Here is a 124,679-nt window from a genome sequence, read left to right on the forward strand (position 1 = left end):
CACCTTTTAGGAAATTAATTATCCTGCTACTATCTACCCTCAATTCTGTGTCCCAGGGGCTCCAGGAGAAGAGAAATTCCAGCAGAAAAGCCACACACATTTTGTGTTTAAAGTAGGTCTCACTGTCACAGAGCATGCTGTGCTAGAAATTACCTTTAAGAAACATCTTTATCTTCAGCCTGGGTATGGATTTTCCTTGGAGAAAGAGGGAATAGAGAATATTTAGGTCTCCAACTTTGGAGTTTCAAGACCATCCTGCTTAGAACTTGGACAGGGGAGACAGGAAGCAATTTCTCCTCGCAAAGCTAAAGTCCTAAATTGAAGTATGAAAAAAGAGGCCAAGGGCCCTAGGCTAACATGTGTTGTTGAGTCACAGCCTGAAGGAGCTCAGGCCCAAGGTCAGTGATGCTTGGCTCTGAGGAATGAGGAAGCCAGGGGATTATTAGAGGCCGTGCAGAAAACAGCAACACACACTAAAGAGCTGGTTAAAGAGGGAAAGCTGCTTGCTTTTCCAACCCAAAGGTTGTTACCCTCCTCAAATTAAGTTGCTGTGTGTGTGTGTGTGTGTGTGTGTGTGTGTGTGTGTGTGATGGAGTCTTGCTCTGTCGCCCAGGCTGGAGTGCAGTGGGTGATCTCTGCTCACTGCAACCTCCGCCTCTGGGGTTCAAGCGATTCTCCCGCCTCAGCCTTCAGAGTAGATGGGACTACAGGCACCCGACACCACACCTGGCTAATTTTTGTATGTTTTGGTAGAGACGGGATTTCACTGTGTTGGCCAGGCTGGTCTCAAACTCCTGGCCTCAAGTGATCCGCCCCCCTCAGCCTCCCAAAGTGCTGAGATTCCAGGCGTGAGCCACTGTGCCCAGCATAATTAAGTTGCTTTAACTCCTGCCATGTCAGAGCACCTTTCCTTTCCAAAGTGGAAACACTTCCTAGTGGGACATTTCATAGCAAAAGGTACTTTTAAATAGAGACGAAAATGAGCCAATCAATTCTTGGCCTTAGAAACTTAGTTCGAAAAAATTTCCAATGCACCATTTGGTTGAAATACTGTGTCACTGCCAGGCTTTTTTTCTGTGCAGGGGAAAGAACAGACGAAGATGGGGAAGACGGGGAAGACGGGGCAGTTGTTCGGCAGGCAGGGTGCTGCTGCTGCTTTTCCCATGCTGGGCTGACGCTCCAGGTTTACAGGACGCTGTTGATGACGGCTGCATGTCTGAGCAGCTCTCAACACCCAGCTCAAAGAAACAGGCCTTCATGGCAGAGGTCCCAGGGAATCAGACTCTATCCTCCCTCCACAAAATATTAAGGCAGCACAGAGGAGTTGGCTTAAAAATGACAAAACATAGGCAATAAACAGGCCACTAAAGCCAGGAGCACCTTACTCGCCACACCTTTTCTTCAGGCCCTGAACACTATCTCATTCTCCTCTAGTCCCCCATTCTCCGTCTCTAATTGACAAGATCTCCAAGATACAAACTATATTTCCCTGACTACATTCCCTTTCCAAACCCGTGCCCCCCGCTCCCCTGTGGCATGCCCCTACTCTCTTTGGTTGTGGCATAACTAAACTCTAGGAAATATACACCAGTGGCATGCTTTTGTCCAAGGACTCTCTTAGACCCCTGGTTCGAGTCTCTGGAATGCCTCCAGACTGCTCCATTATCTGCAACCCAAATCTTGGCTCCTCCCACTGAGCACAGGAGGCCGGGCGGGAGCCTCCCCTTCGTGTGCGGCAGCACACTCACTCCAGTATTCCTCCAGCCCTGTGAGTCTTCTTGGCACCTTGGTCAACCCCGCCCTGCTTCCGCCCTGTTAATATTCTGAGAACAAGTACAGTCTAGATCTACCCATGCCAAACAAGACTGCCAGAGAAAGAAGAGAGCCACGGGTGTCAGAAGACAAATTCGGGTCTGGAAAGGAAAGAGGTTTCCAATGTGTTTGAAGCCTGTGGTGTGAATTGGCTGAGAAGCAGAAGGGGGAAGAAAAGAAGTCAGAGAAAAATGTACACTCTTTCAATTGAAGAAGAGAAATGGGAGCTAGAAAGGAAACTAGCCAGGGATGAGGGGGTGTTGTGTTTCTGGTTTCTTTGGCCCAGAGAAGATTCGCGTAAATTCAGCTATGTCCCTATTTGGCCCTGCAGTCAACTGCCTTCTTGGCAGAAAGGAAAAAAAAAATCATGAGACTAATTGAATGATGCCCAGAGACAGCCAGAAACAAACCCCCTTGAACAGCTGCAGTCAGCATTTCCAGAGTGCTTTTCATTTCTGCAGAAGGCATGCAGTTACTCATCTACCTCCAGTGCTGCTGTTCTATCTCTATGTAATCACAGGACTCTACCTCTATCTCTTCCAAATGAGACACAATGCGGCCAGGCTTAGGGATCCTACAAGGCCATTGCTCCAGAGAGGGTCAAAGCTAAAGTTAGAGGCTGCCTCCTACAATCACGACTCAGACCACGGAGCTGAGCTTCTTCTAATACCTCTATAAATGCCACGAAGTCCTCATATCATGGCATTTGGGATGTTTGGACCACACCTCCAACATGTGGATAACAGGGTGCCCATCTTCCAAGAAGCACTAAAATGTTCTTCTTTCATCCTCCCTGAAAAGTGAAAGGAAATCAGACCAGGAGTTCAAGGAGACACATTAATATAATTTATTAAATTCGCCATACAAAGAATATGCCACAGACAACAATATCAGAATGGGAAGAAACATGGAGATCACCTGCTCTGACCCCCCTCATTTTACAAATGAGGGAACTCCCTGAAGTCCCAGAGCATTGTTATAGACAAAGCCAGAATGTGAGCCCAGTCTTGAGACACAAAAACACAGACTTAAGGCTTCTGGTTGTGAGCCACATAGAGCCTAAACACTTAATCCACATTTGTTTTGAATTTTTCTGATTCCTATAGTACCATACTCTGATGCCTATCTACTTCTCCAGGCTGTAGGAAGAGCCCTAAAGAAAAACACCATGGGCCGGGTGCAGTGGCTCAAGCCTGTAATCCCAGCACTTTGGGAGGCCGAGGCGGGTGGATCACCTGAGGTCAGGAGTTCAAGACCAGCCTAGCCAGTATGGTGAAACCCCGTCTCTACTAAAAATACAAAAATCAGCCAGGCATGGTGGCACACCTGTAGTCCCAGCTACTCTGGAGGGTGAGGCAGAAGAATCGCTTAAATCCGGGAGGCGGAGGTTGCACTGAGCCGAGATCGTGCCACTGCACTCCAGCCTGGGTGACAAAGTGAGACTCTGTCTCAAAAAAAAACAAAACAATAAAAAAAGAAAACCATGATGACCTGCAGGGTCATTCAGAGCCAGGATAAAAGACCAATTATGGAGCAAGGGGTTCGGAAGGGCTAGTGAAGAACTCATCTGGGCCCCAGAAGAGTCCTGATTGCCCTCTTTCTCCAAACAACATATACTCTGACCCCAAAGCCTCAGGGAAAGTATACTCACCTTCCTGAGCTGCAGATCAAGTTTGAAGGAGAAAGAGAGAAGAAACAGGCAGAGGAAAGGGAGAGAAATATTTATAACAGTGTCACTCTGACATTAACAAGCCTAATGGGAACAGTTTTCCCAGTTTCAAGCAAATCCAAACACTGCAAGAGAAGGCTATAGAACTTTGGTATTATATCAATCATGAGATGTAAGCAAAACCACCGATAACTTAGCAAAATAAATACAAAGAGGATTTTGCTGGTACTGGTGGAACCCAGTGAAAACAGTTTTCAGGCTCTGGGTCAAGAAGACTGAGGTGTGCCTGGTGGTGCACCTTAGGGAAAATCCCTAAAGAGACTCTGGGAGTTTTCACAGCAGAGAGAAGTCACACATGACTGTCTGTAGCCCTAGAGAATTTTTCCACAAAAGGCTACTCCCTGAATGTACATTCTCTCCTCCCCAGAAAGACAAGGCCACCCAGTCAAAGCTTAGGTTCACCGGCTCTCACCAGGCCTTGCCAGGTAACCCCACTATCTGTCTGCAGGAGGCCAAGGCAGCGTAGGCTGCAGATGGAGCAAGTAGAAAAACAAACAGTTTGTTGCTAAGGACTGAGCTGTGTTTGTGGAAGGAATTTCATTCCCCCAGGACCTTCTCCAATCACTCTGGACATCTGTGTCTCCAGCTTTTAGGGCTGAGGCAAATCTTGTCACCTCTCCCAATCTGATGAAGGCCTGGCTTATGGGGCAGCCAGAGTCCAGTCTACAACAGAAGGGAGGCTCTCTACAGAGAAAAATAGTCACTGTAGGAATATAGATACTGCCCTGGCTCCTGCTTGCAGGACAATGTCTTCCAAAGGGCTGCAGTGCCTTGAATAGGTGCTCATGCTCCATCTGCCCAGCTTAGAGTGGCCAGGAGCTTGGGAATGGTGAGACACAGGAGCCCTAAGTCCTGGGTGCAGCCAGGGGACAGTCAGGAAGTCAAAGTCAATGTTAACAGCCAACAGGGGCAGTGGGCTTCTCCAAGGCAGAGGCAGCAGCAATGGCAGCATCCATCTCCAGGCAGCTCAGGTTTCCACCACTCGGATGACAGGCATGGGCTTCGGGCTAGGGGGCTTGGATATCCTAATACTGAAAAGAAGGTTGGAAACACTGAGTTATGCTGGGAACAGCTGTGTTGTGGCCCACCCTTCACAGAGCCCCTGGAATCTTCACGTTGGCCTCTGGAATCCTACACTGCAGTGCTGGCTGATCACTTGGGTTCCAAGTGCTTTAAAACAGTAATTATCAGTGACAACTAGGAGAAGATTTGGGGCATGATACATGTGTCTTGTAGCAAGGGTGAAGAAAAGACAGGGGCAGTTAAACAACTGAGAAGTGGATATAGCTGTGATTCCCGATTTTGTCAAGATCATGGGTCCTTTTCTGAATCTCTTAGAGGCAAAATACACTCTCCCTAGAAATATACAAACATTATAACTAAATTTTGCCTACCATTTCGGGTGGTTCATACATCTCTAAAAGCCATTCATGGACCTCCTTGGGCTTGTGGTAACAGGTTCTACTCTAATTGGGTTAGAAAATGGTTCTGGCAAACAATGGGTCAGACTGAGGGAGGAAAGTTGGATTTAAAGGAGCCTTGTTCTTGCCTTAGCACTAAAGTTTCTACATAGCTCTGTCCCTCCTTCCTGCCCTCCTCCCTGGCCCCATTCTACCTACATGCGCTCACTCACCTGCCCGGGTTCTCTGTCTTGGCCCGGGCCTGGGTGCTGAAGTTGCCGTGACTGATTTGTTTTTCTATCAGGTGTTCCATCCGGTCGTGCATCTCTAAATTCTGTAACACAAGCTTAGGGGTTAGAGTTGGCCTTTTTCTGGGTTCCTGGGTGCCACATTCAGCTAGTGCATTCTGGTCTCTCCGCCTGTGTTTGTGCTGCTGTTGCCTCTACCCCCACCATGCATGCCACCACCTGGATACCCACTTGCCTCATCTTCATTACCATAGATTGTGCTTATCCTCCAATACCTGCTCCTCCATAACTCTGTACAACACTGACAGACTGATGGTTTCCTGTATGTCCTCTACATGCAGTTCTTTTTTTTTTTTTTTGAGATAGGGTCTCACTCTGTTGCCCAGGCTGGCGTGCAGTGGCGTGATTATAGCTCACTGCAGCCTCGACCTCCTGGGTTCAAGTGATCCTCTCCCTTAAGTCTCCCAAGTAACTGGACTACAGATGCATGCCACCACATCTGGCTAATTAAAAAAAAATTTTCTTTTTCAGAGACAAAGTCTCACTGTGTTGCCTAGGTCTTGAACTCCTGGCCTCGAGCAATCCTACCGCCTCAACCTCCCTAAGTGCTGGGATTACAGGCATGAGCCACTGCACCTGGCCCCTATATATAATTTTTTGTCCTCTGTTGAGATACTCACTTGCCTTTGTTGATATGCTGTTCTATAAAGCATTCTTTGGTCTTTTTAAAAATACACATTTTATCTCTGACTATAGACTGCAAACTCTTTTTTTTTTTTTTTTTTTTTTTGAGATGGAGTCTGGCTCTGTCGCCCAGGCTGGAGTGCAGTGGCGCGATCTCAGCTCACTGCAAGCTCCGCCTCCCGGGTTCAGGCCATTCTCCTACCTCAGCCTCCCGATAGCTGGGACTACAGGCGCCTGCCACCACGCCCGGCTAATTTTTTGTATTTTTAGTAGAGACGGGGTTTCACTGAGTTAGCCAGGATGGTCTCAATCTCCTGACCTCATGATCCACCCGCCTCGGCCTCCCAAAGTGCTGGGATTACAGGCGTGAGCCACCACGCCCAGCCGACTGCAAACTCTCTAAAGATAACCCTTTCTCCCATTTATCTCCCTCACTACAAGGGATCTTCACAGAGTGTTTGCAAAGTGATCTTCTGGTAGTCAACAGATAGGTAGGGCCCTGTGGCAAAGTGGAAATTAGACTAGGAAGGCAACTCGTTAGGTAATCTAGCCCTGGAAAAGACTCTATCTGTATGACTGCCTCCTCCTCCTTCACAGCCCAGCACCATTGCCAGCTCCTTTGCAAAGCCTGGAGGGTCAGAATTAGCCGTGTGCAGCCATGGCATGTGGCTTGCACCATGATGACATGTCTGTGGAAGGCGGGGCCGGGGGGTGGTCATCTCGTCATTGTTAGCAGCTTCCTGAAGGTTCTCAGAAAATGTTTACTCAACTGAACTGAAAGTCAACCAACCACCCTAGGTATTCACTTCAGAGCAGCAGCAAGACATGACAAAGACCCCTCATAACCTTTGTCTCCCTTATGTCCACCTTCTCTTCAAGAGTCCCGTTCCCCTGCTGGGCTGCCCAGCGCACACACCTCTGCCTCCAGATAGGTGATTTTCTCCTTGAGCTCCTGGATAGTGGCGTCCTTTGACTGGATCACAGCTTTTGAATTCTGGAGCTGCAAAGGTGTGGGAGACACTGGAGCTCATTTTGCAATGACTCATTACACACTCACCAGACTTCACCCCAGCTGCTGGGGAAGCCAGCAGAGCCCTGCAACTCCATATGACTTCATTAGCTTTTCTACAAAGGCTTCATTTCAGTCAATATTAAACTCTTGATTATCCCAGAAGTGGGAGTGAGGAGTGTGTGAGGGGAATACCACCCTGAGAATCCAAAATAATGAATGACAAAACCCATTCCATATGGCTTTGGAAAATACAAATTATCTTTTCATTCGAGACATATTTGAGTACTTACTATATGACTGACTCTGTTCTAGATAATGGAAAACAGCAGTAAATAAAACAGACACTAACGGAGCTGACATGAAGCACATACAACCTCCCAGTTACGGGGCCTTAGGCTCTCAAAACAATTCTGCAAATAGACAAATCCTAAGTATGCTACCCTCAAGATCAGGTGGGGTAAGGCAGGAAAGCAGCCATGAGGCTCAAAGACTGATAATCTGCACAGGTAACAGAGTTTATTATGACTCAACTACTCATTTACCCACACTCTTCACAGAGTATACGACAAATTAACCTTTTCCGTCCTTTCCTCTTGGAAAGCAGAGGCCAAATAGCAAACAAACAAACGAAACAGTAGGGGAAAGATGGGAGAAAAGCAAATCCTAATAACCTGAACCTGGTAATTGGTAGCTATAAATGTTTGACATGGGAAATGCATGAATATAAGTCAAGCTTCCTAGGAAACAAATAAGAGCATAGACTTGGGGTGACTCCCTGAGGGCAGGTTATAAACCAGCCCAGCTTACCTGCTCTATCATTTGCCGGACTTTCCGCTGCTGGCTCTTGAGCATGTCATCCAAGTGGTGGATCTTCTCCCGCAACCCGGCTACTTCCTTTTCCAGGGTAGCAGCCCTGGGGATAAAGAACAGAAGGCTGAGGCAAGGGAATAAGACTTATTTACCCAGTCACAGGAAGAGCCTTGAGCTTGGGAGGTTCCCATTAATATGATTCCCTTTGCCTGATTCCCCTGTAGGCTGCCCTGAAGAGTAGGTGGTGGGTACCTTAGAACATCACATTGGAAGCACTGAGGTCAGGAGTTCAAGACCAGCCTGGCCAACATGGTGAAACCCCATCTGTACTAAAAATACTAAAATTAGCCAAGTGTGGTGGTGCGTGCCTGTAGTCCCAGCTACTCAGGAGGCTGAGGCACGAGAATCGTTTGAACCCAGGAGGCAGAGGTTGCAGTGAGCCAAGATGGCGCCACTGCACTCCAGCCTGGGTGACAGAGCAAGATAGAGCAAGACTTTGTCTAACAAAAAAAAAAAAGAATATCACATTGGAAGCATCATCAGTGATCACCTAGTCTAAGTGAGGAAACTGAGGCTCGGAAAGGTTAGAAGGGATAAGCCATTCTGGATAACTCTGGAGGGTAAATCTAGAAGCAACAGGTAGATGGTTCCAGGGAAGCTGTTTTTATATTAACACAGGAAAGACTTTCTCAGTATCAAAGCTGTCAGAAAGTGGGCAGTCTCATGTGTAATGAACTCCTCGTTACTGGAAAGATTCAAGTAGACGCTAGGATCTCCCCCCACCCCCCGATCTTTTTTTTTTTTTTTTTTTTTTTTTTTTTTTTTTTTCCAGAGACAGGGTCTCACTCTGCAGCCCAGGTTGGAGTGTAGTAATGCAAACATAGCTCATTGCCAGGTTGACCTCCTGGGCTCAAGCAATCCTGCTACCTCAGTCTCCCATGTAGCTGGGACCACAGGCCCATGCCACCACACCTGGCTAATTAAAAAAAATTTTTTTTATGGAGACAGTCTCACCATGTTGGCCAGGCTGATCTCGAACTCTTAAACTCAAGCAATCCTCCTGTCCCGGCCTCCCAAAGTGCTAGGATTACAGGTGTGAGCCACCATGCCCAGTTGGAGCTGGGATTATTATACTCAACACCATCAAGCTGTTGGCAGGGATTTGGAGGAGGAAGACATGATTTGAGGCTCCTTAAAGCGTCTTCACATAATTTTGTTTCTAGGTCTCCTGATTCCCAAACCACTGTTGCTTCCTTTGCATCTTCTAAGCAAACTGAGCCAAGATCCCCCAAAGGGCAGTGTAAAATAATAAGAAATATACAATGGGTCTCTGTCCTGGTTCCTGACATACAGCGCCTATGTTTTGTTATAATATTTGGTCACATTCCCTGGTTCCTGAGCCTTGGCATCTCCAAGACTGATGAGTGTCTTTTTGTATGCTAATGATGACTAGTGGCTGGGGTCCCTAGATAGCTTCAGGATGGGGCTAGTGAAAAGACCAAGGCATGACTAAAGGGTTGAAACTTTCAGCCCCACAACTCCCCCTAACCTCTGGGAAAGGGACGGGGGATAGGAGCTAGAGACTAAACTAATCACCAGTGGCCAATAATTTAATCAATCATGCCTATGTGACGAACCTCCACAAGAACCCTAAACGAAGAGGTTCAGAGCTTCCAGCTTGCTTAATGCATCCACATGCTGACCTTGCCCTATGTACCTCATCTGTCTGTTCATTTGAATCCTTTATATTATCCTTTATCATAAGCCAGTAATAAGTGAAATGTTGGCCAGGTGCAGTGGCTCATGAATATAATCCCAGCACTTTAGGAAGGTGAGGTGGGAGGATTGCTTGAGCCCAGGAGTTCGAGACCAGCCTGGGCAACATGGCAAGACCCTGTGTTAATGAAAAAATTTTTAAATTAAAAAAATAAGTAGGCCAGGTGCGGTGGCTCACGCCTATAATCCCAGCACTTTGGGAGGCCAAGGCGGGCGGATTGCTTGAGGTCAGGAGTTCAAGACCAGCCTGGCCAACATGGTGAAACCCCGTCTCTACTAAAAATACAAAAAATTAGCCAGGCGTGGTGGCACACCCCTGTAGTCCTAGCTACCCAGGAGGCTGAGGCTGAACCCGGGAGGCAGAGGTTGCAGTGAGCCGAGATTGCACCACTGCACTCCAGCCTGGGCGACAGAGTGAGACTCGGTCTCAAAAAATAAATAAATAAATAAGGAAAATGTTTACCTGAATTCTATGACAGCAAACCCATTACAGCAAGTTATCAAACCTGAAAAGAGGATATGGGAACCCCCAATTTATAGCCAAGTTGGACAGAAGTGTAGGTACCCTAGACCCCACTACTTGTGACTGGCATCTGAAGTAGGGGCAGTCTTGCAGGACTGGCCCTTAACCTGTGGTTCTGCACTAACTCTGGGTCATCTCAGAATTGAAGTGTAGGCTGCCCAGCTGGTATCAACTGAGAATTGGAGAAGTGCTTGGTATGGAAAACCCATATATTTGGTGTACGAAGTGTTATAAGTAGAGGAACAGTCTTCCTTTAGTCAGGCTACTTGGGAGAGTATCCTGGGGTCTGGGCCCCTGAAGAATCCATCACTCCCCAGTTCTGCCTGACAAGCGTATGCTGCTTGGGGTACGAAGCAACATGAGCTACCCCTTATCCTTCCTAAACTCCAAGCATTCTAAATTTCCACCTTCAGCTCTTCAATGCCCTACTTCTCAGTCTCCTTTTAGGTAGAAAATCAGCATGTACATGGTACAGCTGTCACTGCCATTCCCAAGCCCTGGCTTCCGATGATCTAGTCCTTTTTGTCTCTCTTGCTCTGCCCATGTGCACCTACCCACTGAGGAAGGAGTGCTGACTAATTCTGATATTAATTCTGATATAAGTCCAGTCAGAAAGGAGGCTACAATATGATGTGTGTATTTTCCATGCCAGGAAGGTGAAATCTAGGTTATCCTAAAGGACAGAAAATGCCTCCAGAAGAATGAGGGGCCCTGAAGGGCAAGAATTGTGCCTGTTCATCTTGGAATTCCTTAAAAGGCCCTTCAGATAATGTCTTGTTGAACTAAAAAAGGTCCACCTTATACAATGACGATCAAACCAAATATGCTGATGTTAAATGTGATTTACCATTTGAGGTCTTATTTATTAATTGCCAACAGCATAATTTCCAAATTCCTGAAGTTCTAGAAGGCACAATCTTTGCTCTGTAGGCTTCATTGGTTGTCTGGGGCCTCTGATTTCCTCTGATCAGAGGGAATTTGCAAATCCCTCTCACCTTGGAGGTAGAAAGGATCTCAGTGATCACCTACGGGACCCTGCTGACAGGTGGTTCTCAGTTTCTATCTGCATTGCTTCATGTAACAAGAAGTTCAGTATCTCCTCATGAAGCTGCTCATTCCATTTTTCATCAGCATGACTGTTAATCAATTTTACCCTCAAACAGTCTACAGTCAGTTTTTGTTTCGGTGGGGAGGAAACAAAGGCATAACATATCCACTGCACTAATCTGTGGAATGACACACAGCAACAGCAGATGCTCCACCAGCTCTTGCTTGCCCTTGGCTCTAAAACTGTGAAAGCCTTTTCTTTAGGTTATTACCCCATGGAAAATGAACTCCCTGGAGATCGCAGCCTCCCAAATGGTATCTCTTGGGTGGGGCTCTACCCTGAGCAAGCTCACGGTGAGTCACAGCTGGAAGATCTGACATCAGCACCAGCTTCCTCCCCAGACCAGGCCACCACAGGAGCAACAGGCTGTATGGCCTGCCCTCCCCTCCCTGCAACCCAACTTCATCATGAACAAGAGCCAAGCCCTTACTTTTCTCGTTCTGCTTGGCAGTCAGCATTGTTGCTCCGAAGTTCCTCTAGGGCCACCTCCCCTTCCCTGACTTTCGCCAGTAAGGCCTGATGCTCCTGGGTGGGCCACAAAAGAAAATCTAGGATGAGAAGATGGCAACAGTTTCTGCATTTGGGGTGAGATGGGCGCCAGGCTGGGACTTAGCCCCTACTGGGCCTGGACAGCTGCCAAAGAGCAGCAAGATGAGCTGGTTTGATGGGGCGCCCTCCCTCGACGAGGAGAACCCTTCCCACTCTCACTCAGCCTCACCCAGCTGCCCTGAGGCAGAACCCAGCCCTGCATCATGCAGGCCCACTCGCCAGCTATGGCTGCCAGTCCCTGAGAAACCAGCACTTTAAAAGGGTCATCTGTACAGGAATCTAATGTGGAAATAGGATCAACTCTAGTTAGGGGGAGGCTAATTCCTTGAAGGCTAAAAGGTATTCCAAGGGATCTGCCAAAGGAAGCTGCGAAGTGCACTTTTCTGGAGATGCTTGGAAAAGAAGGGTCTCGGCAACTGTTTCAATCCACCTGCAGGCCCCTTCCAGCCCAGGAGTCCAGGCACTGACAAGCAAGATACCCCAATTACCATCTCCATCCCTAGCAAGCGCCTCTGCAGCTCTCCGACTTCTGCCTCTTTCTGCTCCACTCTGTCCTCCTCTCTCTGAAGGGCCACATTACTTTGTTCTGCTTCTCTCTGGTACTGGCTGAGTGTGACCTAAAACACGGGGCAGGAATATGTTAAATGGTGTGGAAAAAAGAGCAAACGTGGAAAAAAAACCTTAGAAAAGAACCCAGGAACCTGGGTGGCTCTGGAGCCATGACGGGAGAAAGGTGGTGACACTGATGGGCACACCACCACCTCCCCTTCACTGCACAGGACCACCTCAGCACTCCAGCAGAGTAAGTCTATTTCCAGGGTTAAGTGGCTCACAGTTGATTGAGGTCCACTTTAAAGTGACACCTGGAACCCACAAGCACCACTTTTCAGATAGGTGACTCCTTCAACTTCCCCATGAACCCTCCAACACCACCCAAGCTTAACCCAATGTTGTGGCTTTCCTACAAATTCAAAAGCAAATAATCCCAGGGAGGATACCTCCAGTTCCTTTCTTCTGTCTCCTCAACACCTTCCCCCTCACCTCCAGCAATAGAGCCCACACACAACAGCCAAAATGGCACCCGGAAGGGCTACTAAGCATCAGGAAGAATTTGTCTTATTTATTTATTTTTTGAGACAGAGTTTCACTCTTGTTACCCAGGCTGGAGTGCAATGGCGCGATCTTGGCTCACTGCAATCTTTGCCTCCTGGGTTCAAGTGATTCTCCTGCCTCAGCCTCCCGAGTAGCTGGGATTACAGGCATGTGCCACCACGCCCAGCTAATTTTGTATTTTTATTAGAGACGGGGTTTCTCCATGTTGGTCAGGCTGGTCTGGAACTCCTGACCTCAGGTGATCCGCCCACCTGGGCCTCCTAAAGTGCTGGGATTACAGGAGTGAGCCACCGTGACCAGCTGAATTTGCCTTTTATCAGAGATGAGAAACCAATTTAGAGGATAGAAGCAGAATGTTAGAATGAGAAAGCAAAGAACTTGCCTTCTTTCTTCCAACTTGCGTCTTTCCAACTCCTACTCAACCTCCAGGTCTCACTTAGACGCCCCTTCTTCCAGAGAGCCTTCCGAGCCTGGGGAAGGAGCCCTTCCTTTGTGTGCCCAGGGAGAGGACACACAAGGAACACACGGCCTTTCCTCTCATAGCATTGAACAGATTTTGCCCAGTCACTCTGTGCACCCCGAAGTAGACTGTCAGTGTCCTGATGGCACAGACCTGAGCACCATTACACTTCCAGAGCTCCCACAGTACCTTGTATGCAGTAACTACTCAAAAAATCGTGAGTAGAACTGATGTTCATCTAATCCAACCTTCTGCTTTAACAAGTAAAGGTCAACTGACCTATTCAAGGTTACCCAGCTAGTGAATGAGAGCCAGTGCTAGGACCCAGATACTTCACCATCCATTTCGGTGCTTCCCAGGTACCTCACACTGACTGCTCATCATTTATTAAAAAAGAATCCAGGTAACTTCTGGAAAGCCTAGCAGCCAGCCCTGGGAAAACAGAACATCAGCAGCCAGTTTGTCCAGCCCCTCCCAAGGTCAGAACTGGGGAGGAGAAAGTATGGCACAGAGTGATGTGTGATGGGACGTGTCCATGCTACACGCCAGCCCTGTCCAGAGCAAACTCACTCTCACTGCAAATCCTTCTTGACAGCAAGCAGCCGGTAGAACAGGAAACCCACGCTTAATGGCAAGTTATTTTCATGGTAATTGATCATCTTGCCCTTCCTACCCATAGGTTCAGAAAAGTGGACCAAGGAGTCCAATTCACTAGGGGAGACTGAGACAAGCCTTCATATGACCCATATTAACCTGAAATAGGCCATCCCCATAGGCAGGAACTTAAAAGTATGGCCTTTTTAAAAAAATTTTATTTATGTACATTTTACGTACATTTATTTATGTTTATTTATGTACATAAATAAACACTGCACCTAGATTGATGTGAGCTCAAGCACAGTGTTAACAAGGCCATGGTCTGATTCTTGCACCCCACTGTCGGAGCAAAAGGTTAAAAAAAAAATACAGACTCCCCTTCCACATTTGACTCTGTAGCTCCAGCCAACCCTGCCCGCAAGGGAACCTCTTAATTATAAAAAGGTGTGCCAACCTAGCCCAACAGTGGGAATGACCCAAGGAGCACCTCTTTTTTTAAAAAAAAAATTACTTATGTACTATATTTATTATTTTTTAGACAAGGTCTCAATCTGTTGCCCAGGCTAGAGTGCAGTGGTACAATCAGAGCTCACTGCAGCCTCCACCTCCCGGGCTCCAAAGATCCTCCCACCTCAGCCTTCCAAGCAGCTGGAACCACAGGCATGCTCCACCACATCGGGCTAATTTTTTTATTTTTGTAGAGACGAGATCCATATTGGCCAGGCTGGTCTCAAACTCCTAGGCTCAAGGATCCGCCTGCCTTGGCCTCCTGAGGGATTACAGGTGTGAGCCACAGCGCCCAGCAAGAAGAAGCATCTCCTACTGCAGGTGGTGCTGCATACTATGGGGTTAAGAAAAATAACCCCTTCTAAATTCTGGGCAGTGGGCTACAGCTGTCAGGGCACTTTTGCTCAGGCTCTGAAATCCAGAGCAGCAGACTCCTCCATGTGTGATTAAAACCAGCAAATATTTCTATAATTTCCACAACTTCATAATGCCTCTCAGTGCAGAAATTTTTTTCCAAAATTCACAACCTGGTCAGTGCTAGAGCCTCAACCTTCCTTTCCTCCTGTTTTGTTTGGAAAAGGTAGGAAACTGCTGGTCACCAACTGATACATCACCAACTGAATTATACAAATTGTGGAATCTGAAATAGATGCAACATACCTCTTCAACACAGAGCTACTTTGTTCTGAGATGACAAACTAATTTTAATATTACCCTAAGTCCAAGCTATTTAAATAGGAAAATCTCCTTGTTAAACTGATTGCTAAGAAAAATATAGACTATCTTATATTTCTAAAACCCTTCAGAATAATAAAGTGCCCTCACATATATTACCTCACTCGATCTACACAACAAACTTGTAAGGTGTATTTCATTAACCCCTTTTCCAAAAGTTGAAACAGATGCTCGGAGAGGTTAAACTACTTGTTCAAATAATACTTCGGCTAACACAGAAGCAGTTTATCATCCTTGGTGCCCTTCTTCCTCACCGCCAAGCCTCTTCTCAAAAATTCTCCTTCTCAATTCCATGAAAATGAAGAGTTCAAGCTGGCCTTTCTCTTTTTACCAGCTCCCAGCATGCCTAGGCAGGATATAACCCCATCATAACATATTTATGACACAAAGAATACATTACTTGTGGAAGAACAAAAGCAGGTAACAGATGGTTAACCTCACACAGAGCAGTTGGAAAACTGCCCACGGGCCAGGTGTGGTGGCTCATGCCTGTAATCCCCACGTTTTGGGAGGCCGAGGCACGCAGACTGCTTGAGCCGAGGAGTTTGAGACCAGCCTGGGCAACATGGCAAGACCCTGTCTCTACAAAAAACACAAAAATTAGCCAGGCATGGTGGTGTGCACCTGTTGTCCCAGCTACTCAGGAGGCTGAAGTGGGAGATGGCTTGAGTCCGGGAGATGGAGGTTGCATTGAGCCAAGATTGTGCGACTGCACTCAAGCCTGGCAACAGAGTGGGACCCTGTCTCCAAAGAAAGAACGAAAGAAAACTGCCCATGTACCTTGTTTTATACTCAAAGAATTTTCCAGAAAATATGGAAGACCTCACATATAGTAGGGGGCTTTTACTCTCCATTTATAGATTTCTGTACTATAACAATAATTAATATACTCATTCCAGGCTGGGCGTGGTGGCTCGCGCCTTTAATCCCAGCACTTTGGGAGGCTGAGGCAGGTGGATCACAAGGTCAGGAGATGGAGACCATCCTGGCCAACAAGGTGAAACCCCGTCTCTTCTAAAAACACAAAAATTAGTTGGGCGTGGTGGCACGTGCCTGTAGTCCCAGCTACTCGGGAGGCTGAGGCAGGAGAACTGCTTGAACCTGGGAGGCAGAAGTTGCAGTGAGCCAAGATTGCGCCACTGCACTCCAGCTTGGCAGCAGAGTGAAAAAAAGATACTCATTCCAGACCGCAAAGCTCTGCATAGCAAAGCTGAGTTTAGAGCCCAAATCCTCCAATTTGATGAGTGCAGTTCTTTCTACAACAATACAGATTTAGTCACTCATCCAGTCCACGTTTATGGAGCACTTATCTAATACCAGGTATTGCGTCAGACACTGGAGACTCGGGGGTGACATGCCAGCAGCAGTCCTTGCCTGCACAGTCTCAAGAGTCTTACCACGACACAGACAGAAATGACTTCTGAATCACCAGCTGCCCCAGATGGGCACCAGCCTCAAACTCATCAGAGCAGAGAATCCCGAGGTGACCTTTGAACTATGGGCTGGCCTTGGACAGTAAACAGTATAAACGTCCAGGAGAGGGAAAAGCAGACAAGCATTCCAGGCTTCACAGCCTTGCCTTTCCAGTTTGTGGCACTCAGCCAGAGAGACAGGAAGTCCAACCTGAGACATCACTGGCACCTGCATTCAGTAGCCCATCCCTTAGGGCACCTTCTCCCCAAATCCCAAATCTCACCTCAAAAGCCGCACGGTCTGACTGGTGTTGCCGCTCGGCCTCCTGAAGCTTGGCCAGCAAGTCCTGCACAGTCTTCCTCAAGCTCTCAACATCGTCATTTATACAGGTGTCCAGCTACAGCCAGAGCAAGGAAGGGAAGGGGAAGCCATCAAGTTTCTGACTCGGTAAGAAAAGGTCCCCTCCCAGGCACACACTGGTTTGGACCATCTCATCCAGATCACTCTCAAAAAAGAACTGTCATCACACAAGGGGAGAGTTACCTTAGGCAGCCAGGAATTCTGAGTTATTCAATGAAACATTGTCCCTTCATATCCTAAAGAACCCTGCTAGCCTCAAAACACCGAATTATTTTAGGACATGCTCAGTAATATTTCATGTATGTATCCACTAATCGATTTCTTGGCGAATATGTGGATGCTGTCTGTAGGTGTGTGTCCTGCTTCCCTCTATCCGCCTACAGCTCTCTGAGAGCAGAGACCATGTTCCCCTTTGGACTAGAGTTCCCACAGGACAGGGACTATGTCGCACCCATCACAAAGGGAGTGGTCCAAAAACACATCCTTTACCATTCTCAGCTTTTGGCACTGACAGCAGCATATAAAGGGTTACTGATGAATGGACAGGTTTAGGGCAAAAGCATGCAATGAGTCCAGGAATCTGATTCGACGTGGAAAAAGGTGTCTCATCGAGGTAACTGCTCAGTCTCTCCCAGACACACCCAACTGTGGGCTGGTGGTTAGAGATGAGCTAACATGTAGGGTCTCGCCCCCATCTCTGCTGCACAGGCACCAGACACTTCGATTACGGGCTCCCTGTGAGTCTGATAGAAAAATCTCTCCCAGTCTTGCGCAGTGGGAAGCAGCAACGCCTTCAAACCAGAGCTCAGAACTCTCGGCTGGGAGGAGGGAGACAGGGTCCCAGTCTCTGCATTATCATCCTGTGGGTGATAATGAAGAAATGAAGTCCTGTGGGCCTTCATTTCTTTATCTGTGAGGCAGTCAGTACACTCCCTACCACACCCTGCCTTACAGGCTGCCTCAAAACTAGGTAAGATAACATCCGGTACAGCTTTGAGCTTGTGAGAAGAAAGAGGCCAAACAGATATTACCAGGTGTTATTATAATTTGTTGCCAACAATGTATTTGCCAAATATGATGATTCAAAGGAAGGAGAAAGTCCAAGCTGCACATCTAAAGCAAGTGGTTAGAATCATAGCATTCCAAATCTAGATGTCATGAGTTATCCAGTCAATTTCCCTAAATCCTCACCTGAGCCAATGGCCTTTAAAAGGCTCCTGGAACACAACTATTATGCACTTATTTCAAAGAGTGTTCTCATAAGACTGTTTAATGACATGGAAAACTTTCATGAAAACATTATTTCATCATATAATATAACATGAAGCAAAAAAGTTATAAAACTACATGTAGGAGGCAGAAGCAATGAACTAGATTTTAATGCAGCAATGTAGATAGATCCTAAAAAACATGGTACCAGGGAAAACAAGAACAAAGAGGGAAGAAGATATAGCACAAGTTCATCGTGTATATTGAACATTTTACAGGCATATTTAGCCATATATTGAATTCATTAGAGTGAGTGCCTTTTGCAGGAGGTGGAGAGGCAAAAAAAAACAAAAAACAAAAACCTGAAACCAGTGAGAGGCCTTGACAGGACCCCATGAGGATGATGTGTCATGAACTAATGGGTGGGTCTGATTCAACCTCTACTTGAGAGCCAAAGACACCGAATGCAAAAACATATCCAACTAAAGAAACAAAAAAACAATTATAAAGAATTGCTACATACTGTACAATGTATTCACATGGTAAATATATATTTGCATTCAGGGAAAGATGAAATTTCACTGTGGTTTTTCTCTGAGTAGATTACAAGTGATATTTGTTTCTTCTTTCACTTTCCTGTGTTTCTGAATTTTCCAAATTTTCTACAATATGAATGTTTTGTATTATATAATCACAAAAAAACATAATAACACACTTTTTAAAAATACAGTCATGGTGGCCGCGTGCAGTGGCTCATGCTTGTAATCCTAACACTCTGGGAGGCCGAGGTGGGTGGATCACCTGAGGTCAGGAGTTCGAGACCAGCTTGGCCAACGTGGTGAAACCCCATCTCTACTAAAAATACAAAAATTAGCCAGGCGTGGTGGCTCACGCCTGTAGTCCCAGCTATTCAGGACGCTGAGGCACGAGAATTGCTTGAACCCAGGAGGTGGAGGTTGCAGTGAGCCAAGATCATACTACTGCACTGCATCCTGGGTGACAGAGCGAGACTCCATCTCAAAAAATAAAAAATAAAGTACAGTCATGGAAGCCAAGCATAGTAGCTCATGACTATAATCCCAAAACTTTGGGAGGCCGAGGTGGACAGATCACTTAAGCCCAGGAGTTTGAGATGAGCCTGGGAAACATGATGAGACCCTGTCTTTACAAAAAATACAAAAATTAGCCAGGTGTGGTGGCACGTGTCTATAGTCCCAGCTACTCAGGAGGCTGAGGCAGGAGGACTACCTGAGCCCAAGAGGTTGAGACTATAATGAGCCATGACTGCACCACTGCACTCCAGCTCAGATGACATAGGGAGACCCTGTCTCAAAAAATAACATTAATAAAAATTTAAAAAGTAGGCCGGGCACAGTGGCTCATGCCTATAATCCCAGCACTCTGGGAGGCGAGGCAAGTGGATCACTTGAGCCCAAGAATTCAAGAGCAGCCTGGGCAACCCCATCTCCACAAAAATTAGCCAGGCTTAATGGCGCGTGCCCTATAGTCCCAGCTATTGGGTAGGCTGAGGTGGGAGGATTGCTTGAACCCCAGGGGTCGAGGCTGCAGTGAGCCATGATCGCCACTGCACTCCAGCCTGGGTGACAGAGTGAGACTCTGTCAGTCAATCAATCAGTCAATCAATCAGTCAATCAATCGAGTACAGCCATGGAAGGAAATACTATGTAGTTATTCAAAAGAATGAGGTAGATCTATATGTACTGACATGGAAAGAAGGTTATAATATACTCTTTAGTTAAGAAAAAAAAGCAAGCAAAGAATAATGTATTTACCATGATCTTATAGTTGAGAAAAGCACATGTATATTATATACATATATTTATCATGTATATATGGTGTGTATATAACATATACATGATATTTAAATATGGTTGTCTACGTATATAAAAATATTCTAGAATACTGGCACTCAACTTTAGCTAAACATTAGTATCACCCGAAGAGCTCTTAAAAGTCCTGATGCGCAGGCCACCTATTGGAACAATGAAATGACAAGCTCTAGGGATGGGACCCAGGCATCATATCCTTTAACGCTTGCAAGGCCATTCCAGTGAACAGCTGAGGCTGAGAAACGCTGCCCTAGAAAGATCCACCCACTTCAATCTGTTAACAGTGGATACTTGCAAGGAGTGAGATTGGGGAAGGAGAATTTCTACTCTATATATTTCTTTTTTGTTTGAATTTTTATGTCAACTACTACTCTTGTATTTAATGAGAGAGAGAGAGAGAAAGCAATAAACAAAAGGATGGGGAGGAGGCAATCCTGCCCCTGCCTAAGCGGAGCCACCGTGGTGTCCTCTGTTACCTACCTCAGGTGGGCTGCTGTACAGGGCCGTGGGACTCTGACTAAAGCCATTTGGCTTTTCTAGCACCACCTGTTCAAAGAAAAATAAAATTGGTAGTTAAAACAGATGAAAGCAACCAACTTTGAAACATTATTCTCCTAACACTCAAACACTCAAATCTTAGAAAGAGAAGGACAGGGAGAGGGAGAGGAAGGTGAAATGGAGGGAGGGAGGAAGAGAGAAAAAGAAAGGGAGGGAGAAAAGGGAAGGAATGAAGAAAGGAGAAAAGGAAGAGGGAGGGAAGGGAAAGAAAAAAAGATTTCTAGTGTTCCATGAGAAAACAGAAACAAGAGGGGGTGGAGAAATGTTATGTGGCCTTGAAAGGACCTTGAAAGTCTTGTAGGGAGGATGAAAAAAACCTTAGGCTAAAACCTTTCAGCAGATGGAAAAGTATGTGTAGCCCATTCTTCTTAGCCAGGGAATACGTGCAGCTGCCTGCCACAAACAAAGAGTTTCCCTTGCCCCCAGGGATCCTGATAAAGTTTGACAAAGCAAAAATTACAAAGGGGAGCCCTTTTTCACTTATTTCTGACCCAAAGCCTGATTATTCATCATATGACAGCTGGTTTGTGCAAACAAGGGAGCTGGACTTTGGGCCAGTCTCTGCACACACTAGGTTCTTCTGCCACCTGACAAAGTAGCTCCCACCAGCCAGATGTGAGCTCAGGCACTGAAAGACCTACCTTCAGCCAAAGCAAAAATTAGGGAATGTTCCACCACACAAGTGCATGCCCAAGACAAAGAACTTTCCTTGCACCAGCTGCTGGGCCACTGTTTCCCTCAAGGGAATGAAGGCAGGGGCTGCTGCTGGAGCAAGACACTCTGCCTGAACCAAAATGCAAATCAAGGGTACAACTCAGAATCTAAAGGATGAGGGCGAAGTCACAAAGAGAAAGCTCTGCTCTCCTGAAGACATTTCTGTCCTCGAGTTTTGGAAAAACTGAAAAGCAGGATCCCAGGATTATCCATCCCAGGAAAGACTTATCCAATCTGTTCAGTCTAACAAACATTTACTGATGCCTTCTACATCCCAGACCTGGGGGTAATGGGAGGGTGAGGATACAGACACGGGGTGGGGTGGGGTGAACTCCTAACCTTGAGGAGCTTCCCATCCCAGGTTAGACATAACTATATACAAGATTAATAACAGGCTAGGGCACGGACTTCAATTTACGCCACAGGTATCACCCAAACTAAGCAAGATCAGCTTATGAGAAGTGTGGATTTACAGGTGATTGTCTGCTTTATAAAATTCTATTATTACAAGAAGCTTGATCACAGAATCCTTATAGATAAGAGGCTTTGCTAACAACTGATGATATTTAATTTATATAAGTTCAATTTCTGTACAGTGTTTCAGGAGCAGGTGTACTTATGTTTAAGCTGACACGTGTAAATGTAAGTGCTCATCAGCTGGAGAGTCCTAACCAGATTGTGAGTGCTCCAGAGAAGCCAGCATCACCTCTATTTTCTCCATTCCTGGCAGGGATGCTAGATTTAGCACACACTGGGTAATTAGTAAATGAGACTGCCTGGCACAACCCCACCTCCTCGGTGGGGACCCAACCATGGACCATTTCCTATTACCTGTATCTCCTGTCGATGGAGAGAATCTCCTAGGTCCCTGTCAAGCTTGCTACTTATATCCTCCCGGAGCTTCTGTAGGCAGTTCCTGGCCTGGGAGGGGAGGGGAAGAAACTTGAGCTTTAGGGTAGAGAAAGAGAGCACGCCAACTCACCCAACTCTGTGCCCCATCCCTGGCCTGTACTGCGAGTCGGGCACTGTCCTAACGACTGGCTGCAGGATGGAGGGAGGGACCTTGGTCAAGTGGAGCTACAGCTGACATTCTTGTTGGGGAGACACACAACACAAAAGACAAATAAGTAAAATGTGTAATATGTTATATGGGCATAAGTGCCAATGAGAAACATGAGCCAGGGAAGGGAGTTAAGAAATGCTGTGAAAAGTGGCTGGTAATTTTCGATCGGTGGCTGGGACAGTGCTAGGCACATGGTACTTAAGTATTTGTGGATTAATGGATCAGGTATGAAGGGTCGAAAGTTATATATTTGACACCCAGGAGGGCATGGTGGCATTTCAGAGACATAAAGGAAAAAGAAGGGGAAAAATCAGAATCCACAAAAGAAGACAGCCAAAAAAAATGTGAGATTTAGAGAAATGACCTAGGCACTGCGTGAGAGGGAAGGGGTGCCCACCTCCTGGATGTACTGGACCTCACTCTTCAGCTGGTTAATATTCTTCTCATGAATCATCTTGTCTCCAGACCTCCCCTTCAAGTACACCTGAAATAAGAACACCATTTAGTTAAGAAACCTCAAATTAAATTAACTATACAAAAATAGGTAGCTTCATATAGTGCTGGTGGGAGGGTAAATTGTTACCACCAACTTACTGGGTGGAATTTGGTGATTCGGATCAGAAGACCTAAAAATATATTTACTTACTGGTCTATCAATTCTACTTCTAGAAATTTACCCTAATGCAATAAATTTAGCTAAATGCTATATAGCTATATTGGCATAAACACTCACATATATACAGTCATGCATCACTTAATCATAGGAATACATTCTGAGGGATGCATCATTAGGCAATTTCATCCTTGTACAAACATCACAGAGCGTACACACACAAACCTAGATGGCATGGCCTCCTACACCCCTAGGCTGTATGGTGTGCCCTATTGCTCCTAGGCTACAAACAAACCTGCACAGCATGTCACTGTGCTGAATACTGTAGGTGATCATCACACAATGGTAATGTATCTAAACCCAGAAAAAATACAGTAAAGATGGAGTATAATAATCTTATGGGACCACTGTTGTCTACGCAGTCCATCACTGACCAAAACGTTGTTATGTAGCACAGAACTGTACTGTAACTGAGTCAATCATATGGTATGGGATTTATATCTCAAAAAGCTGTTTTATAAAAAAAAAAAGAAAGAGAAATAACAAAAATCATTTTATTTTTTTAAAAATAAGTTCCATCAGCCAGGTGGGGTGGTGCACGCCTATAATACCAGCATTTTGGGAGGCTGAGGCAGGAGGATTGCTTGAGCCCAGGATTTGGAGACCAGCCCAGGCAACAAGGCGAGACTGTCTCTACAAAACTAAAAATATATAAATAAATAAATAAGTTCCATCAGGATGAATCCATTATGGGAAAATATAAGTTCCATAAACACACCTCCTACCTGTCTCCACAACCTCTAGCAGCAAAACATGGTCAGTGGATAGGCTCCTAGTAAGGGCCCCTTGCTTGGGGCCAGGCTGCACAAAGTTGCTAACAGGCAGACTGTCGTCTCCTGGTATTAATTAAGATATTTCTAGGAGATTGCCAGGAACTAGAAGCTCAAGTCTGGTTCTTCCATCAAACCACAAGCTCCCTTTGGCAACAACATCAACTGCTCCCTCTCATATACGTGCAGGGAAGAAGAGGACAGGGAGAAAAGTTGGAGGTGAACTAAGCTTACCTTAATGATCTCCTCATGTCCATCATGGGACTCCACCAGTTCTGAAGCCAGAGAATGACCAGCTGAGTGGCCGGACACCATGGCATAGGTCTTCCTGCCCGCCTGGCCAAAGAGAGATGAGAGAGAGAGAGAGAGAGAGATGGCTCAGAAACCACATGGCAAGCCCAGAACTCCTGCGCCTCAACTAATGCAGAAGACCTGTTTCTCAAAAGACTTGAAGGATTAGTCTGACTTTCCTCTCCAAAAATTCGTTTCAGAACTTCTAACAGAAGCCACACAGCAGCAAGAACACCGGCCAGGGAAAATGGGCAGCAGTAGCAGCTTAGTTTTAATTTTAGTGGGGGACTCCTCCTGCCCCAAAGCAGTGCAGAAGGCTGAGGCAAGCTGGATGTTGCTGAAAGGAGGGGCTCCCACGCTCACGTCACCAGAGTCAGCTCCAGGCAGTACTTGGGTAAGACACCAGCAGCAAGGAAGCACTGGTGCGGGGAGGGGGCCTTGCCCACCAGAATTCCGCAGTACCTTCTGGGCTACGTGTTCAAGTTCATCTCCTGTCAGTTCACCCTGGAGAGTCAGCCTGAGAATGTCCACGTTGCCCTAATAATAACAATGACAGCAACAATAACCCCTCACCTTTACAGTCTACAGGTACAAAGTGCTACCAGTACAGGGGTGCTTCTGCCAGCCCTGTGGAGCGGGCCTTATCATCACCACTTCACAGACTAGGAAAACTGAAGTCCAGGGAGGCAGCATTACCTTGCCCAAGATCAGGTGTTTGGGGTGGTGACTCTGGGACCACCTGACAGTTTTTTCTTTCACAACAAAGATTACCTGGCACACGGCTCTGTAGAGCTCCAGCAGGGCTACCCTGGTTCTTGGACTACAGGGAACACACTGCATGCACTCTTCTTTCTCTAGTTGTGGAGAGGTCATTCCTGGACTGCTCATCCTCAATCCAGAATTTCTGCTCCTGACAACCAGCCAGCAAGTTATTGATGCACTTTACAAGACTAGAATATTCTTCCTGAACTAAACTATAGGAAAGTACCTGAATTCAAACTCCCATTTCTATGAGCCACATGGAAATTATCCAAGTGAAAGCAGGCAAGATAATAGGTATTCATCTAGAGATCAACCTAATTTCAAAGAATGAAGCAGGTTTTCTTTCATAAGTCAAAGAAGTGTGTGTGTGGTGTGTGTGTGTGTGTGTGTGTGTGTGTGTGTGCGTGACTGCAGCCTCGACCTCCCAGGCTTAAGTGATCCACCCACCTCAGCCTCCCAAGTAGCTGGGACTACAGGCACACCAATATGCCCATCTAATTTTTGTATTTTTTGTAGAGATGAGGTTTTGCCATGTTGCCCGGGCTTCAAAGAAGGTTTTTTTAAAAAGGCCGGGCGCGGTGGCTCACCCCTGTAATCCCAGCACTTCGGGAGGCCGAGGCAGGTGGATCACGAGGTCAGGAGATCGAGACTATCCTGGCTAACACAGTGAACTCCCATCTCTACTAAAAAATACAAAAACAAAATGAGCCAGGCGTGGTGGCAGGCGCCTGTAGTCCCAGCTACTCGGGAGGCTGAGACAGGAGAATGGCGTGAACCCGGGAGGCGGAGCTTGCAGTGAGCCAAGATCGTGCCACTGCACTCCAGCCTGGGTGACAGAGTAAGACTCCGTCTCAAAAAAAAAAAACACACACACACACACAACACTTTGTGGGGAAAATTAAAAACCTGAAAGGAAAAACGTGGTAGGAGGGAAAAGTAGGGGCCTGTAGATTGGGAAGATGATAACGTTGAGAGAGGACTAACAAGGCAGAGTAGATCACCTGTACTATGCATGGAAGTGAATGAGGGGCTTAGCCACTATGGATCTCTGGTTCCCACTGGAAAAATAAGGAGTTGGACCAAGTATATCTCAGGCTCCTTCTGGATTCCATCCTGTGACAGCATGAGGATGGAGTATATGCCTCTCCCAGACAATGAAGAGAAATAGGTGCTGGGCTATCCAAGAATGAAAGTGATCTTGAGGTCATCTGGTCATCCCCTGCCTTGAGGCCCAGCTGCATAAATGACATCTTACCGGTACCAGGTTTTAAGGAACCCTCTTAACCTTCCAAATGTCTGGAGAAGATAACCTTCCAACTTGGCGGAGAAGAAATCAGTCTTTGGTGAGATACTTAACTCTTGGTGTTTTTATCTGCAAAAAGGGTATATTACCATCCAACTGAGGGTTTTTTGTTTGTTTGTTTGAGATGGAGTCTTGCTCTTGTCGCCCACGCTGGAGTGCAGTGACACGATCTTGGCTCACTGCAGCCTCCGTCTCCTGGGCTCAAGCAATTCTCCTGCCTCAGCCTCCCAAGTAGCTGGGATTACAGGCACCTGCCACCACACCTGGCTAATTTTTGTATTTGTAGTAGAGATGGGGTTTCGCCACATTGGCCAGGCTTGTCTCAAACGCCTGACTTTGTGATCCTCCCGCCTCGGCCTCCCAAAGTGCTGGGATTACAGGCGTGAGCCACCTCGCCCGGCCCCCAACTGAGGGTTTTTTTGTTGAACATTACTTGAAAATATTGCCGGGTATGCTGGCTCATGCCTGTAATCCCAGCACTTTGGGAGGCCGAGGTGGGAGGATCACCTGAGGTTAGGAGTTCGAGACCAGCCTGGCCAACATGGTGAAACCCCATCTCTACTAAAAATACAAAAAAATTAGCCAGGCGTGGTGGTGGACACCAGTAATCCTAGCTGCTCAGGAGATTGAGGCAGGAGAATTGCTTGAACCAGGGAGGCGGAGGCTAAAGTGTGCCGAGATTGCACCACTGCATTCCAGCCTGGATGACAGAGCAAGATGCCATCTCGAAAAGAAAAAGAAAATGAGAAAATGTATGGAGGTTACTCACTGCCACACAGGGGGGTGGCACTGAAACATCAGCATCCTCTCACATTTTGGATTGGAAAGACAGAAGACACTGCCACAATGGCCCTTAAACCTTCCCAACCTTAGCAAAGTAGCTGGTTTTATGAAAACACTTAATTCCTATGAAATAAAAGCCACATCCTTAGAGTGGCATGCAAGGCTTTCCACAGTCTGGGTAAACTCACACCTCTTGCTACCATCTCTCAGTGCCCTATCCAATATATTCCATGGTTTCCAACTTCAGTGCCTTTGCTCCCATCATTTCCTGTGCCTTAAAGATCTATTCTTCCCATTTTCACCTAGGGCATCTGCAAGTTCCTCGAGTTCATGTTCAAATGCCTCATCTTGCATCCTGTGAGAAACACGTCTTCCCCTCCCTGAGCTCCCACAGCGTCACAAGGCCTCCCATGGCATCTGCCTCTCAGTTATTTGTGTTTTGTGAAGAATAACCCCTTCTGTTAACTCCTCGAGAGCTGTTGTATGCCACAGCCCTTAGCAAAGGTATTTTCTGAATGCGCAGAGAATGCTCCATGACATCTAGGTCAAGAAAATATTACAAAAGAAAAAAGAGGAAATGATTTCAAAATAGCCAGAATGGCTGCCAATTCTTTCTTCCCAGGACATACCTGCACTTTTATTAAAATGCCATCTCGACCAGGCACGGTGGCTCACGCCTGTAAACCCAGCACTTTGGGAGGCCAAGGTGGGTGGATCACCTGAGGTCAGGAGTTTGAGACCAGCCTGGCCAACATGGTGAAACCCCGTCTCTACTAAAAATATAAAACTCAGCTGGCTGTGGTGGCAGGCACCTGTAATCCCAGCTACTAGGGAGGCTGAGGCAGGAGAATCGCTTGAACCCAGGAGGTGGAGGTTCCGGGGAGCCAAGATCATACCACTGCACTCCCGCCTGGGCAACAGAGCGAGACTCTGTCTCAAAAAGGAAAAAAAAAGAACACTATCTCCCCATACCTGGAGGCAGGCTGGGAAAAGGCAGGGCATCCTTCAGTCAGAACAAAGGGGTTATTAGCTAATGAAGGTCAAGTCTGGTCTGTTTCATAAACCTAGGCATTCCAATTGGAAGAGCATAGACAGCTAGGCTGGGTTGGGGCACTGAGAGATGATTCCATCCAGCCATCAGAATTCCAGGTAGAGAGGAGAAAGAGGGTGAGTTGAAAATGTTCTCAAAGAAATAATGACCAAAAACTTTCAAAATTTGGCAAAAGACACAAACCTATAGATTCAAGAAGCCAAGCAAACTTCAAACAGAATAAACATGAAATTCATCCCATGATAGATCATAATTAAATTTCTGATAACTAAAGACAAAGAAAAAATCTTGAAAGCAGAGAAAATAACCGTGAGGGGACCCCTCTTATTTTCTCTTCGGAAATGACAGAGGGTAGAAGGAAGTGGCATACTATTTTTCAAATGCTGAAAGAAAAGAACGGTCAGTTCAGAATCCTGTAACAAAGGAAAATATCCTTCAGAAATGAGGGGGAAATCAAGACACTCTCAGATGAAGAAACCTAAGAGAATTTCTCACCAGCAGACCTACACTAAAAGAATGGCTTAAAAAGTTCTCTAAACAGAAAGGAAATGATTTAAAAAAAAAAAAAGGAAACTTGAAATAATAGGAAGAAAGAAACATGAGTAGAAAAAGATGGGTAAATACAACAAGATTTCCTTCCCCTCTTAGGTTTTCTTTTTCTTTTTTTTTTTTTTTTTAAGTTTTTTTGGCTGTAAGTTGATTCAATGCAAAATAATCCTCTCCAATTTTACAGAGGTGGCTGGCCACATCCACAACCAAATCCACCTCTAAAATGGAATTCGGTTGCTGACCCAGCCCCAGCCTCGGCTTTGCTGTCAGCACCAGGCGGCACAGCACTCCGTCTGTAGGTATCTCTGTCCGCTTTCCCTCTTGTGAGTCTTGCAGGTCGCTCACCCTTCAGACCTTTAGGCTGAGGCCAGCGAGTCTCTGGACAGCTGCAGCATAGAGTGGCAGGCACAATCTCCAGGGCAGATGAAGGTAATCACGGAGATACTGGATGCCCTCATTGGTAACGTACCAGTAGAAATGTCTCCAGGCAAACTGTTCCTTCACATAGCCTCGGAACTTGAGAGGCTGCATGGCCTTCATGACATGAAGATTGGGCACATCCTTGTCTGCCAGCTCCCGGTGCTTAGGCATGTGGACATCCTTCTTGGCCACCATGACTCCCTCCTTAAAAAGCAGTTCATAAATGGCAATCCGGTTCTTAGGCATCAACATCTCAGTGGCTGTAGGAGCCTGGGCCGGGGCTGGAAAGCCCCTCTTAGGTTTTCTAAGTTACATTTGATGATTAAAGCAAAAAGTATAACAATGTCTGATGTGGTTCTAAATGTATGCAGATAAAATATTTAAATATTATAATATTATACTATTAAATATTTAGTATCATTAATGGGAGAAGGTAAAGGGATGCAAAGGAAGGAAAGGTTTCTCTTTTTCACTCAAACTAGTAAAATGCCAACACCAGGAGACTATGATAACCTATGTATACATAATGTATAATACCTAGAGCAACCACTAAAAAGTCTATACAAAGAGATAACACTCAAAAACATTATAAATGAATAAAAATGGAATCCTAAAAAGTGTTCAATTAATCCACAGGAAGGCAGGAAAAAGAAAACAGATAAATGAAAAACAGAAAACCGGGCATCATAGCTCACATCTGTAATCTCAGCATTTTGTTTTGTTTTTGAGACGAATTCTCTTTCTGTCACCCAGGCTGGAGTGCAGTGACGCAGTCTCGGCTCACTGCAACCTCTGCCTCCCGGGTTCAAGCAATTCTCCTACCTCAGCCTCTCCCGTAACTGGGATTACAAACTCCCATCACAATACCTGGCTAATTTTTATATGTTAGTATAGAGGGGGTTTCACCATGTTGGCCAGGCTGGTCTCGAACTCCTGACCTCAAGTGATCCATCTGCCTTGGTCTCCCAAAGTGCTGGGATTACAGGCGTGAGTCACTGTGCCCAGCCTGTAATCTCAGCATTTTGGGAGGCCAAGGTGGGAGGACTGCTTGAGGCCAGGAGCTTGAGACCAGACTGGGCAACAAAGTTGCCCCCTCTCTTCAAAAAAACATGTTTTTTTCTTATCCAGGCATCGTGTTGTGTGCCTGTTGTCCCACAAACTCGGGAGGTTGAGGTGGGAGGATTACTTGAGCTGGGGAGGTTGAGGCTGTAGCGAGCTGTGATCACACCATGGCACTCCAGCCTGGGCTACGGAGTAGGACCCTGAGGAGAGGAGCTGGGGGGTGGGAAGGGAGGAGATGGGGAGGGGGAGGGGAAAGGAAGGGAAGGGAAGGGAAGGGAAGGGAAGGGAAGGGAAGGGAAGGGAAGGGAAGGGAAGGGAAGGGAGGGAAAGGGAAAAGGAAGGAAAGAAAGGGAAGGGGAAAGGAGAAAGGAAAGGGAAAAAGCAGCTTTATTTGTAACAGCCAAAAACTAGAAACAACCCAGATGCCTTCAGTAGAGAAATGGTTAAACAAACTGTGGCACATCTGTTATTGTGGAATACTACTCAGCAATAAAAAGGATCAAACTGGCCGGGCGCGGTGGCTCATGCCTGTAATCCCAGCACTTTGGGAGGCCAAGGCGGGTGGATCACGAGGTCAGGAGATCGAGACCACAGTGAAACCCCGTCTCTACTAAAAAAATACAAAAAATTAGCCGGGCGCGGTGGCGGGCGCCTGTAGTCCCAGCTACTCCGAAGGCTGAGGCAGGAGAATGGCGTGAACCCGGGAGGCGGAGCTTGCAGTGAGCCAAGATCGCGGCACTGCACTCCAGCCTGGGCGACAGAGCCAGACTCTGTCTCAAAAAAAAAAAAAAAAAAAAAAAAGGATCAAACTATTGATACATGCAACAACACTCTCCAGAGAATTTGCTGAGTGAAAAAAGCCAATCACAAAAGTTTACATGCTGTATAATTTCACTTGTGTAACATTTTTTAAATAACAAAGTTATAGAAATGGGAAAAAGACTGGTGGTTACTAAGAGTTAAGAAGAAAGTCAGGGGAGGAGGGAAGTGGGTGTGGCTCTCCAAGGGCAACATGAGGGGTCCTTTTGGTGATGGAAATGTTCCATAGCTTGACTGTATCAATGCCAATATCCTTGTTGTGATAGAGTACCACAGTTTTGCAAGATGTTACCACTGGAAAAAATGGAATAAAGGATACAGGGGAATTCTATTATTTCTCATAACTGCATGTGAATCTGTAATTATCTTTTTTTTTTTTTTTTTTTGAGACAGAATCTCACCTTGTCACCCAGGCTGGAGTGCAATGGCACCATCTCAGCTCACTGCAACCTCCACCTCCCAGGTTCAAACGATTCTCCTGCCTCAGCTTCCAGAGTAGCTGGGATTACAGGCGCCCACCACCACGCCCAGCTAATTTTTGTATTTTTAGTAGAGAAGGGGTTTCACCATGTTGGCCCAGTTGGTCTCAAACTCCTGACCTCGTGATCTCCCTGCCTTGGCCTCCCAAAGTGCTTGCATTACAGGTGTGAGCCACCACGCCCGACCTATAATTATCTTTTTTCTTAAAAAAAAAAAAAAGGAATTAATATTCCTTCAAGTACTTTCAGGGACAAAAATAATATAATGAAGAAAATAAGCATTTACAATCCTGCCACCCAGAAACAGCCACTATTAAAATGTTAGTGTATGCCTTACAATTTTTTTTTTTTTGAGAGGGAGTCTCATTCTGTTACCCAGGCTGGAATGCAATGGCACAATCTTGGCTCACCGCACCCTCTGACTCCCCAGATCAAGCAATCCTCCTACCTCAGCCTCCTGAGTAGCTGGGATTACAGGTGTGCACCATCATATCTGGCTAAGTTTTTGTATTTTTGATAGAGACGCGGTTTTGCCATGTTGCCCAGGCTGGTCTTGAACTCCTGACCTCATGTGATCCACCAGCCTTGGCCTCCCAAAGTGCTGGGATTACAGGTGTGAGCCACCATGCCTGGCCTTAAAATTTAGAACTTTTATTCATCAAAAGACACTGCTAAGAGGGCTGGTGTGGTGGCTCACACCTGTAATCCCAGCACTTTGGGAGGCTGAGGCGGGTGGATCACCTGAGGTCAGGAGTTCAAGACCAGCCTGGCCAACATGCTGAAACCCCATCTCTACTAAAAATACAAAAATTACCCGGGAGTGGTGGCACATGCCTGTAGTCCCAGCTACTCAGGAGGCTGAGACAGGAGAATTGCCTGAACCCAGGAGGCAGAGGTTGCAGTGAGCCAAGATCGTGCCACTGCACTCCGACCTGGGCAACAGAGCAAGACTCTGTCTCAATAACAATAAAATAAAATTTAAAAAAACAGTGCATGGCAACCCACAGAGCAGAAGAAATTCACTATATGTATATCTGACAAAAGATGTCCAGAATATATAAAGAATTCCTACTAAACAAAATGATTAACATGGGATCCAGGACTGAATCCTGGATCAGAAAAAAGATATTAGTGGAAAAAGTGGCGAAACCCAGATAGTCTACAACTTTGTTAACAGCATTGTACCAACATTAATTTCTTTATATGACAAACGTGCCATGGTGACATAAGATGTTAACGTTGTGGGAAAACTGGATGAAGGGTATATAAGAGTTCTCTGTACTATCTTTGCAACTTTTCTGTAAATTTAAAATTATTTCAAAATAAAATGTTTACTTAAAGAAAGAAAGAGAGACAGCCAGCCAGACATGCAGCCCAATAGAAAAACAGGCAGAAGACGCCAACAGACACATCATCATGAGGATACCCAAACAGTCAATAAACATATGACAAGGGGTTCAACTTCATCAGGCATTATCAAAGAACTGGAAAGTAAAACCACAAAACAATGCCACAAAATACCTATCAGAATGACTAACATGAAATGGATAAAAAAAAATACCAAGTGTTCAGCAGATGTGGAACAACCGACACTCTGAGACGCTGATGCTGGGATTGCGCAGCATCACAATCGCTGGAAAATTCAGAAGCATCAACCAAAGATAAACACAAAAGTACTCTAAGGCACAGCAATTCCACCACTAGTTACTCTACCCAACAGAAATGCAAATGTAGGATCTCAGAATATGATACCCCAAAATGAAGGCCTCGGAAGAAAAAAGTTTTCTCTGACTTTCTCCTGACCTCTTTTCTGGCCTTTCATTCCTTCCCTCCCCGTCCCGGGGCTAGCCATAGAAACTAGAATCCCTCTTCTCAAGGTGGGTCATAGAAACCAGAACCCCTTTTCCCCAAAGCCAGCCATAAAACCTAAAAATATTACTCTGACTTTCCACCTCTTTCTATTAAAAGCTAGCCATAAAGAAACTATCTGGCCGGGTGCAGTGGCTCATGCCTGTAATCTCAGCACTTTGGGAGGCATGGGCAGATCACGAGGTCAGGAGTTTGAGACCAGTCTGGCCAACATGGTGAAACCCCATCTCTACTAAAAATACAAAAATTAGCCAGGCGTGGTGGCAGGTGCCTGTAGTCCCAGCTACTCAGGAGGCTGAGGCAGGAGAATCACTTAAACCTGGGAGGTGGAGGTTGTGGTGAGCCGAGATCGTGCCATTGCACTCCAGCCTGGGGACAAGAGCAAGACTCCATCTAAAAAAAAAAAAATTATCTGGCCCACCTTGCTTGATTTGAAGTCATAAGACCCCCATTCCAGAGACGGCCCTGTCTCATACCCGGAAGGAATGCTTAGAGAAGTCAAGAAGAATCTAGACAGACAGGCCTTGCTGGGTCTCACCACTTAGTCTCTTAGCATTAGATCATACCCTTTTTGTCCAATCATATTTCTACACAGCTGCCTATACTTTTTCAAATCTAAGAATGGACTGCTTCTGATTCAGTAAGGCTAGTTTTTAAAAAATAATAAAAATTGAAAATTAAAAAAGAATGGACGTTTTCCTCTGTATATTTGGGTCTTCATTCAGAAGGTTCCTATGTCACCTAAAACTGTGATCAAATAAATCTGTATGCCTTTTTTTTTTTTTTTTTTTGAGACAGAGTCTCTCTCACTCTGTCGGCCAGGCTGGAGGGCAGTGGCATGATCTTGGCTCACAGGCTCAAGCAATTCTCCTGCCTCAGCCTCCCGAGTAGCTGGGATTACCATCGTGTCCCACCACACCCAGCTAATTTTTGTATTTTTAGTAGATGGTTTCACCATGTTGGTCAGGCTACTCTCGAACTCCTGACCTCAGGTAATCCACCCGCCTCGGCTTCCCAAAGTGCTGGGATTATAGGCACGAGCCACTGCGCCTGGGCCTTTTTTCCTTATTTTCTTTTGTCAGTGATTTTCAGCAAAACTTCCGAGGGTGAAGGAGAGGCTTTCCCTTTGCCCTAGCACATACATATGTTTCCCATAAAAGCATGCATACTAGAAAGTTCACAGTAGCATTTTTCAGAATAGCCTCAAACTAGAAATTACCCACATGTTCAGCAAGAGTAGAATAAATTGCAATATATTCATACAATGGAACTTTGTACAACAATGAAAAAGAATGAAGCACTGTACATGCAACATCAGTAAATCTCACAAAGATGTTAAGCAAAACAATCCAGACACAAAAGTATACTATATGATTCCACTTACATAAAAAGCACAAAAATAAGCAAAACTAATATAATTTGTACTTTAGAAGTCAGGATAGTAGTTACCCTCGAGGTGGAGGTGAGTGGTAATTAGAAGGGGACATGAGGGGCTTCTATGGTGCCCGTAATGATGTGTTTCTTGATGTGGCTGCTTACAGGAATGTGTCCAGTTTGTGAAAATTACTTGACTGAACATTTGTGATGTATATATTTTTCTGTATATATGTTACTATTAAATGTTTTTAAAAACAAAAAATCAAAAACTCCTTATTATGGTATTCGAGTCCCCTTATGATCAGGACCGTCACAGTCTATACCACATAAAATGTTTTGACTCCCTCCAGTACCCCAATGTACCCCGCACTCTATCCCCAACTTTTTCCTGATCCCATTGTAGAAGGCATCCAAATCCAAGTCTGTTTCTGCTAACGGGTCTTCCACTGCAATACGTGCTCCCACCTCCCCAGAGGTGCACATGTGGCTTTCTCTGACCAGGGTATCCTCTCCTCCCTTGCCTACTTGGAGAATTCCTGCTCAGCCTTCAAGGCATCTCCTCTCTGAGGGTCCAACCTTTATCCCAGCACTCCTCCCTCAGTCAGAGCACCTACTGCAACCTACATATCCTGCACTTTAACAAGGAGCCCATTCTTTTGGAACCATTCATTCTTCTCCCCCAATAAAATCATAAGCTTCTTGAAGACATGGATAGCTTATTTAGCACAATGCCTGGCCTAGAATAGGTTCTCAAAAAAATATGTTGTTGCATAAGTTCCAGGTGATATGTTCAGGGATTTTCCCAATTCCCTTTGAGAAACTCCAGCTCTTCAGTTTAGAGAAGCAGTATGGAATACTGGAAAAAGCAGACACAGAAAAGTAGCAGAGGAAGGTCAAGGAAAAACTGAGCAAAGAAGGCAACTCTAAAAAGAAATAACAAGTGGCTAATGGAATAGGAAAGATGCTGAACCTCACCAGTAAAGGAAAATGCAAATTAAAATGCTAATGAGCTATTTTAGGGGGATTTCATTACACTTATAGAAATATAAAGATAAGACATGTAGAAATATGTTCACAGTAGCATTGCATGCAATGGCAAAATACCAGAAACCACCCAGATGGCCCACTGACAAGAAAACAAATTTTTAAATTATATATTATTAATATTTTTGAGACAGGGTCTCACTGTGTCACCCACGCGGGAGTGCAGTGGCATGATCATGCCTCAATGCAGCCTTGACCTCCCAGGCTCAATTGATCCTCTCACCTCAGCTTCCTAAGCAGCTGGACTACAGGCGTGCACCACCATGCCTGGCTAATTAGAAAATGAATGAATAAATCCTTACATATTAGTACAATGAACTACTATTCAGCTGTGAAAATAAATGAACTATGCAACATGCATTGACATGAATAAATCTCAAAATAAGTGTTAAGTGAAAAAGCAAGCTGGGGCCAGGTGTGGTGGCTCACGCCTGTAATCCCAGCACTTTGGAAGGCCGAGGCAGGCGGATCACTTGAGGTCTGGAGTTTGAGACCAACCTGGTCAACATGGTGAAACCCCGTCTCCACTGAAAATATAAAAATTAGCTGGGCCTGGTGGTGCATGCTTGTAATCCCAGATACTCGGGAAGCTGAGGTGGGAGAATCGCTTGAACCCAAGAAGCGGAGGCTGCAGTGAGCCAAGATCACACCATTGCACTCCAGCCTGGGCAACAGAGTGAGACTCTGTCTCAAAAAAACAAACAAACCAAAAAACTATTTGGGCCGGGCACAGTGGCTCACGCCTATAATCCCAGCACTTTGGGGGCCAAGGCAGGTGGATCACCTGAGGTCAGGAGTTCAAGGCCAGCCTGGCCAACATGGTGAAACCCCGTCTCTACTAAAAATACAAAACACTGGCCAGGTGTGGTGGTGGGCGCCTGTAATCCCAGTTGCCTGGGAGGCTGAGGCAGAAGAATCGCTTGAACCTGGGAGGTGGAGGCCCCAGGGAGATAAGGAGAGAGGTGCAGTGATCTCTGTGACACTCCTATAATAAAACATATAAAGAGAAGGAAAGAAAAAGTACTAAACTTGGCTAGGCATGTTGGCTCACGCCTATAATCCCAGCACTTTGGGAGGCCCAGGCAGGCAGATGGCCTGAGTCCAGGAGTTTGAGACCAGCCTGGGCAACATAATGAGACCCTGTCTCTACAAAAAGTACAAAAATTAGCCTGGCGTGGTGGCGCACACCTATAGTCCCAGCTACTAGGGAAGCTGAGGTGAGAGGATCAATTGAGCCCATAAGGTCAAGGCGGCAGTGGGCTAAGACCGTGCCACTGCACTCCAAACAAGGTGACAGAGCGAGACTCTGTTTCAAAACAAAGTACTAAACTTGAAGTCAGAGGCAGGATGTCTGAGTCCTGATTGATGACCATTAACCCTTGAGCAAATCACTTAATCTCTCTGGACCTCAGTTTTCTGTCTGTAAAATGAGGGTGATAATTCCACAACCAACATTTTAGGAAGGGTAGATAGATGTGCAAGAATGATGTAAAAGTGATTTGCAAACCATAAATCTCTTCACAAGGGTGAAGCAGCATTACTTTCCCAAGTAGCTCTGGAAAGTCTGCAAGGGAAGAGGGTGGATGAGGTAAATTGTCTAATGGAGCTGATGAAAAACCTAGGGCTCTCTCTGGCACCTCATCCTCCAGAACCGGAGAATGCATCTTAGTCAACAAGGCCACAGACCTCAGCCTGCACCCCCAGCCCAGAGTCAAGGAGCAAATCCTGGGGCTCCTCTCTGCTTGGTGCACTTAGTTGTTTTCTGGAGCAGGCTCGCATTTCCTCAGGACTGTGAGCAGGCTCCAGGGAGCTTTAGCAACATCCCAAAAATATCTGGCAGGGGGGTCTCCACTGGGGACTCTAAAAGGCCAGATGAGAAGTGGAGCCTTCTTCTCTAGGGAAAAAGGAGCAGTGCTAATCACAAGGTAAGCAGCCTCTAACCTCATAAACATTTTTGGGAGAAGCCCAGCTACCTCCAAATTATAGGCAGCCTCACCACTCTGTTCAAACAAATCTCCAGCTGTGACTCACTCCTCAAAGCAGGGAGTGGGTAAACATATAGCTGAGGGGTTAGAGATCAAGACGCCATAGCAGAGATAAGGAGATACACAGGGAGGCACCAGGGAGATAAGGAGAGAGGTGCAGAATTCTCACACCACAGGCTCATGTGAATGGGGAAAAGCCTGCGTTCCCCCAGCTCTCACTCCCCAGGTTTTACAGGGGTCACTAGGACTGGGTAGGAGTCAAGTGTAAGGTTCTTTCTAAGAGGAAGTAAAGGAAGTGGAGATTGTACCTGAGCTGGAAACCAGTAACCTTAATTCATCTTCACCCTGTATCCCACTCTTCCCTCACTTTGCCCCTCAATCCCACCCACTTTCCCACCCCAAGTGTGCATGGCCTCTCAAGCTGCTGGAGGAGCAGTCACCTCAGTTTCCCCATTTTGAAAAATGGGAGGCTGGGCACGGAGGCTCATCCCTGTAATCCCAGCACTTTGGGAGGCTGAGGCAGGCGAATCACGAGGTTAAGAGATTGAGATCATCCTGGCCAACAGGATGAAACCCCGTCTCTACTAAAAATACAAAAATTAGCTGGGCTTGATGGCGCATGCCCATAGCTCCAGCTACTCGGGAGGCTGAGGCAGGAGAATCACTTGAACCTAGGAGGTGGAGGCTGCAGTGAGCCAAGATCGGGCCACTGTACTCCAGCCTGGTGACAGAGAAAGACTCCGTACCAAAAAAAAAAGAAAAAAGAAAAGTAGGAATAGCCAGCCCCTTGTAACAATGGCACCCAAGTGATCAGGATGAAGGAAGCCCCATAAACTCAAAGAACAGAGCCGGATGGGATAGGTGGGTGCCTACCCTCTCCTTGAGTGAGGCTCGCACCCGACTCAGCTCATCAGTCTCAGGTACACGGTCCTGCCTTCTGCAGTGCTGCCTAGGCCAGAGATGGTCCTTTGTGGAGTATGACACAAAGAATCACTCCCTTTCTTCCTCCCCAGATTAGCCAACAAAACGTGTTTGCTTTTTATGTGGCTGCCTACCCAGAGGCATGGGCTGGACAGGCACTATGTAGAGGGCTGCCCAGGGTTACTGTGAGGTGAAATGAGAAAAAGGATTTGAGGTGGCACCCTACATGGGGCAGCCTTTCTCATTACTTGGAGCCCTAACAAAGGAAAACACTGAGGCTTAGCAGTGACAGTGTGTCCGTAGAGGGAAGTGAGCTCCTGAACCAACTCTGAAGGAGACACCCACTTGCTAAGCCAGTCTCTCTCTAGGACACCTGCCTAGCAACTAGCAAACCTGGAATGAAAGGGCAAGTTCCTCAGTGCCCCCTCTGCATCAAAGGGAGTGGCTCTGCCCTCTCTAGTCTCTGACTACCTGCTTAGTGATTTTTGCTTCTGTGCCCCCAGACCCAAGAAAACCACGTCCCTTTTCTTCCTTCATCGACTCATCCCCTTCCTACCCTATATTGTCTCCTCCACTTCCTGCCTCTGCTGGCCAGGCTTAAATCTGGGCCACCAGCCTTCCTGGCACATACCTATTTCCGCAACTGAACCTTCCCAACCCCTAGAAAACAAAGGTATTTCACAAGCCTCTGCACCTTGACCCAAAGAGGCATGCACCATAATTACTAGCAGGCAAGAAAGCTCATCCCACCTCTCTGAGCACACGTGTCTGGAACTGAAACCATCTGGGTGCATGCCCCCCTCCACCCTGGAGAACTATGGGCAAATGTTAGCACCAAATGCCTGATGATGAGGTAACTCTCCTTGCTCAGAGGAGATCCTTCCTTTTCTGGCAAAGCCCAGCGTTCCCCAAATTCCTGGCAGGCTTGGTGACATCAGAAAAATGCAGTGCTCCTGAAAGTAAGAACCTGGCAATAAATGGGAGAGATGGGATGGTATGAGGAGAAATTTATGGGCTGAGTTTAGGATAAGTTTCATTGAGTAGAAGGAACAGGCAGCCACCAAACTTGAAAGGCTCCTCTGCCCAGCAGTTTCCCCCACACTCAGATGTCACAGAACCAGGACTTCCACGTTTTAGAATACATTCAGTCCTCTGGAGTAAGCAGCAATGGCTACAGATGAATCCTCTTTTAAAATGCAAATATTCTGACCCAGCAATCCCACTCCTAGGTATTCCTCTCCAAGAGAAATGAAAATATATTTCCACACAAAAACTTGTACACCAAAGTTCATAGCAGCATTATAAATGATAGCCAAAAAGTAGAAAGAACCCAAATGTCCACCAACATTTATCCATGATGAACACAGTTGTAATACATCTAAATAATGGAAAATTATTCAGCCATAAAAAGGAATGAAGTACTGATTCACATTACAACATGGATGAACCTTGAAAACATCATTCTAATAAAAGACGCCAGTCACAAAGGATCATATACCGATGATTACATTTATATTAAATATCCAGAATAGGTAAATCCATAGAGAAAAAAAGTAGACTGGTGGCTGCCTAGGGCTGAGGGAGATTGGGGGGAAACGGGGAGTGACTGCTAATGGGTCAGGATCTCTTTATAAGGTAAGGAAAATGTTCTAAAATTGATTTATTGATGATTGCACAACTCTGTGAATGTACTAAAAACCACTGAGTTATATACTTTAAATGGGGTATATGAATTATATCTCAATAAAGCTGTTCATAAAAAATTATATGAAGCTCATGGTAAGGCTTCAATAAATCACAGTTCTAGTTTAAAAAATAAAAGAGAGTGAGGCTCTAGAAAGACTTAGTATTAAACTACTTGAGCTTCTGAGGCCCTAAAGGAATGTCACCTATTCCATGGTAAAGACAAGTCTTCAGATTGCAGCTGATAAAAAAAATTCCAAGTCCACCCAGGTGTTGAGAGAACCTCTCTGGCCAAGACAAATCCAAAAAAAGAAAAAGAAAAAGAAAAAGAGAGAGAGGATGAAAAAAATGCAAATAGTTTCCAATTAATGTAGATAAATTCTAAAATGCATTAAAGTAATGGTAAAGACAATAAAAAGATGCTGTAGAAAAAAAAAATGCAAATATTCTAAGGAAAGATAAAACTGATATATTACTTAAAGAAACCAGAGCAGCAGGTGACACCAGCTGCCTTGGTCATGAGGTCTAAAAAAGAAGAGGAAAGACGCCCAGAGAGAGATGCCAAAATATGAACCCTGACCCATCATCAGTCTAAGACCAGTACTGGCTGAGTCAGGACTAGCAAGGTTACTCAGGTCTTCACCCTGGGTCTGTCTGTAGGCCTTCCTCTCACCCCTGGGACTCTCCACTGGTTGAGGGACCTGGATCATCAAGGAAACGAGAAAGAAACAGGAATAAACAAAATTCAGCATAATGAGGAGGAGCAAACCTTGCCCAAACCAGAGAGTTCCCAAACTCTTCCTCCATCCCTTGGCTGGTTGCTTACAGGAGGTTAAAATAGTCTAGTCCAAGCCAGTAGAAATAAAATAATAGCTAACCTCTGAGTACTTACCACATGCCAGGCACTGTGCTTCATATTTTATGTGTATTATCTAATTTAATCCTCACAACTACCTTATGAGAAGGGTGCAATTATTATCCCAGTTTTACAAGTGAGAAAACTAAGAATGAAGAAATTAAGTAATTTGCCTAAGTGAGCTTGGGCAAAGCAGACATCAAAGCCTGATTAGAGCCCACCTTAGTCAGATTCCCAGAGCCATGCTCTTTTTTTTGTTTGTTTGTTTGTTTGTTTGTTTGAGACGAGTTTCACTCTTGTTGCCCAGGCTGGAGTGCAATGGCGTGATCTCGGCTCACTGCAACTGCCACCTCCCGGGTACATATGATTCTCCTGCCCCAGCCTCCCAAGTAGCTGGGATTATAGGTGCACACCACCACTCCTGGCTAATTTTGTATTTTTAGTAGAGATGGAGTTTTGCCATGTTGGTCAGGCTGGTCTCGAACTCCTGATCTCAGGTGATCCACCTGCCTCAGCCTCCCAAAGTGCTGGGATTACATACGTGAGCCACTGCACTCGGCCCAGAGCCATGCTCTTGACCACAATGCTATTAACGGAAACTATAGTTTATTACATTACCAAAAATTGTAATACAATTACACTGGGAGGATGGGGAGGAAGCATGGGAGAGGTGGGAGTATAAATTTTCCTATAATTCCTACAACAGAAGTCAATAGATGTCTAAAACTGATAAATCAAGAAAAATCACTGTAAGCATATTATTTAGAAACATGGAGGTAAACACGAAACAGCTCAAAGAGTAGAAAGTAGTTACTTCCATGCAGCAGAACTTGGAGCAGGGGACTGCTATTTTCTTTTAAAAGCCTTTTGATATTATTGATATTTTGATACTTTAAAATCACACACATATGTTCCTTTGATAAAAAGTGTTTAAGAGGCCAGGCACGGTGGCTCACGCCTGTAATCCCAGTACTTTGAAAGGCCGAAGCAGGCAGATCATTTGAGGTCAGGAGTTCGAGACCAGCCTGGCCAACATGATGAAACCCCATCTCTAGTAAAAATACAAAAATTAGCTGGGCACGGTGGCCCATGCCTGTAATCCCAGCTACTTGGGAGGCTGAGGCAGGAGAATTGCTTAAACCAGGGAGATGGAGGTTGCAGTGAGCCAAGATTGTGCCACTGTACCCCAGCCTGGGTGACAGAGTGAGACTCCATGCACCTCCCCCCAAAAAAAAGGTGATTTAAGGCCAGGCGCAGTGGTGCACACCTGTAATCTCAGCACTTTGAGAGGCTGAGGCAGGAAGATTACTTTAAACCAGGAGTTCAAGACTAGCCTGGGCAACATAGTGAGAACCCATATCTACGAAAAATTAAAAATTAGCTAAACATGTTGAGTATGCCTGTGGTCCCAGCTACTTGGGAGGCTGAGGTGAAAGGATCCCTTGAGTCCAGGAGATCAAGGCTGCAGTGAGCTATGATCACACCACTGCACTCCAGCCTGGGCAACAGAGTGAGACCCTGTCTCAAAAAAAAAAAAACAAAAAAGTGATGGAAAGAATGAAGAGAGGGAAGGAGGGAAATGAAATCAGAGATCATCCATGGTAAAGTCTAATGTCATAGACATCCGTTCTTTTGCCACACAGCTTCCATTCCCCTCCACTGATAACAACACTTGGGTCTTTGGAGAATCTCCTTCCATCACTGTAATCCGGGGGGCCTATCAATCAAGGAACCCTGTCCTGCTCTGGACAACTGGGGGCCAAGGGACAATGGTACTTTCTCCCTGGAATCTTGAGCATAATGGTGCAGAGACCTAAAACAGCTGGAACCAATTCACCAACGGTAGTAAGCCTCCATCGTTCCACTTACCCAGGCCCCAGAACACCCTTGGTTAGGGCTTTCTAAGCTTTCCCTTAAATTCTGTGAACTGCTCTATTTCCTTCTAATAATTTCCTCATCTGCTTAGTTTAGCTGGAGTCATTCTCTGTTGTTTATAACCAAAGGAAGTTAATGGAAATATCTAGTAAAAAGGAGTTTGGTGTTTATTTGTTCTTTTATTTGCCAATAAAACTTACCACAGTGGCTTGCAAAACTTTCCAATCTCAAAAACATATTTCACATCAAGACCCAGTAAACAAACACGTACATATATAATACACACACACACACAGACACATATATATATAACTGAAATAAAAGTTCTACCAAAAATGTCTATCCTCACTAACACTCTAAGAGTGTTAATTCTATTTCTTTTTTAATGCTGGTCTGACCTACTAAGTTGATCTCAGACCCACTAGTGGTTATGGTCTGCAGTTCTGAAAAACACTGGCTCCTTGTACCTGCTGCATCTGCCTCCAACAATAAAAACATCCCAGAGAGTGTACTGGCCCCATGTCCACGTCCACATGTGATACACTAAGGCACACAGCCTGGCTAGTGGGGAAACACCAACAGAGTCCCAGGGCCCTCACTCCCAGTAGGATGTCTAATCAGTTCAACTGTCTACACCCTGACTCCGGAAGAAACATCTGTTCATTTATTTATTGACTCACTTTGTACATGCATTGAGCACCCATTCAGTGGTGTGAATATATGATAGATTCCTGGGGGTTGTCCAGAGCCATAAATTCTGTCTGCAAGTTGGCTCAGAGAAGAGGAATCCAGGACAAGGCCTGTGTCCTGACTGTTCACCGTCTCCTCCCCTCCCTTAAGGGCCCAGGAATGTCTCCAAGATCAGACCTGGGCAATGATTACTTCATTCCCAGCTTTGGAGTAAAATAAGTCTCAAGTTCAGCCTAGAAAAAAGGAATAAAAGGGAATTTCTGTCTCTCCCTTGCTCTAGAGGTCTCTAGTTAGCTTCAAACTAACCTATGATGGAGACCATCTGAATTCCATGTCCACTATTTTCTCTTAGCAATTTTTTTCTGCCCCACCAGACAAACAGCAAAAACATCAAGAAAGAGTAGAAGGGGCCAGATGTAGTGGCTCATGCCTGTAATCCCAAGCCTTTGGGAGGCCAAGGTGGGCAGACTGCTTGAGCCCAGGAGTTCAAGACTAGCCTAGGAAACATGGTGAAATCCCATCTCTACCAAAAAAAAAAAAATTTAGTCAGGTGTGGTGATGTGCGCCTACAGTCTCAGCTACTTGGGGAGGCTGAGGTAGGAGGATCTACTAAACCCAGGAGGTGGAGGTTGCAGTGAGCTGAGATCGTGCCATTGCACTCCAGCCTGGGCAACAGAGCAAGGCCCTGTCTCAAAAAAAAAAAGAAAAGAAAAGAAAGGAAGAAAGAAAAAAAAAATAGTAGAGGTTAATGATTCATTAACACTGCCAGTGCCAACTTGGTCTTAGACTTCTTTCCGGATCTCTTTTCTATATAGCAAGCAAGCAAAAAGCAGCCCAAACATCCCTCTCCTTTATTTATCTCATACCCTTTTCCCTCAACTATTCCAAAAGAGAGAGCAAGAGCATGGAAGAGAAGCTATAGGTGGTGTGCACCTGAAGTCCCAGCTACTCAGGAGGCTGAGGCAGAAGGATTGTTTGAGGTCAGGAGTTCAAGGCTGTGGTGTGCTACGATTGCACCCGTGAAGAGCCACTGTACTGCAGCTCCGACAACATAGCAAGACACTCGTCACTTGAAAACAAAGAGCAGGGAGTAGGACTTGTGGCTGACACATAATGGATAGATTTCTTCCATCTCTTCAGAGTCTCATAGCTGGGGATGTGGCAGGCTACAGAAGAATGGGGTTTGGGCAACTGGGGTTGGCCAACAGCAACATCTGTATTTTAATGTGGCAAAAACACTCATAGCCAGGGCAGAAATGGAGAGGGGACTGGGAACAGAACTAAATGACCATCTGTATTCTAAACCTGAAATGAGTTTGAAGAAGAGCCATAATCTAGCTGCAGTTGGGTTAGCTCTACCTCAAGAGCAGGATGAGGCAGGCAGAGGGTAAGGGAATCAGATGTGGGAGGGGGGATGATACACAAGTTCCCCATCACCTTAGTTTTCATTTCACTCCCACCCACAATAGCTTGGAAATTGATGAAATAGTACACACCTAACCTGGGTTAAGTTCCCCAATAGAGCCTAGAAACAGCCACAAATTACCCTCCTCAGCCTTTGGAGAGGAAAAACCATATGGTCAGCTAGGGTGGGGAGAACTGGAACTGGGAGCCAGAGAAAGATGAGAGAGGGGTAGACCAGCCTGCACTGGAGAACGCCCCCTTTCTCCACAACCCTCTCCCCGTCCAGAAGCCCTCGCTTGGGTCACTTCCCTCCCCTTCTCAGCCCGGGTTCTGCATCCCCTTCCTCCACTATCCTAGGGCCTGGCGGCTGGAGACGGAAGCAAAACTAACACACCGTCCCAGGAAGCTATCAGTAAGCAGACAGAGGGAGGAAAACAGGAGAACTACAAGGGGGAAGAAGGAGAAATCCAAGACGAGAGGTGACCCCCGGGCGGAAAGCCCTATCCTTCTTAGCGAAAGGTAGAGTCCCTAGCCAATCTCGGAATAGTTTGAGTCCTACCGTCTCCCACTTGCCCCCCACCCTCCAGTCCAAGCCCTGTAATTTACTCTACCCTTTTTCTTGTTACTGATCATCCAAAGCACCATGATGATATTCTTTGGAGGGCCTCTGAGGTCACCAGGACCCTTGACCCACGGGAAAGCCTAAGCCTCCTCGGCAGGACACAACGTCCAAAGGCGCTCAGGGACCCAGTCGCTTGAGCTCATTCTCTTATGACCCAATCTGGCTGCCCACAAGACGCCTGAGACCCGCGGCCCAAGCACGGGCTCGCCGGCGCCGAGTCCCAGGCAGGAACCGTAGCGTCCTACCAAAGGGCAGGGAGGCCCCGAACCCTCCAGCCTCAAAGGAGTCTTCACTCCGCGACTCCCACTGCCCGTCGCAGGCAAAAGAATAAAAAGAGGGAAGCGCCGCGCAGGGCTGACCGCGCGAGCCGGGCACCAGGTGATGTCAGCGAACCCGGCGCGGGGCGGACTTAGAAACCGGGAATACAAAACGGGGAAGACAGCGAGGGCGCTTTTTCTTACTGCCGCCTGGTCCTCTGGGTGCACGTCCAGCAGGGTACACCAGTTCCGCGTCCCGTTCATCTTCCCTCGGGGTCGCAGCACACACGCCACTTCTCCAACCCGCTGTCCGGCTCCAACTGGGCGGGAGCGCGCGGAACCGCCCCCCTGTATAGGCTCATCAGGGGCAGGGCTGAATATAGGCCACGCCCCCAGTTCGCGGTATCGCAGAGAACAAACGATAGGCGAGGAGGTGAGGTGGGCGGGGCCAATGGGTCCGGGACATGCCCTATCGGTGCTCGCATAGATTTACACAAAGGTGGGGCTTGGGAGCGACATGGGGCTGCTTTAACTGAACAGCTTTATCTAGAGTATGTGGTTGCACTTCAACATTCTTCATTAATCTTGTCGCTTTCCATCTCTCCAAGATCAGTGTTGGTCAGAGGGAATCACCCTGCCTGCTCCTTGTGGATGAGGAGTTGGAACCTGCAAAAGCTTCCTTCCATACATGCTCCTCTCCGTATACGTAAGCCAGCCTGTAGGCTTTGTAGAGCTGAGTAAACCTTTCCTCCACCGCAGAAAGGCAGGCACCAAGGGCCAGCTCGCTCAGACTGGCCTAAGCCAGTCTGGCAGGTGCACTTCCCTGGCAAGAGGCCCAGGAGGCCCAGTCAGCTTAGGCTCTGGGTGGGGCTTGTTTTGCAGAAGCTCTTTTACTGACGCTGCCCTTATATAGTTGGGAGAGGCGGGACACATTGCCTTAAAAGGAATTTGTGTTCGTGAGAAAGGATGAGCCTTGACTTCTCCAGTTGCATTTTCTCCCCAAGCCTAGGCTGGGATCTTGAGGGCCTAGAAGAGAGGGTCGGCCAAGCAGGACCCTGGAGCTTTCTCCCCGCCCAGCTGCTCTTGGCAAGTGGCTGCTTCACTTGGCTGTGGTCCACACAGACAGCAGACAGAATACTTTAGGAGGAGGTCTGACCCACTCCTGAGGGGATAGTACTCCTATACCTGGCAATAGGCTCTAGTGAAGGGCCAGCTCCCTCTTCAAGGCAACACTAGGGCAGGAACAGCAGAAATGTCCCTACCTCCCAGTTAGGGACTGGGTCCTACGTCAGTTAGGAATGAATAAGAATTTTTCTACCTGGGAAGTGAATGCTGGGGTTATCACTATGACCCAAGGGAATAAAACCCAGTTCTGGTCTGTTCTACTCTAACCCTCAAAAAGTCATTTACTGCTGGCCAGGTGCAGTGGCTCATGCCTGTAATCCCACCATTTTGGGAGGCCGAGGTGGGCGGATCACGAGGTCAGGAGTTTGAGACCAGCCTGACCAACACGGTGAAGCCCCATCTCTACTAAAAATACAAAAATTAGCTGGGTGTGGAGGCACGCGCCTGTAATCCCAGCTACTCAGGAGGCTGAGGCAGGAGAATCGCTTGAACCCGGGAGGCAGAGGTTGCAGTGAGCTGAGATCGCGCACCATTACACTCCAGCCTGGGTGACAGAGTGAGACTCCGTCTCAAAAAAAAAAAAAAAAAAAAAAGGCATTTAATGTTATTGTTCTTCCCAGAAGGTGGTTCAGGAGAGAATGGGGCTGCTATAAACATCTCCAGGTTTCGTAGATCCCATCTGCTCTGTTATAAAGGGCCTCTGAAAAGTAAGGTGAAGAAAACTCTAGCTTCGGCTCCTAAGCTGTACAGTTAATATGACTTCATAAAACCTGGACCTCCAAATAAGCCAAGAAAGAGAAGACAAACCAAGGATTTCAATATAAATGTGTAATTTTAATATTTAATTTAAAATAAAACCAAGGCTGGATTGGATTGGGAAAGAATGTTTGATTTGCAGAATACAGGAATTTTTTTAATCACGACATTACAAGTCATTCGTGAAAACAGCCTTCCTCCTGCCACCGGCTCCCTATACAACCTGCTTAGGAAATATGGAGGTGAATCATCCCCCTTACCTCTTCCCTACCAGGGCTTGGCTCTCCCCAAAATCCAAAGGAGAAATAAATGTCTTCCGTTGCCTCTTCCCATTTTTACAGTCAGCTTCTAACCCCTTGCAAAGCCCTGAATCAGAGCCAAGCACCTCAGAAAATGGGGGTCCCTTGGTTCTCTTATTGAAGTTGGGCACATGTGGTCAGAGAAGCCCCAAGGAAGGCCACAGGGACTGACACCTTTACTTTTGGAACTTGTGCAGACAGTTGTCAGGGCTCCCAGATGCAACCACCTTATAACCATATCCACAGTCACAGAGGAGGGAGAGGGGGAAGGATGGAAACCCTGAGCAGGACCAGACTCCCGCCACTTTATCATGACCCTACCAAAGTCCCTCTCCCAGGGGGTCATTGGCAGAGAAACCCCAACAGCTCTCTCAATCAATCACTGGGGCAGCAGGGAAGGCTGAGGGCCCTGGCTGGGGAAAAGCTGGTCTTTGGAGAGGTATGAATGTGCAGATATAAAAAGCAAGAAGAGCATCCTTATCTCCTTACCTTGGCTAAGGCACTGACAGGAAAAATGCAAGGTAGGAATGGCGAAGAGGGGAAAGGAAGAAGACAAAAATATAGGAACTGGAGCGGCATGGGGACTACCACATGGGCCCCATACTTGTGCAAAGAAACGGGTAGAGCCATGCCTGCATGTCTGTTACCCGTAACATTCCTCTCACCCTGCTCCAGAGTGGAAGGAAAATGAGTTGCAGGAATCCAGGGAGCACAATAACATAGGGTATTTCCCTGAGCCTTAGGGTTAAGGGCTAAAGAATAAAGCTTTATACACATGGCAATTTCTATCCCTTCCTATCCTTCTCAGTCCCCATCAGCCTAACGCTGACCATCCTTCCACTATGAGAGAGATGAGGGAGGTGTCGGCACTTGAGGAAAGGGCTCAGTTGGCTTGAAATGTCCACTTCTACAGTGGAAAGTCCATCTATCAGCTTATTGCTGATGTGTTTTGTTTTGTTTTTTTTATCACCATCACTCTGACCCCTCCCTGTCTTAGGTCTGAATAATTGGGTCACCCATAGGAATGCAGAATCCAGGGTGGGCAGAGCAGAGCCGCACTTGCTGGGATAGGCCTTGAGCCTGGTTTCTGAGTCCTTGAGGACCACGAGCTAACAGGAGCTGGTCTGTAGGTTGCTCTCCGTAAGCAGTGACGCAATGGATGAGGGATCGTAGACACTGTCGAATTCCTCATCTGAGCTCAGCCCTTCGTTTTTGAGAGCTGACTCAGCAGCTGAGCGGGAAGCTTTGCGCCTGACTCAGAGAGAAGAATAATGGTTGGGGAGGGGAAAATAGAAATATTGAGACAGCCACCCTTTTTGTACAAAGGAAACCCCAATTCTTCTAAGGCCTAAAGTTTACTCACAAAATCCCCAACTAATCAGATTTGGGAAGATGAGGTACAGGATGGTGGCTGAGATACTAAGAAATAAATATACTGGCTTCCAACCAGAAACAAGTGACTACACAGTCCCATCTTAGAGATTCTCCTCCTTATCCAGCACAGGAGAGACCATTCCCTCACTGCTCTAGTGTCCCTATGGAGCAAGGGGCAAAAGGGCAGCCCATACCAGGAGTCCTTCTCCAGAGACTTGATCCGGGCCTGGAGCTGTTCATTGACCTCATGCTGCTCCTCCACCTCACGCTGGGCCTTCTTCCTCAGGCTGTCCAGTCGCTCAATTTCCTCTTCTGCTTCATCCACCTGACGCTTCAAAGCCTTCACCCTCAGGCTTAGCTGGGCAGGATACCAAGTCCACACATTTGAATAGCATCTACTACCATGGCCTGGGACCCTACCCCGTAACAATCTTGACAAGGTATAATTGCCGCTGGAAAAATGTGGCCTTGGGCAAGTTCCTTAACCTCACATGGTTGTCTTAGGGATTAAATGTATTAACATATGTGTAATACTTACAGAACCTAGCACATCATAAGCACTCAATATATATGCTTACTATGACTTCTCTAGTCTAGTCCTTTCAATCTAATCTCTGTCCTTATACAAGGAAAGTCTAAGTTTGGAAGACCTATAGGAGATAAGGGCCTCCCCTGGCTTTCAGGAAAACATATAATATATACCTGCCCCAGGTTGCTTGGCCCCAGGGTGCCATGTCCTCACCTGGTCTTTCTGGTCATTGACATGCTGCCGCTCGTCTTCTATCTGGATGGATAGTTCTTTAACTTTCCGCTCCAGTTTTCGATTGGTAGACTGCAGAACTGTCTTCTCCCTAAGGTGAGGTAAAAGAATGCTATGAGTGTCCCCATTTCTAAGGGAATGCTAACTTGGCCCCCTACTGTCCCCAAGGACTTCTCTCAGTCATGAGTCCCATCATTAGACTGGGCAGGATCCAGGGCAGATTCGAAGAACAAGGGAGAGTGAGGTCATTCACATTTCAGAATTTCTGCAACTCTCTTTGCTCTCTATCAGGAGAAAATTTTCCCCAAAGATCAGGCCAGGTTGGCCATATCTGAGGTGGAAGATGGAGGGAGCCACAGAGGAGGAAAGCCAAGAGGGAGGAAGGAAGAAAAGGAGGGAGGAAGGGAGGAAGGATAGGCTTATGTCACCTCTCTTCAGCCTGTAGCCGCTCCTGCAACAACTGATTCTGGGACTCAAGCTGAGAGAGGCTGGCACTGGGCTTCTGGAAGCCTTCTGAGCTGGCCAACCGGGTCTTCAGGTCCTTGTTCTGAGAGGGACAGGAAGCCTCCACAGTTAGCACTCCACTGGCCATTTTACTCACCTCCTGGGGTCCATCCCTAAGAATCCTCCCCTCCCCTATCACCTGTCTCTCCAAGGAGATTTTGTCACACTCCAGGTCCTGCCGAGCAGACCTCTCCTGCATGAGCTCTGTCCTCAGCTGATCCACCTAGTGGGGATGGGTGAGAGGACCAGACTTGGGGAGGGCTAAGGATGAACCAGCAAGCTGAACAAAGTGAGGCTGAGTCATGGGAGGATGGTCTCTGAACCCTGAATCCAAAAATTCCCAGGCAACTAAAAAATCACAGCCTATTCAAATGGGAGGGGCCAGAGAAAGCAAACAGGGCCTCCTTCGTCCCACCAGGAACTAGTATCCCTTGTAAACCAAAGAAGCCCCAATTCAGGTCAGAGAATAGCCCAGGCCACCAGGATCCCTTCCTCCATGCAAATCATTGGCTTCTTTCCACCCAAGGAAACTGGCCAACTTTTCCCAAAGCAGACAAAACCCTGAAGTAGACCCAGCCACGCACAGATTCGGAAGCCAGATGATGAAAGGTGGGAGGGTAGAGTTGTTTCTGAGAGAACCAAGAGGTGATGCAGTCAGGGGTAAACAGAGATGAGAGGTGGGGGGGCGGTTACCTGGTCCCGGCCACGATTCACCCGATCTGTTAGCAGCTCCACGGTGTTCTTCTCCTCATCTAACTCTGTTTCCAGCCGTGAGACTTTTTCCTATGACAGAAGAACAAGTAATTCTGTCCCAAATGCTGGACACCAGAATGCCAAACTCAGACCAGGAGCCTCTCAAACTCCAGCATTAACAGACTTTTCTCTCTTGCGCATCCCAGTAACCTTTTGGTACTTGCCCGGGCCCAGAGCCACTATGGAGCCAGCGCCCTCTACTGACCAGATGTGGCATCACAGGCAGGTGGGGGCCATGCTCTGGTCACGGCCCTTTGACAGAAAGGCAAACCCCAGATTCTACTCTTCACTGGAAAACCTTATTTCTCTAATGGGAAAACAGAGAGAAACCCAAGTACCTGGGCCAAGGCTGAGATGAAGACTCAGAAACTGAGGTACTGGAGGCAGTACCATGTAGAGGCTAAGAGTATGTACATGGGACCAGACTGTCCAGTCTGAAAATCAGATTTACCACTTCTGGCAGTAGACCATGGACAAGTTCATCTCTCTGTGCCTCAGTTTCCTTCATCTGTAAAATGGAGAAAACAAGACTACCTACCCCACAGAGTTATTCTGAGGATTAAGTCTTAAGTGCCTATCACACAGCACAATATGTTTGCTGCTGCTATTATTATTATCAAATATAGCAAACTGAAGAATACTGTTCACTCTAAAGGGGAAACCCACTGCTCAGCTCCAGCCAACTGTTGCCATGCAGACTCAGGACAAGACACTCAGTATTACCATATCTGCCAAATACAAAATAAACTAGAGATCCAAATTTTTAGGTGACATCTATAAATTTCTAAACATTGGCAATTGATTCAAAGTTGTTTAAAATACTGCAGCCAAACAAAACACATCAACTGTGGGCTGTCAGTTTTGACCGCTAGTACAGAAAGAGGCTTGGAAGTCCCACCCCTTTTCTTTTTTTTTTTTTTTTTTTTGAGACGGAGTCTCACACTGTTGCCGGGGCTGGAGTGCAGTGGCGCAATCTCTGCTCACTGCAAGCTCCGCCTCCCGGGTTCACGCCATTCTCCTGCCTCTGCCTCCTGAGTAGCTGGGACCACAGGCACCCGCCACCATGCCCGGCTAATTTTTTTTTGTATTTTTAGTAGAGACGGGGTTTCACTGTGTTAGCCAGGATGGTCTCGATCTCCTGACCTCGTGATCCGCCCGCCTTGGCCTCCCAAAGTGCTGGGATTACAGGCGTGAGCCACTGCGCCCGGCCGATCCCACCCCTTTTTCCACAGGTCACACCTCAGTGCCCTCACCTCGAGGCCCTTCAGCTGCCGGGCCCTGTCGTCCTGGGAGCGCTTCTTGTTCTCTGCCTCTTGCTCCAGCCCCTGCAGTCGCTGGGCTAGTAGCTCTTTGTCCAGCCGGGCTGTGTCCCGCTCAGCCTGGGATGCCTGCAGGGCCTGCCGCAGCCTCTGGACCTGGGCAGGGGGTAAAAATGCCACAGCTCAGTGTAGTAAGAAGGTGAAGGTTGAGGGGCAGGGGCAGTCCAGCCCAGTGGGCAGAAACATTTCATCACTGTCACTCTTTAGAATTACCAGTGGCATGATGACAATAAAAAGCAAGTTGACTTTTCATCCATTTTCTTTTTTTTCATTTTTTAGATGGAGTCTTGCTCTGTCGCCCAGGCTGGAGTACAGTGGCGCGATCTCAGCTTACTGCAATCTCCACCTCCCAGGTTCAAGCAATTCTCCTGCCTCGGCCTCCTGAGTAGCTGGGACTACAGGCATGTGCCACCACGCTTGGCTAATTTTTTGTATTTTTAGTAGAGACGGGGTTTCACCGTGTTAGCCAGGATGGTCTCGATCTCCTGACCTCGTGAGCCACCTGCCACAGCCTCCCAAAGTGCTGGGATTACAGGCATGAGCCACTGCACCTGCCCTCATTCATTTCCTTTATTGTGTTTGTTTTTGTTTTTTTTTTTTTTTTGGGATGGAGTCTTGCTCTGTCGCCCAGGCTGGAGTGCAGTGGCACGATCTCGGCTCACTGCAACCTCCACCTCCCAGGTTCAAGCGATTCCCCTGCCTCAGCCTCCTGAGTAGCTGGGACTACAGGCATGCAACACCACGCCCAGCTAATTTTTGTATTTTTAGTAAAGACAAGGTTTCACCATGTTGGCCAGGCTGGTCTTGAACACCTGACCTCATGATCTGCCTGCCTCAGCCTCCCAAAGTGCTGTGATTACAGGCGTGAGCCACCGTCCCCAGCTTCTTTATTGTTTTTAAAGTCTCTACACAACTTGGAATCATCTGAGGAGTTTTTTTAAATACTGATCCTGGATCCCATCCCCAGAGATGATGACTGAAGTGGTATGGGATACAGCCTGGGTGTGGGGATTTTTAAAAATCTCATCAGGTGGCTCTAAGCCACAGAATTTGAAAATCACTGCTCTACAGACAATATATTCCTCCACCCTGCAAGTCATTAGACCTAAACCTGGGCCCCAGGGACCCTTGGCCACAGGTTCAGTTAAGAGGCAAGGACCGGGCCAGGCGCAATGGCTCGTGCCTGTTATCCCAGCACTTTGGGAGGCCGAGGAGGGCGGATCACAAGGTCTGGAGATCAAGACCATCCTGGCTAACACTGTGAAACCCCGTCTCTACTAAAAATACAAAAAATTAGCCGGGAGTGGTGGCGGGCACCTATAGTCCCAGCTACTTGTGAGGCTGAGGCAGGAGAATGGCGTGAACCCGGGAGGCAGAGCTTGCAGTGAGCTGAGATCGCGCCACTGCACTCCACAGCCTGGGTGACAGAGTGAAACTCCGTCTCAGGAAAAAAAAAAAAAAAAAGAGGCAAGGACCTTCAAACCCAAGGATATTAGGCTTCTACCTCATCCTGAAGCCGGCTCAGTCCTCCAGAGGTCTTCTCAGCCTCACTGGCCCAATCCTTGGCCTGGCGCTGGGCATCTGCCACCTCCCGCCGGGCCTTTTCCTTATAATCCTCCAGCTGGGCCTGGAGCTGCTGCAGGGCTTGCTTAGAGTCCTCCCCAATCTTCTCCAACTGAAACACAGAGAAAAGGGCCTTCAGCACTGTACATAAATGTCCCTCTCCAGGCCCAGACTCCCAAGACTCTCCCCCAAGGGTCTCCTTCCTGACAAGGCAGCCCTCTCTTGCTCTTTCCTGGGCCTAGGTTCCTAGTATAGCTAATAGTTATATACAGATGTCTGGGTTCAAATCCTGGCTCTACCACTTACTAGTGACCATGTGCAAGTTACTTATCTCTCTGGGTCTCAGTTCCCCATCTGTAAAATGGGATAAGAATAGTAACTATATCACAAGGTGTTGTGAGAATTACATTAGTTAATTATGTGAAGTTCTGTACTTACAACAGTGCCTGATACAAAGTAAGCCTTAAATGACCATTTCAGCAAACCCAAGGTGCCAATGATTATAAGGTGTACCACTAAGAAAAATATGCCAATTAAACTACAACACACCATAAGTTATAAGACACAACTCTATTTCAGAAATGATAAAATGTGCACTTTAGAATTGATGTAATATATTAGGTGTTTGCTCTTGTTTTACAAAAAGATTGGGAGGAGAACCTTAGCAGCAAAAGCAATTTATTTCCTTTTCTTTTTTCTTTCTTTTCTCCTTCCCCTCACCCAAATTTAAAATTCTACCAATAAAGATTCTTTTTTTTTTTTTTGATAGGCTCTTGCTGTAGTGCAGTGGGGCAGTCACAGCTCACTGCAGCCTCAACCTCCTGGACTCAAGCAATCCTACATCAGCCTTCCGAGTAGCTGGGAATACAGATGTCTGGGTTCAAATCCTGGCTCTGCCACTAATTAGCAACCATAGGCAAGTTACTTATCTTCTCTGGGTCTCAATTCCCCATCTATGAAGAAAAACTAAGGCACAAGCCACCGCAGCAGGCTAATTATTTTTTTTTTAAGTGGAGACAGAGTCTTATTATGTTGCCCAAGCTGGCCATTGAAGATTCTTGTATTTAGGTTTTGTAGACTCCTAAGGGAGAATCCCAGGAGATGCTCTCCAAGAATGAAGACCATAAAGGAATAGGATGTGAGGGAAAAGAGCAAAAACATGGAGGGGAGGTAGGAAGGATGCCCCTTCCAGAAGATTTGGTCTTGGTCTTCCTAACAATGTACTTGAGGAAAGCAAACATCACACATTCTTTTTTTTTTTTTTTTTCTTAAGACAGAGTCTTGCTCTGTCACCCAGGCTGGAGTGCAGTGGCATGATCTCGGCTCACTGCAACCTCCAACTTCCGGGCTCAAGTGACTCTCTTGCATCACCCTCCTGAGTAGCTGGGACTACAGGCACAAGCCACCACACCCGGCTAATTTTTTGTATTTTTAGTAGAGACAGAGTTTTGCTATGTTGGCCAGGCTGGTCTCAAACTCCTGACCTCAGGTATCTGCCTACCTCAGCCTCTCAAAGTGCTGGAATTACAGGAGTGAGTCACTGCACCTGGCCATAAACATCACACATTCTGACTAACTCCTCTCCCCCAAGCCCCTGTCCTCTCAGGCCAGCTTCTGGATGAGCTGGGCTCTTCCTAAAGGCCCAGAATACCCCATGCCCCACCTCCTTGTTCAGTTGGTCCACAGTCCTGTCCAGCAAACGCTTCTGCTCCTCCAGCTCAGCCTTGCCTCGCCGGAGCACCTCCCGCTGCTTCCCTTCCTCCTCCAGGGCCCGGTTCAGTGTCTGCTGCTCCTGCCCCAGGCGGGCCAGCCCCCGCTGAGCCTCCTCTAGGCGTGCCTCCAGTGCCCGCTTGGCTGCTGCCAGACTCCCCTCCTCTTCCTGGGATGCATTCAGGGCCTCCTCCAGCTGCTGTTTCTCTGCCTGGGAGGTAGAGAAGCAGGGTTGGACTGAGAAAAGGCAAAACTTGGGTTCAAGCTATTTGGAGGTGGGTAGCTGGGCCGGAGAAAAGAGGTATTTATGAAAATGGTGCGCAACGAAAACAGGCTCCTAGCAAAGAAATCAGGGCACATAGAGCAAGCAAAGGATGAGAGGTAAGAAACAAAAATACCAGTGCAAAGACTGAACATTGGCACCAAAGTATACGCCAGGAAATAAACCCAAGGTTAACAGAGCAGGTTTGGAGAGGCAACACAGATGCACACTAAGGGCAAAGTGAAACTGATGGCTAACTACTTAGCATAGGAGTATTTCACCAGGGGTGAGCAGAGAGGGCTGGGAGGGCAGAAGCACTGACCTCCAGCCGCTGCAGCTTGTCCCGTAGTCGTGCCTCCACCGCTTCCCCACCATCCACCAGACCTCGAGCCTCCTTCAGCTGCTGCTCCAAACCCAGGATGCGCCGGCGGAATTCGTCATTTTCCTCCTGGGTCTCCCGAAGCGATGTCTCCACTGCGGCCCGCCGCTGTCCCAGCACTGTTGCCTCTGCCTCGGCCACCATCTTAGCCTAAGGATGGTTCAGGGGGTGGCGGCTCAGACCCCAGGGCTTGGGGCCATTGACCACACCCAGGAAAGCCGTCCCAAAGACAGCCCATAAGAATGAGGCTTAAAGAGAGCAGCTGCCACCAGCCAGACACTTCCCTGAGAATCCCACCCCTACAGAGATACAGGTGTCCTCCCCCTGCCAAATCCTGGCTTCTTTGAACCACATGCCTAGGACCCAGGGGCTGGTCAGTACATACCCATGACAGGTAACTTTCCACACCCTCTGGCTCCTCAGCCCTCCAGACACCCTCAGCCTCCACCTCCTAAGCCCTGTGCCCACTCCCCTTGCCTTGGAAGCCTCTTCACAGTCCTGTCGCAGTTGCTGGAGGGTCTTTTGTAGCTGGAGGTTCTGTTCTTCCAGCTCCCGACCTCGATCAGCCTCGACCCTCAGGACCGCCAGCTGCTTCTCCAACTCCCGGTCCCGGTGTCGCCCAGCCACCTCCTGGCTCTGCCGTTCTGCCTGCAGTTCCTTAAGCTCCTCCTGTGTCTGGAGCAGCTCCTGGAAGGAAAGGGGAATGGTGATGGGGCACCTAGAGCCAGACTAAGATACCTGAATGTGGAGAAGCTGAAATTCTCATACACTGCCAGGGGGAATGAAAACTGATGTGGCCACTTTGGAAAGTAGCTCGGCAGTTTCTCAAAAAGTTAAACACAGATTTACCATTTATATCACCAGCAATTCCACTCTTAGGTAACCCAAGAGAACCGAAAATATGTGTTCACAAAAAAACTTATACGCAAATGTTCATAGTAGCATTATTCATTATAGCCCAAATGGATAAACAACCCAGATGTCCATGAATTGATGACTGGACTAAACATGGATACCCACAGAGTGGAATGTTATTCAGCCATAAAAAGGAATGAAGCACTCATACTTGCTACCACATGGACAAACCTTGAAAACACTATGCTAGGTGAAAGAAGCCAGACCCTTAAGGCCATATATTATAGGATTCAGTTACATGAAATATCCAGAATAGGTAAATCCAGAGACAAAAAGTAGATTAGTGGTTGCCATTGGGTGGGGGAAATTATTGCTAATTGGTTTGGCGCCTTTTAGGGGGGGAATGAAAATGTTCTGTAATTAAATAGCGATGATGGTTGTACAACTTTGTTAATATAATAAAAACCACTGGGGGCCAGGCACCAGTGGCTCACACCTGTGGTTTGGGAGGCTGAGGCAGGTGGATCACCTGAGGTCAGGAGTTCGAAACCAGCCTGGACAACATGGTGAAACCCTGTCTCTACTAAAAATACAAAAATTAGCCGGGCGTGGTGGTGTGTGCCTGTAATCCCAGCTGCTTGGGAAGCTGAGGCAGGAGAATGGCTTGAACCCAGAAGGTGGAGGTTGCAGTGAGCCAAGATTGCGCCACCGTACTCCAGCCTGGGTAGCAGAGTAAGACTCCATCTCAAAAAGAAAAAAAAAAACCATTGGATTGTACACAAAGATGACTTTTATAGCGTGTAAAATATAACTCCATAAAAAAAAAATACCATGAAGGGACAGAACATGAAGGTATGGCTAGTAAGACTGGTTGTTTAAAAAAATATAGTGTGAGGCTGGACGTGGTGGCTCACGCCTGTAATCCCAGCACTTTGGGAGGCCAAGGAGGGCGGATCACGAGGTCAGGAGATCGAGACCAACCTGGTTAACACGGTGAAACCCCATCTCTGCTAAAAATACAAAAAAAATTAGCCGGGCGTGGTAGCAGGCGCCTATAGTCCCAGAAACTCGGGAGGCTGAGGCAGGAAAATGGCGTGAACCCGGGAGACGGGGCTTGCAGTGAGCCGAGATCACGCCACTGCACTCCACCCTGGGTGACAGAGTGAGACTCCGTCTCACAAAAAAAAAAAAAAAAATATATATATATATATATATATATAGTGTGGCCATGGGACCTCCAACTGCATGCAAGAGCAACCTGGAGAGACTTTGACAGAACAGGTCAGCACAATCCCTGCAGCTGCCACTCGTCTTTCGTGTGTGTGTGTGTGTGTGTGTGTGTGTGTGTGTGTGTGTGTATAAAACCAAAATATATGACACAATAAATACTGACACAGCTCTGATTTCTTTTAAAAAGAAAATTAAAATAGGAGTTCTGGTTCTAATTATTAGCTATTAGCTACTTCTGAAATTCAGAAAGTACCATAATTAGGCTAAAGGGTTATATAATATACAGTGAATCTTCAATGTAATACCATATACTCTGCTATTTTTCTTTTTCTAATTAGTTTTGTTACATTAGTAACCAGGCCATGCCAACACAAGTATTCCAGTCCATGTGATGATATTTCTCAATGTAAATTAATAAACTGAAATTCTAATGGTAAACATTTTTTCATAACTGTAGTTAGAGACCCCTCTGAAAGACAAAGCAGCTTTTGCCATGCTGACCAAATTAGATTTCTGAGACTGCAAAAATCACCCTGGAGTTTCACAAATCCACCTAAATGCTGCTACCCATGACGTCTCTTGGGAGGCAGCCAGCAGCCTCTGGCTATACCCCAACCTGGGTTCTGAGAGCACTTTCCATTCGAAACCTCTATGCTCAATGAGGAGACTGGTGCTGCTGTATTGGAAAGAGATCAAGCTGAGCAGGCAGCATAAGGCCTGGAAACCAAGCACACAGGAGATAGCCCCACTAGCAAGGAGGCCCTCATGAAGAGGTAAGGCAGGTGTTCATCACCCCTACCTGCCATTCTGCCCCCCAATTCCCAAATACCTTCTTGAGCACCTCAACCTGGCGAGTATCTCCAGCACTAGCTCGGGCCTGCTCTAATTCCCTCTGCAAGACCTCTATCTTCTCTCCAAGCTCCTCTTCCATCTCCTCCTTCTCCATTCGCAGCTGCAGGAGTCTGTGCCGGGCAAGGTGAAATAAAGGGGAAAGGAACAGAGTAAGGCCACATGCCTGGGGGAGGTTAGCATGACAATAAAAGCCACCTCTCTGGAGGCCAACACACTGGGCAACCACTCTCAAGAGGAGGGAAGGTGAACATGGAAAAGAGCAGTTTGAGAAATGGGAGAGTAAGAGCATACCATAGATAGAAAGGAAGTGGGCCAGGCATGGTGGCGCATGCCTGTAATCCCAGCACTTTGGGAGGCCAAGGCAGATGGATCACTTGAGCCCAGGAGTTCAAGACCAGCCTGGGCAACATAATGAAACCCCGTCTCTACAAAAAATACAAAAATTAGCCAGGTGTGGTGGTGCATGCCTATAGTCCCACCTATTCGGGAGGCTGAGGTGGGAGGATGGCTTGAGCCCAGGAGGTGGAGGTTGCAGTGAGCCCAGACTGTGCCACTGCACTCCAGCCTGGGCAACAGAGCAAGACCCTATCTCAAAAAAAAAGAAGAAAGGGACTGGGTGCAGTGGCTCACGCCTGTAATCCCAGCGTTTTGGGAGGCCGAGGTGGGCGGATCACGAAGTCAGGAGTTCAAGACCAGCCTGGCCAATATGGTGAAACCCCGTCTCTACTAAAAATACAAAAAACCCACGCCTACTGGCAGGCGCCTATAATCCCAGCTACTTGGGAGGCTGAGGCAGGAGAATCGCTTGAACCCAGGAGGCGGAGGCTGCAGTGAGCCAAGACTGCACCACTGCAATCCAGCCTGGGCAACAGAGTGTGACTCCATCTCAAAAAAAAAAAAAAAGAAAGAGAAAGGGGGCCAGGCGCAGCGGCTCACACCTGTAATCCCAGCACTTTGGGAGGCAAGGTGGACAGATCACCTGAGGTCAGGAGTTTGAGACTGGCCTGGCCAACATGGTGAAACCCCATCTCTACTAAAAATACAAAAATTAGCTGGGCATAGTGGCATGCACCTGTAATCCCAGCTACTTGGGAGGCTGAGGCAGGAGAATCGCTTGAACCCAGGAGGCAGAGGTTGCAATGAGCCAAGATTGTGCCATGACACTCCAGCCTGGGAAACAAGAGCGAAACTCTGTCCAAAAAAAATAAGTTAATTAAAATTAAAATTAAAAAAGAGAAAGGAAGTGGCATATGAATCATGGGTATTTCTGAGAGGGCCAATGTCCTTACTCCTGCTTGGTGGCTCTAAGATCCTCCTTGTTCTTCTGGAACATACTCTGCCAATGCCCTGTCTCCTCTGAAGTCTCCTCCAGCTCCCTCTGCAGCCCTCGCACAAGGGCTGACATCTTCTGCCTCTCAGCCTCCAGCACTGCATGGTCCTACAGAAAGGGAGAGTTGGACACCAGAAGGCTCAGAGGGAAGAGGTCACTTCAAATCAAAGTGTGAGTGTGTACAAGGAAAGGCTTAGACCCAGAGGGCATCATGTCAGCTGCACCCCCTGACACTCTTGTGGTACCTGGTACAATGCTAGCAGAGGTTCTCTCCTCAAGTCACAGTCCACCCATCTATCATCTACAGGAAACCTCCCCAGTTATTTCCCCTTGGGACTTTTTATTTTTAGGGGGACAGAGTCTCGCTGTGTTGCCCAGGCTGAAGTGTAATGGCATGATCTCGGCTCACTGCAACCTCCGCTTCCTTGGTTCAAGCGATTCTCCTGCCTTAGCCTCCCAAGTAGCTAGGACTACAAGTACACATCATACACCTAGCTAAGTTTTTGTATTTTTGGCAGATAGGGTTTTTCCATGTTGCCCAGGCTGGTCTCTAACTTCCTGAGCTCAAGCAGTCCACCCGCCTCGGCCTCCCAAAGTGCTGGGATTACAGGCATGAGCTACCGCATCCAGTCCCCCTTGGGACTTTTGTCACACAACCTCATGGTACTTCTGGCCTGTACTCCCTCCCTCTGCCCTTATAGTTTTTCTGGCCAAGTTTTTCAGCAGATCTCACATGTGTCCTTTAGCGGGAGAGGGGGAGTTCCCAGTTGCAACCATGGAAAGTCCAAAAGTCCAAGATCCCAAGGCAGCCTTGTTCCCCAGCAGTGCCCTCCTCTCTCAGACCCTGCTCTTGTCACATGCCTGGGTTGCGTCTTGCATGCTCCTGCGGAGCTGCTCTGTGTCTCGCTGGTATTGCTGCCGGACATGCTCCACCTCCTGGTCACGGGAGGCTACCTCCTCTTTCAGGGCCCCCTTCAGGGCTGTCAACTCCCGCTCCCGCAGCCTCAGCTGCTCCTCTACCCGCTGTTTCCCCTCCAAGACCTCTTCCAGAAGTTCCCGGGTCTCTAACAGGTCCTGGAGAAAGTAAAGAAAGAAGTACAGGGGTGACCATATTAGAATCCATCTATTTATCAATTCACTGAGTCAAAAAATATTTATTGTGTTAGGCACAATACCAGGTGCTCTAGTACCAGTACTAGAGCCCAGAATGATAGGTTTCCTTTATCCTAACTCTAGTCCCAACACACCACTGAATCTACCTGAAAGCATACTGAGTACCTGTAATCAGCCACCCACTCCTGATACTTTGGGGAAACCATGGATGAGCAGACTTGAGGATGCTCCAACTGAGAAAAAGCAGAGGCTGGGGCATATGACCCCAGACCCTACCTTCAGTAACACCTCCTTAGCAGGCTCAGGACCCTGGACCTGTTTCAGCTTGTTCTGCAGCTCCATCACCTGGGTCTCCAGCCCATGTCGTAAACCTTCACCCTGGTCCAAGAGGCGCTTCATGTTCTGGAGCCTAATAATAGATAACATTATTGCACACTATGTGTCAGGCAGTTTTCTAAACACATCATATATTTTAATTCGTATTTATTAATGCATTTGAACTTCCTTCCTTTAAATCTTGATGAGGCCTCCCCTGATTTTTGCAACCTGCCCCCCTACAACCTGGCCCTCCTGATCTGCCTTACCCTGTTGTATTTACTGCCTTCTCGTGTGTTATAAATTTACTTGCATAATATGTTTGTTTACTGTCTGTTCCCTCTCAGTAGAAACTGAGCTTCTGGAGAGTGAGCCCTTCATCTATAGGGTTCATTGATGTGTCTTGGGAACCTAGATTAATGCCTGTCACAGCATTCTTGATGAAACATCTGCTGAATGGAAGACTGAATCCTTACAATGATCCTGTGAGGTAGATACTATTATTAAGTCTATTTTATAGTTTAAGAATCTGAGACAGAGGCAAACCCAGGTAGCTTAACTCCAAATCATGCACTACCACCATTATTGATAAAGAAGGTAGAGAGAAAGGCCCTATCCTGTCCTTAAACCAACACTGCCTCTTTCAGCTTCTGGAGATTTCCTTCTGTCTCCTTCAACCCTAGGGGCAAAGAGGGAGTGGCCTCTAAACCTGGCCTAGTCCCCCAAGCAGCCCGAGGTGCGCCACCAGCTGCACTCACTCCTTGTTGCTCTGCTGGGCCTCCCCCTTCCTCCTCTCCAGCAGCTCCTGCAGTCGGCTGCACTCTACTGTTTTCTCCTCCAGCTGCTGCTCCAGCCCAACTCGGGATGGCTCTAGCTTCTGCCGCTTCTGAAAAAGGGAATGAGAGTACAGCAGGTGGAGGGTAGGGAAAGCCTCTCAGAAAGACTCAGAATAATGCAAATGTCTTTAACTCATTGGACACTTGCTGTATGATAGACACTGCACTTAGGACCTTATGTGTGTATTATCCACATCTAATCCTCATAACTAGCCTTGGTACTTGTGATGATGTAAAATATGTCCACAAATTATCTGACATTTCTTTCAAAAGATAAAGCCTAATTCTGTTTGCCTTGAGCATGGGCTTAACTTAGGGGCTTCCTTCTAACAAACAGAAAAAGGAGGACATGATGAGTAAATTCTGATGTTAGGTCATAAAAAGGCATTGCAGCTTTTTTCTTGGATCCCTCACTCTGGGAAAAAATAGCTGTTATATTCTGAGGATACTCAAAAGCAGCCCTGTGAGGAAGGCCAAACAGCCAGGAACTGAGGTCTACAACCAACAGCCATTTGATTAAGCCAGGTTTTTATTTTTATTTATTTATTTATTTATTTTGGTGTTTTGTTTTGAGATGGAGTTTCACTTTTGTTGCCCAGGCTGGAGTGCAATGGCGAGGTCTCGGTCCACTGCAACCTCCACCTCCCGGGTTCAAGCGATTCTCGTGCCTCAGCCTCCTAAGTAGCTGGGATTACAGGCATGTACCACCTTACCTGGCTAATTTTTGTATTATTAGTAGAGACAGGGTTTCTCCATGTTGGTCAGGCTGGTCTCAAACTCCCGACCTCAGGTAATCTGTCCACCTCGGCCTCCCAAAGCGCTGGGATTACAGGCATGGGCCACAGCGCCCGGCCTGGTTTTGTTTTTTTTTGTTTTTGTTTTTTTGTTTTTTTGAGATGGAGTCTCACTCTGTTGCCCAAGCTGGAGTGCAGTGGCGCAATCTCAGCTCACTGCAACCTCTGCCTCCCGGGTTCAAGCAAGTCTCCCTGCCTCAGCCTCCCAAGTAGCAGGGATTACAGATGCCTACCACCACGCCCAACTAATTTTTGTATTTTCAGTAGAGACAGCGTTTCACCATGTTGGCCAGGCTGGTCTCAAACTCCTGACTTCAGGTGATCCACCCACCTCTGCCTCCCAAAGGGCTGGGATTATGGGTGTGAGCCACTGCACCCAGCCAATTAAGCTGGTTTTATCTGTCTTATTCATTAAGCTGGTTTTGTTTGTTTCATTCACTTATTTATATTTTTTTGAGACAGGGTCTTCCTCTGGCACCCAGGCTGGAGTGCAGCAGTGCAATCACAGCTCACTGCAGTCTTAACCTCCTGGGCTCAAGAAATCCTCCCACTTCAGTCTCCCAAGTAGCTGGAACTACAGGCACATGCCATCACATCTGGCTAATATTTTTTATTTTTTGTAGAGGTGGGTTCTATGTTGCCCAGGCTGGTCTCAAACTCCTGGGCTCAAGTGGTCCTCCCACCTTGCCCTCCCAAAGTGCTGGGATTATAGGCGTGAGCCACTATGCCTGGCCCTGAGTAGGCCGTTTTAGAAGCAGATCCTCCAATTTACTTCTTTTGGCCACAGCCAGAAGCTGGACTGGAACCTTATAACAGACTCAGAGCCACAATTACCCTGTTAAGCTAATTCCAGGTTCTGCATCCTCAGACTCTGGGAAATGCTTTTTTTTTTTTTTTTTTTGAGAAAGAGTTTCACTCTTGTTGCCCAGGCTGGAGTGCAATGGCGGGATCTCGGCTCACCACAACCTCCACCTCCCGGGTTCAAGCAATTCTCCTGCCTCAGCCTCTCAAGTAACTGGGATTACAGGCATGTGCCACCACGCCAGCTAATTTTGTATTTTTAGTAGAGATAGGGTTTCTCCATGTTTGTCAGGCTGGTCTCAAACTCCCAACCTCAGGTGATCTGCCTGCCTTAGCCTCCCAAAGGATTACAGGTGTGAGCCACTGCGCCCGGCCGGGAAATGTTTGTTTTAAGCTATTGAGTTTTGGGTAATTTGTTACACAGCAATAGTTAATTAATATAGTACTATCATAATCCCCACTTTACAATTTAAGTTCTTTAAATGTCTTAGAACATTTAAAGAATTTGCCCAAGGTCAGTTACACAGCCAACAAGTAACGGAACCAGGATTTGAACCCAGTTAGTTTGGCTCCACAGCCAACCACTTAATCATTACACTACAGTGATTTCCAAAAGACAAGGGAAGTTACAATCCAACATTTATTGAGCACCAACTACACACAAACCAATATGGTGAAAGGCAGAAGACATATTTTTAAAAAGGGTACACTGGCTTCAGAATAAGACTGACCCGGATTTTTTCATTCCTCTCTGCAACTTACTACCATAGGCAATTTACTTAGCCTCTCTGATCTTCAGTTTTCTCATCAGAAAAGGGTCCAGAATAGGTATTCACAGGATAACTATAATGATTACAGTATCCAGGACAGTACATACTACCAAAATTATACTCAATAAATGATAGCTACTACTATTGTCATCATGATGATGATGATTAAAAAAAATTGAGGCACAGAGAATGTTAAGTAATTTTCTTAAGTTTTATACAGCTAGTAAGGAGCAAAGCCAGGATGGGAACTCCCAAAGGGAGTGGAATGGAAGGTAGGTAGATTCCTAATGTGCTCTACCTCCCTAACCACCAGAGAACCCCAGAAGTCCTTTCTGGAATTAGTACACACTCTTGTCTCTTGTCTCATAAGACACAAACATGCTTGTTCCATTGCTTGGAAGGGTCAGCTCAGCCCATCTCCAGGCCAAGGCTTTTTCCCTGTTTTCCTTCATGCCTCCGGCACCTCTAACCTTTCCTTACCTTCACCTCTTCATCCAGCTTTCGCTGTAGCTCCTCCACTTTTCGGGTAAGCTCGCCCTGCCCTGCCACGGCCTTAGTAGAACCAGAAGAAACCATCTGCCAGAGATATGGGGGGTGTGGGGGAAGAGAGTGAGTCCAAGTCTGGATCCCCTGAGGTCCTCAAAGCTCTAACCTTGACCCTTGCTCCCATCCAGAGAAGGCCACTCACCACTAGAGGCTGCATCTTCTCCAGCACCAAACTAACCTTCCTCCTCACAGAGGTTTCACTTTCTGAGCTTCTACAGGATAAAAGGATAGAAGCAAGGGTTAGGGGAGGAAAGAGGTAGCAGAGATCAGGAAAGGGTAAAATCAGGGAAGATGGGGAACAAAGCTAGAAGAAAAAGAAGGAGAGGTATGTCTCTGTTGTTGGGGGGGCCCCCACTCACCCCTCCCTCAGGATGCCATAGATGGTGGCCTTCATATGGTCCACACTGCCTGGTGGGGCTGCCTCCTGCTGGTCTCGAAGGAGGTCTGGAGTTGATTTGAACTGTTAAAAAAAAAAAAAAAAAAGAAAAAGAAAGAAAGAAATAGGAAGATTAGGCCAGAAGCATGTGTGGGGTTCGGATGGAGGAGAAGTGGCAGTCTCAGGTCAAGTCCCTTCAAGCATGATGAACAATCCTGAAGTGCGGCAAGGAAAACACGCTGCAGAGGCCTGAGCAACAGGCCAGGGAGAGGCCAACACAGGATGCGCCTCTGCACTATTGCTGTAAACCAGATTTTCCTCAACAAACATCTCAACCAGCTGCAAACTGTGCCACAAGTGATTTGTCACTAATGGTAGTTAACATGCTAGAGTTTATAAATAATTTACTCTTAAAATGGACTTAAGTTTCTCTCAAAGTAAAGTCACTCCCTCACTTACTTACATTCCTGAGTAGGAGAGAAAGGTGTGGAATTTTGGCAAGAGCACCAAGGAAACTGCTCTTATCCTCCAAGCCCGCCTTACATATTCTGCAGACCTAGCAAATGCTGGTGACTGAGGCATAGTTAATGGTTGTGGCAATGACAACTAGGTCCAAACTTGTGAATAGTGATTTTACAGCTTGCTCCATTTTCTTTAGAATTTTACCCATGGAAATATCCTGTGCATGTGAATATCACCTATTTTGTGGACAGATACAGTGGAGAACAAAAGGCAGAGAGTTTCTGCCTAGGCTATTTGAATTAGCAAGGAGGCTAATGGCTGGTGGGTAAAAGCTGATGAGAAGGGAGAAGGGGCTGACATTTGGAAGTCAAGGAGGGGCTGGGTCTGACCTGCAGCATGGTGGGGTCCTGTGCACTCCCCCGCGGCTCCTCAAAACTCTGAAGGACCCAGTCCTGAGTCTGACGGGAACGGCTAAAGCCACTGAGAGGGCTAGGGCTCTGGCTCTGGGCTGGCTGCTTCGAACTGCCCACATGGTTGTCATATTTTGTGCTAGAGGTCCATTGGTTGGTGGACTGGCGCTCCCGTTCCTCAAGGGTGTCCCGTGGGAGGCGGCTGTCCAGGCTCTTGCTCCGTTTGCGCTGTTCAGGGGGTAGCATCCGTGTTCGGCGGCCAGTCCGGCCCCGGGCCTGGCCTCCAAGTTGACTGTCAAACTTGTTGATGAGTGAGTCCACTGAAGATAGGGGAGCAGTGTCAATGGTGCTACCCGGGGAAGCCACTTTCGGGGCTAGCTCCAGCATGCTGGTGCTTCTGTTACTAGGATCCATTGGGCCAGGGCCTGCCAGTGAGGCCTGGGACTGGGAACGGAGTAGCTTTCCATTCCAGTAGACCCCAGGCTCCTCATCAGATGTGCTGCTCTGCGAGGGGGCAGGAAATCCCTTGACCTGAGAGTAGGGGTTCTCAGGGAGTTCCAAATCTGAGCTCAGAGCTCCTGAGGTCCCTTGGTCATTGGCCCCCTTGATTTGGACCCCAAAGGAGTCACCACCTTTCTCCCCACTGTTGAGCACCACAAAGGGCTGCCCAGCGATTCCCTGCACACGCACAGCAACCCCGTAGGTACTGGCTCTTGCATCCTTAGCTGGGCGTCGTCCACCGCGACGTAGAGTGCCCATCTCTGCACCACTCACTGGCTCTGTGATGAAGCGAATCTGGACTCCATGGTCTACGGGGCCCCGGGGCTCAGCCATGTTGGGTGCCTGCTCCATAAATAGGAGTCCTAGAAGATGAAGAAATGAGTTTAGGCTGAGAGACTTAACTAGAAACTATGAAACTTCTACCTGGGGGCTGACTTCCCTGTCAGTTCCTTTTTTTTTTTTTGAGGCGGAGTCTCGCTCTGTCGCCCAGGCTGGAGTGCAGTGGCGCAGTCTCAGCTCACTGCAAGCTCCGCCTCCCAGGTTCAGGCCATTCTCCTGCCTCAGCGTCCCAAGTAGCTGGGACTACAGGTGCCCACCACTACGTCCGGCTAATTTTTCTGTATTTTTAGTAGAGACGGGGTTTCACCGTGTTAGCCAGGATGGTCTCAATCTCCTGACCTCGTGATCCGCCCGCCTCAGCCTCCCAAAGTGCTGGGATTACAGGCGTGAGCCACCGCGCCCGGCTTGTCAGTTCCTACTAGATAAACCACTGATTCTCAGACTAACAGAAGGCCCCTGGAGAGCCTTTTAACATACAAGTTGCTAGACCTAACCTCCAGAGCTTCTGATTCAGTAGGTCTGGGTTAGGACTTGAGAATTTGCATTTCTAACCAGGTTCCCCAGGTGATACTGATGCTGCTGGTGCAGCTACCATACTTTGAGACTCACTAACCTAAAAGAATCCACTTCCTCTGATACAATCCCTGGGGAGCTAGGCTTTGTTAAAAGTTTAAAGATTTTGCTTGATGGCCAGGAGCAGTGGCTCACGCCTGTAATCCCACCACTTTGGAAGGCCAAGGCGGGCGGACTGCTTGAGCTCAGGAGTTCAAGACCAGTCCGGGCAACATGGTGAAACCCCATCTCTACAAAAAATACAAAAATAAGCTGGGTCTGATGGTGCACACCTGTAATCCCAGCTACTCGGAAGGCTGAGGTGGGAGGATTACCTGAGCTTGGGAGAGCCTGCAGTGAGCAGTGATTATGCCACTGTTCTCCAGCCTGGGCGACAGAGTGAGACTGTCTCAAAAAAAAAAAAAAAAAAAAAGGTTTTACTTAATCTTCATACATACATATAATACCACCATGTGGCCAGGTGCAGTGGCTCATGCCTATAATCCCAGCACTTTGGGAGGCTGAGGCAGGTGGATCACCTGAGGTCAGGAGTTCAAGACCAGCCTGACCAACACGGTGAAACCTTGTCTCTACTAATACTACAAAAACTTAGCTGGGCGTGGTGGCACATGCCTGTAATCCCAGCTACTCGGGAGGCTGAAGCAGAAGAATTGCTTGAACCCGGGAGGTGGAGGTTGCAGTGAGCCGAGATTGCACCATTGCACTCCAGCTTGGGTGGCAAAAGCAAAACTCTATCTCCAAAAATAAAAAAAAAAAAACCACTGTGTGCCTTCTTCCCTGCCTCCCCCCAAGGAAAGGCAGAACCCACACCCTGCTGAACAGATACCTCCATCTCACTGGAGAAAAGGGGGCCTTCTCTCCCAGAGCTCATTTAAAATATAGAAGACCTCAAAGTATATCATCTCACTTCTGGAAAGAAACTTAAAAACACTGATAGCAGTGATGCCTTTGAGGTGGAGGAACTGAGGACTAGGAACAGGGATGGGAGAGTTTCTATTCTCTGGAAGAGCAGAAAGGAGTGGACATTCTACTGTATATCTCTTTGTCCCTTTTGAATTTGGAACCACGTAGATGTATTATCTATTCAAGAAAATGTTGCTTTGTTTTTTTTTGAGACAAGAGTTTTGCTCTTGTTGCCCAGGCTGAAGTGCAATGGCGTGATCTTGGCTCACTGCAACCTCTGCCTCCCGGGTTCAAGCAATTCTCTTGCCTCAGCCTCCTGAGTAGCTGGGATTACAGGCACCTGCCACCATGCCTGGCTAATTTTTGTATTTTTAGTAGAAATGGGGTTTCACCATATTGGCCAGGTTGGTCTCGAACTCCTGACCTCAGGTGATCCGCCCGCCTCAGCCTCCCAAAGTGCTGGGATTACAGGCATGAGCCACTGCACCCAGCCAAAAAAATTTTTTTTTTTTTTTTTTTTTTTTGAGACAGAGTCTTGCTCTGTCGCCCAGGCTGGAATGCAGTGGCGCAATCTTGGCTCACTACAAGCTCCGCCTCCCGGGTTCACGCCATTCTCCTGCCTCAGCCTCCAGAGTAGCTGGGACTACAGGCGCCCGCCACTGCGCCCAGCTAATTTTTTGTATTTTTAGTAGAGACGGGGTTTCACCGTGGTCTCGATCTCCTGACCTCGTGATCCGCCCGCTTCAGCCTCCCAAAGTGCTGGGATTACAGGCGTGAGCCACCACGCCCGGCCCCAAAAATATTTAATTTTTTTTTTTTTTTTTTTTTGAGACGGAGTCTTGCTCTGTCCCCCAGGCTGGAGTGCAGTGGCGCGATCTCGGCTCACTGCAAGCTCCGCCTCCCAGGTTCAGGCCATTCTCCTGCCTTAGCCTCCCGAGTAGCTGGGACTACAGGCACCCGCCAACATGCCCGGCTAATTTTTTGTATTTTTAGTAGAGACGGGGTTTCACCGTGTTAGCTAGGATGATCTCGATCTCCTGACCTCGTGATCCGCCCGCCTTGGCCTCCCAAAGTGCTGGGATTACAGGCTTGAGCCACTGCGCCCGGCCCCCAAAAATATTTAAATGTGGTTTAAAAACTGTGCCACTCGGCCGGGCATGGTGGCTCACGCCTGTAATCCCAGCACTTTCGGAGACCAAGGTGTGTGGATCACCTGAGTTCAGGAGTTTGAGACCAGCCTGACCAACATGGTGAAACCCTCTCTCTACTAAAAATACAAAATCAGCCGGGCGTGGTGGCGGGGGCCTGTAATCCTAGCTGCTCGGGAGGCTGAGGCAGAAGAATCGCTTGAACCCGGGAGACGAAGGTTACAGTGACCCAAGATGACACCGTTGCACTCCAGCCTCGGCAACAAGAGTGAAACTCTATCTCAAAAAAAAAAAAAAAAAAAAAAAAAGTGCCACTTTGAGGGGCCCCACGTCAGGTAAACGTGTCTCAGCTGAGAGCCAGAGCCAACACCATCCATAGGCCAGCTTCCCAGGTCCACATTGCTAAAGCTCACAGTCAGCAAATGGAATGTATTCCAGGTATGCTCTGGCTCCAGGAACCTGGGGGAGAGACTATCTTCTAAGCAAATAAAAAAATTCAGCTTCCCCACCCCTTCTGCTAGTCTCCACTAGAGCCTAGCACCAAACTGGAGGATGAGCCTCTAACGTGCCAGACAGAAACACAAACATACCCAACTCAACCTCCCCATGGAGTTCTGGGCCAAGGAAACTTGGCAAGGCCCATTTCAGGGACTGTAATGTGCTAGCAAGCCAGGGTGAGATGAGAAGGGAGGGGAAGGGATGGGAGAGGCAGAGCTACAAGTGACAAAGGGCTTGGTGGGGAAGGTCTCCTATCTGAAGAAGAGCATTCTTAGAATTCCCAGCAATTCTCAAGAGAAAGGAACAGGGAGAGAAGAGCCCTTTATTAGGAATCGTTCTTCATCTTTTTGGCCCTGGGACTCCATGAGAAAATGATGAAAGCAATACACCCTCCCCAAGGAGACAGCACATACAAACTTTTATCACCCCATCTTAAAAGGCTTGTGAAGGCAGACAGGTAAAGTAGTTCTCCAAACCACTCATCCAGTAGAAAATGCACTGGGCTAGAGTCAGGAGCTGCTTTGGAATCCTGTCTCTGCTCTTCACCTGATGTATGCAACCTGAGGCAAATCACAACTTTTCTGGTGTAGTGGCTTACGCCTGTAATCCCAGCATTTTGGGAGGCCAAGGTGGGTGGATCACTTGAACTCGGGAGTTTGAGACCAGCCTGAGCAACATGGCAAAACCCCATCTCTACAAAAAATACAAAAAAACTAGCTGAGTATGGTGGTACACACCTGTAGTCCCAGCGACTTAGGAGGCTGAGGCAGGAGGATCACCTGAGCCCAGGAGGTTGAAGCTGCAGTGAGCTGCAATCCCACCACTGCACTCCAGCGTGGGCGACAGAGTAAGACTCTATCTCAAAAACAACAACAACGACAACAAAAAACCCACAATTTTTCTGTGCCTCAGTTTCCTCATCTGTAAAATGGGTATAATGATAATACCCCACAAGGTTATTATCTGTGAGAATGAGATAATAAATAATTATATGGGCATATACAACGATAAAAAATTACCAAGTTATACCCTTAAGATCTTTGTACTTTATTTAGGCCAGGCACAGTGGCTCATGCCTGTAATCCCAACACTTTGGGAGGCTGAGGCAGGCAGATCACCTGAAGTCTGAAGTTCAACAACAGCCTGGCCAACATGGTGAAATTTCATGTCTACTAAAAATACAAAAATTAGCCGGACGTGGTGGTGCATGCCTGGAATCCCAGCTACTGGGGAGGCCAAGGCAGGAGAATTGCTTAAACCTGAGAGGCAGAGGCTGCAGTGAGCCGAGATCTGCCAGCCTGGGTGACAGAGCAGGACTCCATCTCAAAAAAAAAAAAAAAAAAAACTTTGTACTTTATTGAACTTGGGTTCTAATTTAATAAAAAGGAGAGAAAAACAAGATATTAAACATGAAAACATTTAGCATCTGACTATCACAAAGCTGACAACAAATATCATCCTTCACACATGCTACTTCGTCCAACAGGCACTTTTGGCTTCACCTGGTTCATAGAAAGATGTCACTTCTTCAGAGAAGCCTTCCCTGACCACCACTCCCACAAACAAGGTCAGTTCTCACAAATCAGCCTCCCACAAACCAGGTCAGATCCATGTTATACGCTCTATAGTTGTCCTTCAGCAGGTTTACTCCAGTTTATATTTATACATTTATTGGAGTAATTATTTCCTGTCTGTCTCCCCTACTAGATAATAAGCTCCTGGAGGGCAAAGACCATGGCTATCAGCTACACTGTGCCCTCAGGTGTTTGGGCACGTGGTAGATGTCAACAAATACTTGTTAAAGGCTGTATCCTGAACTAAAGCCCACTTGCACAGCAGCGGGGAGATTTGCCCAGGACAAATCTACTTTGCCTCAGTAACAGGACCTCTTAGCAACAGGACCTCCTCCTGGTCCAGACTTGCTGCCCTATGTAGTCATGATCTTAGAACCAGATGTGCCTAGATTGCCAGCTCTCAGAAGCCACATGATTTATTCATGATGCAGTCTACCCTGTCAGTACATCTACTGATCTTCCAGATCCAGGTCAAGGAGTTCCCAGCCTAGGCCCAGCAGAGGGCACAGCCCCTTGAGCAACAGCACTAAATTGTTCAGAGGCAGTGATGAACACTCCCCCAAGTCCCAGGTTAGGTTAACTCCCTAACCTCAATCACCTTCAGTCCAAGGACATGTGGATCAGGGGCCAGGAGGGCTGAAGGGATCTTTGGGACAGGTCAGAAAGCAGGGCTCTAAATGATTCAACATGGAAAACCCGAAACCTACCCGCCTTTGGTTACAGAGGACAGTGGGGCGGGACCAAGGCAGCAGGGCAGCTCTGAGGCCTTGCGTAAGCCCCAGAGACAGGCAGGTAAACAGTGATCAAGGGCCAGGCAACATGGAGTCCAGGGCCTGCCCCCTCACCAATGCCTGACCCTGCTTTTCTCTCCCCTATCACATGTCCAGGGCTCTCCTCACCAACTGTACTCCGGGAACAGACCAGACCACAAGTTAATTCAGGTGCATCTGTCTGCTTCTACCTTTCCTGCCTGCAAGGAGTGGGAGAACACGCTACACCTGTACCAGACAGCCACTTCTCCCTAAGTTACTCATTAGCCTGCCCTGCCCCAATTCCATCACCTCTGGCCCTGCCATATGCATCTGGTTTCCAATTAGGAGTGACAGGGTCTCTGGACTTCTGGCAGGAAGTGGGGGTGGGGTGGTTTCGGGTGTGTGGAGGAAGGACTGATTCACACAGGGCCAGGCAATATGCTAGATGCTAAATAATTGGCAGATTTAGAAAATGGGAGAACTTGAGATATAGAGAACCCCCTCAGAGGAAACAAGGAAAGCAAATGGTCGAAACAGAAAAGGACAGCTCAGTGACCTTGATGATTCGGCACTCTTTTTCTCATAGTTAGAGATAAGAAGGTTCCCCGTGGACCCAAAAAGAATCCCCTAAGTAGACTCCTGCCTAGGTCCACTGAAAAAGCAGAAACCTGAGAGCCAGGCTACAGCTGCTTGGCCAGTAGGGAAAAAAAAACACAATGAGGAACTGGGCCCCTGCAAACTGGCTGGACTGGTTTGAGAGGCAAGGGGAAGGGGAGGGCCAGGGAAACTACACTGGCAGCTTGTAAAGCAGACCAGAGAAATTCCACACCACGGAGGAGGCAGAGGGGCAAGACTACAGGCAGGGGCTCTCCAGCCTTGATGGCAAAGCCAAAGCTCTGAAGGAGAGGACAGAGGGCAGGGAGGGAACAGGCAGGAGGAGCAGATGAACAGGAACCTGGTGACAGGCCAGTATGTGACAGGGAGACTTTGTCTCCCTCCACCCCTCCCTTTAAGGTTCCCAAGGTTGCATTCCTGATCCCACACTTGCTTTGGCCACCTCCCTGGTCCTCAGTCTGCCCCTCCCTGACACAAAGAGAAGAGCCCTACACCCCCCTCACCTCCCACAAGGGGAATGGCATGCAGGCCAGCCTGGGAAACACAGGAAGGGTTCTAGGAAGCCAGAATCCTCTTAGAGTCGGGCAAATCTTTGGATTAGCAGTCCCCCAGAGCCAGCCCCCAGACTCCCAGACATCCAGGATGAAAGAAGAGATGCATAGGCATGTGTAGGCAGCCCATCTACAAACATAGTGGTTGCTAATTATTTCCCAGTTACAACAACCTTCCTCAGGCAGGGCTTCAAAGGGGCCAAGCTAAGGTTGACTCTAGTTCCCTTACCTGCCTAAGGCAAAGAAATTTGCCTCCAGTCTTGTCTGGGCCCCAAGGTGCACCTTTCATCTGTCCTGGGGATTTGGAGTTGTAATTTCCCTAGTCTCGTGGTCTCCTGATGAGTCCTGCCTATTTCCTGACCCAATAGTGCCTGCTGCCATTCTGACAGCCACTGCAGTTCAGGAGTCAGGGATGCCTGGGGGGCGTTCAGGGAGTAATGGGGATTCCTCCAGACATCAAGGAAATTGGTTGGGCTCCCAAACCTCATCCAATGGTCCCCATCTAGAACCACAGAAAAAACATATGTGTACTTGGAGAAAGGGTTTGACATCCGCCCCCAGAAAGGGGCCTCCTGAGAAATAAGTATTAATATTTATCAGTATTTTGCAGGACCAGGAAGGGCTCTTTGCTTCCTCATATCCCTCTCTTGGGGAGTACTCTCTCTCTCTCTCAAGAGGAAGAAGGAACGATTCTCCCTGGCACGAAAGCAAAGGACAGAAAGTGAAAGCCTAATGGTTGTACACCTGGCGAAGAGATGAGGGTGCCCTCTCATCTGCCCCTCAGTGTCTGATTCGCAACTGCCTTCCGCCGGAGGTGAAGGGCTGGGGAAAAGATCCCACACCTCAGAGTCATCTCAAAGCCAGCAGGGTGCTGACAACGGCCAGCTGAGACCGCAGGACGCGGGAAAGAACCTCAGGCAAGCAGCACCTGCAGATGCCCTCCCCTGGCGAGTCTGCACCTCAGGCGGCAGCAGTTCCCGACTCAGCTGGAACTAACTCCTTTCCCCGCGCCACCGCTGTCTCCAAGAGAAATTCTGCCCCTAGGGCTGGCGTCTGACCTCCAGAGACATCTGGCGCTGAAACGCTTTCATGCCCTGGGAACAGCCTTCGCCCCAGGTGTCCCTCGCCTGGCACCTTCCTAGCCACCTGCATCTGGCACCTCAGGGTAGGGGTCGGCTCTTAATCAGTACCCCACCCCGCCCCAATCTCCCCTCCTCCCGTCTCCCACTCGGCACCTGTGCCCTGGAGAGGGGCATCTCACACCGCGTCGATGCCCGCCCCTCAAAGGTACCCCTGAGGGCTCGCTTTCCTGTCGGGTGCCCTGGCCCCCACCGGGTCCACTCACCCTAGCCGGGCTCGGCGCTCCCAGGCTTGCGTTCGGGCTCAGGCTCGGGCTCGGGCTCGGGCTAGGGCAGCGCAGCACGCGCAGCTCCGCCCCTCCCCTTCGTCCTCGGCGCTCCCTCCTTTCTCCCCCTCCCACCAACCTGTTACTCCGCTGCAGAGCACCACCCCCGCGGGCCGTCAGTGCCCGCCCCGCCTTTCCCAGCTCCGGTTGGTCCGCTTCCCGTAGGGGGCGGGGCCTCCGCTGCGGGGACCGGGACCCGGGGTCTCCAGTTGCGAGGGAAGGGCCGGGTCACGTGGACCCGCGGGCTGCGGAGCGTTGGGGCGGGGCGGCGAGGGGCGCGGAGGCCATTTTGGGGGCGTCGCGGATGGCCGCGAGTGACCGCCGGCCAAGACCCCGGGAGCCGTCGGCCAGAGCATCTTCTGGGCTCTGCTAGAAAACAGCCTCCTGCCTCCGGTTTACTCCAGGGGAATCGCTGGCCAGGGCCCTTTCTGTCCTTCACCTACCTCTGCAGGAACCAGAATGCTCTTTCGTCACTTTCTGCAGAAAGTATCTCCGTGGTCCCCCGACATCAGAGCCTCCTGCACCTCAGCTCGTCTCCCTTTTCCCTGACCCGAACCGGAACCTTGATCTTGGATTCTCTTTTATCTTGTGGCCTCCGCAATCATTTTCCAGCCTGACATCTTTTTCTATGTAATATTTATCACCTTCTAGTTAATAACATAATTTTAAAAATCATTTTCATCATTTTGCCTCCCGTCCTACGATAAGCTTCACCAGAGCAAGGATCTCTTGTTCTGTGCCTTGCTTCACCCCAAACGCCCACAACAGGGACTGGTACATACTACATGCTTAATAAATATTTGTTGACTGAATGAATGGAAACCAGGGACGCAAATTTACCAAAATAGGAATGACCTTCGTTCTAAACTGAAAGGGACTCAACCCCAAATTGTAAATTCACCTTAGAGTTGGCCTCTCAAGAAGTAGGGATGCTGATCCCAGTTCCTAGAAAAGAGTAAAGACTAGGGACTCTGCAAACTGCAGGAACCCTGCTCATACCAGCTGCAGTTACAACAACATTAAAGCTGGCATCCTAGCTGTTAACCGTTGAGATATGTAAAAAAGAGACTTAGTTTACGTTGCTGGGCTCAGGATTTTGTTCTCATTTAGTTACAACAAATATTTACCCTGTACCTATTGGAGTAGAAGAGGAATCTTCGATGCAGCACAGACTCCGGTGTATTCTCGGGAGCTCGTTTCCGCCCCTCCCCCAGCCTTCAAAAGCTAGGTGTGGGTCCTACAGGGTAAAGTCCACTTACCAGCTCCTCAGCTGGGATGCAAAGTCTCTGCATTCCAGAGGAAGCTGTATATAAGGATTAGGGCCATCAAACCGGCCTGTTCCCTGGGGAGGAACAGCAAAAAAGATGCAGTGGGGGTGGGGACAGAAGAGGAAATGTCCTTCCAGGAGCGCACCTCCTGAACACTGGGTGGCTTTTAAAAGACTTTTTTTTTAAATTTTTTTCTTATTTTTCTTTTATTGTGCAGCCCCCTGAACCAGAATAGGTTCAGAGACACTCCCATGGAATGGTTTTCGGTTTGGGTTTTTTTGTTTTTGTTTTTGTTTTCTTTAAGACGGAGTTTGCTCTATCGCCCAGGCTAAAGTCCAGTGGCGCAATCTCGGCTCACTGCAACCTCCGCCTCCCAGATTCAATTGATTTCCGGCTAATTTTTTGTATTTTTTAATAAAGACAGGGTTTCACCAGGCTGGTCTTGAATTCCTGTCCTTAAGTGATCTGCCCGCCTTGGCCTCCCAAAGGGCTAGGATTACAGGCGTGAGCCACCACACCCGGCCTGTTTTGGGTTTTTTTGTTTTTGTTTTTGCTTTAGTTTGTTTTTTTTTGTTTTTTTTTTTTTTCATTGAGACGGAGTCTCACTCTGTCACCCAGGCTGGAGTGCAGTGGTGCAATCTCCGCTTACTGCAGCCTTAGCCTCCGAAGCTCAAGCGATCCTCCTACCTCAGCCTCCTGAGTGGCTGGAACTTCAGGCGCACACCACCACACCGGGCTAATTTTAGCATTTTTAGTAGAGACGGGGTTTCCATGTTGTCCAGGCTGGTCTTGAACTCCTGAACTCAAGCGATCCGCCTGCCTCGACCTCTCAAAGTACTGGGACTACAGGCATAAGCCACCACGCTCCCCCGGGCCAAGTTTCTGTAAGGAGGTTTTTTTTTAAATGTGGGATATTGAATTGACTCACATATTGGAAAGGTGGAAGCGCCTAAACTCTCCTAGATAACACCTTAGCAATTAGGATACTTAGTATATTTGTAGTAAATACCAACTTGGGTGGTTACCCAGCACCATGAACACTTATTACAAGGATAAGTGGGAGCCTCTGAGTCACCGCCTTCGTCATCTGTTCTTCAAGGAAGCACTCAGTCTGAGAGGGACATCCAGGCACAAGTGACAAAGGCGACACCCTGGTCTTTTTCCAGAGTTCAGAAGACAGGTGATCCCTCTCCTTAAGGAATGCTACAGGGCCAGGCGTGGTGACTCATGCCTCTAATCCCAGCACTTTGGGAGGCCAAAACAGGAGGATAGCTTGAGCCCTGGAGTTGGATCGCTTGAACCCAGGAATTCAAGACCAGCCTGGGCAACACAGTGAGACCCCATCTCTATAAAAAATAATAATAATAAAATTTTTTCAAAAAAGAAATGGCAAAATTGGCCAGTTTATAAATACAGCAAAAGCAGAATTTATAGCAAATATAATACCTAGAAAGAAGAAATAACACTGATAGATGTTAAAGAGAGTAGTTTTATTTTGTGAAATGGGATAATAGGGAAAGTTTTAGGTAAATCGGAGGTTTCATCAAAGAAGTGGATTTGCCATCCTCGCTAACATGGTGAAACCCCGTCTCTACTAAAAATACAAAACATTAGCCGGGCGTGGTGGTGGATGCCTGTGGTCCCAGCTACTCGGGAGGCTGAGGCAGGAGAATGGCCTGAACCCAAGAGATGGAGCTTGCAGTGAGCTGAGATCGCGCCACAGCACTCCAGCCTGGGCGACAGAGCGAGACTCCATCTCAAAAAAAAAAAAAAAGAAGTAGATTTGGAACCAAATTCCTCTCCTGCAATTCTTTCCTGAGTTCTCCAAGATTCACTGATACCACTAGCAACTCTACTGAATTGTTCTCCCAAAGATCACCCGTTTAAGGCCGGGCACGGTGGCTCGCACCTGTAATCCCAGCATTTTGGGAGGCCAAGACAGGCGGATCACGTGAGGTCAGGAGTTCGAGACCAGCCTGGCCAACATGGTGAAACCCTGTCTCTACTAAAAATACAAAAATTAGCCGGGCATGGTGGTACATGCTTGTAATCCCAGCTACTCGGGAGGCTGAGGCAGGAGAATCGTTTGAACCCAGGAGGCGGAGGGTTGCAATGAGCCGAGATTGCACCATTGCACTCCAGCCTGGGCAACACGAGTGAAACTCTGTCTCAAAATAATAATAATAATAATAATAATAATAGAAATGAGGTGATGCCACTAGCTGAAATGGAAAGGACAAGAGACAGGAAGGATTTGGGGAGGACCTGAAAGAAGAAGAATATGGTAAATTAACTCTGGAACCTGCTACTTTATTTTTTATTTATTTATTTATTTTTTTTTGGAGGCGGAGTCTCGCTCTATCACCCAGGCTGGAGTGCAGTGGCGCAATCTCGGCTCACTGCAAGTTCTGCCTCCTGGGTTCACGCCATTCTCCTGCCTCAGCCTCTCCGAGTAGCTGGGACTACAGGCGCCCGCCACCACACCCGGCTAATTTTTTGTATTTTTTTTAGTAGAGACGGGGTTTCACCATGGTCTCGATCTCCTGACCTCGTGATCCGCCCGCCTCGGCCTCCCAAAGTGCTGGGATTACAGGCGTGAGCCACCGCACCCGGCCGGAACCTGCTACTTTAAAGAAGCATGTGGTGCCGGGCACGGTGGCTCACGCCTGTAATCCCAGCACTTTGGGAGGCCGAGGCGGGCGGATCAACAGAGGTCGGGAGTTCAAGACCAGCCTGACCAACATGGAGAAACCCCGTCTCTACTAAAAATACAAAAATTAGCCGGGCATGGTGGCACACGCCTATAATCCCAGCTACTCAGGAGGCTGAGGCAGGAGAATCACCTGAACCCGGGAGGCGGAGATTGTAGTGAGCAGAGATCGCGCCACTGTGCTCCAGCCTGAGCAACCAGAGCAAAACTCCATCTCAAAAAAAAAGAAGCATGTGGTAAATACACACACACACACAAATGTCTAGCAAACAACTGGAAATGAAGCCTAGAAAAGAAATCAGGGCTAGAGACAGAGCTAAGAGAATCATCCTTATAGATGAAAGTTTGCTAAGAGGACTACAGAACAAACTGTGAGAAATAACGGACAGATGAGGAGTAAAAAGGGGATCAGTGTTGGGGTATTCAGAAAGCTAAGTAAAGAAGTTCATGCAAGAGAGGTGTTCAAGTAGGAGAAGAGACTGGAATTTGGCATTTCGAAGTTATGGTTGATCTTCTAGACGTCAGTTTCAGCAGCGTGGTAGGCTCTCAACTCAGAATGCAGTATAAGAAGTGTATCAATAAAAAGGAAAGAGAGAGGGTACCTTGACTTAAAGGAAAACAGGGTAAAAGAAAGGGCAACTTCTATGTTTGGTTTTGGGGTTTTGTGGGGGGACTAGTGGGGTGGTGTTTGTTTTTTTTTTTGAGACAGGGTCTCACTGTCATGCAGGCTGGAGTGTAGTGGTGCAGTCACGGCTCACTGCAGCCTCAACCCCTTGGGCTCAAGCGATCCTCCCACCTCAGCCTCCTGAGTAGTTGGGACTACAGGTGCACATCACCACACCCAGCTAATTTTTGTATTTTTTGTAGAGACAGGGTTTTGCCATATTGTCCAGGCTGGTCTCGAACTCCTGAGCTCAAGTGATCCACTCGCCTCAGCCTCCAAAGTGTTGGGATTACAGGCATTTGCCACTGTGCCCAGCTGGTTTTGTTTTTAAGAAGGAGAAACTGGCCAGGCGCAGTGGCTGACGCCTGTAATCGAGCATTTTGGAAGGCCAAGACGGGCAGATCACGTGAGGTCAGGAGTTCAAGACGAGTCTGGCCAACGTGGTAAAATCCCGCCTCTACTAAAAATACAAAAATTAGCTGAGTGTGGTGGCACATGCCTGTAATCCCAGCTACTTGGGAGGCTGAGGTGGGATAATTGCTTGAACCTGGAAGGCAGAGGTTTCAGCGAACCGAGATTGTGCCATTGCACTCCAGCCTGGGCAACAAGAGCGAAACTCCATTTCAAAAAAAAAAAAAAAAAAAGGAAGAAGAAGAAGGAGAGACTTGGTTATGTTTTAATAAGAAGCTAGAAAAGGAGACAAGATTCAAGAACTAAGATGAGATGGGAGAAGGAGGAAAAGAGAAAAAGAGAACAGCCAAATAGTCAAAATTTGGAACTTAGAGGAGAAGGTGAAGTCTCTTTTCTGGAACTTAAATTGGAAGAACAGATGTGAAAGAGTGAGGAGTTGAGAAAGTCGAGGCAGGTAACTAGTTCACCAGATTACTGGACCTGCCAAAGAGAAGTGATTCTCAGGGCTGGAGAATTTGTTAAAAGGTTTTGGAACTGTTGGTATTATCTACAAGCCTAAGGAAGAATATGATAAATGCCAAATCCATGGCACAAATGAAGTGTTACTGGAAAGCTTCCCTTTCAGCTAGAATAGAGTGATTTATAATCTGGGCCTTGGAAAAACAGGCAGGGGAAAGGGAGGGGGAAAGAGAGCAAGAAAATGTGCAAAGGCCCTAGGGGCAGAAAAGCATCATGTCAGTTTAGTGAACTGGAAGGTTAGCCTGTAGAGCAAAGGGACAGAGAATAGTGGTAAATAAGATGATAGGTAAATTTTGGGGTAGATTTTATAAGGCCTGGAATATCAGAATAAGAAATGTGGGCTTTCAGCCGGGCTCGGTGGCTCACACCTGTAATCCTAGCACTTCGGGAGGCCAAGGCAGGTGGATTACCTGAGGTCAGGAGTTCAAGACCAGTCTGGCCAACATGGTGAAACTCGGTCTCTACTAAAAGTACAAAAAAATTAGCCGGGCATGATGGCGGGTGCCTGTAATCCCAGCTACCCAGGAGGCTGAAGCAGGAGAATCGCTTGAACCCGGGAGGCAGAGGTTGCAGTGGGCAGAGGTTGCAGTGGGCAGAGGTTGCAGTGAGCTGACATCGCTCCGTTGCACCATTGCACTCCAGCCTGAATGACAAAGAGAAAAGAAAAGAAATGTGGGCTTTCACAGTATTCTAGCCTGAGCAACAGAGCTAGACTGTATTTCTTTAAGAAAAAAAAAAAAGAAAGAAAGAAAGAAAAGAAAGAAGTAAAAAGAAATGTGAGCTTTATTGGTAGGTAATGGAGAGCTATTAAAGGTTCTTGAGCAGGAAAGAGGTAGTACTTCAAAAGGTCTCTATGATAAATGCAATGGTAAGGCTTGATTGAAGTAAACCCTAAAAACCACAGTGGTGGCCGGGCGCAGTGGCTCACATCTGTAACCCCAGCCCTTTGGGAGGCTGAGGCGGGCAGATCACCTGAGGTCAGGAGTTCAACAACAGCCTGGCCAACATGGTAAAACCCCGTCTCTACTAAAAATACAAAAAATAGCTGGGCATGGTGGTGGGTGCCTGTAATCCCAGCTACTCAGGAGGCCGAGGCAGGAGAACCTTAGGAGGCGGAGGTTGCAGTGAGCCGAGGTCGTGCCATTGCACTCCAGCCTGGGCAACAGGGCAAGACTCTGTCTCAAAAAAAAAAAAAAAAAAAAAAAGACCCACAGTGGTGGCAAAAGGAGGGAAAAGCAAGGACCACTCACCCTGATGCTCTTTTAGCATATTACTCATTATTTCTCTCTTGAGTTTTGTTTACAAATACTTTTCTCTTCAAGAGCAATAATAATATGTAATTATACTAACACTTGGGGCTTTTCCTGGCTAAGCACAATTTCTATTCTGGGTAGGGAAGATAAGAAATGGTCACTGCATATACTCACTTTATATATATGTCCAATCTTTGAGTACAGGACTTCCAATAGTCCCCAAAAGATATTTCATTCTTTGTGACCCATGTCGTCCACTCTTTTCTCAGTTTGACTAGGGAGACAGAGCTACAGAGATTTTGTGAATGGACATCATTGAGGCAGCGTACCAAGTCAGGAGTCAAGATATCTGTATTCTAATTTTACTTCTGGGAAAGCTGTACTCCTAGCCAAGTCTTCAAAATATTTGGGGCTCTGTTTTCTCTGAGAATTAGGAAGATGATCCCAGATTTCATAACTGTATTGTTTCCTTTGGGTTTCTTGAAGAGGAAAAAGTCATGTTCTGCCTCCCACCTCTTCCTTTTGTTATCAGCTAGGAACGTGAGTAAGTGTAACCAAATCTAGTACATAAAGGATAATTATTTGGGACAAAGCATTCCAAGCAACTTTTTTCAGTTTAATCAGAGTCACTCCCCAACAAGGGAAAGACTCATTTCCAAGTTCCTTGTATCTCACCACACCCTGTAGCCCCTATTGTCCTAGCTGCCCATCTCTAATGCTCTGAGCAGCTAAATTCCAGTAAGTTCAGAGTCTCTAGTATACATTCATTTTTTTTGTTTGTTTTTTAAATAGTAGAAATGGGGTTTCCCTATGTTGGCCAGGCTGCTCCTGAACTCCTGGGATCAAGCAATCCACCCACCTTGGCCTCCCAAGATGCTGGAATTACAGGCATGAGCCATAGCACCTGGCCTTCAGTATACATACAAAATAAGAATATCATTTAAAAGGAAAAAAAAAAAAAGCAATATAGGCCATATATTTCCAATTCCCAGGCCAGGCATCGTGGCTCAAGCCTGTAATCCTAGCACTTTGGGAGGCTAAGGCAGGTGGATCACCTGAAGTCAGGAGTTTGAGACCAGCCTGGCCAACATGGTGAAACCTCGTCTCTACTAAAAATACAGAAAAAAAATTAGCTGGGAATGGTGGCATGTGCCTGTAATCCCAGCTACTCAGGAGGCTGAGGCAGGAGAATCGCTTGAACCCGGGAGGCAGAGGTTGCTGTGAGCCGAGATCGCACCACTGCACTCCAGCCTGGTCAACAGAACAAGACACCATCTCAAAAAACAACAACAACAAAAAGAAATTAAAAAGAACAGATTCCTTCTGCGTAATTCTTTTTCTGGGTTATTAAAACGCCATTCTGAGGAGAGAGCCAGTTTTCCTTCACACACCCAAACAACAGCTGATTCTACCTCCCATCTCGCTTTCCTCCTCTCATCAATGAAGGGGACAGAAGCTTGGCAGGTCAAACCTATACACACATCCCGCAAGCCCTGAGACTCCTCCAGTTCTCTCACAGTCCACTGTGGCAAAGAGTTTTAGCAGAATCCCGTTAATTGCCTGATTTGCTCAGGTTTTTTATCTGAATCTTTTTCAAAGTATAAGTCTCATAATACTTATACCATAGGCAAAATGACATATGGAAATAGCACTGAACTCCAAGACAAAATACCTGATGTGACAGCCATGACATCCCTTAGAAAGAATCTGCCATTCAACTGCCAGAAAGCAATTCGCTGTCAGCCCACAGCTGCATCACCTTTGGGATCCACTACCATGTCAGAGCTAAGGCCACACTCTTCCTGAACAGCCCCAAGCCAATGACTGACAGTGTGGTTACTGGGACCTGGCCGTTTCTGCCCACTGTTGATTTCTCTACGTGATAACCTTTGCCCTGGTGCTTTCCACTGGGTAGACTGCAACTTGGAAGGATCTGCACCATAGCTTGAGGTTTTTCTTGCCCGATTTTGCTTCTGCCTTCCTTTGCTTTATCAGGATAGGGAAGCCTATCCAAAGGCTTTCTCTGCCCATTCCTGCTTCCTTCTTTATCTTTCACAGGTGTTACCAGCCAGTAAGCCTCTTGCACTCCTAACTTTGTCTCAGTACCTGCTCCCCAGACCACCTGAACTGACTCAGGTGACCACTCCAGAAGTGGTCTGAAAAAGCAAGCAGTAAGATAGGTTTAGGGAACTTCAGTACTCACTGCCGGGCTGGCAACAAGAACCCCTCCTGGATGTTGTGGGGTACAGGTAATCTCTGGAATAAGATGGTAGCCCAGTTGCTAAAATTTTCACTGATATGAAATGGGAGAATGTTCCTGTGGTGGAACAGTTCAGGCATAGGGGGTAGGCGGAGGGACAGCAGTGAGTACAGGGACAATGGAATTGGCTGGCTGTTATTAAGTTGCACTGGGCCCTGCCAAGAGATAATGAAAAGCTGAGAGTAGATAACAAACATTGGAAATTAACTGTGAAGGTCAGAGGGCCTTTTTGATGGCTTACAAAGAGGCCCTTATCTATAGCAGTGAGAGAGCAAAAAAATCTGAAGACCTAACTCGAGGACTTCAATAGAGCTCCCAGAGGCAGATCTGCAATCAAGGTCAGGACTCTGCTTGGGAAAACCTGGGACCCTAATACATGGAATAGAAATAGCTGGGTGGGTCCCCCCAAAAATTCTGGCTTTCTGCACTCCTCTGAACCCTCAGAGCCTTAAGACACTGCAGAGGCCTCTCCCCTCCCAGAATCTCCTGACTGTGAAAATCTTAACCTTAAACTCTCATGGGTTAAATTACAGCATAGTCTGGTAGCCAAGGATATACTAGGCCTAATAAGGAAAGAAAGGGACTATAACCCAAAGTATCCTGCAAGAACTGGCCAACATTTAGTGGTAAGAGTAGGGAAGTACCCATGGGATTGGATTTTGATAATGCTTAATCAAGGGGATGAAATATAAAAGTGGATTAAGGGCAAGTTTTTTTACTTGGGGACCACTTTCTTGGGGTAGAATATAACTTCCTGGCCGGGCACCGTGGCTCACACCTGTAATCCTAGCACTTTGGGAGGCCGAGGTGGGCAGACCACCTGAGGTCGGGAGTTTGAGACCAGTGTGACTCACATGGAGAAACCCTGTCTCTACTAAAAATACAAAATTGGCCGGGTATGGTGGCACATGCCTATAATCCCAGCTACTCTGGGAGGCTGAGGCAGGAGAATCACTTGAACCCAGGAGGCAGAGGTTGCGGTGAGCCAAGATCATGCCATTGCAGTCCAACCTGAGCAAAAAGAGTGAAACTTCGTCTCAAAAAAAAAAAAAAAAAATGGAATTTAACTTCCTGGTAAGGACCTGCCCCTAGTGGCTCCTAGGAGCATGGAGGAAATGATAATGCTTGCTGAGTGAAGCTCAAATGTCTGTATTGCCATAGCAACTGGGGGAAGAAAAGATTAAATGGCTCAGCAAAACGGGCATGATAGAGTGAATTCTAAGAATGCTCCATAAAAGGTCTGGAGGAATCCCTTTTTTTTTTTTTTTTTTTTTGAGATGGAATCTCGCTCTATCACCCAGGTTGGAGTGCAGTGGTGCAATCTCAGCTCACTGCAACCTCCGCCTCCAGAGTTCAAGTGATTCTCCTGCTTCACCCTCCCCAGTAGCTGGGATTACATATGCCACCACACCCGGCTACTTTTTGTATTATTATTATTATTATTATTATTTTTGAGACGGAGTCTCGCTCTGTCACCCAGGCTGGAGTGCAGTGGCGAGATCTTGGCTGACTGCAACCTTCGCCTCCCAGGTTCAAGCAATTCTCCTGTCTCAGCCTCCCGAGTAGCTGGTCCTACAGGCGCATGCCACCACGCTCGGCTAATTTTTTTTTTTTTTTTTTTTGTATTTTTAGTAGAGACGGGGTTTCACTGTGTTAGCCAGGATGGTCTCGATCTCCTGACCTCATGATCCACCTGCCTCAGCCTCCCAAAGTGCTGGGATTACAGGCGTAAGCCACCGCGCCCAGCCTAATTTTTGTATTTTTAGTAGAGACAGGGTTTCACCATGTTGGCCAGGCTGGACTCAAACTCCTGACCTCAGGTGATCTGCCTGCCTTGGCCTTCAAAGTGCTGGGATTACAGGTGTGAGCCACTGTGCCAGCCAGGAATCCCATTTACCAAGGCCATCAAAACTGTGCTGGTGAAAGTGCCAGCATCACACAGAAGCTTAGTTGTGGCTTTCTTCTACAAGCCAGCGCTAACAGGAGGAGACACTGTCACAAGCTTGGCTCTTTTATAGTGACAAGGATGATGGGCATACTGAGGTAGTAGAGGCTGGTGGCAGCATTTAATTGCCAGAAGCCATGGGATGGGGGTTACAAGAATCAGAGAGACTGGCAAGGGGCTTGACATGAAGAGTTGTATTGATGGTTAATAAAACATGCTATCCTTAGGGGGCAAAATGAATGTGCAGTCAAAACAAGGATATTGCTGAAGATATGTAATCAACAGAGAGCAAGGATGGATAAGCAGGAACCTGAGGATGGAGCTCTCAGTTAAAAAGCATGCTCCTTTGTCTGGTTCCAGAACCTAAGTCAGTTTTCAGACCCAAAACTCATTGACTATCGAGGTATACAAGTCCCCAAAGACTGGCAACACCATGGTAATTATATACTATAATGATTCCCCAGTCCTTCCAAAAAGGGACTTGTAAGTATTTATTCAGGTGACTGTGCACAGACGACTGTTGGGCACAGGGTCTGAACTGACATTGAAACATAGTCCCAAAGTGTCATCTTCACTCCCCTATTGGAGTGGGAGCTTATAAGGGCTGGATAAAAGAGTACTAGCCAAAGTCCAGCTTACAGTGGATCAACCCCATCTAGTCAGAAGCAATCTAGACTGCTCAGACATCCTGCAGAACATCACTTTGATCCATTATATCAATGACATCATGCCCATCAGTCAGGATGAGCAAGAGTAGCTAGCATACTAGAGGCCTTGGTAAGACACATGTCCTCCAGATCATGGAAGAGAGCCCTAAGATTCAGAGGACTACCACCTCAGTCGATGTTTTAGGAGTTTGATGTTTAAGGGACATGCCAGGACATCCTTTCTAAAGTAAAAGACAAATTGCTGCATCTTGCATCCCCTACCACAAAGACGGAATCGAAGTACCTGGCAGGTCTCTTCAGATTCTGAAGGCAACACTGTCCACACTAGAAACACTGCTCAGACCCATATACTACGTGGCACAAAAGACTGCTCTGAGTGACATCTGGAGCAGAAAAAGTATAGCCCCACTTATCATCGCTCTCAGCGACCCACTGAGGGACTTTATGCTTCCTATTCCTGCAGCTCTGGGCTCCGCATGGTGAGACATTCTGATCCCCAAAGGGCCATACTCTTCCAGCAAAGGTCACATTAAGTTACATGGTATGGCTACCACTTGGGCACTTCGAACTCCTCGTATTAAGGAATCACCAAGTAAGAAGAGAAATTATCATTATCATATTGCCAGTGTAATTGACCCTGATCAGGGAAGAGGTGGGGCTGCTGTTTTACAATTGGGGCAGGGAAGAATATGTGTGGTGACTCACTTGGGCATTTCTTTCTTCTTTTTTTTTTTTAGATGGAGTTTCGCTCTTGTTGCCCAGGCTGGAGTGCAGTGGTGCCATCTTGGCTCACTACAACCTCCGCCTTCCAGGTTCAAGTGATTCTCCTGCCTCAGCCTCCCAAGTAGCTGGGATTATAGGCATGCGCCACTACACCCTGCTAATTTTTTGTATTTAGTGGAGACGGGGTTTCACCATGTTGGTCAGGCTGGTCTCGAACTCCTGACCTCAGGTCATCCGTCCGCCTCAGCCTCCCAAAGGGCTGAGATTACAAGCATGCACCACTGAGACTTGGGCATTTCTTGGTACTCCTTTGCTTAGTTATGACTATGAATAATAAATGCAGCAACCCTGGCCTGAGAAAGGGGCCTCAGACCCCTGAGGAATTAGGGTTTGGGCCACAGCATCAGTAAGCCACTGAGACTAGTAGAAGTGATAGCTGAGGGCAAGAGGGATTTAGAGTAGAAGAAGGAAACAATGAGTACCTGTTGCACCTCCAAGAACAACTGCAGCAATGGGGGCTGTATATTATTCCACTAATCACGCTCGTCTAAGTTTTTCACAGGAAGAGAAGCCCTTCCCAATTATGTTTGGAGAAGTGAATCCACATGATGCAAAGAGTGGACTGGAGCAGCCATAGAGGTATCCCATTTGGATTCCTTTCACGAAAGAACTTCTGTTCAGCTGTAGGAGTGCAGTTATCTCACGGCTTCCAGCTACAGCAACTTCAGGATTCACATTCATGTTCATGTTAAGACCACACTCTTCCCAGGCAGCCTCCAGACAATGATTGAGCATGGTGTGCATACTAAAGCCTGGCCATTTCTGCCCAACTTTGCCCCTGGTCTCCCTCGGAGTTGACTGAGACTTTGTCAGATCCGCATCATGACTTGAGGCTCTCCTTATCCATCCTGCTTCCTCTCCCTATATCTTTCACAGGCATTACCCCCAATAAAGCTCTTCTGCTCCTAACTTTGAGCATCTCCTTCTCAGAGAATCCAAACCAATGCACTGGGTGATAAAATAATATTGAACAGAGAAAATGAAAACTGTATATATATATGCACATATAAGGTCTCTGTAGTTTATATATAGTTATATATATGCATATATTTACACATACACAATACAGTTATAATTTTTTTTTTTTTTGAGACAGAGTCTCACCTTGTCACTCAGGCTAGAGTGCAATGGTGCAATCTCGGCTCACCGCAACCTCTGCCTCCCAAGTGCAAGCGATTCTCCCGCCTCTGCCTCCTGAGTAGCTGGGACTACAGGTGTGTGCCACCACACCCGGCTAATTTTTTAATTTTTAGTAGAGACAAGGTTTCACTATGTTGGCCAGGCTGGTCTCAAACTCCTGACCTCATGATCCGCCCACCTCAGCCTCCCAAATATGGGATTACAGGCATGAGCCACCACACCTGGCCATAAATTTTTTTTTTTTTTTTTTTTTTTAGACAGAGTCTCACTCTGTCGCCCAGGCTGGAATGCAGAGGCGCCATCTCGGCTCACTGCAGGCTCTGCCCCCTGGGTTCATGCCATTCTCCTGCCTCAACCTCCCGAGTAGCTAGGACTACAGGCGCCCGCCACCTCGCCCAGCTAATTTTTTGTATTTTTAGTAGAGACGGGGTTTCACCATGTTAGCCAGGATGGTCTCGATCTCCTGACCTCGTGATCTGCCCACCTCGGCCTCCCAGAGAGCTGGGATTACAGGCGTGAGCCACTGCACCTGGCCCTTTTTTTTTTTTTTTTTTGAGATGGAGTCTTGCTCTGTCACCCAGGCTAGAATGCAGTGGCACAATCTCAGCTCACTGCAACCTCCACCTCCCGGGTTCAAGCGATTCTCCTGCCTCAGCCTCCCAAGTAGCTGGGACTACAGGCACCCACCACCACGCTCGGCTAATTGTTGTATTTTTAGTAGAGACGGAGTTTCACCATGTTGGCCAGGCTGGCCTTGAACTCCTGACCTCAGGTGATCCGCCCGCCTCGGCCTCCCAAAGTGCTGGGATTACAGGCATGAGCCACCGCACCTGGCATGAATTTTTTTTTTTTTTTGGAGACGGAGTCTCACTGTGTCACCCAGGCTGGAATGCAGTGGCACGATCTCAGCTCACTGCAAGCTCCGCCCCCCAGGTTCATGCCATTCTCCTGCCTCAGCCTCCTGAGTAGCTGGGACTACAGGTGCCTGCCACCACGCCTGGCTAATTTTTTTTGTATTTTTAGTAGAGATGGGGTTTCACCATGTTAGCCAGGATGGTTTCGATCTCCTGACCTCGTGATCCGCCCATCTTGGCCTCCCAAAGTGCTGGGATTACAGGCGTGAGCCACCGCGCCCAGCCTGGCATAAATATTTTTAATGTGTGTTGTATGGATGAGACCTCAAAGACATGGAAAAATAAAACTGGTTGATCTATTAAATAGAGTAAAAGGATTGCGAATTTTTTTTTACATGTCATTTATTGCTGACACAATGTCATTAAAAGAGAAAACTAGGATATCGTTTCTAAATCTACTTTTTGCTTCTTAAAACATGTGGGATTTCAGCCGGGAGTGGTGGCTTACGCCTGTACTCCCAGCATTTTGGGAGGCCAAAGCGGGTGGATCACCTGGGGTCAGGAGTTCAAGGTCAGCCTGGCTAACATGGTGAAACCCCATCCCTACTGAAAATAACAAAAATTAGCTGAGCATGGTGGCTGGCACCTGTAATCCCAGCTACTTGGGAGGGTGAGGCAGGAGGATCACTTGGACCCAGGAGACAGAGGTTGCAGTGAGCTAAGATTGTGCCACTGTACTCCAGCCTGGGTGACAGAGTGAGACTCTGTCTCAAAAAAAAAAAAAAAATATATATATATATATATATATATGACTTTGGGAAATTGATTTTCCATTTCCTTATCTATAAAGTAAGGCTAATAAGTGTGACAACAAAATGAGATTAAGAATGTAAACACATTTTGCTATTGTGAAGTTTTGTTTTTTTTTTCTTTTTTGCGATGGAGTCTCACTGTGTCACCCAGGCTGGGGTGCAGTGGCACGATCTCAGCTCACTGAAACTTCCGCCTCCTGGGTTCAAGCAATTCATCTGCCTCAGCCTCCCAAGTAGCTGGGACTACAGGTGCCCGCCACCATGTCCGGCTAATTTTTTGTAATTATAGTAGATACGGGGTTTCACCCTGTTAGCAGGATGGTCTGCTTCTCCTGACCTTGTGATCCACCTGCCTTGGCCTCCCAAAGTGCTGGGATTACAGGCGTGAGCCACCGCTCCTGGCGTGAAGTATTATTTTTATTATTGGCTGAAGTACCAGATATAAGTTGGTCAAGTGACAAATACTTATTGATAATCTACTGTGTGTCAGGTAACATTTGCATTAGTTTCTATGGCTGCTATAACAAAGTATCACAAATTTAGTGGCTTAAAAAACACAAATTTATGCCTGAGTGCAGTGGCTCATGCATGTAATCCCAGCACTTTGGGAGGTCAAGGTGTGGGGATTGCTTGAGGTCAGGAGTTTAAGACCAGCCTGGGCAACGTAGTGAGACCCCATCTCTACAAAAAGTACAAAAAGTAGCCTGGCATGGTGGCATGTGCCTGTATCCTTTTAGAATAAGGGAGTTGAGAGACTTGATAGACTTGTGTCTCTCAAGTTTTGTAGCACATCAGAGGGACTAAGAAATAGAACCCTGGGGTCAGCAGAGTGGCAGAACAACTGGCTTCCCTAGGAGAAAGTTGTCTTTCTCTCTACAGGAGAGGGAGGATTTCCTGTAGACTGAAGGGGAGAGGGAAAGGCTGGTCTCAAGGAGAAAGTCAACTAGATAAACACAGAATTACAAAAAGCTTACAAAAGAATGCAACATTCTCACGCCAGCTAAGCAAAGACTTTTTCCTCATTTCTCCCCTCAGGAGTGGGAGAGGCTAGTTTATTCTGGTGCGTGGCTAGAAATTCTACAATGACACTCTTTGTCTCTAGTCTCCCTAGGCTGTCCTTTGTTTTCCCCAAAATGATTATTCAGTTTTTTTTTTCTAGAAATGACTTTCTCTTTGACTGCAAAGATGAATTAGATAAATTTATATATGCAAGTTAATAAATTAAATATCCAAACTCTGTGATTATAAAAAGTTTACATATAAGATTCTTCCTTTTCATAAACAGCCCTACTGAGGTATAATTGACAAACAGTAAACTGCACAAATGTAAAGTGTGCAATTTGATAGTTTTGACATATGGATACATCCATGAAATTTTTACCACAATCAAGATAATGAGCATATCCATTCACCAGAAACTGGGTGTTGGAGAGTGGAGGTGGATATGTTCTTCCTAGGTTTTGACCTCTTATTACCAGCTCACAAATTTGTACTCTGAGTAATGAGACAAGATGAGTCATTCATAAAAAATTTTTTCTACAAAAGTGGGCAGAAAAAAAAAAACTTCCCACCCACTTGGCAGGTGATCAGTAGCTCATTAACCTAAATCATGTCACCACATTGTCACTCTTTCTTCATTGTATACAGGCTGGAATGCAAAGGGCTGGGAAAAGCGCCCAGCTGGTGTCCCAGGCCAGCTCTTGGCTGCCTATATGGAAGCAGGAGGGGATTTCTGCCCTAGTCCCCTAACAGGCCTGCCCTCCAATAGTCTATCCTCACTGGGTACCATAGCATTCAGCCCAGGGCTAGCAGGCCTGAGTCTCTTCCTTATCTCTAGCTCATAAATCTTCCCTATGGCCTAAAAGAAAAAGATACTTATCCCTAATTCTATTTTTTAAAAATATATTTGCCAGGTGTGGTGGCTCATGCCTGTAATCCCAGCACTTTGGGAGGCTGAGGCAGGTAGATCACTTGAGGTCAGGAGTTCGAGACCAGCCTGGCCAACATGGAAAAACCCTGTCTGCTAAAGCAACAAAAATTAGCTGGACATGGTGGCATGCACCTGTAATCCCAGCTACTCAGGAGGCTGAGGTGGGAGAATCACCTGAACTCAGAGGCAGAGGTTGCAGTGAGCCAAGATTGTGCCACTGCACAACAGAGTGAGACTCTATTTCAAAAAAAAAAAAAAAATCATATAGATAAAAAATGTTTTTAGTTTTTTTGTGTGGTTTTTTTTTTGGGTACAGATGGGGACTCATTATGTTGCTCAGGCTGATCCTGAACTCCTGGCCTCAAGTGATCTTCCCATCTCGGCCTCCCAAAGTGCTAGGATTACAGGTATGAGCCACCACACCCAGTGTATCCTTCATTCTACAGCCAGCCTCTCTTCCTAGTGTCTAGACTTAATTCCTGAGCTCTATTATTCAGCAATATTTATCGAACACCTACCAGGTACCAGGCACTGTTCTAGGCTCTTGGAATATAGCAGAAGTCAACAATAGGCAGCAAACCCTGCCTTCATGAGCTTACTTCCTACTGAGTGGGGAAACTAAAGGCCAACATCTTAATTCCACCTTCTGGAAGTAACATCTGAGTTACCTTCTGCCCTCAAAAATGTGTATAGAAGAAACTTATCGTTATCCTAACACTTTTGCAACTTGTAGCTTGTAGCTGCTCTGCTATTTTTTTTTTTTTTTTTTTTTTTTTTTTTTTGAGACAGAGTCTTGCTCTGTCGCCCAGGCTGGAGTGCAGTGGTGCAATCTTGGCCCACCTCCTGTGTTCAAGAGATTCTCCTACCTCAGACTCCCAAGTAGCTGGGACTACATGTGTGTGCCACCATACCCGGCTAACTTTTGTATTTTTGGTAGAGATGATGTTTCACCATGTTGGCCAGGCTGGTCTCGAACTCCTGACCTCAGGAGATCTACCCGCCTCAGCCTCCCAAAGTGCCAGAATTACAGGTGTGAGTCACCACACCTGGCCATATTTCTTTCCTTTCTATTCACCATCTTCAAGCAGTTTATATGCAGTAATTCCAAGTTCCCTTGTCCCTCACCTGCAGTTGAGCTTGGAAACTGAAGGCTTTTCTGAGTCCTCCTTCTACTGGATGTCTCTTGTGCTTCTGCTCCCCGCTTTTTCACACTCTTTTCTCCTTGGATTTCTATACCACTGCTCTATTATCTTCTACAGCTCTAGCCCTCCCCTGTCCCTGTGGCTACTTTTTTCCTTTCTCAGCTATTCCCCATAGCTGTGAAAAAGCTCTTTCCTTTCCTCTGCGCTCCACTCTTCCCCTTCAGTGGCTCATTCACTCTCATGCTTTCTCCTGCCACCTCCAAAAGCAGACAACTTTCAAATCTCCACTTTAAACACCGACCTCTCGTCCATGTACCTAATCAGTATTTAACTTTCTCCAGAACTTCTGCACTTGTGCGTCTCATCTCTACTTAGGACACAGACAAACCAAGCAAATTAACTTCCCCCATATACCAGCACTCCTTCTCAACTTCCCTGTCTTTACTTTTTGCAGTCCCCAATATATATTTTTTTTAAGACGGAGTCTCACTCTGTTGCCCAGGCTGGAGTGCAGTGGTGTGATCTTGGCTCACTGCAAGCTCCGCCTCCTGGGTTCACACCATCCTCCTGAGTAGCTGGGACTACAGGCACCCACCACCACGCCCGGCTAATTTTTTGTATTTTTAGTAGAGACAGAGTTTCACCGTGTTAGCCAGGATGGTCTCGTTCTCCTGACCTTGTGATCCGCCCGCCTCAGCCTCCCAAAGTGTTGGGATTACAGGCGTGAGCCACCGCACCCAGCCTGCAGCCCCCAATATTAGAAGGAGCAACTTCTTGCTTAGAGTTGTACTGGAGACTCGGTACTAATAATACCTGCCAGCTACCCTAAATAGGAAAGAAATTAAAATAAATTAATAAATACAAAACAAGTTTATGGCCATAGGTGGGGGTAATCTCAACCTTTGGCAAGGAAGGCTAGAAAGTAGCCAGACTTCGAAGAAGACTTACCATTGCTAGGTTCAAGTCAGAGGGCAAAGAAGGAAAGTGCAGGACACTGGAGGGGATATAGGAGGGGGGAGGGTGTCTGAGAACTTCAGAGAAGGAAGACTGAAGCAGGAGGAAGAATGGAGATAGGGATCTTGTGTGTGGGAAAACACACAAACTCAGAGTGTTTGTTCCTGCTTTCTCACTCAACAGTAACAATCAACACAGACAGAAGACTCCTGTGACCAAATATGGAGGATTTCTCCCCACCAGCAAACAAGCAATCAGTTCTGCAGCAGACACCAGCTGGGTGTCCTCTAATTCGATTCTGACACCATCTACCAAGAGGCCACAGGTTGAGGGCTCAAACCCCAAAACTGCCCCCGCCTACCCCATTCAGACACCAGTCAAAACCCAAGACTCCAGAACTTCTGACCCAGCAGCTTCAAGTTGGGGCTCCTGCAGCCCCCTCTTTGGACTCAATTCATTTGCTAGAGCAGCTCACAGAACTCAGGGAGACATTTCGTTTACCAGCTTATTAGAAAGGATATGACAAAGGATATGAATGGAGAGATGCATGTCTGTTAGATTCTTCTTGGTCTCTCTATGCAGCCTTCCTTCCTCCAGGCTATGGGGTAGGACCCTCTCTGGAATCAGGGTCTTATGACTCACAGTCAGATTACAGTCCTGCATCTGGCAGGTGCAATGAGAACAGGAAGGCCCAGTGTGGTGGCTCATGCCTATAATTCCCACACTTTGGAAGGCCGAAGCAGGTGGATTGCTTGAGCTCATGAGTTTAAGACCAGCCTGGGCAACATAGGGAGAGTGTCTCTACAAAAAATAAAAAATTAGCCTGACATGGTGGTGCACACCTGTAGTCCCAGCTACTCAGGAGCTTGAGGCGGGAAGATTGATTGAGTACAGGAGATCGAGGCTGCAGTGAGCCGTGATTACACTACTGCACTTCAACCTGGGCAACAGAGTGAGACGTTGTCTCAAAACATAAATAAATGAATAAATAGATAAGAGCAGGAGAAAGTCAGATAGCAAGAAAGTCTGTTTTCTGAGGCCGGCCTCTTAACCCTAAAGTGTCCTAACATTATAACAAAAGACTGTAGGCCGGGCACGGTGGCTCATGCCTGTAATCCCAGCACTTTGGGAGGCCAAGGCAGGTGGAGCACCTGAGGTCGGGAGTTCAAGACCAGCCTGACCAACATGGAGAAATCCCGTCTCTACTAAAAATATAAAATTAGCTGGGCGTGGTGACGTATGTCTGTAATCCCAGCTACTTGGGAGGCTGAGGCAGGAGAATCACTTGAACCCAGGAGGCGGAGGTTGCGGTGAGCCAAGATTGCACCACTGTACTCCAGCCTGGGCAACAAGAGTGAAACTCCATCTCAAAAAAAAAAAAAAAAAAAAAAAAGACTGTAACAGGGGCATTGAGAGATATGAGCCAGGAGCTGTGGCCACATAGACTTCACATATCTACACTTAACTATTAATATTTGCTGATTCTGTATACTGTGCATGGTTAGCTCAGATAGAGTTTTGCTCCCATTAGTCAGTGAATTGACGTGGGATGACGATGATAAAAAGCAGAAACAACTGCTACAGCCAAGAAGAGCCTAAGAAGACACTATGAATAAATATAATGTGGTGTATCCTGGATGGGATCCTGGAATAGAAAAGGGATATGAAATTTAAAACTAAGGAAATCTGATAAAGTATTGTCTTCAGTTAATAATAATGTGTCATTATTGGTTCATTAACTATGACAAATGTACCACACTAATGTAAGATGTTAATAATAGGAGAAACTGGTCGGACACAGTGGCTTACACCTGTAATCCCAGCACTTTGGGAGGCTGAGGCAGGTGGATCACCTGAGGTCAGGAGTTCAAGACCAGCCTGCTCAACATGGTGAAACCCTGTCTCTACCAAAAATACAAAAATTAGCCAGGCGTGGTGGCGGATGCCTGTAATCCCAGCTACTTGGGAAGCTGAGGCAGGAGAATTGCTTGAACCTGGGAGGCGGAGGTTGCATTTAGCCGAGATCGCACCATTCCACTCCAGCCTGAGAAACAAGAGCAAAACCCCATCTAAAAACAAAAACAAAGTAATAGGAGAAACTGGGTTCTGGGTATATGAGAACCCTCTGGACTATCTATGCAACTTTTCTGTAAATCTGAAACTTTTTTTTTTTTTTTTGAGACAGAGTCTCTGTCGCCCAGGCTGGAATGCAGTGGCGTGATCTTGGCTCACTGCAACCTCCGCCTCCCAGGTTCAAGCAATTCTCCTGCCTCAGCCTCCCAAGTAGCTGAGTTTACAGACATGCATCGCCACACCTGGCTAATTTTTGCATTTTTAGTAGAGATGGGATTTCACCATGTTGACCAGGCTGGCCTCACATTCTCGACCTCAGGTGATCCACCCACCTCGGCCTCCCAAAGTGCTGGGATTACAGGCATGAGCTGCCTGAAACTATTCTTTTTTTTTTTTTTTTTTTTTTTTTTTTGAGACGGAGTTTCACTCTTGTTGCCCAGGCTGGAGTGCAATGGCACAATCTCGGCTCACTGCAACCTCCACCTCCCGGGTTCAAGCGATTCTCCTGCCTCAGCCTCCCGAGTAGCTGGGATTACAGGCACGCACCACCACAGCCGGCTAATTTTTTGTATTTTTAGTAGAGACGGGGTTTCGCCATGGCTAGGCTGGTCTTGAACTCCTGACCTCAGGTGATCCTCCCGCCTCGGCCTCCCAGAGTGCTGGGATTACAGGCGTGAGCCACCACACCCAGCCCTGAAACTATTCTTAAATCATTCATTAAAGCCTGCAGGCACGATGGCCCACTCCTGTAGTCCCAGCTACTTGTGAAGCTGAGGCAGGACCATCCCTCGAACACCAGTGTTCCAAGCTGTAGTGAGCTATTAGCATGACTGTGAATAGCCACTGCACTCCACGCTGGGCAACATAGTGAGACCCTGTCTCTAAAAATAAATAAATAAGCAATAAACACTAATGAATTATTGATTCTGAAACTTTAGCTTCCTAAACTCACTAGGAAGGACCTGTCACTGGGAGGATCCCTGCTGGAGAAGCCTGGTAAGGACACTACTATTATTCCCTAGAAACCTTGGGGTTCTCCCAGGTCCTCTATATCTAAGCTGTCATTAAGGGCTGTTGATTGAAATTTAAAATATCCTTCATCTAGAGTTTTCAGTTTATAAAACTAAAAGCTTGCTTTCTTTTTTTTTTTTTTTTTTTTTTTTTTTTGAGATGGAGTCAAGACTCCATCTCTGTCGCCCAGGCTGGAGTGCAGTGGTGCAATCTCGGCTCACTGTAACGTCTGCCTCCCAGGTGCAAGTGATTATCCTGCCTCAGCCTCCCGAATAGCTGAGATTACAGCCGCGTGCCACCGCACCTGGCTAATTTTTTGTATTTTTAGTAGAGACGGGGTTTCGCTATGTTGGCAAGGCTGGTCTTGAACTCCTGACCTCAAGTGATCTGCTTGCCTCAGCCTCCCAAAGTGCTGGGATTACAGGCATGAGCCACCACGCCTGGCCTAAAAGCTTTATTTCTGTATAGGGAAAAATGCTGCAAATAAAATCAAAAGATTCATAAGTCATGGGTATTATTTATAATTTATATGACAAGCATAGGGCTAATTGCATTAATTTATATAAAGAAATATTAGGGCCAGGCGTAGTGGCTCACATCTATAATCCCTATGCTCCAGGAGGTCAAGGAGCTCAAGACCAGCCTGGGCAACATAGTGAGACCCCGTCTCTACAAAATAAAATGTTGGTGGCATAGTGGTGAGCACCTGTAGTTCTAGCTACTTGGAAGGCTGAACTGGGAGGATCACTTGAACCCAGAACTTGAGGTTACAGTGAGCTATAACTGCATCACTGCACTCCAGCCTGGGCAACAGAGCAAGACCGTCTCCAAAAATAAAAATGAAAAAAGAATAGTAAAGACAAACAACCTAATAAGGAAATGAACAAAGGATAGAAACAGGCAGTTCACAAAAAGAAAACAAGAAAATGACCAAATACATAGGGAAAATGTTCACACATACTAAATAGATGCAAATTAAATAGATGTAAATTATAGGCCGGGGGCAGTGGCTCAAGCCTGTAACCCCAGCACTTTGGGAGGCTGAGGTGGGAGGATCACTTGAACGCAGGAGTTCAAGACCAGCCTGGGCAACATAGAAAGACTCTACAAAAAGTTTTAAAATTAGCTGGATATGGTGGTGCATACCTGTAGTCCCAGCTACTTGGGAGGCTGAGGTGGGAGGCTCCCTTGAGTCTGGGAGGTCAAGGCTGCAGTGAACTGTGATTGTGCCACTGCACTCCAGCCTGGGAGACAGACAAAGACCCTGTCTCAAAACAAAAAACAAAAAATTAAAATGACTACAAGATATCATTTTTTGCCTATCAGACTGGCAAATTTTTTAAGGTTTGGAAATTCCTGGAGTTGACAACCTGTGAGAAAATAGGCATTCTCAAATATTCTTTTTTTTTTTTTTTTGAGACAGAGTCTCGCTCTGTCACCCAGGCTGGAGTGCAGTGGCGCGATCTCAGCTCACTGCAAGCTCTGCCTCCCAGCTTCACGCCATTCTCCTGCGTCAGCCTCTCCGAGTAGCTGGGACTACAGGCACCCACCACCACACCCGGCTAATTTTTTTGTATTTTTAGTAGAGACAGGGTTTCACCGTGGTCTCGATCTCCTGACCTTGTGATCTGCCCGCCTCGGCCTCCCAAAGTGCTGGCATTACAAGCGTGAGCCACCGCGCCCGGCCTTCAAATATTCTTTATAGGAGCAAAAATCAGTACAAACTTTCTGGAGAGCAACTATGCAGTAACTATTATTTGAAATACAAATATCAGCCAGGCACGGTGGCTCACACCTGTAATCCCAGCACTTTGGGAGGCTGAGGTGGGCAGATCACAAGGTCAAGAGATCGAGACCGTCATAGCCAACTTGGTGAAACCCCGTCTCTACTAAAAATATAAAAATTAGCCGGGCATGGTGGCAGGCACCTGTAATCCCAGGTACTCAGGAGGCTGAGGCAGGAGAATCGCTTGAACCCGGGAGGTGGAGCTTGCCATGAACTGAGATTGTGCCACTGCACTCCAGCCTGGACAACAGAGTGAGACTCCATCTCAAAAACAAACAAAACAAAACAAAAAAACAGATATCCTGGCTAGGCTCAGTGGCTCACACCTGTAATCCTAGGACTTTGGGAGGCCAAAGCAGGTGGATTGCTTGAGCTCAGGAGTTCGAGATCAGCCTGGGCAATGTGGCGAAACCCTGCCTCTACAAAAAATATAAAAATTAGCCAAGTGTGGTGGCATGCACTTGTAGTCCCAGCTACTCAGGAGGCTGAGGTAGGAGGATCACTTGAGCCTGGAAGGTTGAGGCTGCAGTGAGCAAAGATCACGCCACTATACTCCATCCTGGGTGACAAAGTGAGACCCTGCCCAAAAAAAAAAAAAGGAAAGAAAGGAAGGAAGGAAAGAAGGAAGGAAGGAAGGAAGGAGGGAAGGAAGGAAGGAAGGAAGGAAAGAAGGAAGGAAGGAAGGAAGGAAAAGGAAAGGAAAGGAAAGGAAAGGAAAGGAAAGGAAAGAAAAAAGAAAAGAAAAGAGGGGAGGGACGGAGGGAGGGAGGGAAGGGAGGAAGGAGGGAGGGAGGGAAGGAAGGAAGGAAGGTAGGAAGGAAGGAAGGAAGGAAGGTAGGAAGGAAGGAGAGAGAGGAAGGAAGGAAGGAAGGAAGGGAAGGAAAAAAATAAAAGAATACTCAAGATGCTTTCATGGTCATCCACAGACATGCAGAGAGCAGCAAAAGACATTTTGCTGAGACTACAGGCACGTGCCACAACACCTGGCTAATTTTTGTATTTTTTGTAGAGATGGGATTTTGCCACGTAGCCCAGGCTGGCCTTGAACTCCTGGACTCACGCAATCCATTCGCTTCAGCCTTCCAAAGTACTGGGATTACAAGTGCAAGCCACTGTGACCACCCAAAACTTCCCTTTCATCATGTCATTTCCCTCTGAAAAATCTCAACAATTCTCCATTGCCTATTACAGCAAATCTAGCTTTTAAAGTCTTACATAATCAGGTCTCCATCTATGTCTCCCTACTCTCCAATTCCAGTCCTACTGGCTAGTATTCCTTCTCACTCTCCACCTTATCTGGCCCCAGCCATGCCAGTTGCTGCCTCCATACTTTTGCCTGTTGATCCCCAGATCTGGGCCACACCTCTGTGGCTACTCAAATCCTACCAATTGTTCAGTTTCATTACTTCAGTGAAACCCTTCTTGATTTCTTTTTTTCTATAATTTTTTCCAATTTTAAATTCTTATGAGGCTAAACCACAAGATGAATGTTTCACTTATATGTTATTTATAAATTATAACTGTAAATTTATAATTGTTTTGTATATATTTATTTAAAAGCATTTAAGCACTATTTTAATTACTTTACAAATATTACCTCATTTGATTTCCATAATGATCTTATGAAGTATTATCATTTCCATTTTAAGTGAGGAAATCAAAGTGCAGAGATGTTAAGTAACTTGCCCAAGGTCATACAGTAAGTAGCAGGATTCACACCCTGACAGTCTGACTCTAGAATCATGCTCATAGTCATGCATGTAATAAGAATATACAATTCTGCCTTTTGATTGCTCAAATGGATTAATTATATGATGAGGTCCTTGGGAGGGGACTCCCATTTCTTCTCTTGAGAGCCTCATATCATGTATTTAAAAGTCTTTTCAACTGCCTGGAGTTTTCTAGGTTTCATTTTCATGGGAGGCTGATACTTCTAGCTCTGGGAATGGACTTGCGATTAGGATGCTGAGCATTAAGCCAAGCATGGTTCCCTTGAATTTGCTAGCTGTCTCCTTTCTATTTGAATTCCCCATCTTTCTTCCATAGATGGGCCACACCAAGCCCTTTGCTGACTTTAGCCCTCCCCTCTTGCTTCCCTCACTGATTGCCAGGAGCTCACAGTGAGTCCTATGGCCACGAGAGGGCGAGATGGACCTCAGCGCCTCCATTGGGGAGACTCACCGAGTTACACAAGAGCAAAAGTCAGTATTTCATTTATCCATCCCAGCTCTAGTCCCTCCACCCTGTAGTTGACCCACATTGAGTCCTTCCCAGGTACAATGGGGAAATGCACAGTTTTAAAAGTCAGATGGCTCTGGGTTTGAATCTTGGCCCTACCACTTACTATGTCACCATTTAAACAAATTACTAAAGCCTTCTGAGCTATAATAGGCCTCTGAATATGATTGTGTTATGGCAAATACAATAATGGCTAACACTGAGCACTTACCATGTGGCAAACACAATTCTGAATACTTTACCTACGTGAACTTGTCCAATCTTCACAGCTCTAGAGGAGATGCTATATTGTCTTCATTTTACAGATGGGGAAATTGAGGCACAGAAAGGTGAAGTAACTTACCTAATGACACATAGCTAGCAAGGTGTAATCTGGCCAATTTCTGTAGCACAGTCATGAAGATAAAAAGAAGTAATATGTATAAAATACCTAAAATATGGAGGTACTCTGTTAATACTCCCCTTGTATTAATTAGGATTTGGTTTGGCTTCGTAAAACAGAAAATTTGGCTGGGCATGGGGGCTCATGCTTGTAATCCCAGCACTTTGGGAGGCTGAGGCAGGTGGATCACTTGAGGTCAGGAGTTCAAGACCAGCCTGACCAACATGGTGAAACCCTGTCTCCACACACACACACACACACACACACACACACACACACACACACAAAATAGCCAGGCATGGTGGTATACACCTGTTGTCCCAGCCACAGGGGAGGCCGAGGCAGAAGGATCCCTTGAGCCCAGGACGTCAAAACTGTTTGCACCACTATACTCCAGCTTATATTTCTCGCCGTTAGACTATGAGTAAATGAGGCCTGAGAACATTTTCTTTTTCTTTTTTTTTTGAGACACAGTCTCACCCTGCTGCCCAGGCTGGAGTACAATGGTGTGATCTCAGCTCACTGCAATCTCCACCTCCTGGGTTCAAGCAATTCTCGTGCCTCAGCCTCCCGAATAGCTGGGATTACAGGCACACACCACCACACTCAGCTAATTTTTTGTATTTTTAGTAGAGAAGGGATTTCGTCATGTTGCCCAGGCTGGCCTTGAACTCCTGAGCTCAGACAATCCGCCTGCCTTGGCCTCCCAAAGTGCTAGCATTACAGGCGTGAGCCACCGTGCCCAACCTGAGGACATGTTTTTTTATTGGTGTGTCTCAAGTGTGTCATGTGGTTTCTGGCCAATAATTGATACTCAGTGAATAGTTGTCAGGTAATAAATGAATTGTTTTCAACTTTTAGACTATCAGGAGAGTAGAGACTCTCTTTCTTGTCTATCCCCTGTCTAACAATAAAAGATTTGAGAAAGGCCGGGCGCGGTGGCTCACGCCTGTAATCTCAGCATTTTGGGAGGCCGAGACGGGCCCAAACTCCTGGGCCCAAGTGATCCTCCTGCCTCAGCCTCCCAAAGTGCTGGGATTACAGGCATGAGCCACTGTGCCCAGCCTAGAGATAGCTATTCTTTACCCAACAATTTTGATGCTTGTGGAGGAAGGGGTGCTTCACCAAACAAAGGAGAATCAAGAAAGCTTTCACAAATGAAGAAATACTAAATGGAGAGCTAAAAGACTAGTGGGAATAAACCCAGTGAGGACACACAAGTCCAAGGCAAGGAAGCGCGGCAGTGCATGGAGTGCTAAGGTGGTTGTGAGGAGGTCTGCAAGACTAGGGCATGGGATGCCCATGGCACAGTGGGGAGGCGAGGCCTAGGAGGTGGCAAGGGACTAGATTGTGAATGGTCTTACAGGCTTTCTATGACAAAAGTTTAACTCAATCCTGTAAGTGATATGGAACTATTGAAGAGTAACATGGTGAGAGTCACAGGCTAGATGGAGGTGGAGGATGTGAAGTTAGCGGTAGGGACCCCTGTTATGAGGCTACTTTGATGCTTAAGTAGGAAATGGTAAACTAAGGCATGGTGGGGAGGATAGAAAGAAAAGCCAGAATGTGAGAGAAATGAGCACAGTAAATACAGACAACATTTGTCCTCCTGGCTTTTGCAGCCAAAGCCTTCTGGACGGTAACTAACGCCAGCAGCTGGCAATCTTCTCCAGGCTGGATGAAAGTAGCATGGATATACCTCCTGCAGCTCAACCTCCCCTTGGGCACTTAGTCCTCTCTCTTCCATTTCACACATTATGCTGTGCTTGTGAGTGTGCAAGCTAAGCATGCCAGAGACTTCTAGCGTTCACCAAGGTCTGTGTTCTTCTCTTTTCCCATTGCATATAGCTAGATCACATTTCCGGTTTCTGCTATAGTTAGATGTGACCATGAGATTGAGTTCTAGCAGAAAGAATATGAAGGAATGTAACATATACTAGTGCTTCTCAAACTGTCTGGTGAGGAACAAGATTTTTTTCCTTGTAATGCATTATGGGCCAACATTTTTGTAAAATACGCCAAAAATTAGTTACTGGAACTACAAAATAAAATAAAACAAAATAAAGACATTAAAAAACAAAGCCCAAATTGCTTTTCAATTTTTTTTTTTTTTTTTTTTGAGACAGGGTCTTGCTCTGTCACCCAGACTAGAGTGTAGTGGTGTGATCTCAGCTTACTGCAACCTCTGCCTCCCAGGCTTAAGCCTCTGGAGTAGCTGGGACTGTAGGCATGTGCCACCATGCCTGGCTAATTTTTTTTTTTTTTTTTTTTTTTTTTTTTTTTTTTTTTTTTTTTTTTTTTTTAGACAGAGTCTTGCTCTGTCACTCAGGTTGGAGTGCAATGGTGTGATCTTGGCTCATTTTTTTTTTTTTTTTTTGAGACGGAGTTTCACTCTGTCACCCAGGCTGGAGTGCAGTGGCACGATCTTGGCTCACTGCAACCTCCACCCTCCAGGTTCAAATGATTCTTTTTCTTCAGCCTCCTGAGTAGCTAGGACTACAGGCGCCTGCCACCGTGCCTGGCTAATTTTTTGTATTTTTTTTTTTTTAGTAGAGATGGGGTTTCACCATCTTGGCCAGGCTGGTCTTTAACTCCTGACCTCGTGATCCACCCACCTCGGCCTCCCAAAGTGCTGGGATTACAGGCGTGAGCCACCACGCCCAGCTGATCTTGACTCATTGTAACCTCTGCTTCCCATGTTCAAGCCATTCTCCTGCCTCACCCTCCCAAGTAGCTGGGATTACAGGTGCTTGCCACCATGCCCCGCTAGTTTTTGTATTTTTAGTAGAGACTGGGTTTCACCATGTTAGATATGCTGGTCTCTAACTTCCTGAACTCAAGCAATGCACCCGCCTCAGCCTCCCAAAGTGCTGGGATTACAGGGATGAACCACCACGCCTGGTCAGAGCCACTGCGCTCGGCCAAAATGTTTATATTTTTTGTAGAGATGGGGTTTTGCCATGTTGTCCAGGCTGGTCTTGAACTCCTGAGCTCAGGTGATCTGCCCTCCTTGGCCTCCCAACGTGCTAGGATTACAAGCATGAGCCACTGCACCCAACCAAGAATTTTTAGTGAAGAATTTCTGAAATTGAGACTTTGGTAGAAAAGAAATCAAGGTAGCAGGGCCCTGTCCCACTGGCCAGATGGCTTTGGTGACCAAGAAGACCTAAACTCCTGATAGTCATCTCCTATCCAGTAGTAGCAGGATACTTAGCAGGGTTGCGGTTAAACCTTCCTTGCCTTCAAGTTTGTTCTCTTCAACATTAGCAGGCCCACCTTAGTCTTCAGTGATTTGAAATAGCATCTCTGACATCCTTTTTCAGAAACAGTAATGGGGGAAATATTTTGGACCAAGCTGAGGTACTGTCCATAGGAAAGTAAGAAATTTTTTCCGACTAAGGCAGGCCTGAATCAATTGCTTTTTTTTTTTTTTTTTTTGCCCGCTCCCCTTTTTTTCTTTTTAAAGTCAGGGTCTCACCATGTTTCTCAGGCTGGCCTTGAATTCCTGGGCTCAAGCAATCCTCTTGCCTCAGCCTCCCAAAGTGTTGGGATTACAGGTGTGACCCACCATGCCCATCCAATCAACTGCTTTTAAATAAAATTGTAAAATGATGCTGAATTAGATAGAAACAGTGTTGAAAATCCTATAATTTAGAAGAGTAAAAAGTGTCTTTTGATTATCTGATTTTTTTTTTTTTTTTGAGAAAGAGTCTCGTTCTGTCACCCAGGCTGGAGCGCAGTGGTGCAATCTTGGCTCACTGCAACCTCCGCATCCTGGATTCAAAAGATTCTCCTGCTTTAATCTCCCGAGTAGCTGGGATTACAGGTGCCTGTCACCATGCCCAGCTAATTTTTGTATTTTTAATAGAGACAGGGTTTTCACCATGTTGGCCAGATTGGTCTCAAACTCCTGACCTTAGGTAATCTGCCCACCTCAGCCTCCCAAGGTGGTGGGATTACAAGCGTGAGCCACCACACCTAGTCAAGATTACCTGACTTTTTAAGCTGAATAATGAAGAATCATAAACAGAGAAAAAGAAAAAAGGAAATTTAACTGACTTTTTACATTACCATAGGGAAAAAAATTACCCGGTTTACAGATTTGGTCCTGTGGCCAGATCATATTTAAGGGAAGAGTTATTTATTTATTTACTTATTTATTTGTTTGTTTATTTATTTATTTGAGTTGGAGTCTCACTTTGTCGCCCAGGCTGGAGTGCAATGATGCAACCTTGGCTCACTGCAACTTCTGCCTCCCAGGTTCAAGCAATTCTCCTGCCTCAGCCTCCCAAGTAGCTGGGATTACAGGCACTCACCACCACACCCAGCTAATTTTTGTATTTTTAATAGAGACAGGGTTTCACCATATTGGCCAGGCTGGTCTCTTGGCCAGGCTGGTCTTGAACTCCTGACCTTGTGATTTACCCACCTCAGCCTCCCAAAGTGCTGGGATTATAGGCACGAGCCACCACGCCCGGTGGGAAGAGTTATTTAATATAATGTTCTCTTAGTCCCTGCTTTTCAAGTTGTACTTAATTTCCAGGCCCCTTCCAAGAAAAAGGTGATGAATTTTGGGTAGGGTGTTTGCCCTCATCTCTTAAAATTGGCAGTGCTGTTCTCTGTGCTGCTCCTGTCTTTTCCTCTGATTGCACTGTTTGTTAATACAGTTTGAAACATTTCATCTATCATCTTTGCCTCATTTCTGGGGGTTCTGAATCAGAGTTTTTTGGTGCTGGTTCCTGAGAACTAAAGGTCTTTTAAATTCTTGTTGTCTTCTTAATATCAGGGCATCTATTTCCTTTGTCATAAAAACTTTATGACCCTTTACCAATGGTGAGTTCAATTTTTTTTGCCTTATATTCTTACAGTCCGAAAGCAGTGAGTTGTTTTTTTATTTTTTAAAAATATAAAATGTTAATTATAAAAAAAGAAAATTAAGCCATACACACACACACACACACACACACATATATGAAGTCTCACTCTGTCACCCAGGCTGGAGTGCAATGGCGTGATCTCAGCTCACTGCAACCTCCACCTCCCGGGTTCACTGTCTCAGCCTCTTGAGTAGCTGGGATTACAGGTGGCTGCCACCATGCCCAGCTAATTTTTGTAATTTTAGTAGAGATGAGGTTTCACCATGTTGGCCAAGCTGGTTGCAAACTACTGGCCTCAAGTGATCTGCCTGCCTCGGCCTCCTAAAGTGCTGGGATTACAGGCATGAGCCACCACACCCAGCCCCAATTTCTAAATTTTAGATTCAACAGACAATTACTGTATCAAAATTGCTACAAAACTTTTTTTTTTTTTTGAGATGAAGTTTTGATATTGTTGCCCAGGCTGGAGTACAGTGGCATGATCTTGGCTCACTGCAGCCTGCGTCTCCTGGGTTGAAAGCAATTCTCCTGCCTCAGCCTCCTGAGTACCTGGTACTACAGGCGCACACCACCATGCCCGGCTAATTTTGTATTTTTAGTAGAGATGGGGTTTCACCACGTTGGCCAGGCTGGTCTTGAACTTCTGACCTCAAGTGATCTGCCTGCCTCGGCCTCCCAAAGTGCTGGGATTACAGGCGTGAGCCACTGCGCCTGGCCCCAGATTGCTATAAAGCTTTCTAAAGGTTTACTTTCCATTTCTATTCTTATATTGTCAAGTACCAGTAACAAACTATTTGCAAACCAACACCAATCTGTGGAGCCCATTTTGAGGGATATACCCTACTTCTAGGCCCATAAAATTTTCCCACATATGCTCTTCCATGCCTTTTGCATGGCAGGCCTTCATATCCTGAATTCCTGAAATAGCTGTATGGAGGAGAAGTGCCCTGCCACCCAAAGGGCAAGAAATAAATGTCTATTGTATCTGAGTCATTATTCTTTTTTCTTTGTTTCGAAACAGAGTCTTGCTCTGTCACCTAGACTGGAGTGCAGTGGCGCGATCTCAGCTCACTGTAACCTCAACCTCCTGGGTTCAAGTGATTCTCCTGCCTCAGCTTCCCAAGTAGCTGGGATGACAGGTGCCAGCCACCATGCCAGCTATTTTTTTTGGATTTTTAGTAGAGACGGAGGTTTCACCATGTTGGCCAGGCTGGTCTCAAACTCCTGACCTCAAGTTGATCCTCCCACCTTGGCTTCCCAAAGTGCTGGTATTACAGGCGTGAGCCACCACGCCTGGGCAAGCCATTATTCTTATTTGGGGCTATTTGTTATAGCAATTAGTCTATCCTAACTAATATAACATGCTGCTACTGTTTCTTTCACAAGAGTAATTCTATTCAGAAAGAGCTCAGTAAATCTCTGAAGTGAGAGATTAAGAACAAGCTGTTGGAATGGAATGTGGTAAACAGGCTCTGGATGTTCACAGAGCAATGGTCAAAGCTAGGAAAAATGTTTCAGCCTGGGTGGCACCTTAATACTGAAGTGTTTCTGTAGTTGGTTTAAGTCTGCAGAGTTTCATTTCAAGATAAGATTCCATTTGGGAAAACACTGGAAGGCTTCTCTTAGATTAAAATGGTATAGAAGAAGATGTATATGGAGCTGTCTTGTATGCAGTATCTGCTCAACAAATGTTAGTGGATTCTGAATGTGAATGCCCAAGCCTTACCGGAGGGAGGCCCTCCCTCGGGCCAGACCCGGGATTGGGGAAGGGGGTGGGGGGTCTTTTCTCCACAGAGACATATTTTCTAGGCTAAAATCCTCTCTCATTTGTTTTGTATTGGTGCTACTGTGCCTTGGCAGCAAGAAGTCCTTCTTGAATTATAACTTCCTTTCTTCCTTCTGTAATTTCAGGATGTCTCCTTGCTTTCAGCGGAGGTAGGAGGAGTGCTGGCACCTGGCAGAGTTGTCTATGTCAGAGACAGAAACAGAAAGATGAGTACACAGAGGGTCATAAATCCACCTTCTCAGAACTAAAAGGAAACAGCCCATATGGCTAGATTGGCTGTTCTTTCAAGGAAGAGAACTGGTCCTCCAAAGGAAATGTGTTAAGTTAAGGAAACTGCCTGCTCTCAGCATTCCAAAAGTTTATTTAATTAGGTATTTCATTTATTTATTGACCTCCACAGACACTGAATAATTAACTTGCTTCACTGCTCTACTGCTAAGAGGCAGAAATTTGCCTAAGAGAGGAAGGGCTGTGGTGAGAGCCTGGGTTCTTCTGACTTGTTTCAAATCACCACCACATGACCCTTTCTAAGCGACTGCACCATTTTCTCCCCATAAAATGTGAAGGGGATTGTTTTCCTCCTTCTGGGAAACTATATGCATTTTTCTAAAGAAGCTCTCCAACCTACAAAAAAAGTTAACTGAAGACCATGCTGAAGTAAAAAGCATCTTAATTCTTAATTTAATCCTGATAAAAGGTCAAGATTTTTTTTGTTTGTTTGTTTGTTTGTTTGTTTTGACAGAGTCTCACTCTGTCACTCAGGCTGGAGTGCAGTGGTGTGATCTTGGCTCACTGCAACCTCTCCCTCCCAGGTTCAAGTGATTCTCCTGCCTCAGCCTCCTCAGTAGCTGGGACTACAGGTGTGCACCACCACACCTGGCTAATTTTAGTACTTTTAGTGGAGACAGGTTTTCACCATGCTGGCCAGGCCAGTCTGGTCTTGAACTCCTGACCTCAAGTGATCCACCTACCTTGGCCTCCCAAAGTGCTGGAATTATAGATGTGACCCACCGAGCCTGGCCAAGCTCTTTTTATTATTTTTATTTTTATTTATGTATTTATTTATTTTGAAATGGAGTCTCGCTCTTGTCCCCCAGGCTGGAGTGCAATGGCGCAATCTCGGCTCACTGCAACCGCCACCTCCTGGGTTCAAGTGATTCTCCTGCCTCAGCCTCCTGAGTAGCTGGGATTACAGGCCCCTGCCACCACGCCTGGATAATTTTTGCATTTTAAGTAGAGACAGGTTTTCACCATGTTGGCCAGGCTGGTCTCGAACTCCTGACCTCAGGTGATCCGCCCACCTCGGCCTCCCAAAGTGCTGGGATTACAGGCGTGAGCCACAGTGCCCGGTGCTCTTTTGATTTTTAAATGAAGAACTTGGAACTCAGAAGTAAATAATTAAACAATGAATTTCTAAATCTATTTAAATTCTATATTAAAATAGACTAAAGCAGGAAGGAGAGAAAGTAAAGATGGAAGAAAAAAATGGAAAGCAAGTGAGAAGGAAGAAAGAAAAAAGAAATTCAGATGATAAGAGACTGATAGGTGATAACAGGAAGGAGCTGGGCAGGAAAGTAAGAGGCAGAAAAAAGAGAGTGAAAGGAAGAAACGAGGAGAACTAAACTCAGTGAGCAGAAACTTTGGGCTGGGCGCTTTATGTACATCATCTCACACTTGTCCAATGTGTTCATCATATATTTAAGGTTTTAAACAGAGGAATGACATGATCTGATGGGCGTTTTTAAAAGCTCACTTTATCTGCAAACAGGGGCAGGAATAGATGCAGGTAGACAATTTCGGAAGCTGTTGTGCAAGTCTAGGAGAGAGATAATCTGGCTTAGATTATAGAGTCGTGGCAGGCAGGATGCAGAGAAGCAGAGAGAATTATGAGATTTTAGGAGGAAAAACTGGAGGAACTAAGCCCCTTTTCTATGCTTTCATTGTATGATGAGTGTACTTTTCTCATCATAACCTTTATTACATTTAATTAAAATTATCTAGTCTGGGTAACATGATGAAAACCTATCTCTATAAAAATTAGTTGGACATGGTGGTGCCCGCCTGTAGTCCTAGCTGCTGGGGTGGGGAGTTGGGGAGGTTAGGTGGGAGGATCGCTTGAGCCCAGGAGGTGGAGGCTGCACTGAGCCTCTGCACTCCGGCCTGGGAGAGTGAGAACTTGTCTCAAAAAAAAAAAAAAAAAAAAAAAGAGAAAAAGAAAAGAAATTATCTGTTTACCTGTTTACAAATTACACATCTGTATTTCTCTCTAGACATGGACTGCCCAGTATGGTAACCATTAATCACATGTAGTTTTTGAGTACCTGAAATGTGGCTAGTGCAATGTGAGATTTGCTGTAAGTAAATTCAAGAAACTTAATTCAAAACAAAGAATGTAAAATAATTTGTTAATAATTTCTAGTGGCTCATGCCTGTAATCCCTGCACTTCAGGAGGCCAAGGCGGGTGGATTGCATGAGCCCAGGAGTTGGAGACCAGCCTGGGCAACATGGGAAATCCTGTCTCTATAAAAAAATGCAAAAAGTTAGCTGGTGGCAAATGCCTGTGGTCTCAGCTACTCAGGAGGCTGAGGTGGGAGGAGCATCTGAGCCCAGAAGGTTGAGGCTACAGTGAACCATGATTGTGTCACTGCACTCCAGCCTGGGTGACAGAGTGAGACCCTGTCTCAAAAAAAAAAAAAAAAAAACCACCAAAAAACAACAATAAAAGTATATTAATTACATATTAGGATAATATTTTAGATATATTTTTAGATATATTTGGTGAAATAAAATATATTAACATTAATTTTATCAGTTTCTTTTTAATTTTTTAATATGGCTACTAGAAAATTTTAAATTATATATGTGCCTCTCATTACATTCCTATGGAATGGCACTGTTACAGACTATAAGAACTGAGGAAACTCTAAGGCCTTGTCCTCAATAAATACGCACTAACTGAATAAATAAATTGCAATCAGCCAGAGCACATTCAATTTCTGACTACAGGTGTACATTAATGATATCTTTTCACTTCAATGTTGCTATTTTCATAAAACAGAATGTACTTTCTGTACCAGCTAGACTCAAACATTCCCCAAAATCTGGCCAAAAATTTTAGAGTACTTCCACAATTCATCTACAAGTATCTCTACAGGGATATTTGTTTTCTTACAGGTATAGTTCACTTTCAGCTAAGTTACTTGCTCTAGAAATGGTGTGGCATAGATATAGCATGATAACTGAGAACCATCTTAAGGCCTGCATTCTAAAAGCAACAGCTAAGGCCAGGCGCGGTGGCTCACGCTTGTAATCCCAGCACTTTGGGAGGCCGAGGCGGGCGGATCACGAGGTCAGGAGATCGAGACCACGGTGAAACCCCGTCTCTACTAAAAAAATACAAAAAATTAGCCGGGCGTGGTGGCGGGTGCCTGTAGTCCCAGCTACTCGGAGAGGCTGAGGCAGGAGAATGGCGTGAACCCGGGAGGCGGAGCTTGCAGTGAGCCGAGATTGCGCCACTGCACTCCAGCCTGGGCGATAGAGCGAGACTCCGTCTCAAAAAAATATAAAAATAAAAAATAAAAAAAAATAAAAGCAACAGCTAAAACGTGAAACAATACCTACACATCAAAATCAGTGAAGCTCTTCCAAAATTGTGACTTCATTTTCACCAAATAGTTCAGCACCTTGTCAAAGTCTGTGCTTCTATTGAGCTCATGGTGCTTAAGCAAAAGGAAATGAGTCCAGTGCCTGGCTGACTTAGTTGTCACGGCCAGTTCTCATCTGAACACCTGCATGTCTTAGAACACATCAGCACTGCTCTTGTATTACTCCCCTGCAGCTTTACATATACGGTGCTCAGCTATCACATCGTATCAGTAAGAAAGTACACTCTTAGAGTCAGTAGCGGTCTGGCATGTTGTATCTCTCAGAACCCTGTTAATTAATTCTCTAAAGTCTTCAATCTAAGGAAACAGCTCAGTAAATCTCTTCAACAAGTTTCCACCATTTAGCCGTCTGACAGAATTAAAATAAAATAGATCTTCATGTTCTGCTTCAGCCTTTTCCAAGCATACTAAAAACTGAATATGGCCAAGGGCAGACACACAAGAAACCCAGTCTCAAGGCCTCCAAATCATGTGATTTGCAGAGCTCCCAGCACACATTTTCCTAATGAATGATGTAATGGAAGCTGGGGCCCCCTAATCGCTTTTGACGTGAATAACTTGAATAACATGTAGAAATCTTTCTTCCCGTGATCTGTGTCAAGTGAGCTTAGCTTTTCCATACTTAGACAAACTTCTCAAGTTCCATCTTGACAAGAGGTTAGGCCCTACTAGCTAATTAGGCACACTTTTTCCCCTGAACATTTTAAGTGGTCCACAATCCAAGGTCAAGGGAGCCTGCATCTGGTAAAAGGGCTGCAGGAGGGACACTTCCACACAAAGCTTCACTGATGAAATGAAATCACTGTGCCAGTGTCCCCACCCTGGCCTTTTCTCTGTGTATACCGCAGTATGGGACATGGCACCTTCATTCATTCAACCAATACTTCTTAGTGTTCGCCATGTGCAAAGCCCTTTGGAGGATATCAAGATAAATAATACTAACAGCTATCATTTAATGAGCCTCTTACATCCTAGATCCTTTTAAATGCACAACAACAAAAGAAGATTAACTCCCTTTCCCTGAAGAATAAAACTGGGTCCCTATATTTAAGGAGTTTATATTTACAAAGATTTCTGGTATATAGCATGGTACAGACTATATGTATATGAAATCCTAACTGCTGTTTGTAATGAAATTAACAAGTACATCAGACTGTTTAATTTGTAGTACTCAACAGCATTCTAATCTAAGCACTTCCCAAATGTTTGTTGACAGGGCCAACTAGGAGACAGTGACAGGTTGTTTTCTATCTACACTAAGAACACAGCAAAAAAATACTTAAAATGCATGCACAATAAAGCAAAATTTCCTAAATCTTAATAAAGAGAAGCTCGTAAATTACTTGCCACTGAAATTTTTTAAATAATCTGAATTAAACCTGGGCTGAGCTAGGTATAATTTTACCCACTTGAAGCAGGGACATGTATTAGAATAAAGTAAAACAAAAACTCCAAGTCATCACCTACAGAAATGTTCATCACTCACCAGGGTGCTGTTTTGGGGAGTAGGCCTCCATTTGGCAAAATTACTAGCACACCAAAATCTTATTCTGGTGTCAAGTGAGACCGGAAGCCAGAGCCTGGGAGCCTGATCTTGGGCCCTGTTAAAATGTTATTTACATCTAAATTAATTTGAGAGCGAAAAAGTAAGAAAAACTATATTTTAAATATCACATTTTTTTTTTCCTCCAGGTCACTTCATTTTCTGCACTCCTACTATGGCTCCCTTAACTCAGTCTGAGGCCAAGAGATCATGATGACAAAAGAGAAATGATCCGTAAGAAAAGGCGGCTCCTGAAAACCCAAGCCCACTCGAGGGTTCAAGAGACCTCGAATCCCACCCTCCGGAGTCTCGCCGCTCCCTCCCGGGTTGCGGGCGCCAGCAGAGGAGCGCAGGGTGGACACTGCCCTTTTCTGGACTTCGGTACTCTTCACCCCCGCTTCCCAGTGCCTTCTGCCGCCCCGCGGCCTCCACACCGACGCGCCGCGGGCCCCCGCGCCTTCGTGGCTCCAGCTGTCCCTTCCCGGTATACCCACCCGAACGTCCAACGCCCTTTTTTTCTCCCCCCGCCAAAACTTTCTAGACGGTAGGGACTATTTTCTTCTAATGTAACCTTCCACCAAACTGGAGGGAAAAGTTACCCGAGGCCAGAGAAGGGCTGGGGACGTGGGAGGGACTCACAAGAGCCCTGGTTCTAAAAACAGAGGTCTCTTTCCATGAAAGTGAGTAACTGGGCCCCCAAGCCAGAGTTTTGTTTGTTGGATTAATTGGTCAAGGTGCACGTGGAAGCTAAATATCTTAAATGGAGATTTTTAAAAAATGGATATAAAATAGACTCCACTAGACAAATGGTTCTTGTCTTTCCTTTCTATTGATTCTCATGTTATCTGTCCCTCCCTACCCCAGGCTCCCACATCATGAGGTTCACGTATAGGGAAATCCAGGTTACTTGAGAATGATGACTTCATAAACCCTAGAGGAAGAAGTCAAATCTAGAAACTGCTCTTTGAGGCCGTTTGCTGAATTCTAGTCTGTATTCTGGAAAGGTAAGCTAACCTGCAGAAATAGTTAATGATTGGGATAATCCACTAGACCTTCTTTTTCAAATTGTGGGTGGCAAAATCAGTTTGACGAGCAGCATTAAGAAGGAAGGAGAGGACGGAAAGAAGGAAGAAAGGGCTGGGCACAGTGGCCCAAGCTGTAATCCCTGCACTTTGGGAGGCTGAGGCAGGGGGATCACTTGAGGCCCCAGGTTGGAGACCAGACTAGGCAACATAGGGAGATCCCATCTCTACAAATAAAAATAAAATTAGCCGGGTGTGGTGGTGCACTTCTGTGGTCCCAGCTACTCCAGAGGCTGAGGCAGGAGGATTGCATGAGCCCAGGAGTTCGAGGCTGCAGTGAGCCATGTTTTATAAGCCACTGCACTCCAGCCTGGGCAACGGAGCAAGACACTGTCTCAAAAAAAAAAAAAAAAAAAAAAAGAGGTGTAATAAAAGAGAATAGAAAGCTATCACATAGTGATTATCAGTAGTCTTTCATGAAATCTGAATCATGAAAAAGTACTGTGTTTGTGTGTAGCCAGTCAAGATGTAGAATATGCTTTTTACTGTGGGTGGCTGTCAAAAAATGTTTAAAGACCACTGTGCTAGACAGTGGAACTTTTTAAGGATGCTTAGATTGGAAAGGTTGAAAAGTCATCTAATTTATTCCTCTATACTTAGACAGTATTTCATTTTAAGAATAGTACAGACTTTAATTACCTTTCTTGCTTATCATCTCATCTCAACATTTCCTACTAATGATTTGTGAATAATTTGTCTCTTTAAAGCTATTATTTCAGTAAAGAAAGCTATAACTTAAAATACAAAGGCAATTCTGCCAAGTTCCCTTTTTTTCTATGGCTCTTCTATCCTGTCCCCTTGGCAGTGGACATACTACAAATGTGCCTGAAAGATCCGCGTCCAGTGGAGTCCCAGAGAAATCTGAGTTGCTGGAGTATCATGTCATCAGATACCCCCATGGATCTATTTTACTTTATTTTAAAATTTGAATTTTTATTTCTTTTTTCCCCTTATTATTTGTTTCTAAAATTTTATCCTCCCATATAGGTTATATGAAAGCCTGAAGGTCTTTTTTTTTTTTTGAGATGGAGTCTTGCTCTGTTGCCCAGGCTGGAGTGCAGTGGCACAATCTCAGCTCACTGCAACCTCTGCATCCCGGGTTCAAGCAATTCTCCTGTCTCAGACTCCTTAGTAGCTGGGATTACAGGCACACACCACCACGCCCGGCTAATTTTTGTATTTTCAGTAGAGACGGGTTTCACCATATTGGTCAAGCTGTTCTCGAACTCCTGACCTCAGGTGATCCACCCGCCTTGGCCTCCCAAAGTGTTGAGATTACAGGCATGAGCCGCCACATCCAGCCAGAAAGCCCAAAGGTCTTGAATTGACTTTGTCCCTTCTCAAGTAAGGGAGTTCTCTGTCATGCTAACAAGTTTGTGACTGAAACTTTCTATCTTTACACCCATTTCTTCCCCCCATTACACACACTCCAATCTGGCCACTTTCATTAGCTTAACATTTGGATTAAAACGCCCAAATTGGGCCAGGTGCGGTGGCTCATGCCAGTAATCCCAGCACTTTGGGAGGCCTAGGCAGGTGGATCACTTGAGGTCAGGAGTTCAAGACCAGCCTGGCCAATCTATTAAAAATACAAAAGTTAGCTGGGCCGGGTGGTGGGCACTTGTAATCCCAGCTACTGGGTACTCGGGAGGCTGAGGCAGGAGAATCGCTTGAACTCAGGAGGCAGAGTTTGCAGTGAGCCAAGATGATGCCATTGCACTCCAGCCTGGGTAACAAGCGAAACTCCATTTAAAAAAAAAAAAATAGCCGAAGTGTATGTGTGGATGAGAGTGTTGATGGTTGGGAAACACTCCCCATTGTCAATAGCAGCCCACTTACCCACTAAGGATATTAATAATAACAAAAATGATAAAACAATAATAATAATATAACTAAAATAATAATTATTGACAGTTTTTTGTTTTTGGTTTTTTTGAGACGGAGTTTTGCTCTTGCTGCCCAGGCTGGAGTGCAATGGCGCAATCTTGGTTCACCACAAACTCTGCCTCCCAGGTTCAAGTAATTCTCCTGCCTCAGCCTTCCGAGTAGCTGGGATTACAGGCATGCGCCACCAGGCTAGGCATGCCTTGTACCCTCCCGTGGCGCGGCACATCAGATAAAAGTGTGAGTGAACTACAGTCTGGCAGAAGGGGACCCTGAGGCCCCACTTTTCTGGGGTGCTGTGAGGGAGAACCACAGTGGCTGAGAAGCTTGCTGAAGGAGGCAGCCTTAGTGGGGCAAGGTGACACTGCAGCGAGGACTGCGGAGTGAACCACCCCAAATTCAGGGCCAAAGGGGCCCCTCAAACAAACTTAGAGGGACCTGTAGAGCCAGAGAGTTGAAAGGAGGTTGAGGGAGAGCCACAAGGCCTGCGCAACCTGAGTGGGGCCAGCTCACAAGTTGTATCCACACGGTCTTGAACCACAAATTTCAACCGCGAACACCAGTAGGGCAAGCGGTGGGCAGATGGAGAAGGGGCATTGTCCCAGAGGCCAGAAGAGTCAAAGAACATTCCACTTGGGGTCTCTGGATTCTTCTTCTTTATTTTTTTATTCTTATTATTTTTTAAGATGGAGTTTCACTCTTGTTGCCCAGGCTGGAGTGCAATAGCAGGATCTGGGCTCACTGCAACCTCCACCTCCCAGGTTCAAGCGATTCTCCTGCCTCAGCCTCCCAAGTAGCTGGGACTACAGGTGCACTCCACCATGCCCAGCTAATTTTGTATTTTTAGTAGAGATGGGATTTCACCATGTTGGACAGGCTGGTCTCGAACTCCTGACCTCATATGATCCACCCGCCTCAGCCTCCCAAAGTGCTGGGATTACAGACGTGAGCCACTACGCTCAGGCCTCTGGATTCTTCTTTATCATAATGTTGCACAAGCCATGCTTGTCACCAGTACAATTGGACACCACATTGGAGAAAAGCTGGAGAAAAGGATGAATGTCTGAGGATGTTGAGAAAACCAGGTGTTATTTTCCTAATGAGAATAAGCATTACGTAAAGAGATTGTTTAAATTATTTGATGAGACTTAACTCTTTTTTTTGCTAATCTTTAAATTATTTTTAAAAGATGATTATGAAATGTTTAAAACCACAAGAAAATTAAGAAGTAATATAAGGAATCTATAAACCTACCACTCAGTATAAAAAAATAAAACATTACCAATACAGTTGAAACTTCCAGAGTATCACTGCACAAATGCTGCTTTTATTAGGTCAAATGATATGAAACTGCTGATATTAGATTGTTTTTGACCCACAAAAAAAAACCAGTAATTTTTCTTGATTCAACCTAATATTTTAGGTGTTTTTTTATTTTTTATTTTTTCTAAAACAGAGTCTCTTTCTGTTGCCCAGGCTGGAGTGCAGTGGCACAATCTCAGCTCACTGCAACCTCTGCCTCCCGGGTTCAAGTGATTCTCCTCCCTCAGCCTACCGAGTAGCTGGGATTACAGGTGCACACCACTACGCCTCGCTAATTTTTGTATTTTTAGTAGAAACAGGGTTTCACCATGTTAGCCAGGCTGGTCTCGAACTCCTGACCTCGTGATCCGCCCACCTTGGCCTCCCAAAGTGCTGGGATTACAGGCGTGAGCCACCACGTCCGGCCTCTTTGTGGGTTTTATCAGTAATTTTACTAATCTGCTGCCCACGTGGAATGCCTTTCTTCTTTTCCCTCATTTATCTACATCCTGCCCCTTCTTTAAGACAAGGTCTGAGCCTACTCCTTTCAAGAATTTTTCACGGAAGACTTGAGCCTGCACAGATCTTTCCTATCTCTTGCCAGAAGGTACTGTCTGTCTCATACATTTAACATCATTTTATATGTCATATTCTTTAATTGCCTGGGCCACACAAATTAACACTTGGCAAGATTACATTACCTATTTTGTTAATTAACATGTGGAAGAAATAGTAGGGTTTTACTAAATGCTTGACTGATAAAGAACAATAACTACGTATTTCTTAGAAGTTATTACTTCAAGCAATTTTATAAAAGATGCTTGAGCCCAAGACCCAAAGTATTTAGAATAGATACCTTAAGGCAAGAAATCTCAGGAAGAATCAGAATAGGGAGCCTGTCATCCATGAGTATAGTCAAATTTTATCATGTCCCATAAAATATTTATATCTTAAGAATTATTAGTAAAAACTACCATTTATGGAGTAACTACTGTAAAGTATTGGCCTAGACATTTTATATATTATATCTCTAATATAACGACCCTGCAGTGTAACTAATATCAGGCTCTGTCCAGTTCACCATGTTGTCTCTCATTCTTTTTTGTTGTGTTTTGTTTTGTTTAGAGACAGGTCTCACACTGCCACCCAGGCTGGAGTGGAGTGGCACAATCGTAGCTCACTGCAGCCTCAAAATCCTGGGCTCAAGCAGTCTTCCCACCTCAGCCTCTCCAGTGGCTGGGACTACAGGCACGCACTACTACACCCAACTAACTTTTTACTTTTTGTAGAGATAGGGTTTCATTATGTTTCCCAGGCTGCTCTTGAACTTTTGGACTCAAACAATCCTGCCTCCTTGGCCTCCCAGAGTTCTGGGATTACAGGTGTGAGCTACCGCACCTGGCCTTGTCTCACATTCTTAACCATAAAAGTGTCCTGAGAACTTCTTATTTTTTCAGTCCAACCTTTATACCCATTTATTAGTCAGTATAATTAGGCTATCCTACATTAACAAATTAATCCTGGAATCTCAGTGATTTAGCACAATAAAATTTTTTTTGTTGTTATTCTGGTAAAGTCTGATGTATTCTAGGCAACTCACTGGTTCAACTCTACTCCATGGGGTGACTCAGGAATCTAGGATGCTTCCATACTCTGGTTCTACCATCTCATTTGATGGGAAAAGAGGGGGCATATCAACCTTTAAATTGAAGGGCAATTGATGGATTACTTCTGGCCCAGAACATTCTTGAGGTCAGGAGTTTGAGACCAGCCTGGCCAATATAGTGAAACCCCATTTCTACTAAAAAATGCAAAAAAAAGGTTAAGAGATCATGAGGTCAGGAGATTGAGACCATCCTGGCTAACATGGTGAAAACCCATCTCTACTAAAAATACAAAAAATTAGCCCGGCATGGTGGTGGGCTGAGATCACGCCACTGCACTCCAGCCTGGGCAACAGAGAGAGACTCTGTCTCACAAAAAAGAAAAAAAAAAAAAAGGTTAAGATTCACTTTCTAGGCTAGGAATAACATTCTGGGCCAGAAGTAATCCATCAGTTGCACTTACATTCCCATTTACAAGGACTCAATCTTGAGGCCCTGATACAGCTAAAAGAGAGGCTGGGAAATTAGAGCACATGAATATTCAGTGAGCCACAGTCAATATAGTAAAGGCAGGCATCCTAGGAGAGCCATTATTCTTGCAAGGTCGGTGAATCAAAATAACCTCCTTAATGCCAATTATATCAACTCAACTGGCTGAAGTAGCTAGACTATCTGATCGTCTTTGGGGTTCTAGAGGTTCCTGGACTTTCCTAGATGTCAAAGAACATCTTGGGCAAAGATAAAGGAAGAAGTAAAATAATAATGGTAATGGCCAGGTACAGTGGCTCACACCTGTAATCCTAGCACTTTGGGAGGCCAAGGCGGGCAGATCATGAGGTCAGAGGTTCAGGACCAGCCTGGCCAATATGGTGAAACCCCGCCTCTACTAAAAATACAAACATTAGCCAGGCATGGTGGCACGCGCCTGTAGTCCCAGCTACTCAGGAGGCTGAGGCAGAAGAATTGCCTGAACCCAGGAGGCAGAGGTTGCAGTGAGCTGAGATCGTGCCACTGCACTCCAGCCTGGGTGACACAATGAGACTCCATCTCAAAAATAATAATAATAGTAATATAGTAATAGTAATATAATAATAATAAGCCACATGTTAGAGTGAGAAGAAACTCTAGTTCTTTGGGCACATATGTTCATATAGGATTATTGAGAAATGTATCATTTCTCTAGGAAGACAGGGAATGAAGCATCTCTCTCTTTTTTTTTTTTTTCTCGAGACAGAGTCTTGCTCTGTCACCCAGGGAGGAGTGCAGTGGCACAATCTCAGCTCATTGCAACCTCCACCTCCCGTGCTTCAGCCTCAGGAGTAGCTGAAATTACAGGCCTGCACCCCCATGCCCAGCTAATTTTTGTATTTTTAGTAGAGACGGGATTTTGCCATATTGGCCATGCTAGTCTTGAACTCCTGACCTCAAGTGATCCACCCACCTCGGCCTCCCAAAGTGCTGGGATTACAGGTGTGATCCACCGTGACTGGCCAGAAGCATCGTGTCCACTGGGGTTCATGAACAAGCCCAGAAACAGGATTCAAGTCTGAAAGTGCTTGCAAAATGTTGCGTATATGTACAAATGTGCATTTTTCTGGGGGAGATAATTCATAGCTTTTATAGAGATTTTTGAGGGGGTCATGATGCAGAAAAGTTTAAGATTCACTTTTCTAGGCTAGGAATAAAATCTCTGAATAGGAGAAACAGAGATCAGCGCCTGCCAGGAAGCAAGGTGCGTAGGAAAGAGAAAATTCGTATTCACACCTGATGCACAGCACTTATACACACAGCTACATTTATGTGAAAACTGAGAAATGAGAATTATTTCCTGGATGAATGAAAGTGAAATCATTTTCCTCCTATAAAATGATTTTAAACCGGTGAATCTTGGCACTCTCACATTGTCAGATTTTATTACCTTTATGTTTCAGGTAACAGAAAAGGCATTAAAAATGGATCTTTTGCTGTCATGGGAGATGGCCCCTTTGCCACCTCTAACTCCTATTGTACGTATTCAGTAATAAGAGAAGACCCAAACGGACCTGACCACTTATCTACACCAGAAACCTTTAAAAAGTTTAATCCTGGCCAACATCGTGAAACCCCATCTCTACTAAAACTACAAAAATTAGCCGGGCATGGTGGCAGGCACCTGTAATCCCAGCTACTCGGGAGGCTGAGGCAGGAGAATCACTTGAACTGGGGAGGCGGAGGCTGCAGTGAGCCGAGATCACGCCACTGCACTCCAGCCTGGGCAACAAAGCAAGACTCTGTCTCAAAATAAAAAAATTAATTCTGAATGATACCTCAGTCTTCTCATCTGTAAAACAATTACATTAATCCTCATGTCCTTCAAAAAAATGAATTGGAAAAGCTATTTACTGCCCACAGTTGCATTCTGAAAATTATCCATGACAATAATAAAATATAAACACTGCTAAATTTAAAAAGAATGTATGCTAGAGGAAAAGGAACTTTTTATTACATTTTACTCTGCAATCCATTATCAGGAACAAGTCATATATCAAGCATGTCTATAAAATAGTCCAATTTATTTTGCCACGAAGCTTTATGGAGTCAATTTAATTACTTGATAATCATACCTGGTCAACTCCATAGCAACAACCTAGATTAGACAAGTATAGCTTTGCTTCTGGGTATCTCTTTAAAATATTAATTTAATTCAAAGTTAAACTAAATCATTACCTCCTAGGAAACCATGCAGCAACTCACAGTGAGGTCTTGATGACGATAACATTGCTGCTCATGCATTTCTTATGAAATATATTTTGAAGACAGAGATCTTAATTGCTTCTTACTGAAAGCTAATGACGAATTCTTCCTTTAGAAACCCAGTCTGAGAACTTCCTCAGGCTTTTTCTCACCTCCTGTGTCTCTAGGAAAGTCCCCAACTCTTCTAAACATAAGAAGGTAGCAAATAATATTCCTAAATAAAATCCGGCCACAGCTGCTAACTTCCCCATTTTTTTATTTGACATTGGTCAAATGTAGATCTCCACTTGCCCTTTATTTCATGGCAATTTGCCTGTCAAGTTAAGCACCTCAATGTTTTCCTTTCCACCACACATGCTGACTTACACACATGCTGAATCCCAGACTCAGTGCAATCAGCTATCCATCTTTTCCATCTGGGAGCTGCTCAGATGGTAAAAATGTCTCTACTCTTTTTCTCTTACGTTTTCCGAAATGAGTAGCTCTCTTTGAGGTCCCAGCTCTGACAATCCTGAGTGTGCATTACAGAGAGTGGGATACCCATTTCTTTTTTTGTTGTTCTGTTTTTTTGAGACGGAGTCTCACACTGTGGCCCGGGATGCTATGCAGTGGCATGATCTCGGCTTGCCTTCACTTCCCAGGTTCAAGCGATTCTCCTGTCTCAGCCTCCCAGGTAGCTGGGATTACAGGCGTGCGCCACCATACCCAGCTAATTTTTTGTATTTTTAGTAGAGACGTGGTTTCACTATTTTGGTCAGGCTGGTCTGAAACTCCTGACCTCGTGATCTGCCCGCCTCAGCCTCCCAAAGTGTTGGGATTACAGGCGTGAGCCATTGTGTTCGGCTGTTACCCATTTCTTAAAGAAATCTGGCATTATCTCCCACGAAGCTTATTTCTGCCTGGACTAACCTCACCATCTGAGCCTCCCTACTCCCCACCCAAACACATACCAGTCAACCTCACGCTGAACCTGAACAATAAGTGATCAGGTCTGCATTTTAGCAAAATGATGCCACCGAGGGCATCCATGACTCAATGCTTTTGAAGACATGCTGAAATCATTTGTCTCTCTTGTTTGACAGTCTCCAAGCTACAGGTGATTCCAATTTTCTTTTGTGTGTTTTGTTGTTGTTGTTGTTGTTGTTGTTGTTGTTTGATGGAGTTTCACTCTTCTTGCCCAGGCTGGAGTGCAATGGTGCAATCCTGGCTCACTGCAACTTCCACCTCCTGGGTTCAAGTGATTCTCCTGCATCAGCCTCCCAAATAGCTAG

At 46.4% G+C, this 124,679-nt stretch overlaps 2 protein-coding genes, 1 non-coding gene and 1 pseudogene across 4 annotated transcripts; 1 reads left to right on the plus strand and 3 right to left on the minus strand.

Moving 5' to 3' along the window:
* Positions 1-2,635: 2,635 nt before the first annotated feature.
* TUFT1 (tuftelin 1) lies at positions 2,636-46,117 on the minus strand. Of its 2 annotated transcripts, XM_003259242.3 has the most exons (12): positions 45,980-46,117; positions 23,908-24,009; positions 22,628-22,714; positions 21,999-22,088; positions 20,376-20,441; positions 16,760-16,873; positions 12,140-12,268; positions 11,533-11,627; positions 7,693-7,798; positions 6,790-6,873; positions 5,175-5,275; positions 2,636-4,572 (listed from the first exon to the last, which is right to left on the minus strand). In XM_003259242.3, the coding sequence occupies exons 1-12, from the start codon at positions 46,037-46,039 to the stop codon at positions 4,509-4,511; spliced, it is 1,098 nt and encodes a 365-aa protein (XP_003259290.2). In that variant the 5' UTR covers positions 46,040-46,117; the 3' UTR covers positions 2,636-4,508. The 2 variants fall into 2 exon arrangements, with proteins under 2 accessions (XP_003259290.2, XP_012366421.2); XM_012510967.2 differs by lacking the exon at positions 21,999-22,088 and having other exon boundaries at positions 45,980-46,092.
* Positions 28,591-29,084, minus strand: LOC101178931 (annotated as a pseudogene).
* A 1,596-nt stretch (positions 46,118-47,713) lies between the features above and the next one.
* On the minus strand, positions 47,714-76,220 carry CGN (cingulin). The gene is made up of 21 exons (XM_030824536.1): positions 76,069-76,220; positions 67,249-68,132; positions 66,381-66,481; positions 66,164-66,233; positions 65,956-66,051; positions 63,033-63,160; positions 62,236-62,368; positions 61,708-61,920; positions 60,806-60,954; positions 59,494-59,626; positions 57,057-57,266; positions 56,523-56,729; positions 55,892-56,149; positions 54,170-54,340; positions 52,600-52,761; positions 51,287-51,376; positions 50,733-50,816; positions 50,518-50,636; positions 50,072-50,180; positions 49,524-49,687; positions 47,714-49,206 (listed from the first exon to the last, which is right to left on the minus strand). The coding sequence occupies exons 2-21, from the start codon at positions 68,119-68,121 to the stop codon at positions 49,065-49,067; spliced, it is 3,612 nt and encodes a 1,203-aa protein (XP_030680396.1). The 5' UTR covers positions 68,122-68,132; positions 76,069-76,220; the 3' UTR covers positions 47,714-49,064.
* On the plus strand, positions 58,651-58,758 carry LOC115837781. The gene has a single exon (XR_004032833.1). It is a non-coding gene; the product is annotated as a small nucleolar RNA SNORA44 (small nucleolar RNA).
* Positions 76,221-124,679: the final 48,459 nt, after the last annotated feature.

The sequence above is a fragment of the Nomascus leucogenys genome, chromosome 12 (assembly GCF_006542625.1).
Source record: "Nomascus leucogenys isolate Asia chromosome 12, Asia_NLE_v1, whole genome shotgun sequence".
NCBI lineage: Eukaryota > Metazoa > Chordata > Mammalia > Primates > Hylobatidae > Nomascus > Nomascus leucogenys.

Bases quoted from the DNA above. Each gene is read 5' to 3' on its own strand.
- TUFT1 (XM_003259242.3), bottom strand. From the start codon at position 46,039: ATGAACGGGACGCGGAACTGGTGTACCCTGCTGGACGTGCACCCAGAG. The intron at 16,874-20,375 runs GTAGGTAACAGA...CTCTGGCTGTAG, and splicing joins TGTACAGCAGCCCACCTGAG to CTGGACACCTGTATAAATGA. The intron at 4,573-5,174 runs GTGAGTGAGCGC...CCTTCTTTTCAG, and splicing joins AAGACAGAGAACCCGGGCAG to TATTAGGATATCCAAGCCCC.
- CGN (XM_030824536.1), bottom strand. From the start codon at position 68,121: ATGGAGCAGGCACCCAACATGGCTGAGCCCCGGGGCCCCGTAGACCAT. The intron at 54,341-55,891 runs GTGGGGCATGGG...TCTGTGTTTCAG, and splicing joins TGGACCAACTGAACAAGGAG to TTGGAGAAGATTGGGGAGGA. The intron at 50,817-51,286 runs GTAACCGCCCCC...CATCCCCACTAG, and splicing joins TGAATCGTGGCCGGGACCAG to GTGGATCAGCTGAGGACAGA.